Source organism: Solanum stenotomum, chromosome 11 (genome assembly GCF_019186545.1).
Source record: "Solanum stenotomum isolate F172 chromosome 11, ASM1918654v1, whole genome shotgun sequence".
Classification (NCBI taxonomy): domain Eukaryota; kingdom Viridiplantae; phylum Streptophyta; class Magnoliopsida; order Solanales; family Solanaceae; genus Solanum; species Solanum stenotomum.
This window is the reverse complement of record NC_064292.1, coordinates 48,660,284-48,797,412: the sequence shown is the minus strand read 5'-3', so window position 1 is coordinate 48,797,412 and position 137,129 is coordinate 48,660,284. Positions and strand designations below refer to the sequence as shown.

At 33.4% G+C, this 137,129-nt stretch overlaps 13 protein-coding genes across 21 annotated transcripts; 5 read left to right on the top strand and 8 right to left on the bottom strand.

Moving 5' to 3' along the window:
* Window positions 1-2,505: 2,505 nt before the first annotated feature.
* LOC125845264 (uncharacterized) lies at window positions 2,506-6,488 on the bottom strand. 2 transcript variants are annotated; one of them, XM_049524736.1, is made up of 3 exons: window positions 5,407-6,488; window positions 5,041-5,311; window positions 2,506-2,935 (listed from the first exon to the last, which is right to left on the bottom strand). In XM_049524736.1, exons 1-2 carry the CDS (start codon window positions 6,479-6,481, stop codon window positions 5,301-5,303), a joined length of 1,086 nt encoding a protein of 361 aa, XP_049380693.1. In that variant the 5' UTR covers window positions 6,482-6,488; the 3' UTR covers window positions 2,506-2,935; window positions 5,041-5,300. The 2 variants fall into 2 exon arrangements, with proteins under 2 accessions (XP_049380693.1, XP_049380694.1); XM_049524737.1 differs by having other exon boundaries at window positions 5,050-5,311.
* Window positions 6,489-23,684: 17,196 nt separating this feature from the next.
* Window positions 23,685-27,797, top strand: LOC125844325 (GRF1-interacting factor 1-like). Of its 2 annotated transcripts, XM_049523615.1 has the most exons (5): window positions 23,685-23,826; window positions 24,103-24,227; window positions 25,868-25,944; window positions 26,467-26,551; window positions 27,180-27,797. In XM_049523615.1, the coding sequence occupies exons 2-5, from the start codon at window positions 24,144-24,146 to the stop codon at window positions 27,597-27,599; spliced, it is 666 nt and encodes a 221-aa protein (XP_049379572.1). In that variant the 5' UTR covers window positions 23,685-23,826; window positions 24,103-24,143; the 3' UTR covers window positions 27,600-27,797. The 2 variants fall into 2 exon arrangements, with proteins under 2 accessions (XP_049379572.1, XP_049379573.1); XM_049523616.1 differs by lacking the exon at window positions 23,685-23,826 and having other exon boundaries at window positions 23,836-24,227; window positions 27,204-27,797.
* Window positions 27,798-40,110: 12,313 nt separating this feature from the next.
* On the top strand, window positions 40,111-54,271 carry LOC125844924 (myosin-11-like). 3 transcript variants are annotated; one of them, XR_007444204.1, is made up of 38 exons: window positions 40,111-40,192; window positions 40,996-41,124; window positions 41,491-41,634; window positions 41,740-41,885; window positions 41,971-42,127; window positions 42,244-42,302; window positions 42,576-42,735; window positions 42,838-42,987; window positions 43,104-43,240; window positions 43,329-43,475; window positions 44,203-44,304; window positions 44,432-44,489; window positions 44,565-44,666; window positions 46,128-46,165; window positions 46,339-46,465; window positions 46,545-46,715; window positions 46,896-47,027; window positions 47,137-47,246; window positions 47,387-47,447; window positions 47,720-47,897; window positions 48,174-48,379; window positions 48,461-48,580; window positions 48,887-48,985; window positions 49,253-49,474; window positions 50,167-50,306; window positions 50,847-50,958; window positions 51,035-51,079; window positions 51,171-51,425; window positions 51,518-51,676; window positions 51,771-51,965; window positions 52,182-52,325; window positions 52,547-52,617; window positions 52,701-52,800; window positions 52,884-52,940; window positions 53,038-53,094; window positions 53,167-53,280; window positions 53,373-53,455; window positions 53,803-53,925. XR_007444204.1 is itself a non-coding variant. In XM_049524290.1 (38 exons), exons 1-38 carry the CDS (start codon window positions 40,190-40,192, stop codon window positions 53,924-53,926), a joined length of 4,581 nt encoding a protein of 1,526 aa, XP_049380247.1. In that variant the 5' UTR covers window positions 40,112-40,189; the 3' UTR covers window positions 53,927-54,271. The 3 variants fall into 3 exon arrangements, 2 of the variants coding, with proteins under 2 accessions (XP_049380247.1, XP_049380248.1); XM_049524290.1 differs by having other exon boundaries at window positions 40,112-40,192; window positions 53,167-53,247; window positions 53,803-54,271; XM_049524291.1 differs by lacking the exons at window positions 40,111-40,192; window positions 40,996-41,124 and having other exon boundaries at window positions 41,750-41,885; window positions 53,167-53,247; window positions 53,803-54,271.
* Window positions 54,272-55,054: 783 nt separating this feature from the next.
* LOC125844219 (homeobox-DDT domain protein RLT3) lies at window positions 55,055-66,371 on the bottom strand. Of its 4 annotated transcripts, none has more exons than XR_007444121.1 (17): window positions 66,066-66,371; window positions 65,463-65,521; window positions 65,050-65,346; window positions 64,863-64,919; window positions 64,497-64,746; window positions 64,118-64,218; window positions 63,740-63,826; window positions 63,457-63,588; window positions 61,353-61,493; window positions 60,109-60,231; window positions 59,556-59,999; window positions 58,554-58,970; window positions 57,858-58,454; window positions 56,517-56,621; window positions 56,096-56,307; window positions 55,750-55,876; window positions 55,055-55,657 (listed from the first exon to the last, which is right to left on the bottom strand). XR_007444121.1 is itself a non-coding variant. In XM_049523492.1 (16 exons), exons 1-15 carry the CDS (start codon window positions 66,286-66,288, stop codon window positions 56,098-56,100), a joined length of 3,243 nt encoding a protein of 1,080 aa, XP_049379449.1. In that variant the 5' UTR covers window positions 66,289-66,371; the 3' UTR covers window positions 55,055-55,554; window positions 56,096-56,097. The 4 variants fall into 4 exon arrangements, 1 of the variants encoding a protein (XP_049379449.1); XR_007444123.1 differs by having other exon boundaries at window positions 55,055-55,554; XR_007444122.1 differs by having other exon boundaries at window positions 55,055-55,554; window positions 55,783-55,876.
* Window positions 66,372-79,263: 12,892 nt separating this feature from the next.
* Window positions 79,264-82,038, bottom strand: LOC125844825 (receptor-like protein Cf-9 homolog). The gene has a single exon (XM_049524164.1). The coding sequence runs from the start codon at window positions 82,036-82,038 to the stop codon at window positions 79,426-79,428; it is 2,613 nt and encodes an 870-aa protein (XP_049380121.1). The 3' UTR covers window positions 79,264-79,425.
* A 919-nt stretch (window positions 82,039-82,957) lies between these two features.
* Window positions 82,958-83,891, bottom strand: LOC125846021 (receptor-like protein Cf-9 homolog). The gene has a single exon (XM_049525488.1). It carries the CDS (start codon window positions 83,879-83,881, stop codon window positions 82,958-82,960), a length of 924 nt encoding a protein of 307 aa, XP_049381445.1. The 5' UTR covers window positions 83,882-83,891.
* An 81-nt stretch (window positions 83,892-83,972) lies between these two features.
* Window positions 83,973-85,537, bottom strand: LOC125846020 (receptor-like protein Cf-9). Its single transcript, XM_049525486.1, has 2 exons — window positions 84,068-85,537; window positions 83,973-84,014 (listed from the first exon to the last, which is right to left on the bottom strand). The coding sequence occupies exons 1-2, from the start codon at window positions 85,535-85,537 to the stop codon at window positions 83,973-83,975; spliced, it is 1,512 nt and encodes a 503-aa protein (XP_049381443.1).
* An 845-nt stretch (window positions 85,538-86,382) lies between these two features.
* LOC125846019 (receptor-like protein Cf-9 homolog) lies at window positions 86,383-87,759 on the bottom strand. The gene has a single exon (XM_049525485.1). It carries the CDS (start codon window positions 87,736-87,738, stop codon window positions 86,383-86,385), a length of 1,356 nt encoding a protein of 451 aa, XP_049381442.1. The 5' UTR covers window positions 87,739-87,759.
* LOC125846018 (receptor-like protein Cf-9) lies at window positions 87,754-89,168 on the bottom strand. The gene is made up of 2 exons (XM_049525484.1): window positions 88,784-89,168; window positions 87,754-88,638 (listed from the first exon to the last, which is right to left on the bottom strand). Exons 1-2 carry the CDS (start codon window positions 89,166-89,168, stop codon window positions 87,779-87,781), a joined length of 1,245 nt encoding a protein of 414 aa, XP_049381441.1. The 3' UTR covers window positions 87,754-87,778.
* Window positions 89,169-89,837: 669 nt separating this feature from the next.
* LOC125846016 (receptor-like protein 43) lies at window positions 89,838-90,431 on the bottom strand. The gene has a single exon (XM_049525483.1). The coding sequence runs from the start codon at window positions 90,429-90,431 to the stop codon at window positions 89,838-89,840; it is 594 nt and encodes a 197-aa protein (XP_049381440.1).
* A 3,372-nt stretch (window positions 90,432-93,803) lies between these two features.
* Window positions 93,804-101,496, top strand: LOC125844428 (AT-hook motif nuclear-localized protein 14-like). The gene is made up of 5 exons (XM_049523743.1): window positions 93,804-94,244; window positions 95,011-95,063; window positions 98,007-98,138; window positions 100,364-100,516; window positions 101,030-101,496. Exons 1-5 carry the CDS (start codon window positions 93,845-93,847, stop codon window positions 101,285-101,287), a joined length of 996 nt encoding a protein of 331 aa, XP_049379700.1. The 5' UTR covers window positions 93,804-93,844; the 3' UTR covers window positions 101,288-101,496.
* A 3,822-nt stretch (window positions 101,497-105,318) lies between these two features.
* LOC125843856 (protein EIN4-like) lies at window positions 105,319-111,934 on the top strand. 2 transcript variants are annotated; one of them, XM_049523072.1, is made up of 3 exons: window positions 105,319-105,789; window positions 106,197-107,997; window positions 111,007-111,934. In XM_049523072.1, the coding sequence occupies exons 2-3, from the start codon at window positions 106,243-106,245 to the stop codon at window positions 111,553-111,555; spliced, it is 2,304 nt and encodes a 767-aa protein (XP_049379029.1). In that variant the 5' UTR covers window positions 105,319-105,789; window positions 106,197-106,242; the 3' UTR covers window positions 111,556-111,934. The 2 variants fall into 2 exon arrangements, with proteins under 2 accessions (XP_049379029.1, XP_049379028.1); XM_049523071.1 differs by having other exon boundaries at window positions 105,319-107,997.
* A 5,718-nt stretch (window positions 111,935-117,652) lies between these two features.
* On the top strand, window positions 117,653-119,804 carry LOC125844022 (uncharacterized). Its single transcript, XM_049523250.1, has one exon. It carries the CDS (start codon window positions 117,723-117,725, stop codon window positions 119,664-119,666), a length of 1,944 nt encoding a protein of 647 aa, XP_049379207.1. The 5' UTR covers window positions 117,653-117,722; the 3' UTR covers window positions 119,667-119,804.
* Window positions 119,805-137,129: the final 17,325 nt, after the last annotated feature.

The window sequence follows — 137,129 nt, the reverse complement described above, 5'->3', positions numbered from 1 at the left end:
TTTTCATTCCTTCATATTGTACTTCTGGGTCAATCCATCCTACATGGAAAAAGAAAGGGTTTGTCAAACTGCAAACCACTTTGTTGAGCAGAATATTCAAGCATGTTAGAAAAAGGATGGAAACTTGTCAACTAATTGTGAAAGCACCCTTTGTTACTATTGGACAAACTTCTCCTTTAGTTTCTTCTTGTTATTTGTCATAACACTCATTCTAGAACGAGTTGGAAGAAGACATTCCTAATTCTTATCCGGATTATGTTATTGAGGTGGCTGTTGTCTTCAAGAATAATTACTACAAAGAATAAAACGAAGGGAAAACTTATCTTAAACTTCTAAGATAACAAATACTTCCTTTGTTTCATATGAGTTGCATGTTTTTTCATCTACACGCCTTAAGCAATCATAAATAAGAAGGATTATTTTACTAATTTAACCTTTAAAAACTTTTTTGGACCTTTACAATCTTGTTTACACTTTCAAAAAAAATTAATTGTGTGAAGATAAAAATGAGAAAAATGTAATTAATTTTATCTTGATTTTGTAAATTGACAAGTAATACGAAAAATGTTTCTTAATAAGATGAACTTTTAATATAAGATACAAAGAATAATTTAGAAATAGATATTTTTTAAAATTACGATAAATAATTTTAGACGGATGAAGTACTTTAAAATTGTGGTAGGTCAGACATAACTATACACTATACAGTACAACCTACACTAGAAATTATATCACACCAACTAAATATTAAATATGTTTTCAAATGATTTACACTATGTTTGGATCATTGTTACTCATTGTTTCATAATGTATTGTATTGTATTGGACTGTATGGTAGATACAATGTTTAGCTAGACTGTATTGTTTGTTGTTGTTTAAGGAGTAACATTTTTATTGTTTGGTTTGATTGTATCGTACTATATTGTAATTTATAAATTTACTAAAATATCCTTAAACATTCTAGTGTAGGAGGTTTGACTAGAATTAAATAATATATGGTAAAGGATAAAATAGTATTATGAAATATTAAGTAAGGATATAATTGGAAAAAGAAATTAAGTAACAATGGAAACACACCAAATTGGTTGTTCCATAAAATGTGGATTTTCATTGTTATGTAATAACTAAATTTAATAATACAATACAATACAATACATTTTAAGTAACAATCAAAATAAACATTGTAGGTATGATAGCGATATAGTACAATACAATGGGTAATCCAAACAGAGTGTTAAGATTATGTTTGCCATTTATTGATATTAATTAATTAATTACTAACTCCTAACTAGGTTAGTACTCGTACTTTGACTATTGAACCTATTATGTTTTTTTAAAAAAAATATATTTTCCTAGTATAATCTACTTGCTAAAAGAAAATTGACCATTGTTATATGGTCCAAAATATGAATTGAATGTATTTAAACGATGTACAAATACTTTTATATGATTATGTTTTGTGTTATAAAAAAATATTTACATCCATACTTCTTCCGAGACATGCATAATGTTTAGTAGATACTTGTACAGATACCATCTAGTCTAGAAATATGATCGGATGAATGAAATTTTTCTACCTTTGATAAAAAATCTCAAGTTTCAGCCTGAAGAATAAAAAAATTTCAAGTCAGGAGCACTTTCTCCTTAATTGGGCATTTGAATACTGAATGATGTGAATATAAATTAATCAGACCAATAAATTATAGATACCAGATGGTTTGACAAAAAACAATCTTTATGCGTAAAAGAGGCATACATGCTACTTATGAGTTCATCAGAGTTTAGTAGCTTTAGCCTAGATCTTATATTTGTATTAAAAAATTTACTACATATCCTTAAATATTTATCTGTGAACACAATTATTGTTGTATTCTTTTAGTTTAATAACCGTGGTGTCCGAAACAACTTGCATACACCTCAACTAATTCCACAAAATACCTATCATCTTTCACCTGTATATTAACTCTGTACAAGTTAATACTGTTGTATATTAACTTGAACCTGCTTTTACGAACTCACAACTTCAAATTATGAATCTGCCTCTGCCCGCAAAATAAAGTTATACTATAAAATTTTGAAAAGAGGATAAAACTGTCCTGATGTAACATAAGAAACTAGAACTAGAGAAAACTAAACCCAAGATCTTTACCAAGTACTTTCTATTACACAACTTTGCTAACTCAGTGATGCATTAAAAGCAAAAGATTTTCAATGAAAATGATAAATGATGTTTGTCTCAATCACAGCCTCTAATTCAGCTGAGAAAAGAGATGGGGGCTTAAAAGTACAGGACTGTTGGGTGCTCAAATCAACAACAACATATCAAGTATAATCCCACAAGTAGGGTCTGGAGATGGTTGTGTGTACGTAACGTTGCCCCTACCTTCTATCTTTGTAAAGGTAGAGAGATTGTTTCTGATAGACCTCAGCTCAAGTGAAGCATATCAAAAACAAGTACGGAAAGGAAATACAGTAGTAAAGAAGTCATGCTAAAAGTAGGTGCTCAGATGAACCTGGAGCATAAATTGTTCAAGCAATAATATCAAAAGTATTGACATGAAAATGTTGTTGTTTCTATATGGGAAGAAAAATGGATCTCTATTCAATTCAAATAACTATATAAATGTTTTTTTTCAACATAAACATAATATATCTGTACTTGCTTTGTTATTAAGCTTGTTCATTTATTGCAAGCGCAGTCGAATACAGTAAAAGGACATACTTCTGCTTGAATTGAGGCTTCTATTCATGGTTGTTGTTGGTTCTTGTAGGTAGTTGTTGCTCTTCAATTGAATTTAGCAAATGTCCTTACTGCTTGAACATCATTTTGTATTGTTGTACCCCGACCTTGTTCCTTACTAGAGCTGCACCTTTCCGTGTTTGATGTATGACGAGCTTTTCAGTTCTCTGATCCGCCTTACTCATGATTCAAAATCTGTGACAAGGGAAATGGACAACAAATTAGGTGTGCAGATTCCTTACAAAACCATTGTAGGAAATAAATGAGAAATACATAACTCGCTGAAGAAACACACCATAACAAAGAAATGACTACTGTGCTAGAAGCCTGTCCACTTAGTTTAGTTTGTTCAATTGCATACTGAATGATGAAAAAAACCAGCGAACCACAAGGCATAGACACTGTCAATTGGATTCTTTACTTAGGGTAGGGGAACTACTCTTAGGAGAAACTAATGCACCAGCTTCATAGTATTACATGTCGTAACCAGCAGTATCCTTGTTATAATCAGTCGCATATTCTCGAGATATAAAAATCCATTATACGATAAAAAGTTCATGGCTGTTACAAGCAGAAACCATAAAAAAGCAAGCAATACTGTCTGTTTTAACCCTCAGGGGTTGGCCTGCTGGCAATTGACTTGAGCCTTGGGGTTTGCTCCCTTTCAAGGTCTCAAGTTCGAAACCCACTAGGTGCAAACAATTTCTGAGGGCCATCGGACTGGGTAAAACCTGAATTAACCGTGGTGCACTTGCGGGAAACTCCTTGCCGAGGGCCTGTGCACCCCCGGGATTAGTCGGGGCTCAAAGAGACTCGGACACCCGGTGCAAATCAAAAAAAATACTGTCTGTTTTGAATGCTTACTAATTTCAAGAAACCTATCAAACGCCTATCCGAGAAGGTTCTCAAGAATTTTTCCAGCATCACATATGCAGTTAAAAGTGTTGAAGTTATTAACACTGATGAGAATCACCTCACATTCTAATGTCAGGTTCAAGTCATCCATTTCTTGCATTCTTTTTTCCTTATATCGAGTCAAAAATTGGAAAGACTGAGGCTTTTATCTACAACTTAGGTGGCTTGAGCTTCTTCTGATATCTGAGTTCAGAACAACATTCTTCTAAATGAAGAATATGTAAGTTGGCAATCATCACTTAATTCAACTAACAAGAATTAACAGTTATGAATCCTAATGCTGCATCGTATCTTCTACTTTGAACCGTCAATGAAGCACTACTGGTAATACTAGTGAACACCAGGATTCTACATCAGACAACAGTAACTACATAAATTTATCAGCAATACAAGGTCAATGTAATGTTTTCACATTAAGAACATTACTTAGATGACAGCTTTCTAACTTCTGATATCTGAGCCAGCAATTATACTTCTTAGTCTGTTATAACATTTTACTCTTATAAAAGAAATCAAATGAAAAGAACATATAAAAGTTTTAGCCAAAAAGTTAAAAGCTGAAAAATACTAAAATAAGAAGACATAGACATGACTAAGGCTAGGCACCGGACCGGAACGGGACGGTTTGACCGGGTTGTTGACCGGTACCAGGATGAACCGGACCGGAACTACCGGGATGGAGGCTCAGTTCCGTCCCGTCCCACTATATACCGGGATAGAACCGGGACGGACCGGAACGGAACGGGATGGGATAAACGGGACGGCACATATAGCTATTTCAAAAAATAATTTTTTTTTTGAGTTATTTTGAATTACGAAAATACGAATGTTTTTTTAATTTTTCTAAGTTATATTAGTTTATAGTATTTAAGTTTTAAAATTTATAATAATTTTACTTAAGTTTATTTTAAAGATTTTTTTTTAATTTTTACGTATATAAGTTTGTAAGTTAAGTTTAATAAAGTTTTTTTTTAGTTTTTGAGCTTATGTAGTTATGTTATAAGTTTTAAAGTTTTGAATCTTTGGAAGTTTATAAGTTATTAAGTTATACTTATAACTTGTAAGTTAAATAACTTAAGTTTGTAATTTTAAAAAAATTAAATAAACAAAAAAGAAATGCTAATAAAAGTAAATAATGACAAAAATATTATTTTTTATTTTAATTAAAAATGATTTACCGGGACCGGACCGGACCGGAACGGAACCGGGATGAACCGGTACCGGTATACCGGTACCAAATCATGGTACCGTTCCGTTCCGTGTACCGGTTCAATGTATCCCATCCCGTCCCGAATACTACCGGACCGGAACGGACCGGAATGGTACCGGTACAACCCGTTCCGGTGCCCAGCCTTAGACATGACAGTAAGTTCCCAGATTCTTACTCGTCGGACCTAATTCATGAAAGTTCTGGAGGTTATTAGGCACAAGGTTAATTTTCTCATTTTTCATTTAGTATGTTGCATAGCTGCTGGGGCTCAATCTGCACCAATTCCTTTGCACACATTTTGATCTGAGAATTCTGAGCTAACAACTTTCCGCATTGTAAACCTCAACGCTAGGAAAGCCTTATGAGGATGGTGGAATCACCAGTTCATAACTCCTTCTTATAAGAATGAATTGAAGACAATGATCAGTTGCTGCATCACTCATGTCCTGAATAAAATACAGCGTAAAAATGATTGCTCAGCGTAAAAATCATTGTCAGAGAATTAACTGTGTATCATAAAGTAACAAAAATTCAAAAGTACCTGAACGAGAGTCCAGCTTCCACCACTCATGAGCATCTTCCTTCAAGATGGAAGCACCAATATCCTCTTTATCATCTTCCCCAGAAAAGATTCCATCAGAATCATCACTCTCAACTTCAGAGTAATACAACTTTTTCTCTACCTCAGGATCATATGTCCACTCCAATCTTTTCAAAACATCTCGGTCCTTCCATCGTCCAACAACAGAGACAGCTTCTTTCTTGGCCTTTCCCATCATAATCTCTTGCCACGAGAAAGCAGCATCCGCTGTCCTCTTAAGAGCCCCATCATTACTATCACCAACAACCACTGTCTTCAAACACCTCAACCGTGCCTCCTTCAACACTTCCACAAAATCAGAATCATCAGACACAAGAACCACATAATCCACCATCCTCTTATCCATTACATCAACCAAATGATTCCTCAACGCAACATCAGCAGCCTGTGGCTTATCCGAGACAGTCCTAACCCAAAAACCTGCCCGTTTCAAATCATCTGCCAAACCATACCCAACTTTCGGGGTCAAAACATCCCTAACAGCACCCTTATACTTATCCATCTTCATTGCATACTTAGCCACCAACTTCACCCTCATTTTCCCTCTAGCAGACTCAATCTGATTCAACCTTTTCGTCTGCTCACGTTCGTGAATTTGCTTAAAATGATTCACAAGCTTCTCATTAGTATAAAATCTCCTCCCACACACTCTACATATATAAGGATCCTCAACCTTAACAACCCCCCTTTTCTCCAACAAATTCAATGTTTTCCGCTCTTTCCTTTGCTGCCTAACTAAAGGAGGAACATAACTAAAGGCGTGTCGATTAGCATAAGCTACTGTAAATCTCACAACCCCAAATTGTCCAGCCGCCTGTTTGAGCTTAGTGGCAGCATCAAATGGTGGAAATGACTTAGGTGGTTTGTTATCTAAATCCCAGAAAATTCCAACACTAGCTCTAATTGGTGAGTCTAAAGAACCAAAACCCAGATGGGATTTGGAGTCAAAGTGACAAAATCTCTTATAGGAACCAACAGTATGTATAAAGGCGCTCACTTTGACACAGTTCATCATTCTTTTAGGAAAAAAAAAAATCGAAATTGAAAGTTTCTTGATGGTATAGAGGCAAAAAGATTACAAATCCAGTTAAGTAAATTCAAATAATTCTAGAAAAACTCATCGGAAAAAGAAGGGGTTAGGATTCCGGTACCTAAAAAGCTCGCCGGAGACGATGGCTCTGTTCCCAAGAAACTTAAAACACCTCCATCCGTGTACTATCTATTTTCCCTAGTTGCTAATTTTACTAATTTACCCTCTAAAAATTTTTTGAAAATTAATTACCCATTAAAAGAATTAATAATAAAAATAAAATAGTAAAAAAAACTAATTGATTTTATCTTAATTTAATAAATCGATAAATAATTTAGAATAATTATTTTTAATAATATAAACAACTAATATAGAACGAAAGAAAAAAAACCCTCAAATGGTCCTTTCATCTTTAGGCTAATGAAGCACTAATAATCACTATGTTTGATATTACATTTTCGATCATCCTCTAAAGGTTTGACTATTTTTTTACTTGATTTCGTTCACATTTAATCTATGAATATAATTAATCGCCTTTTTTTATATTCAGTAAAAATAGTAATTCCGTATGAAAGAAGGTGAGAAGAATAATATTTTTGTTATGTTTAGTTAAGTCGTTTCTGTAGTAACATTAATAATTTACTTTTATTTTTTGAACTATGTTGATTTATTGTATATAATTAAGGAAAGAAATTTTGTGTTGTTGTACGTGATATATGATGTGATGAACCTCTTGATGTCAAACAATAACTAAAGTTTTAGAGTGGATCAAAAGTCATCAATATCATACACATAAAAGAAAATAATGTTTCAAGAAACAAAGTTGATTATGAGTCTAAATTCAAAAATAAGAGACTATTTTAAGATTTTTCTTATTATCAGTTACAATCACAATACAACATTTTACTTTAAATATATGGAAAAGGGCCTAAAATACCCTCGAAGTATTGAAAATGGTACACAATTACCCCTCATCCACCTATTGGCTCCAAAATACTCTCCCCATCCATCTATTGGCTCACAAATACCCTCCTCATTCACCTTTGGGTTCAATTTTAGCCACTTCATTAATGGAGCACCATTTAAAATAAATTAAATAATCATTTTAATTATGTGGCACTCAACTGTTAGTTGCAATTTAATCATTTAATATAATTTTAAACTCACCCATTACCCATCCATTTTTAACTAAACCCACCCAATACTTATTAAACCCGCTCTTAAATATAATTTTAAACCCACCCATTAACCGCTCAATCGAACCCATGGGTTCTTTTGTATTGGATCAGGCAGGTTTAATAAGTATTAAAATATACCATAGTGTGACCATTATATTAATCTAAAATAATTAGATCACAAAGAAAATTCAAGATTCTTTTAGAGGGACAAATTGTATAGATACTAAGTTAGAAATTTATATAAAAAATTAAAAATTTAAATCTAAAGCTATTGAGTTTAGCTGAATTCACCTCTGACTTCGTTTACTACAAAAAAAAAAGATATTTACGGACAATAGATTTTTTTTAGTAAAAATTGAGTTAATGTTATTGCATTCAAAGTTGCTAATATATATATATATATATATATATATAACAAAAAATTTATTATTAATGTTAAATTCTTTATTTGTCGTAGTGATTACCGGTTTGATTTATATGACTACGATTCTATCACCATTATAAAAAAAAATCAGATAATCAACAAATGTGAATAGTACATACCTTATGTTAGCAACTCATATTTGACTCCACAGGAACAAAAAAAAATATCTTGTCAGGTATATGATGTATGTTTTTATAATTTATATTAATTAATGAAGCTTAAGCTTTATTTATTGAATTTGCTCTTCTACGAGATTTCTTGATGCTCATTCATGACATTAGAAAGATGTTTCTAATGTCATGACATCAAAAATATATTTTGATGTTCAATCATGACTTGATGCTCAATATTTTAGAGCGGGTTTAATAAGTATTGGGGGCGGGTTTAGTTAAAAATGAGTGGGTTTAAAATTATATTAAATAATTAAATTGCAATCAATGGTTGAGCGCCACATAATTAAAAGGATTATTTAATTATTTTAAATGGTGCTCCGTTAATGAAGTGGTTAAAATTGGACCCAAAGGTGGATGGGGAGGATATTTGTGAGCCAATAGGTGAATGAGGAGGGTATTTTGGAGCCAATAGGTGGATGAGGGATAGTTGCTTCGAGAGTATTTTAGGCCCTTTTCCATTAAATATATATAGGTTGATCGTACTTGTGATGGTTCTCAAGGATTCAATATGACTAATTAGGTCTACATTATCACAATATTGTTCTATGGAAGCGGACTATTTTTTTTGGTTTCCCATACGGTGTCCGGAGCCCACATTGGAGCTCCGACTAAATCCGAATCGCGCTCTGCAGGGTCCATTCGGGGGTGGCGCTCCCAACAAGATTTTCTTCATACCCAGGGCTCGAACCCGAGACATCTGGTTAAGGGTGAAACACTCCCACCAGTGTACTACAACCCATGTTGGTGGAAGCGGACTATTTAGAAGTTCAACTCAAATTATTTGTTTTGGTGACATATGGGAAAGATTAACCTTTCTAATACATATTCAGTAGTACCGATATGGTCGCACTGATTTATTTTCGATCGGACAAAAAAAACTTCTTTCATAGACACGAATCCTTTGGGCCGAAGGACGGAGGAAAGGGCTTATTCAATTTATTGGGCCGTATATGAAATGTAAGCCTCGTTTTACTATTTGGGCTTTGTAACTTTACAAATGTAGGAAAAACAAGTAACAACAAATAATTGCTTGCGATAGCACTATTTAAAATATAGCCCATTCTAATACTATTATTTATAATTTAACCAGTTTGATTTTCTTCTTCTTTGCAATGTCATGCAAAAAATTATATCATCTTATAGGTGGAATATCCCGTTAGGGGTGTTAAATGGGTTGAATTTGGAAGGATCAAAATGATCGGAGTTAATAAATGACTCGTCCAAAAAATATTTGAACTAAATATGCTGGAAAACGGATCATAACCCATAATTATCAAAACAATATAAATGAAAGTATTCGAAAGTTTAGTTTCGGAATTTTTCATTGAAAATCTCGATCATGCCAAGCAAGCTTATTCGATGGCGTAGCCACCCTTGGACAACCTTCGTCGGAAAATTATACCGTATATACAAGTAAAATGATAAACAAAGTGGCTAAATAACTTATTTTGGACACCCTTAACACAACAATATGAGTTAGCCTAGTGGTTTTAGGTGCTTTGAAAGAGAAAAGACACATGAACTTAAAATGTTTGTGTGTGTGAATCTCACTAGTACCAATTTTTTTTTCACATTTTAAGAAGAACAGGTTCACTTTAGCACCTGAACACCCTTCGTGAAATTTCTGGCTCTGCCACTGAGCTTATTGTCACATTGATGTTCTTAAAAGGTGAGGTAACAACACCACTAATGCCAAACATAAGTCGCAAAGCACAATCTATTATCACATAAAATGAGACTTTTAACTGATACATAACAATAGTTTTGATGATACGATATAGTAAAATTTAAACAACAATCAAAACAAATATTATATTTAAACTATCAACACAATACAATACAATTGGTAACAACCATCCAAAGAAGCTTTAAAGAAGATTCGATCAAATTAATAACTATATCTTGAATTATGAGTCTTGATCACTAAGTTACACTCTCGATTAATTTTTTTATTAAATTTCAGTGGTTGAATTTACTTAAAGTTGGTGATACATGGTCGTCGACTACAAAAGGTTTTGGTTCAAGTTGATTTTTAGTACTCTTCCTACGAATTTAATTTATTCGTCTGATTTTTACTTGATACAAAATTTAATAAAGTAAAGAAACTCTTAAATCTTGTGGTTTAATTAAAAATATATAGATATGTATTAAAATACTTTTTAAATTTTGTGATCTTAAATATATTATGTAAAAAGTTAAAATTAAAATATTATAAGAAGAAACTTTTTAAAACGAATGAAAAATGAAGGTAAGATAAACAAATCGAGATACCTATCTCAATTTGAATCAATTATGTGAATATGACCTTTTTAGGTTAACAACTTGAATAAGAAAATTAAAAAGGTAATATATATTGTGTGTCATGTTCTTGACTTTTTTAGTGTTTGACTTCAATATAATACTCCAAACCATTTTCATATCTCTGTTTGACCTGTACTACTGTTTTAGGAAATTTGAAACGTGAGATAAATGATCATAATCTTGAGATAAAATTTAAAATTAATTTTATTTTATATTTGATTTAAGGTATTAGTTTATTTTGAGATTATTTATTTCATTGTGTCAAGATTACTATATATCTCATATAAAAAAATAGGACAAAATAATTTCATGAAATATTTTTCTTTATCTCATTCCACGCACTACACGACCCCTTAATTCCTTTTTGAATTTCTTTAGTCAAAACATTTGAAAGCCTAAAAGAAATTGTCTGATTTGAATAAGTTATGCAAATAATATCATATTATAAATAAGGAAAAAATTAGTTATGCAAGAATTGTATTATATTTATCATAAGATTTTTTTTTTAATTAAATATTTAGTTCAACTTGAATATTATATTTATGATAAGCTCATGAACTGCAAAAAGGGAAAGATCTTTATTGTGAGTTCCGAGTACTCACACTTTAAGGATAGTATAAATAGGGGCGTATTCCCCGGGTTATCAGGTTCACGTGAATTTATATTCTTCTCTTGAGATCATATATAGTAGTGTTATATCTTTTTAAAAATATTAAAATATAAATGTGTAAATCCACACCATAATGCGATAATGACGGAGTGCACCTCTCCACGTGAAGTTAGAAATTTGAATTTTATATTTATGTTGTTTAATTTTTCTTTCTAAAATTAGATAATACTAATTAATTCATATATATATATATTAAAATTTTAACGATTTTCAATAATAAGAGCCTAAATGCTGAATCGATCAAATTTATATCTTAAATCAACTTTTTTGTAATAATACACCCATCATCTCGAAATTCTAAATACACTACTAAATAATTATTCACCTGCAACCATAATTTCATATACCTTTCTTACTTCCATTTTGGTTGATACTATTCTTTTTATTAGTCAATTTAAAAAATATCATATTTCTATTTATATATTTTTCTTATTTGAAGTTATTATAGGCACATAAAAATTATGACATATTTAAAATTATAAATTTCAAAAACCATAGAGCTATTATGATACATCTATAACTACAAATTTCAGATATAGTCATATAAATATTATGATATATTATATAGATGCGTATAATATGGAGTAAAACTAGTTGGTCGAAGGATATGTAGCTGAAGTTTTGTTTGTATGTGTGAGAAAATTGTTAGGTTTCAAGCCATTAACATTGCCTTGTAAGGAATTCTTGTATATCATATATTATGGTCAAAGATTGAAACTTTGCCTCATGTGATATTTGCAGTGTATTTCCATTAATGTATATACTTTCTTCCCTCGTGGAGCATGGAACACTAATAATTTCAATTTTCAATCGTGAATATTGAAGCTAGACTATTTTTCTTTATTGTATAGGTTATTTAGTCGGTAATAGTAAAAATGATAACTAGCACAAATCATATCTTATAACACAAAATTTTTATTTATTCGACATATAAGAACCTCTATTTTTAGTAGATTAAAAAAAAAATCACACAATCAAAGACATTTCAAAATAATTAGTAATCCATAAACCTGATCTATTTTTAATTTATTCAAAAGGTAGCATATTCACTTGTAGATTAAACTACCCTCTTTTACAGTGAGATTTTTTTTTTTGAAGATAATGTCAATATATATGATACAATATCAAATATGATTACATGAGTTAGATGTGGACCGTTTTTATGTTGACACGTAACTCAAAGATTAGGCACAAATTAAAGATTTCATTAATTTCAATAAAAAGGTAATGTGTTGTCAATCGTGGGTACTTGACTAAAAATCTAATACTTTTTCAATGTACCTAATATTCTACAAAACCACAATTAATTCAGATATATTCAATTGAAGTGGATGACCGCCAAGCTAAAATTGCCAAACAAATAAGCCAAATACTATAGTTATTAAAATTAATAAGACTTGTTCAATTCTTTACTTGTTATCTATGACATACTCCAACAAGTATAATACATACTACTTCCTCCGTTTAAAAAAAAATGACTTAATTTCATGTTTTGTCTGCTTTAAAAAGAATGACCCTTTCCCTTTTTTGACAATATTTTAACTTTAATTTTTCACGTGGCATACTTAAGGCTACAAAATTAAAGGACATTTCGATACATTTGACATAAACTTTAATTAAAAACAAGTCTTACTCCTATTTTTTTTCTTAAACTCCGTTTTAAGTCAAATTAGGTCATTCTTTTTGAAAAACGGAGAGAGTAACTTTTAGTACCATTCTTTATGTCCCATTTAATTATGTGAACGTACGAGTGTTATTTCCCACTACATTCCCCCATGTCATGATGACCACTTTTAGGTTTAATTTTAGCTCATCTATACCGCCGTCGGACGCGATGCCCTATCTTATTATCACCCGCCGTTCCTTTTTTTCTCCCAGCTATTCATACATGAAACTTATTGTATGTATGCTAATTATTATCGTATATTAACTTCAAATCGTTGTAGAAATTTATAAACTTTAAATTCTAAATTTGTCTCTAAGTATATATATTATGGCAGGATTCGTCACTCGAGCAAACAATCCTCCTCCAAAAGAAATCCTTTATATAGATCAAGTAAAATAGTTGTTTGGTAATTTCTAAGTTGCATTCACATTTCCTTTAATTAGCTTTTTTAAAAAAATAGAATGGTGTGAACTTGAAAATATATAAAGAAAATCATATCAAATAACATAATCAAGTATTAGATATTTAAAAATAAATTTTCAAAATCTATGATCAAACGTCAGTTACACATACCTCAAACGCTCTAACACGAGGAGGAGGGAATAATAAACAAACACATCACGTTTGAAAAAAATGTAAGCTAGGACCTTACCGTCTTGTTACGTGTTTCCATTCCCCGACCAATTTATTTGTCAAACTCTCAAAACGCGGCTAGTTAAGTTAGTCAAATTCCCCACTTTTCCCCTACAATATACTTTATATTATAATTTATTACCCCATGCACGTATATATAAATAACTCTTCTTCCCTCAACAAACTCAAATATATTATTCTCTCACAAAAAAAAAAAAAAGAACTCTCATCAAGAAAGAAAGAAAAAATGGCATCACACATCAAGAAATGCATGATTTTATTTCTATCAATATTACTAATTTCGTCAGATTTTCATCAAGAGGTATCAGGATTACGAATATTAGAAGGAGAGCAATGGTTGAAACAAACGACAGATTTAATCATTCAATCACTTCCTCGAGGTCCAGCTCCATCTTCAGGCGCGAGCCCGTGCACTAACATTCCCGGTGGGAAAAGGCACGGGCGGTGCGCGCTAGCTCGGGATATTAAGGAAGAAAAAATAATTGCTAGTCAAGTTGATATGAATATTCATAGAGCTTCTTCTTCAGCTTATCCAAATAATAATATGGTTCAATTTGGAATTGCAAGTTCAGAAAATAATGATACACAAAAGAAAGGGTAAAAAAATATTTTTTTTTCGATCTTTTTTTAGGATATAGTATATATGTTTAATATTGTAAATTCCCTAGCAACTTCTAAGGGATTTTTTCAATATATTTTTTTTGGTCAAAGAAATGTTTGTTTAAATGAGTATATGATGGAAGACAACTAGATAACTTCAAATTTTGGTTGTTAATTAATGTGTATTATCATAAACATTGTATTAATATATATTTTTTTAAATATATATATGTAAATTCTTTCATCTTTAATATTTCCCTTCAAATTTTTTATTATAGTGGTTGCTGTTATTAGTTTGTGTTGTTATTATTGTTTTTTATAGTTGTCGTTGTTATGACTAATTAACGGTGAAAATTTCAAATACAAATATTTTACTTCAAATAAACTATGTCAAAAGTGTAATTGTCAAATATACTATGTCAAAGTGTAATTGTTGAACTCTTATGAGTTATACGTGTACTGGATTTTTCTCATGATCATGAATTAATTAGAAATTTATGTTATAAAATATGATTTTTTAAATTTTATATTCATTGAATTAACTCACTGAAAAAGCATATGATGGTAAATATATAGCTTTTCATTGAGATACTGGAATAAGAAAGATTTTTTTTTTCTCATTGACTCAATCAGAATAATATGGGAATAGATATGAACTTTTTTGATAGTAAAATAGTGACGTTAACGTAGTTTTCAATAATGTAATACTACGTCTATTGCAATTTGTTTGTTTCATTTTGATTTAGCGTGATTTTTAATTTTTTTTAAAAGAATGGCCTTACACGATGATCTTTAATTTTTAATTGTGGTATTAAACATGTACCATGATTCATGTATGTGGAAAGTTAGAAGAGAAAATATTCCAAATACGAAAAAAAATACTCTTTTTTAAACGAACTAAAAAGGAATATAAGACAAATATATATATATATATATATATATAAAACAATAATAAGACTCCAATAATAATACTCCCTCTATTTTAAAAAGAATGACTCCTTTTTTTTTTATAATTTAATTTCATTTTTCCACGACATATTTAAGGTTACAAGATTAAAAGACATTTTAGTATATGTGACATAACTTTAATTTAAAACTATAAAATTGATTTTTTTTAAAAACTCTGTATCAAATCAAATTATATCATTCTTTTTAACGGAGAATGTATTTTTATTTGAAACTAAATCCCACCGTCAAAACAATTTTCGTGGGACTCTGAATATTTTTTATATGAAAACGCCTTTACGCAGCTATGCTTTATGTATTCCTCCAGCTTTTGGAATCCCTTTAATATGGATATTATATGGTAAAAATGAAGATAATTTAATTACCCCTTAACTTTGTCATTTGGAGTTGATGTGCCCCTCGTTACGAAAGTGGCTCATATATACCCTTATCGTTATACAAACGGCTCACATATACCCCTACCGTTACAAAATGAGCTTACATATACCCTTCATTTAACGGAAGTGAAAAAATTAGTTTTAAATTTATATTTTTGACTTTTGATTTCTTAAAAAAAATATTTATGGGTATATATGATTTTTCTAGAACATTTCAAGGTATATTTTAATTTTTTTCGGACATAAATTATTTTTTGACTTTTTGATTATCATTATTTGAGTTTCTTTTTCTTATTTATTTTTTCTTTCATTCCTTAGTGTAAAGAAAAAAATTTAAAACTATTTTTTTTGGGGGCTATATTATAATTTAAAATTATTTTTCGAATATATTGTAATTTAATTTTTGTATTTGAAGAAAAAAATTGGCTCATCTATAATAAATTTTACAAGAATATTAGCAAAACTTAAATAAATTTGACCATCAAAATAATAAATCTAAATTAGTCATTGAAACAAAAAAAAGTTAAAAAAATATAATATATGTTTGAGGAGGATTAAATATACCCATATGGGATTATATTTTTTAAAAAATAATTAAAAAAATTAAATTAAAATTATTTTTTTCACTTCCGTTAGAGGAAAAGGGTATATGTGAGCCATTTGTATAACAGTAAGGTATAATGAGCCACTTTTATAACGAGGGGTATATCAACTCTAAATAACAAAGTTAAGGGGTATATCAGACCCTTTTCCCTTAATTATATACGAATTTTACGTATAGTATCCATATATAATATGGATACTATATAATAACAGTAAGTAATACTCCCATGTATATATAGTGGATTTGAATTTTTCGGAATTAATTCCAAATTAAAGTAGCTTAACTTACAATATTATACATTTAATTGCATGGTTTGACCTTCAAATATGGTGGTCTTTAGTTTTTGCTTTTAAAAATTAAAATACGAAATATTAAGATGTATAATCTGAAAAAAAATAATGGACAAAAGTGCAAATGATACAATTTTATACAAAGGGGCCATGTCTTAAATTGGGGGGAAAATGGGCTATTCCGTGCAGTTTGCCTCCTATCAAAGAACTTAGAAGCCCACTAGATCATCCAGCCCAACTTATTATAATATTACGATTTAAATTGTAACATTTAATCGTTAATTATAATATGATATTATTTTTTTCGAACTTTATTATTCTATTTCTTCCAAGGATATTTTAGGGGCTTAACTCTAAGGTACTTGGATTTCTAATCCAAATTTATATTGTAGTTTGAATATTTATTAGTTCGAACTCTATGAATCGTCTTTCAAACTCTAACACATTGTGTTGAAGCTCAATTTGTTATAACTTTGAACGGAGAATTACGTGTTGGAGTTGTTCTATACTTTATCTAAGAATATTTGTCCAAATATTATTTTTCGCGTTAAAAATGATTATTTTGCGAATCACTAATATTCAACGCTTTCTCTTGCATGCTTCAATGGTAAATAGGAGTAGTAAAAGATCAAGCCCCACCCCACTTAGTTCAAGCTGATCAGAAGCAGAAAACCACTTTGACTCTAAGGAGAGGGGCTCTTTCGCTGCACCATAAAAAAGTTGTCAGCCCCTACTCCTAAGTTGGAGCAAGGAAAGTTGGCCCTACTTTTTGATTATTTTTCTTTTATTTCTTTCTAGGAGTTTTTCCATTTTTGTTTTTTGGATTTGTTTGTTATGCGAACTAAATTGTCTAGGGCTTATAGTGCAGAAATTTGACTAATTTATCCTATTTGTGAAGATGAGTTAAAATAATACCAAGTTTGATGAGAAAATATGAAATATTCAGGATTAAATTTGAGATTAAATTTATATGTATTTAATTAACAATATTATTAATATAAATTTACACCTTATGCTGCATACCCAATAACCCATAGTAGCTTAAGCTTATATATCGTAAAATTGAAGATGAATAATATTTATCACTTGAACAATTCTCACTCGTGGAATATTGACCCTACTAAGCCTAACTTTCCCTGTGGCAGGAAAAAAAGGAAAAGGAAAGATGTTTGTATAGAACCCAAATAAAGGTCCTTTTGCTCAAGGCAACACTTACTCAATACCACTCAATCTCCAACATGTTCATCTTCCACATGTTTTTGACAGTACATATATACTTACTATATGTATCTCAATTTGACCAATTGTGATATCTTGTTTCTTGCAATAATGTTGGTGGAATCTTTTTATTTTTGTACGGCTATAAATCATTTCATAAAAATATCAAAAGTATAACGTGATTGATAATTGAAATTTATCGACTCCAGTTTAAGTTTAGGGATGTGGAGTTCTAAACAATATACACCTTCTAACCTAATTTATGTGACACTCAGTGTTTTTGATTAAGAACAGAGTTTTAAATAATTCTAAAATTTGTGATTTAAAACAAATAAATCCATACTATGTGTCGATATGCCACATCCGCCTCCCCTTAATATACACACACAAAGAATAAAATAATTTCTCGAGGATAGAGCATCGAAGCATTTGACATGTATATATAAGTTCCTTCAAGTCTCGAGTATGAGCCCTGCAAATACATGCAAAACTTCTTGGTTGGATCTAAACATTCATATACATCCAAAATATTGTCATGATGGAATACTATAGCTCAAGGGTTTATATGCTGGAGATTTTAGGGTAGTAGAGAGAGAAATTAAACTATAGGTTATAAATTCAAAAAATGAAAGTGATACATGCATGTATGTCAGTATGTGTGGATAAGAATAGAGGGTACAGAAGGAGCAACTATATAGATATATTCTTATGATATTGATAGTACAATAGCTATAGTCCATTCTATATATGTGTATGTTATATAGTGAGGGGGACCTAATTTGTACAAGTAATTAATTTGCCAGTGCATTTTTTTTTATTATAACCATAGGTTAATTTTGTCTAGTATTGAGAGTACGAATGATTCTAATGTTTCCTTAACCTAATGCATTTATCTTTTTTCAGATATTGTTACAAACATTATCATTATATTATGTTTTGTGTTCACTATATATAAGGATGTGCTATAGAACGGGGGACGAACTTAAGAGGATAGAGGGGACCGAGATAGAAGTGGGACGCAGGGGCGGACCCATGTTGTATCCAGAGGGTTCACCCAAACCCCCTCGGCAAAAAATTATACGGTATATATAAGGTAAATTTTCTGCATTCTGTAGATATATATATTTTGATCCCCCTCAATAACAAAGAGAAATTGATGGCATAGTAGCAAGTACCCTAAAACTAAACTGTATGTCACCGGATCGAATCCTAGAGAAAGCGTTTTCTTTTTTTCTTTTTTAGTTTCGGTTTTTTTTAGTATTTTTTAAAAAAATTTCAGTTCTGTTTTTCAAAATTTTTTTACTTTAAAAAATGTGCTAAAAGTTTGGTTTTAAACCCAAAAGAATTCAAGGTTTTCATTTCTAAAGACTTATTTACACATTTATACTTTTATTTTTCGAATCCCCTGAACGAAAATCCTGAGTCCGCCACTGGTGGGACGGGATAGGAAGGAGGAAACATGAGTCCCGTCTTATCGATCTCACTAAGCTTACGAGATAAGATGAGATGAGACTTTCATGCTTGTGCAGATTGCACAAGTACTAACTCTATACCAAAAGGTAATATACTCTTTACGTTTCATTTTATGGACATAATTTGACTATGTACTATAAAGGAAGACTTTTTAAAGAAAATAACTTTTATTGTTGTATTTGTAATGTTAAGTTGCTTGTTAAACATAATTAAAGACATTAACGAAACACAATTAACAATAAAATGATGGATAAAATACAAGTAACGAATATTATTGAGAGAGGTGTCGTCCTTATTGAACCATGTCTTATATGTCTTCAATCTCTCTATGTGTTACCTTCTGATACGTTTAATTGTCAAATTTCAGTTTCTATCCATATAATAAGTTTTCAAAAACATCAAAATATATATTCGTGTGATTAAAAATATAAAAATACATCTTTTTAAATTGATTAATAATAAAAGGGAAAAAGGACGATAAATATACCCCGAACTATCGTAAATGATATGCAGATACCCTCCGTTATACTTTTGGGACATTGGTGCCCCTGCCGTAAAAAAACTAGAGCATATATACCTTTTATTCTAACGGTTATCCACGTGTCATAATCTTATCTACCGACCCGACATTTATTAAATATCGAATCGACGGATAAGATGGTGTTATGTGTCCTTATTTAGTCTTCTGTTAGAGTGAAGTATGTATATGCTATAGTTTTTTGATGACACGGCACCAATGTCCCAAAAGTATATGACGGAGGGTATTTGCATACCATTTCCGACAGTTCGGAGGTATATTTGTCTTTTTTTCCCATAAAAAAATAATGTTAAACATAATAGTGAGTCTAAAATTTTAAAATATTTTGAAACAACATGCATTATTTTTTATATGAAAAAATAATAGTAAAAAAGAATATGCCTGCATCGATTAACACAAAATATAATTATGCGTGAAAGAAAAAGAAAAAAAAGAATTTCTTGAATATGTGAAAGTGATGTCATGGTGAGTTTAAATAACAAATGGACCGGATCTACCCGAGCCCAAAGCCCAAGGCCTGTACGTCCTTTTACTTTGTTAAACGTGCATGTAATAATAATAATAAGACGATTTTTTATTTATTATTTCTTATCATCATCCATCACGTGACTACTTTTTTTTTTTTACAAATATATGTAGACCGAATGCCGAAGAATATCGTGCAGTGAATGAGACAATTTTTCATTTACTTAGAGATTTTGGATTTGAGTCATGAATGAGTATAAAAGAAACTTTTATAGAGAGTGTTTTTCTTCTGAAAGGGATCCTACGGGATGCGATCATGTGTATTAAAAATAATTGAGTTCCAATAACGATACAGAACATCGAGTGAGAAAATTAAAAAATATTATGTAAATTGAGCAACTTATTTTTAAAAAAACTTCTCATTCAGTATTCGATATTTACGTTGGAGCCCGACTAAATTTGAATTCGCACCAGAAAATCCACATTATATTGAAGGTAAAACAATCTCTAACAAATGTGACTTTATATCCAGGAAGGCTCGAATATGAAACCTCTGATTAAGGATTAAAGTATACTGACTATTTCACCATAATCTTTGTTTGTGATTGAGCAACTCCATTGATAGCGACTCAAAGAAGAAGAAACACAACGACCACATATTCACTAAAAATATTTATAAGGTGGTTAGAATAAAATAGAGTATACGCAAATTATATTTTACTTAAAATTATCTTTAAAAGATTGGAAATTCTGTTAGTGAGGTTAGAGATGTGAAAAAGATAAGATATATGCAAATTATATGAAGTAGGACATGTTTAATGAAACAATGTAATATAAAGTTAGAATAATAAAATTTAGCTCAAAAAATTCAGAAATTATATAATATTGAAATAGTGTTGTGTTAAATTTAATAAATTAATATAATGATGTTAAATTAATGTTAAGGTGTTGCAATAATTGAAATTTGAAGAAGATAATAAAATGCAAATTTGAGTTTTTTTAATAGTCAGACAACAATAAATTTGACATAATATAGAAGGTTTAATTGTCCCGAGAGATTTTAGAATATTAAATAATAGGAGAAAAAAATAATTAAAGGAGAATAAAAAAATGAATACAATAATAATAAAGTTAATTCATGTAAATCATCATAAAACATAAAAATAAAATAAATAATCACATGAAAAAACGATAATCATCTAACAATTATTCTATTTCTCAATTATTATAACGATTCGATAAATTGATATAGAGTGAAATATACCCCTAGTAACCTACCTACTTATAAAGCATCTGCTGCAGCAATAGCTTAGCTTTGCTTACAGTTTAATTTGAACCCTCCAAAAAGGCCCAACCCCCTAAAACTATTTATTTTAAGTGTTTTTAAATTAAAATAATTTTAAAATATATTTTTATGATATTTAATTAAAAATTATTTTTAAGTTAACATAAAAAATAAGTCATATATTATAAATCAATTTAAATAGGTATGAAATATTGAATATTTCTTCATTTCAATTTTCAATTCATGTGGTTTCGTTCGATCAGACATAAAGTAAAAAAAAAACTAATTAATTTCTTTTAAAGTGATGATCTATAAATCTTAAATATTTATTAATTTTAAATAATTTCTTAGAAATGCTAAAAAGGTCCGATCAAACGAGATTAATATTTTACGAAGGATTAATTATGTTCTCCCCATACACATTTGTCGTTTTATAGTTTTTCAATTTCACATACAAGTATGTGTGTTAATTTGTTTGTTTTACTCTTCTTCTTTTTTATAGTTTTAAAAAGATTTTTTTTATAACTTCTAAATTTTAACTTTTCATAATATTTCAAACTATAAAATCAAACGATATTTTAATACATATATTACATATATTTAATCTAAATTTACAAAGTTTAATTTTTTTAACTTTTTTTAAAAAATATCGTACCAAATTAAAATTTGACAAACAAATTAACATGACAATGTTGATTATTAAATCAAGGGTGCCAATAAGTCTGGAGTTGTCGTGCATGAATTTTTGTTACTACCTCAATTGTTTATTCCTCTTTTATTCTACATGTCTATAAATATATATATATATATATATATATATATATATATCTTCTTAAACTGCAGAATCCCATCTACCTTGTTATATTTAAATCAAGATTATGTTTGCCTTTTGTCTTTTGAATCGTTTGTTCAAGCGTGTAATTTAGTGGTCAATAAAATATACCATGCGTTATTAAATTTTCATATAGATAAAAAGCATGGATGATATCCCTTATTTTCAATTTAGGTGATGTAAAGTCTCACTTAGCACAAAGTTGAAAATATAAAAATACTTTTGAAATTTATTGTCCGTAATATTGAAGGGCAGTTTTGTGAATGTATAAAAATAGTATTAAATATAGTATATTGATAATGCTGATAATAGTAGTATTGGTATAAGATATGGGGATATTGCTCGTCTTCAAACTAAACGAACCCTAAGGGATGGTTTGGTGTGATGGATAAGAAGAGTTAATTTTTAGATGTTTTGTTGTAAAAGTTAGGATAACTTATTTCATGATTAACAATTAGTCCCCTTAAAGTATGTAAAATAATAAAAATATCGCCCTTAAACTCTCTTTTATACACCATTTTTAGATTAATATAATTTTTAACAACAATTATAATAATATTAACAACCTTAATTATTCACTGTTTTTATGATGATATATTTTTCTATTAAAATAATTATATTTTCAATACAGTTTTTATTTATGAATATATTATAAGTTGAATTTATTTGCCTAATTCTTATGTTTTTTTATATTTTGATTCTCTTAAAATGTTAACTCCACTACTAAATTACATATTTTTAATTAAATAGTTTATTACTCACTTAAAAGTTATTTTTTATATATCAACTAAAATGTAGGTAACTTTAAAATGTAGATAACTTTAATAATAAAATATCTTTTACTTTAATAAACTTAAAATGAAAGTTTTATTTTTAAGCTAAATAAGATGGAAGTTTTATTTTTAAACTAAATAAAATGAAGGTTTTATTTTTAAGTCAAATAAGAAGAAAATTTTATTTTTTAAGAATAAATAACTAAAGCATGCAAAGAAAATGTAAAAAAAATTTAAATTAAATAGGGTGAAAGATATTTTTGTAAACAAACAACTTATTCTTAAAAATTATGCAATAAATATAAGTTTGAATATGACAAATCAAATAAGCACAAAAAACTACTCCCAGTATAACTAATTTCAGCATAACATATCTCGGCTAACTTGCATACAAACCAAATAACCCCTAAGATTCTTTAGCCCGATCCTAGTGGTCAATAAAATATACTATGTGTTACCAAATTTTCAAGGATATAAATAATATTCATGTATAAAAATAATATTGAATATGACATATTGATAATACTGACATTAGTAAATTCATATCATTAGATATGACGATATTATTTGTCTTTAAATCAAACGATCTTTAAGAATATCTTTAGAATGATTCTTTTGCGTTAATATTGTTGCTTAGCACACCACTTAGCATAACTTTGTACTTATATAAACAGTGTAATTTTTTATCGATCCGCCATGATAATGAGTTTTGACTCTCCATTATAGAAGTCTGATGGCAAGACTTTTGATTTTTTTACTGTTTGAGGATACTATACTATCATCTCTGTCCAATAGGTTGATGATAAGGTTAAAATAAGAGAAAAGGTTCAAAGCCCAAAGCAGGTAAAATCCTTTACTTCCCTATCAGGGTTTATAGTAATGGTTTTGCTTGCCCAGAATTTAGATTCTTTTCTCTCTTACTTACTTACAGTGAGTACAAAGGCAGCTTTTTTTCTCCTACCTAGCTAGCTGCTGCTGCTACTACTGTCTCTTGTCCCCATCAAATTTTTTTTCCACTAGTATTGTTATGTCACTATTCAAACTCAAGTGATATTGTAAATCAAGAAAACTAAAAAAGGGGGGAATTTTTCTTTTACTACATTTCTTGATTTATGCAAGGAACAAGACAATTTTGAGTATAAAAGAGTGAAGGGGGAGTTATGCAGCAGCAGCACCTGGTGCAGATGCAGCCCATGATGGCAGCCTATTATCCCAACAATGTCACTACTGATCATATTCAACAGGTTTTCTTCTTCTTCTTTTACTTATTTTTTCTTTCTTGATTCTCTTATATGCTTTTCTCTCTCTCTGTGGCTGGCTGGTTAGCTGAGTACTTTGTGTATGTATGCAGTGTTGCACTAGCTGTTGTTATGCTTTGGTTGCTTTTTCTTGGCTTCTAGTTGAATAAAGTTGCTTTCTTGGTTGATAAAGTATTGCTGAAAAAAGGGTATTTTTGCTCAAGGTTTATTGTTTGTTGTGATATACATGGAACACAAAAAGAAAAAACAAAGTTGTATTCTTGGTTGATAAAAGTCCTGCTAAAAGAGTGTTTGCTCATGGTTACTTGTGGTCATATACATGGAACAGAAAAAGAAGAAAAAAACTTGTATTCTTTGTTGTAAAGTCCTGCTTGAAAAAGGGTATTTTTGCTCAAGTTTTGTAGTGGTCATATACAGGAAATACAAAAAGAAAGAAAAAGTTGCATTCTTGGTTGATGTAGTCCTACTAAAAAAAGGTGTTTTTGCTCATGGTTTTTGTGGTCATGTAAAGGGAACACAAAAAGAACGAAAAAAGTTGCATTCTTGGTTGAGAAAGTCCTGCTAATAAGGGGTGTGTTTTGCTCAAGTTTTGTTGTGGTCATATACAGGAAACACAAAAAGAAAGTAAAAAGTTGCATTCTTGGTTGATAAAAGTACTGCTAGAAAAAGGGTGTTTTTGCTCAAGGTTTCTTCTTGTCATATACAAAAACAAATGTTACTTTTAGGTTCTTGCCTTTTCTTCTTGAAACTTATGTTGCCTTGTACATAGAACACAAAAAGTTGCATACAAAAAGGGTATTTTTGCTCAAGGTTTATTGTTGTCATATACAAAAAGAAAGATGTTGCTTTTTAGGTTCTTGCCTTTTCTTCTTGAAACTTATGTTGCCTTATACATGGAACACAAAAACTTCCACACAGAAGGGAAATTTTTGCTCAAGGTTTATTGTCTGTGTTCATGTGTAAAGAAAAAGGTTGCATTCTTGGTTGAAAGAAGTCCTGCGTAAAGGGTATTTTTACTCAAGGTTTATTGTGGCCATATACAAAAAGAAAGATGTTGTTTTTAGGTTCTTGCCTTTTCTTTGTGAAATTTATGTTTCCTTTTTAAAAAAAAATGTATATATACTTTGTTCTCTTTCTAGTAATCTCATGTCTTCCTAAAATGACTGTTAGTTGAGTTTGTTGCTTTCTGCAGAGTGAATAAAAACTAGTAAATAATGTGTTGACAGTTTTTTGAACTTTTTTAAATGTTACTTTTGAACTTTTTAAATGTAAAAACTGTTAACTTCAGTCTAATAGGCTTCATCTTCCCTTTTGAAATATTTTAAGATCTTTATGTATTGCTAGTATATTTAACAATGACCCTAGTTTTCAGTTGTTAAATATAATAGTAATACATAAAGATCCTAATGATATGGACAGTAATTACTGAAGGCTTAAGTGTCATATAGTTGTATGTTTACTCAACACTTGAACAACCTCTTGTAGAAATGTACGGTAAAACTATGTACAATAGGCCTTGTGTGGTACTGCTCTTCCCTGGACTCCGTGCATAGCAGAAGCTAAGTGCACCGGGCTGCCTTTTGTTTTTTACTTAATAGCTGGCTTTTTGTTCTTTTCTGTTTCAGTTCCTGGATGAGAACAAATCACTTATTCTGAAGATTGTTGAGAGCCAGAACTCTGGGAAAATAAGTGAATGTGCAGAGTAAGTTCAGTTGATCATTCTTTAATTTTATATCTCTAGTTACAGGCTAGCACATTCGGAATGCACTTCATCAATATTCTTGTTTTTAGATATTTCACCTGATTTTGAAATATGTTTTTATATATTTAACATTATGATGGCATTCTTGAAACATGAACATAGAATATAGAATGGTGGCCTGGAAAAAGATTTAATATTATTGCATTTTATAATATGGGTAACATTCTTGAAACTTGAACATAAAATATAAAGTAGTAGCCTGGAAAAGATGTTACACTATGGTATTTTAAATGTCACGGTTGCTATAAATAATTGAACCAAAATATTTGTCGAAACAAAATTTCAACTTCAAATCAATTGAATTATGTCCATACGGGGCCTTGGTCAAATTGTCTTTTAAGTAAATGTTTTCTTAAGGAGCGTATAAAAAGATAAATGTGATAACTAAAATGGACCGGAGGGAATATATTACCGTGCTATTTATTAAGTTAACACTTGCGGCAACTCTTCTTGCTGTGGCAGGTCCCAAGCTAAACTTCAGAGAAATCTTATGTACCTTGCAGCTATTGCTGATTCACAGCCCCAGCCTCCTAATATGCATTCACAGGTAGAAAAACATATCTTGGCATTTCAATTATCTACATCTTTTAGTTAAGGATTTAACTTATATACGTTGAGTCGTTGACAATGTAAAGTAGTTCCCACTATATCAATGTATCTTAACTTATTGTAGCAGGTAACATGTCTTGTTTTCTTGGTCACTCATCACACCTGTTTTATAGACGATTACCAGTAGTAACATTTAGGTGACCTCTTATTCTATGATGCCGTATTGCTCTGACTCTCCAAAAATTGTTGCTGCATGCGTGTCGGATACTTCAAAAATGCATTACTTTTTTGAGTATCCGACACACACACTTCGATAATTTTGAAGAGTGTGTGCTACATAGCGTCAATGTGTATTGCTCCATTGTTGCATTTATTTTGTATCCTGCTACTTTGTTGTCTCTTTTCTTACAATCCTAAGTCAGATACTTCCCTTTTGAGCCGAGGGTCTTTCAGAAACAACCCCTCTTATGGAATTACACTGGATATGTTGTTGTTGTTAACATTTCGGTGACCTGAAGTGTACATTAGCTAATTAACACATGTTGTTTCTTGTCATTCTTGAATAGGCTTAAACATGTTTTATAAGCTAATTTGTAGTTGTGAATTTGATGTTTGATGTCCTTCAGTTAGCTTCTGGTGGGATAATGCAGGGAGGGGCACATTATATGCAACAACAACAAGCTCAACAACTAACAACGCAATCGCTTATGGCTGCAGCAAGATCCTCCTCCTCAATGCTCTATGGACAACAACAACAATTATCATCATTGCAACAACAGCAAGCAGCCTATCATAGCCAGCAACTCGTAATGAGCAGCTCTGGTGGAGGAAGCAGTAGTGGACTTCACATGCTACAAAGCGAAAACACTCATAGTGCTAGCACTGGTGTTGGTGGTTTCCCTGACTTTGGCAGAGGATTAGGCAGTGGAAACAAGCATGAAATGGGAAGTTCTATGTCTGATCAAGGACGGGGCGGAAGCTCGAGTGGTCATGGTGGTGATGGAGGTGAGAATCTTTACTTGAAATCTTCTGAAGATGGGAATTAAGTTTATGTATGTTATTTTTCTTGTTAGTGAAGGATTTTGAACTTAAAAGAATAGCATTTAAGGATTTTGTTATCTAATGTGTTTGTGAAAAAACACAAGTCTCTTATGCTTTTGAACTTTTGGGCTTAGTATCTCAAATGTTTGAAACTTTAACCTTCTAAATATCATGTAAATTTGTTAGGTCATTTTGGTTTTCAATTGGTTTCCTTTATGACTTCTTATTTCTTCTTTCTGTTGGGCTATTTGCTTGTGAAAACTCTAACCAAAATTGGGAGGGCACGGTATGCATAAGTAGCCGTTTGAACCACTGTTTAAATTTCATAGGTGAAACTCTAAATTTGAAACTTTAGGACGAGATTGAGTGTTAAGAACGTATCCAATATAATTTCACGTGGCCTTTGGAGAGATTAGGGTGTAAGCAAATATTACCTACCTTTGTGGGGTTGAGCGGTTATCTTCGGTAGACCCTTGGTATTGTCATCGAGTGTCATCAGAGGAAATTTGAACTCCATGATAATGACAGTTTCTCGAAGAGGGAGCCAATAAAACGGGTTGGCTGGTGTGCTATTTTTAGTCTATTTATCACAAGTTTGTTAAACTTTGCCTCAACATATATTTATGTCATTCGACTTTTGATGTATATAAATAGACACTTTAATTTGTTTAAAGTTGAATAAATAGAAACATTTGTTCTATGTGGCCTCCTATATGGTATTTCTATCCTATACAGTGTCCTATATGTAGTATGTCATGTAGGATTCATGTGTTTACTTAATTGTTCAATTTTATACAAGTTTAAGTGTTTATTTGTGCACGTCGAAAATGAATGGCATAAATATGAAATGAGGTTAAGTTGAAGAACACATTTACGTATTCTGTCTATATTTTAAATTGGGATATTACAAGCAATAACTTAGTTGTCACTTCTATAACAGTTGTGGAAATAGATAGCCCATGGCCCAATATATTGATCTATTGGCTTTTGATATTGCATTTCATTGGCAAATGAGCTAAAGATAACACACCTAAGTAAGAAAAAATATTTATATTTTTGTTTATATCAATTCAATAGATGTTGCGTCTTTCACATATAGATAATATGTATAATCCTTATTTTTATTTGCGTATGTTTGTTATCTCACAAGTTGGGAGGGCAAATTCGTCTTTTTTGTCTTCAGATCTATTTCTCGCGAATATTTCGCTCACTTTTAATTTACTAGCTCTATACAAATTCAAAATTTTTTAAAGTAAAGAGAACCTTGAAAACATCATTTTACTTGATTAATTGAATCTAAAATACATCCATTGATATTTTTAGAAAAGTATTGAAAGCTCCTCTAAACTCGTCACGAATTATCAATTTCATTCTCAAACTATTAACAACCGTAAAAACACTCATTTACTTAATTAATTGAACTTAAATAAGCCCCGATCTTGCAAATTAAATTAAACTTTGGTTTCTTCAAAAATTTCAAATTGAAGAACAAATATTTAAGAGTGAACATATCGATCTAGCTCATAAGTGATAACTACTGTCAATTGACAACCATCAAAATCAATTTGGTAAAGTTTGAACATGTGCTTTTGACCAATATGTCAATTTTTTGTCGGTAAAAAACGAATAAAAATAATAATTACGAAATAAAATGTAATTATTTTGTATCTAATTATAGATATCTCGAAGTAATATGATATCTAATATCATGAAATATCTTAACTAATGTGATAGGTAATTATGGATAAAGTTTCTATGTTCAATAATAATATTACTCCCTATAATTGGTCATGCCATAAAAATGGTAAATAATTTTGGCGATTATTTTAATTTGTCTAAATTTTAGTGACATAGTTATCAATGAAGCGATTGAAAATTTTGGAGACACTAGATTTTTAAAAACTCAATAAAGATAATATGAGTAAATATTTCAATTTACCTAAATCATGATAATACCTAAGCTATGGAAAAGTATATATACCAGGTATTTTATAAAAACCTTTATTATGTGTCTCATATTAAAACATTAAAATTCTTTTTGTCCCATTAAAAGATGAATACAAATCTTATATTTTATAAATTTGAATTTAAATAAAACAATCTCACACAATTATTGTTTTGAATTTTCGCGCTTACTTATCAACGTCTTCAAGTTGAAATTTATGTATTTCATTTTTTTTTTTATTAGAACATAATTTTGGAAAGAAATTTCCAAGAATAAAAAAAAAAGTGAGAAAGAGACAAGAAATTGAACACATGTTTGAATGAATGAACAAATCAAGAAAATTATGCCAAAATTTAGCAGTCATGACACCATGTCTGGCCCTCACTGTCTTCTTATTTTTGGAAAGTAAATGAAGGTTCCTCTCATTTTGAGTGTATTACACGCTTTCCGTTCATTTTACTTGTTCAATTTTCATTCGACACATTTCTTAATATGATAAATAAAGATATAATACATAAACATATATTTTTGCCTAGCGTCATCACAAGTAGATCTTTAAATTTGTATAAAATTGAACAAATAGACACACACTTGACGTGTCATGTAGAACGATTATATCTCACGTGAATTGTCATGTAGAATACATGTCTACTCGTTCAATTTAATACAAATTTAAATATTTACTTGTACACCTCCAAAGTTAGAAGGCGTAGCTCTCATATGACACCAAATCAAAGGGCAAAACTATGTATATGCCATAAATAAAGTAGTAATTTCAATACATGATTCATGTTTATTATAAGTTATCTAAATATTAAGAAATAAATACTACTAATATTTAATAATAAGAATAACATAATTATAAAATGATAAATTATTTTTTAATTTTAAAACTAAATAAATAAATAAAAATAAATATTTATTTAATATAATGAACAAGCCAAAATACTCGAACCAAGGAGTATATTAATTAAGAGAATAATTTGGTGTCTGGTGAGATTATGGATGGATAAGTTTGTATTAAAATTAACTAAATTTTCCTCTACAACGGTCAATCTTTATGTAGTAGACTAGTAGTATTTATTAAATTGGATATGTTGACTTTAATTATTTCTCATCTCAAAAAATAACGATTAATATAATCTTTTATAATTTGAATTGACGAAAGTGATTCTACTAAGACTTGAGTTTTTTATCTGTTAGTTTCAAATCTTTAATAAAAAATAATATAAAACTAAAACCAGTTATGTTCAAGACTACATACTTAATTATTCGTCTCAATTTTATATAGCAATGTTTTATGTACATATAATTTATCTTAAAGTCCATAGTTTTGACTGATTGCTCAAAATATAATGACTAATATCTTATAGTATAATTATAAGAAAATAGGTACAGTATATGCGGAGTTGGCTATAACACAATATGGTTATGTACTTTAATTATTTTTTATACTTTCTTTAATTCAATATAAATAAATTGTTGGAACTATTTTTTATAGTTCAAAGTAAGTGAATTGATTATCTTTTTTCAAATTTATCCTTCTTTTTAATGAAGTTTTTAACTGTTTTAAATTTACTGGGAAGATGAATTAAACTACTTAGAAAGAGCTTGGGGAGAATCAAAAAGGTAATATTGACAAATTACCCTTTAATCAAAAGGATATTCACAAAGAGATCGAAATATAGTTGGATTCTTCTTGATAATTAAATACTTCAAGAAGATTTACGAAATTCTATCTATGTGGAGATCAAAATAAACCCAAGAAAGTCCAATTATCCTACCTTCGAGAAATGCGCTATTAACAATCCTTGAAAAAAGTTTAGAGGTAAGAATTTGTAAAGATATGACACCTTAACCTAAATCAGCCCAAAAGCTAATTCATGAAGGGAGAATTGCTCAAGTCCGTATAAGCAAATCACCAATCCATTCCCAAATAAATGTGGGATTGTAACCCGCGATACCCCCCCCCCCCTCCCCCCCACGTCTAAGCTTGACTGGAGCATGGATCAGATGCCCAAACGGGGAAGGACCTTGCTCTGATATCATGTAAAAATATGACATTTGCATCTAACTCAACTCCAAAAGACAGATTATGAGGAGAGAATTGTCCAAGTTCATATAAGCAAACCACTAGTCCATAGTCCACTTATCCCCTTGCCAATGTGGAGCTATAAAGAATCAATGGAGAAATAGAAGTATAAACTCTATTCATTGATAAAATTATGTTTCTTCATATTTTATTTGTGATTGCAATATCTTTTCTATCACTTTAAAATTTGCTGCTAACAACGTTCAAACAAACCCAAAGGACTATAATGCCCTTGAATCACATCAAGAAGGTTCAAGACAATTGAGTTTGTGGTAAAAAAATATGATTTTTCACTCATTAACAGAAAACGATTGTTTGACTAAACCAATATGACTGGAAATATAGAATAGACAATATTTTTCTTTTCCTTTTTTTTTAATGAGAAGTGCCAAAAATTAAACGTCAACTTGGAATATTTCCTTTTTTATTTTTGGTCAGCACTGGCGTTGCATTTATTATAATTTATTTATATTATAAGTTGACTATTTAAGTCCTATTTTATAAATTGAAATTGAAAACTCAAAAAGTAGCCCCTATGGAATTTTTTTGCCCCTATTAATCATTTGGTTACAAAAAAAATTCTTTTGGTTACACTGATTCTTTTGTTCCTCAAGTTAGTATATGTTTTGTAATAAGAAAACAAAAATATTATTGAGAGATTAACAGATATAATTAGACATACTCCACTATCATATATACTATTATTACTTATATTTTCAAAGTATTACACATCTTATCAATAATTAAGTTTTTTCTACCATATATTAAGGAAGATACACTTAGATACATGTATTTTTGTTACCAGATACACTAAAATATGGAGGGAAGCGAGAGAGGCGAACGATATTTATTATGTACCCCAGATACATGTGAATCTACTTTGATATAATATATCTAGAACAAATTACACCTAACTTTGACCCTATGTATCCCGAGATACATGTATCTGGACGCACCAAAATCTGGTAACATATTCATAATATTGTAAACTAGAGTGTATCTAAATAATTAGCTTATAAACTATAGGGATTTAGGTAAGTCTCCCAAATAAAATTTCTAATAACTCACAAAATTATTCTACTTTCAAGACATAGCAATAACATATTTACATAATATATACAACCTTCAAGAAAATCTACAATATTAGAAATTTTAAAGATCTTTCTCTTTCTTACTATCCTCCTTGTCATTGTACGAAGCTCGTCTCATTGTTGGTTTTGAGTTTGCAAATCTATTTTTTCTTTCTTTTCACCGATCCTTGATCCCAATTCAGGATCCGACTTTAATATGAAATTCAAATTTTGAAATTCAAATTCGATCTTGTAAACACACTTTAAAAAGGAGAAATAGAAGAAAAAATGCTTGTGATTTAAACACACTAATTAAACAAAAAAGATAGTAGAAAAACAACACTACACCATGACAATACTATAACCAAACTATACAAAACAATATATAGTATCGTAAATCAAAGAGCAAGAAACAAGAATAATACTACGAGTACTAAAATAAACAACAAGTCAATACACTCCTACCTAACTAGCGGCAAATTCATAAGATTAAAAAAAAAGCATACTAAGAAAGAGCATTATTTAATTACAATATTAGTACGGAAATCGAAATTCAGAAAAGGTATTTGAATCTTCTTTCCAGAAATTATCACGAGTTTGATTTCCCACCGAGTGTTCGACGAAATTACTCGAACCTTCACTACCTTTATTTGCTGCAACAATTCCTTCATTATAACTCACTATTTTTCCATGTTCACGATTATAAATATTTGATGATTTTGGTGGGCTTTTACCAGTAAGTTGTTGAACAACTGCTCTAAATTCAGTAGGATTTTTGACATTTACTAAAACAGGGCTTGATATATACTTCACCTTCATTGGCTCTTTTTTTTTGTTGCTCATTTTATGTCATTTGAGGAATTGAAGTCTAAAATAATGTCATTTTATATAAAAGAGTAAGGAGAAATTTCCAAGAAATGAAATGTCAATTGTCACCATATTCAAAAGTTTTGGAAAACTTTTGTTTTATCATGACTATTAAGGGCTTGGGGAACAAGTTAGTTTAATTATTTCAAGATTAATTTTTCAGGATTGTTATCTCACCCTTAATGAAGAAAAAGGTATCCCGTGATTATTTTTCAACCAAACATGGGATAAGGTCAGTGGCGTAGCCACATGGTGGTCAGGTGTCCAATTGGATACCCTTCGTTGGAAAAAAAATATTGTATATACAAGTGAAATGATATACAAAATGATTAAATAACATATTGTTGACACCTTAACACAACAAACTACTGTAGCCTAGTGATTTCACCTCCTTGGAATGATGTAGTGCTCGTGTGTTAGAATCTCACCATGCCATGGATAAGCTCATTCTAAAACTAATCTTAGGATTCGTTATTCCTTATCCTTTGTATTAAACGAGTCCTAAATATTTCAATTTTTTAATGAAAGGCATAGATAGTGTGTTGTGATTGTTGAGATTCTTCCATTTTTAATCAGAAGTCTCGGATTTGAGCCTTAGAAATGCAAACAACACATGTTGGGAGCGACGCCCAAAAAAGGACCTTGCTATGAGCGAATTCAATTTAATCGTGTAGAGAATATGATTAATTAATAAAAAGCGTGTTCTTTCTAAAAATTTAAACTTTTAAATGAGATAGTCAGTGTTCACTTCAGCATGATTTCAGAATAGGCAAAGTTTCTGAGATCGAATCTCACCACCACCCTATATTAAAAAGAATTTTCAGGCCCATAAAAGAGAATCAGGTCTATGAAAAGCGCGTTCGAGTGACCATCTGGGTGAATCGGTCGGACTCTAATGTGAATGGCCAGAAACAAAGAATTTCCAGAATCTGGCGTAATTTATTTTTTTTGCGTACGTATAAGTGGAGAAAATTATTCGGTCTTAGAAGTTTCTACTATTTATTTATATTTTTTTTCATTTAGAAGTGTCTGTTCACTTATTACAAAAAAATAAAAAATAAAATGAAAACCACCACAACCAGTCAAGGTAAAACTTGCATGGTTTATTCGAATACACCAATTAAATAATTTTGAATTTTTAATATTTGACCGCTTGACTAAAAAAAAGTTACTGATATCTAAATATACAAAAATATACACTAATCATGTATATTATTATATAACATATTAAACAAAAAAATATATATGTCAGTTATTATTTTGGTGAACACTTATATGGTATAAAAATCTCAAAAAATTTAACATTAGACTTGGAAAATGAAACTGAAACTGAAAATATATGTCACTTAGGATGTGTGCTCGATACGAAGGAATTTTTTTTTTATAGAAAATATTTTCTAGAAAAACAAGTGATTTCTTACTTATTTTCCTGTGTTCATTATGTCAGCATAATATATCCTAAATATATTTGTTTATAATTTAGATAAATACTATGAAAGATGACGATGCTTACTGAGGGTATAGAGTGGCAGCGATGAGGCTTCGAAAGGGTGTGTGTGTTGGGTTTGGGGGGTGGGGGTGGGGATTGAATAATAATGTTAGAAAATATATGTGAGAGTCTAAGATATTGACATCGCAATTTTCTAAGATAATGAATTAAAAGGAAGAAAACAATTTTTTAGGTCAAACTTGTGTCTATATTATATTAAGATAATATTTATGGATGTCTTGAGAGTCCAAGATATTGACATGCATGATTTCTCGTGTAGAAAAAAAAGATGAATATTGACCTAAGGGTGTGTTAATTACCAAGAAAAATGTTTTCTAAGAAAAATTTAATATTGAAAAGATATTTCTTAAAAATAAATTATTTTTTGTTTATTTTATAATTTGTGAAATAAGCAGAACATATTGGATCTCAGAAGTATTTGATATAATTTAGATAACAAGATGAGATTGTAGGCGTAGGAGCATGGGGTTGTGAAGATTGGGGGTGGGGTGTGTTGGAAGTTGCGAAGACGATAATCAACTTGAATTGTCTTATAAAACTTATTTTTCATACTTTTATTAGGAATATTTTTCTTCTTTTTTTCAAGAAACTTGTAATCCTTTTTTGTAGAAAATGTTTTCCAAAATGAGGAAAAGAGGAATTATATATTATCTACTCCACACCCTAGTTTCCTTTTATTTTTTCCTCGTTATAATATACTCTCACAATTACTTTGAATTTATGTGACATGGTTTGAATTGATATGGAGTTTTTCTTCTTTTTTTTTATGACAAGGGAAATTCGCAGCCGCTACCCTTTGGTGCGCGCAGGATAAAACCACCGCTCCTATGTAATAGCTCGCAAACCACATAGGATAGGTAATCCACACTAGGCAAGCCCGATGCGACGAGCTCAACCCAGAAGACAGAGTCCTTGCTTTTGCTGGCAAGGGATTTCGAACTTGAGGCTTCCAACATGGAAGTTTCGAGCCCAAATCACTGAGCCACCCCGAAGGGTGAATTGATATGGAATTTATGAAAAAAATAATTGAAACTTGTCAACTTAACATGTTTATCATTTGTGTGACTTCTAATATTTTAAAACTTATAATTGTAAATATGTCATATAACTTGTATAACTCTATATACAAATTTTGAAACATGTGACATAATCGATGCATAACATTTTTTATGACTATCAAACCTTCTCATTAAAAATCAAAAAGGAAAGAAATATTTTTGGTCCCTAAATTATTACTTTATTCTAATTTTGATTTTTTTTGCAATTAATTGATTGAGCATATTTGACATTTAATTATATAAATTTGTAATTTTAATCCCTCAAATTAATAGAAATTTAAACCTAACAAAATCCATATTTAAAGACAACTAAGACAGCAGATAAAAAGAAAAAAAAAATCAAGGGTTGTATTCAGCAGGTAAGTATTTATATTGGTTAAATATATTTAATACTCTTTCACAGTAAGGTATAATCGAAAAAATATGAATTCCTGAAATAACACTTATTTTGACACAAAAAAGTATTATATAGTACTCCCTCTGTCCATATTAGTTGTACACACATGAATATGTCTCAAATTACTAGTCAATTTAAAAACTAAAATAGGATTAATTATATTTTTTTTCTATTTTATTCTTACAATTAATTCTTTTTGAAAGTATAAACAAGTTTGTAATGTTTCAAAAAAAAATTTAAAAAATAAATTAATAAAATTATTCTTATTATTTATAATTTCTCGCAAGACGATAAAGAAAAAATAGACAAAAGTAATAACACTATTACTAGCAACAAGGATCACAATGAAGTAGTATAAGTCACTCTTAATAAAAAGTTTCAAATTCAAGTTCTATAACACTTCTTCTTTAATGAATTTTGTGTAACGCAAATCAATAATTAATCAGCTCTAAGCAAGTACCAGAGCACGAGGAGAAGTCTAAATTTCTATAAATGAATAAAAAGATATAAACCATAAATACATTCTTAAATTTGGTTTCAGCTTACATTTATGCCCTCTAACTTTGGGTATGCACAAGTAGACATTTAAATTTGTATAAAATTAAATAAATAGACATATTCGTGTTATGTGACATCATCCTATATGAATAGTTTGCGTCATACCTTGCGTTTTATATGTATCTACTAGTAAAATTATTCGCACCTCACGCGGGAATTTAATATCGCATAATATATAAAATAATATTACTTAAAACCTATCAGTCATTAAAGCTAAAGCACTATATAATCTTACATACAAGATTAAGTAGTAATAAACATTAATAATGTAAAGGAAAATGATAATTATAACATCTTATCATTTATCCTTCAATCAATCATCTTTAATCTGATTTTATAATTCATCCTTTTGCTTTCAGGAACTGTTACTTTTTGATATTTTTGGAAAATCAAATGAACATTAACCTGAGATATTAAATTTTCTAATAAATAAATAATCGTTGGTGAAGGGATAATTAATTTTTAGAAGGCTGAAAATAGTGAACAAATATTCTAATTCGAACGTGTAAAAAGTTCAGGCCTACATTTTGCTTTACATATATCATTTTAATGTTCACCATTTAAATGTATCATAAGTAATTATTAAAATGGAAAATTAAAGGGAGAATATATCATATTGGACAACAATTGAACTTATTATATATACTTTGAAAGGGAAAAATATTACACAAAACTACTCAGTTTGTTTGTTTTTAAAAATAAAAAATAAAAATCAACATACGAGAGTGATGTAGTTCAATTTGAAACTACACTTCTATTCCAACCGCAGTGTCAAGAAACACATTTATTACTTCAAGAAAAGTATTTACAACTTACAGTAAACTTGAAAATTTTTCCATACTTCATATAGAAGAAGAAGGAGAAGGAGGACCCCAGAAATATTCCAAAAATAGGAGGTTATTTCGAATAGAAGAGAGAGAGCGTAAAGTGATGGGTTGGAGTCCAGGCTTCTAGATGTAGATAAGAAGGCAAATGAGCTGACTTTCTTTTTCAAGTAACAGAGAGCGAAGAAGAAGAAGAAGAAGAAGGAGGAGGAGGAAGAAGAGGAAGAAGAGGAAGAGGAAATCCCTCTGTTTATAGACAACAAAGGGTAGTGTGAACAAATGTTTATTGTGCCTTATAGGAAAGGTCATAACTATTTGAAAAAGTTATAACCCTTCGGAAAGGGCACAACCTTTCATAATAGTCATAACTTTTCATAAAAATCGCAATTCTTCATAAAAGTCACAACTTTTCATGAAAGGAGAAAGCTAGTTTTGAAAATAAATAAATTAAAAGAGAATCCTGGTTTGTGGTGGCGCCACGTAGGCGGCCCTAGGTTTCTCTTTTATATATGATACTAGGAAACTTGTCCACGCTTCACGCGGTCATAAATAATAATTGCTTGAACTTGCAAATAATCCTTTACTAATATCCGTACATTAAAAATAATGGAAAAAATAGGTTCTTAAAAAAATATTAGCAATATTCCAACATGAATTTGATTATTTGTCACTACGACATAACTCAAGAACCTCTAATGAATGAATTATTCAAGAAATAATAAATCATTGGTTCTTTAATCAACATTAAAAGGAAAATAAAGAATAATATAAGAATTTATGTACAAAGGCATTTCGTAAGAAAAAGAACACATTTAAGTTGCATAGATTATACAATTGTGCTATATGTCTCAGGAAATAATTCAATTTTTTTAAACAGATTCAAAAAAGATATTACGCTTGAACATGAAAGCAATTATAACTTTTAAACTTGCATGATGAATTTCTTCAATTGATAAGTGAGAAACTTTATATCTATGTAAAAGTAGATAATATGTAAGCTTATATATAGTACTTTTAAGTTATAGAATTTTATATAGAATATCAAAACATGAATTCTTGGAACTGAGTACTATAATTATTTTTCGCACAGTGAATATACCTACTATATGTGTATATGTTCAATATAACCAGAGGCAATAAATTTGCAGAAACATAAACAGCAGATTTTAAAACATGTACTCAAAAACAACAATTAATATCATAAGCATAAATTAATGACTGTAAAAAAACATATCAGGATATGTAAAAATAAAATGAAATATAAAGGAAAAAATTGAGTCCACTGAATGCACAGTGTCCCCTTAAGAAAATTATTCCTCTCTAATACATGAGGTTTAAAGAATTAGATCCTTTCAGGATGAAACAATTTTATTCACCAACGTATTGAAACAAAAACAATTGTGTCAGTAAGCCACTCAACATGATCAAAGTACACAAATATTTAATTGTGCAGAAGAAGAAGAAGAAAAAGAAGTTCAGAATTTTTGTTATTTTAAAATGAGAGGAAATTTCTCTATTTATAGACTACAAAGGGTAGTGTGAACAAATGTTTATTGTGTCTTATCGAAAAGGTCACAATTCTTTGGATAAGTCACAACACTTCGGAAAGGTCTTTTATAAACGTCACAACCTTTCATAAAAGTCGCAACTCTTCATAAAAGTCACAACGTTTCATAAAAGTCAAAACTTTTCATAAAAATCACAACTTTTCATAAAAGTCACGACTTTTTTCATGAAAGGGGAAAGCTAATTTTGGAAATAAATAAATTAAAAGAGAATCTTGGTTTGTGGTGATGCCACGTAGGCGGATTTAAGGTTTTTTTTTATATGATATATGATATATGATTTATTTAATTTTATTCAAATTTAAGTAAGTATCTAACTTGTATTATGCCAAAAAATAAAAATGGAGCGAAGAGAATGGCAATGGGGAAGTAGATTACGTGGGAATTTAAAGTGCATGGAGAGGGAGAGAGAAGGAGTGGGAGAAAATAACGGTGGCGAAGGGCAGAGAAATGGCGAGGATCCGAATTTGCAGGTTTCCCTTATCAACAATGTCCATCTCTCTCTCTTCCATCAATTTTCACAGGAAGGAAAGGAGAATACTCAAATCAAAATCTACTGTTGGATAAACGCAGTTTGTTTCAAACAATTTTGCAGATCAAACTCCGACTGCCGTATTATTAATGGACGGAGTCCTCATTTAGGATAAACCATAAGAAGCAGCTCCAATGATTTGAAATTTTTTGTTGAGCATCACATCAGAGCTTCACAATGGTACGTACGCCTGCAGGCTTAAATTGTGATTCTCCTCGTTTCGATTCCTATGCCATTTTTGAAACTTGCAATTGCATCCTTCAACGATTATAATTTGTTAAATTATTCAAAATTTGAAGTTGTTTTTGAACAATTAATTGTAATTTTGTTTGATTGTATGAGCACATTTTCTCTCCGTTTTAACTTTAGACGAGAAGTTCGAGGAAATTTTGCTTTTCAGAAAGTATATGTTAATTAGGCTTTAAGAATTCAGGATAATCTTCAAATGTTATGAATTCAGCATAATCTGCCTTGAGTTTCCATTGGCTGTTGAACAGTATTTGGAGTTTGAAAAGGTGACGAAATTGATTATTGAGTAGTAGATGAGGGAATTTGGATCTTAAAGGAAAATATCATCCAATTGAAAGTGTGGAAGTTTAATACCTACATTCATTCACCAAGTAGGAATCAACTTATTAATTAAGGATGTGTTTAGTATGAAGGAAAATGTTTTCTTAGAAAACAAGTTGCCTTCTTACTTGTTTTCTAGTGTTTGATAAATAAGAAAAAAAAAAGATTATCTCAAGAGCATCTATATATAATCGAGCAAAACACTATCAAAAACACGCAGAATAGATTTGTGTCTACCCCATTATATCTCTTTGTTTGATATACTCGTGAGTTTGACTCCTTTTAGTGTTAAGAGTATTTGTTCGGTTACATTGCATGACATAAGAGATTGAGTGATCGCATGTGAGGTAAGTTTATTAATGTGATAAATTCTATTGATACCTGCTCTTTTTCTTCTTTTTTTGTGCTTCCAGGGCACTGCAGTTAATATTATAGTAGGGTCTCATGTATGGGTTGAGGACCCGGATGTAGCTTGGATTGATGGAGAAGTAAAGAAAATAACAAATGGGGAAGCAGAGATTGAGAGGACTGATGGAAAGAAGGTACTTTGTTCTGCATTTTAATTGTTAATTTCTTCTTTCACTTCTTGATATTATTAAGCGCAAACCTCTGAAGATACCAACTTTTTCTCCCATCATTTCAAGACCATTTGCATGCTGCTGAATTGAAAATACTATGGAACCATTATTGTTGTATTCTTATAGTTGTAACGGTTAATATTATAACCTCATCTCATGCACCCTTAGCGAAGAATCCCTTAACAAGAAACGAAATAAGTCACAATTTGTATCTCCAAATGATTTTTTGAACTCCTGCAAGTAAACATCTCGGGTTTGACAAGAATGCATACTATCCTGTTCTATGGATTAATACATGACATCACCATATGTCGTCCTCTCATGCTTCAGGTTGTTAGGAAATTGTCAACAATTTATCCAAAAGATGTGGAAGCTCCTGCTGCGGGTGTGGATGACATGACAAAACTATCCTATTTGCATGAGCCTGGAGTACTGCAGAACCTAAAAACCAGATATGAACTCAATGAAATTTACGTAAGATACTGTAGTGATTGTTTGAATTATGTCTGATCTTAAGCTCTTTCTTATGTTACAGTACGGACAACAGCGCCCATCTCTTAATATTTGATATAATTACAGACTTATACAGGAAATATCTTAATTGCAATAAATCCATTTCAAAAATTGGCTCATTTGTATGATTCACACATGATGCAACAATACAAGGGAGCGCCATTTGGAGAATTAAACCCTCATGTCTTTGCCATTGCAGATGTTGCATACAGGTCCCTCCCAGTTTAAGCACAATAATTACAATAATTTTTGTCTTATTAGCATGATAATATATTGAACCTCATTTGATGGAAACAGGGCCATGATCCTTGAGGGGAAAAGCAATTCTATTCTGGTTAGTGGTGAAAGTGGAGCCGGTAAGACTGAGACAACCAAGATGCTTATGCGATATCTTGCCTTTCTGGGTGGCCGTGCAGCAACTGAAGGGCGTACAGTGGAGCAACAAGTCCTTGGTGTATGATAACATATCATTGATAACCTATTATGTGCTCTTTATTTTTCTATCATCAATCACTTTTTCACATAATATTTATTCTCATAAATCTTTTGCATGAACACACTCAAGTGCAGTCTAATCCTGTTCTTGAAGCATTCGGCAATGCGAAGACTGTTAGAAATAACAATTCCAGGTCAAGCTCTTTAGCACTGTGCATTTCAGCATTTGCTTTTCACATGATCCAGTTATATGTAATTTAGATTTGGTTAATTATTCTGTGATACAGATTCTATCAAAATTGCACATTAGAGATTGAACTGCTTGTTTTACTAATCCTATATTTACTTGTAATAGATAAGCTATTTTTGAAGTCTGCTTGTGATTGCAGATAATCAATACCAAGTAATTATGTTAACATATTAGAATGAAGATGTTTAATTTTCTCCTTAACCTAAAATTGCTGCAGCCGTTTTGGCAAATTCGTTGAGATTCAGTTTGACAAACATGGAAGGATATCAGGAGCAGCAATCAGGACCTACCTCCTCGAGAGATCCCGTGTTTGCCAAATTTCTGATCCTGAGCGCAACTACCACTGCTTTTACCTTCTTTGTGCGGCTCCCCAAGAGGTACTTTTCTGTTGCAATACTAACTTTAATAAATGTTTTGTGGGCTTGCATCAAATTGCTTTGGTGGAAGTATGTTTCTGAGAATTCTCCTAATCACTGTAGGAGATTGTGAAGTATAAGTTGGAACATCCCAAATCATTTCGCTATCTTAACCAGTCAAAGTGCTATGAGCTAGTTGGTGTGAGCGATGCAGAAGAATACCTTGCTACTAGAAGAGCAATGGATGTTGTAGGAATTAGTAAAAAGGAGCAGGTATATATCTTGTACAGCTTTGCCAGCTTCATGTTTTTATTTGCCTTTTCAATAAAGAATAAGAAAACACTACCTCTTACTCTCTCTCTCTCTCTCTTCTCCCTTCCCTCCCTCAGGAAGCAATTTTTAGAGTTGTTGCCTCAATTCTTCATCTTGGTAATATTGACTTTGCAAAAGGAAAAGAGGCTGATTCATCAGTTATTAAAGAGGAAAAATCCAAACTCCATCTCAAAACTGCAGCAGAGCTTCTGATGTACGGAAGATTCTTAATGTCACCTTGCATATTCAGATCCTATGTGGTGTGATAATGGTTGGAGATTCTGATTTTCCTTATGTTTTAGGTGTGACCCTGTAGCTTTGGAAGATGCATTGTGCAAAAGGGTGATGATCACCCCTGAAGAAGTGATAAAACGAAGCCTTGATCCTCGCAGTGCTGAAATAAGTAGGGATGGTCTGGCTAAAACAGTATATTCTAGATTATTTGATTGGTAAGATCACCATGCATGACTAATATACTAGCTATTGTCACTTGCAAGGCACTGAAGACTTAAGCTGTTTATTTGTTTTTAATATCTTAACTTTATAAAAGAATTCTTTGTTGCAATTTATGTGAATGGGAGTATGAGAGTCAAAGTGCCTAGTTTTTGGTGTGAATTCGGGCATAGATTCTCCAAGTTTGTTTGAAATTAAATTATATATTTGAAAGCTATATGAAAATTGCTATATATTTCCCATCAGGGTTAATAATTCATAATATACAAAAATGATTTAAAGAAAATCAAAGTCAAAGAATAAACTGTTGACTCCCCAAATAGTAGCCCCTTCACATAAATTGGGATGAAGGGAGTATTATTCACAACTATTGTAATTCAAGGATATGGAAATACTTGTTTGCTGTGATAGTAACAAATAAAGAGTGCAGTTGTGAAAGAAATATGTTGATTTCAGATAAAAGAGTCACTAAAATTAACCATGAATTGGAAAGAAAAGAAGAAGAGAAAATATGTGCCACGTTGAAGCCAATATGTGTGTGTGTATATATATAATGTATGCGTATATGTATCATACACACCGGTGATTGTAAAAAAAAAAAAATTCTGAATCAGCATCCACGTGGATTCAGACTTGAAATAAGTTTCCATAAATTAGTGCATGATTAATTTACTAATTTCACAAATTCATGTAAGGTGTTATTTGCCTCTTGGGAAAATGCAGGTTGGTAGACAAGATAAATGTTTCAATTGGACAAGATCCCCTGTCTAAATGTCTCATTGGAGTCCTTGATATCTATGGTTTTGAAAGCTTTAAGCACAACAGGTAGCTATGAGTCTTTAGCATGCCTTCCCAATTACTATAACATCGTTTCATTTAAAAGAAATGTCTATGTGAGTGTTCAAGGATTCGTAACTCTTGTTTGTGTGTCTCATTATATCATGCTTTGCAGCTTTGAGCAATTCTGCATAAACTATACAAATGAGAAGCTGCAGCAACATTTCAATCAGGTTTGCTTTTCGATATTGCTGACAGTGTAAGCATTGATTTATGCATGGTTTCTCAAATCTGTTGGGGCTTTACAGCATGTCTTCAAGATGGAACAAGAAGAATACAAAAGAGAGGCAATCGACTGGAGCTACATTGAGTTCGTGGATAACCAGGATGTTTTAGATCTTATTGAAAAGGTAATTGCACTTTTCTCTGAATTCACCATTTGATAATTTTTAATTTCTTAAACAGATGTTAAGTTCATCCAATGAAAACTTTTCTAAAGTGGCAAGGTTGAGATCTCATGAGTCAAAAGTTCTTGTGTTCAGTTCTTGCTGGTAACATTTTCTTTTATGCTTAACCTATTTCCCCTAGGCGGGGGAGAGGGGGAGAAGGGGAGGGTAGTCTGGCTGTTGTTCTCAAGAAACTGTCATTTGTAGTTCTCCCCAACAATGGGTTAATGCCATTGCTTTTCTCAAATAAACAAATACAATGTATGCAAACCTTACCCTACCTTGGCAGGTAGAGAGGTTTTTTCTGGATAGCCCTCGGCTCATAGAAAGCAAAAACACACATTTATGAAGACATGAGCAGTAACAATAGCATGATAGTAAGAAAATAGAGGCATACGAGTAAACAAGTAGTAATAGAAACTAAGAGTGAAAGATATGGAAATAGTAAAATAATACTAATAATACTAGTTGGAGAGACAAGATGTGAAACTATTTACTACTAGCCTTCTACCTGAATCCTCGACCACCACACCCTCCTATCAAGGTCATGTCCTCGGTAAGCTGAAGGCTTGCCATGTCTTGCCTGATCAGCTCTCCTTTATACTTCTTTGGTCTACCTCTACCTCATCAAGCCCTCCAGCGTCAACCTCTCACACCTCCTCAGTGGGGCGTCTGTGTATCCTCTTAAAATGCCCAAACCATCTCAACCTAGCCTTCCGCATCTTGTCTGCCACGAGGCCACTTCCATCTTGGCCCAAATATCTTCATTTGTCACGTAAAAATGTGGTTCAAGCCTGTCAAACCACATAGTGAGCTGTGCTTCAGACAGAAATAAGCCAATAACCCATAGAGTTCAAAATTATGTAATATCATAAACATCTTGCGAAATATGTTGCATTAATTTCAATGGTTTTTCTTATCTTTTTTTAAAATTATAAGTATTGTTATGACTACAAATTAAAAAGTAATGTTCTGGCTGTGCATGATTAATGGGTTGTTAATGTCGAAAGAAATAGCTTCTTGCTCACCGGATCCCAGGTAATTCGAAAATTTAGAATTTAGCTAATAAATGCATGAGGTGTACATTAGGAAAAGGTTGAGTTGTTAGGGTAATTGAATAGTGTAATTCTCTATGCTGCCCTTCTTCCCTAGAGAAAGAAAGCTATGATGAAACTGTTTCTCTATAATCTTTCTGAGGGTAAATGATCTGTGAAAAAGAAATAATTAGTAAAATATATGAGTCCATCTAGAGTGACTGTCAAAACACCCTTCACTTGAAAAATTAAAGAACAATCTCAACTTTTGACCAGCATCTTTACTGAAACTATGCAGCATGAGAGTTCCACAACAGAGTTCTAAAAGGAAATACTAAGGCTGCTCATAGTGTTACATCCAGTTCTGTAATTGTGGTATTTCTCTTTGCAGAAACCAGGTGGAATTGTTGCTCTGCTAGATGAAGCTTGGTACGATAAAATCCCATCTTGGTCTTTATTATGAAAATTAATTGTACGCCACTTAATTGTTACTTAAAATCCTGTTCCCCATTCTTTTTGTATGGTAACAGTTGAGTTAAGATTGTAAATCTGTCTAAGCTAATTAATAAAGTTTGTTATCATTATTTACTTTTTCTGTACAGTATGTTCCCAAAGTCAACTCATGAAACATTCTCTAACAAGCTATATCAGACATTCAAAGTTCACAAGCGCTTTGTTAAGCCCAAACTGTCTCGTACAGATTTCATAATTTCACATTATGCTGGAGAGGTGAGTGTGGTTCCCAACAGCTATTTATGAATAGAGTAATTTTCCATGTACATTCCTGATATAATCCATTCTCTATTAGGTGCAATATCAATCTGACCAATTTCTAGACAAAAACAAGGACTATATAGTGCCAGAACATCAAGACCTCCTATGTGCTTCAAAATGCTCTTTTGTAGCAGGACTCTTCCCTTCACTAGGCGAAGAGACTTCAAAGTCTTCAAAATTTTCTTCAATCGGTTCACGCTTTAAGGTATTCTTGCATTTACTATTGTTGGGTCACTGCTCATTATGGGCCCTGATTTGATTTATTCACATGATGAAACTCTGTGTAACTGTGTTACCTTTTTTCTATATGCTGATTGTTATTAGTCTTCCTTCTGAAACTGTCGCTTTTTTATGTGCTGATGATTATTACGAACTTAAAATGCAGTTACAACTGCAGCAATTGATGGAGACTCTGAATGCTACAGAACCTCACTACATCAGATGTGTAAAGCCTAATAATCTCCTAAAACCCGCTATATTTGAAAATGACAACATTATGCGACAATTGCGCTGTGGTGTAAGTAATCTCTATCTTAGCAAATCTCGGCATTGGGGAGAGGGGAAAACATAGATTTTTGTTTACTTGTGATAGTTATTGATTATAACCAACTGGATTTTCTTTTAAGGGTGTTTTAGAGGCAATTAGAATCAGTTGTGCTGGATTCCCTACTCGCCGCCCTTTCTTTGAATTCATACACAGGTTTGGGCTCCTAGCGCCAGAGGTTTTGGAAGGAAGGTATGTACCTTCTTTTAGTTTGAACAGAATTTCTAGAGCTGTCACTTCTTTGAGATGTCTTGCATAGGCTGAATTTTGGAGTAGTATTTTCTCTAGGATTCATCAGATGATTCTGAATCAAAGACATTTTTTCATGGCAGCTATGAAGAAAAAGTTGCTTGCAAGAAGATTCTGGAAAAATGGGGGCTGAAAGGGTTTCAGGTAATCTTAGTTTTTCTTCCTCCTGCTTGAGGTAGCATTGTGAATTCATTCCTCTGGGATAAGAATGCATCTACTTCATCAGTATAGTCTTTATATTTCTGATTCACATATTTTAAGGAGAAGGGACCATTTCGTTCCTAAGGTCATGAAGTATCATCTCTAAACCTTTGCTCCACATAAGAATCAAGCATGCTATCTACAAATGCCATTGGAAAGGAAAATTTGCATCAATGGTCTGATATTCACTGATTAGTTCCATTTTTCTTTAACAGATAGGAAAGACTAAGGTATTCCTAAGGGCCGGACAGATGGCCGAGTTGGATGCACGACGAGCAGAGGTTCTTAATAATGCAGCCAAAGTTTTACAACGACGAATAAGAACTCATATTGCTCGTAACCAATTTGTAGCACTGAGGAAAGCTGCCATATCTCTACAGTCTTTATGTAGAGGTGAGACATTTTGAAACTATTGAAGATCTTGAAAACATGGTGACACAAGTTACCACAGTTCATAATGGAAAACAGTCTTAAGTTGAACTACATCTTCTTAGCAGTGTATGCTTCCTTTTTGTCTGTTTCAAGCACCGTACGAACAAATACCCATAAAAGACAAGAAATAATGGAGGAAACAAATTGGCACTAGGCAGAGTAAAATTAATCTCAACAATAGTCACTAGGTAGAGTAAAATTAATCTCAAAACACATGATTTATTTTTCATTTTGTAGGAAAACTGGCATGCAAAATTTATGTGCAAATAAAGAGGCAAGCAGCTGCAATAAAAATTCAGAAGAACTCACGTAGGCATCATGCTAGAAAGGCCTATAGGAAACTCCAGGTCTCAGTGCTCATGGTGCAGACTGTTTTGCGAGCTATGGATGCTCGTAAGAGATTTAGATTCAGGAAGCAAACTGAAGCTGCAATAATGATTCAGGTAGAATTCCTGTATGCTGTGTGATTTCATGATTTATCTGGTATTGAAGCCTGGTCTAAGATAAGACTTTATCCTCCTCAGGCACAGTGGCGTTGTCATAAAGCTTATTCATATTATAAAAGGCTTAAACGAGGGGTACTTATTGCACAATGCAAATGGAGGGGGAAATCTGCCAAAAAGGAACTAAGAATGCTTAAAATGGTAAGCATACTATTTTGTAATCCACTAGGAAACACAAAAACACATTTATGATTACAATGTCTCATGACTCCATAATCATTAGTTACTCTGTTAAGCTAACTAATGAAGTTTACAGCCCTTCTGGTTTCTACCAGAGGATACTAGAGAAAGATTATAGATGAAAATAGTTGCCCTTTTCTGAATCCTAATTCTATGCTGGTTTACCAAGAGATAGCACAGAATCTGGTTGAACTGCTTAAGGCATAATTGGAGTGTGGATATGCATTTGACCTTGCTACGATGTCACACTTTTTCAACTACATGCAGGCTGCAAGAGATACTGGTGCGCTCAAAGAGGCGAAGGATAAGCTTGAAAAGCAGCTGGAGGAGCTTACATGGCGGTTGCAACTGGAAAAACGTCTAAGAGTAATATCATGTTTTAACTCATCTTTTAATTCTATAAATCACATTTTCAAAGTACACTTATGCTTTGTGCAACTGTGTAGATACCTGCAGATACATTACATCACAAAAAAGAATTACTAGCATGCTAAATTTGCCTATTAGTCGTGCATCCTGTTGTTAGATACTATAATTTTCAGCATTTCTGTGTTACACCAGTTTCTACCCATACAAGAGTGAAATTGTCGAACTTATTTTTCAGATATAATAGTTACTCTAATCATTATGCAGACTGACTTGGAAGAAACAAAAGCACATGAGGTAGCAAAGTCGCAAGAGGCTTTGGAAGCTATGCAAAAAAAAATCGATGAAGCAAATGCGCTGGTTGTCAAGGAACGAGAAGCTGCAAAAAAGGCTATTGAAGAAGCACCTCCTGTAATCCAGGAAACTCCAGTTTATGTTGAAGATACTAAGAAAGTAGAATCTCTAATGGAAGAAAATAACAGTTTAAAGGTAATCCAATTTACGAGGTTCTCACTCTGTTTTGGTGCTGAATATGACAATCCATTGAATAATAAGTGTTTGAGAAGCGTAAAAACTGTTTACAAATGAATTTCATTGATACAGCCCTATTTATACCGTTGGAGAGCATACCAGTTTTTCTCTAAAAGGATAAATATGTACAATGATAGAATGTTTAAACAGCAAATATACATATTTGTGGTGGATGAGTTTCTTCAGGTCCACGTATAAATGACTGACCACCATCGGCGAAAACGAGTACTGCCAATGAGATCAGGAATGTCAAACTAGTAAGATCCAATAGTACCACCTATGACTAGTTAACAGAAACTAAGATATTAAGAACATAGATTTAGCAAGAAGGGCCCCGAGGTGGAAAGAATTTGAAAGCTCATTACAGTTTAGTAACTTTCCAGCATATAAGTTCAGGAAATTTTCTTATGTACAAGCATTGTGCTTGGAAGTTTCTATCCGACACATTCATTTGTATTTACGGCAGCAGAGACTTGTGGAAGAGTAAATACTGACTATTTATATTTTTTGGCTTAATCAGAGAACAAATTAGATAAACAATAAAGGTAAATAGTGAATACCATTTCATAACATTCCCTAAAAGGATCTCAAAATGAAATGGCATGTTTCTATCTTTATATTCTTTGTCAATCTCGGTGTGCTCTGTCCAGGTTTCTTTAGAACAAGAAAAGCAGAACTGTGATGATTGGAAGCAGAAGTATACTGAGGCTCAAGAATCTGGGGAAGAAAGTCGCAGGAAGTTAGAAGAAACAGAAAAAAAAGTTCTTCAACTCCAGGAATCCCTGAAAGGGTAATTTCTGTTCCAGCTTATAAGACAAACTGTTTTTCTATTGTAAATATAGATATGCTTCTTTTTCCTGTTCATTTTCACTGTAAAAATATATTCAGTGTTGAATAACCTAAAAGAATGACACTGCATGTGTTGGTATGACTAACTCATATTAAAATTAAAATCGCTAAATTTATTGAATAAATCTTACAGCAATGATGCAGTTGAGAGTTCCCATCAGAACATTGTGCACAATGAAATATTGACCTACCAATAGGATGTTGATAGTAAAGAAAGAATATGGTCATCCAAGCGGAAACAATAAAGTAGTTTGTGGAGTAGGCCTTGGATATTATGTATGAACGACAAATTGAATAGTCCACTTATTTGTACAAGAACTTTAATAGTAGTCATGTCTAGATAATACTTGGTAGTTTGGATAAGGTTACTAGTCTTGTTCAACTAGTATTTTAGTGCAATATGATTGTGTTGCATTTTTTCATTCCTAAAAGAATTATTTGGCCTTATTTATTGTGTTGCAACTGAACCCTGCCAAATCAGATTAGAGGAGAAGATGACAAACTTAGAGTCGGAGAACAAAGTTTTCCGTCAGCAAGCTGTGTCAATGGCACCTAATAAGTTCCTTTCTGGGCGTTCTAGATCTATTATCCAGGTATTGCTGTTTTACATGTAATTTTTGTGGAGGATTCAAGAGTAGAAGAGTCTGACATTTTCTGTTCAATTGACAGAGAACTGAGAGTGGTCGAAGTTTCGAGGATACAAGAATGCATGTGGTAAGTTACCATCTTTATAAAACTTGTGTTGCCAAATTCTACTTACATGCCAACAATTTTTGTTGCTCATATTCTCACTTTCATTATTTAGGATCTTCATAGCCCTTCATTGAACCAAAGGGACCTTCCTGAAGCAGATGACAAACCGCAAAAATCACTTAATGAGAAACAGCAAGAGAACCAGGAGTTGCTGATTCGCTGTATCGCACAAAACTTGGGCTTTGCTGGAAACAGGCCAATTGCAGCCTGCATCATCTATAAGTGCCTTTTGCAGTGGAGATCTTTCGAAGTTGAGAGAACCACTGTGTTTGACCGAATCATCCAGACTGTTGGTCATGCTATTGAGGTTTGAGCTACAAAACCCAGTTCTCCTTTAACTGTCTTCTCACTTTTTAAATTATAATTGCTTCTTATAATTCCATTTCTATGTTGGAACAGAAAACCCAGGACAACAATGATGTACTGGCGTATTGGTTGTCAAATGCTTCTACTCTTTTATTGCTACTTCAGCGTACACTCAAAGCAAGTGCTGCTGCAGCAATGACCCCTCTACGTCGTCGATCCTCATCAGCATCTCTGTTTGGGAGGATGTCGCAGGTAGGAAGTTAAAAGATATAGACAAGTTCAGTACTTTTTCTTGAGGAAGTTTGAGACTTGCTCCTTAAGCTATTCATTGTTATTGATTTTCCAGAGTTTCCGTGGAAACCCTCAAGGAGTCAATCTTTCTTTTGCGACTGGAGGAGTTGAAACTTTACGCCAAGTAGAAGCAAAATACCCTGCCTTGCTGTTCAAGCAGCAACTTACAGCATATGTGGAGAAAATTTATGGAATGATTCGTGACAATTTGAAAAAGGAGATTTCTCCATTGCTGGGGTTGTGTATCCAGGTATGTGGAGAAAATATCTCCAGAGACATTTCTTGGTCTCTAGTACAGCATGTTGTTTGCATTATGTATAACTCCAATACTCTACCTCATTTTTCAATTACGTTGAATCTTTTCCTTATTCATTTACATGTAAACAATTTTGTTGGACCTCATTTTTCGATAACGTTTAATCTTTTCCTTTTTCATTTGCATGTAAACAATTTTGTTGGATATTAGGCTCCACGAACTTCAAGAGCAAGCTTGGTTAAAGGGTCCTCACGTTCAGTAGCTAATACAGCAGCTCAGCAAGCTTTGATTGCCCATTGGCAGGGCATTGTGAAGAGCCTGGGAATTTTCTTGAACACGTTAAAAGCAAACCATGTTAGTGAAGCTGATTTTTTCCTTTGTTTCAATTATTTTGAACCCCTTTCCAGTGTAACAATTTGTTCCTAGAGTAAAAATTTTGTATCCAGAAAACATTGGCTCAGCAGAATTAGCGATGTCATGAATCTTTAGATGGTTAATAAGCTTACAAATATAAGCCTTTGATTCCAAAATATTATGCAGCTTCTCATCTTGCTTTTCTGATTTGATACTTTCAGGTGCCTCCATTTTTAGTTCGTAAAGTATTCACTCAGATATTTTCATTCATCAATGTTCAGCTTTTTAACAGGTGCACCTATAGACTTCTGTTTGCATGCAGTTTTCTACAATGCATTAAAAAGGTTTCCTCATGTGATTGTAAAATTTTCACAGCCTTCTCTTAAGACGAGAGTGTTGTTCATTTAGCAATGGTGAATACGTCAAAGCAGGACTGGCGGAATTGGAGCACTGGTGCTTTACGGCAACTGATGAGGTAGATCCATCATATATATTTTTTAGCTTGGTAATCCTAAAAATTATATTAATCCCTCCAGTGTTTAAACGAAACAAGAACAGTATGCAGGATCAGCATGGGATGAGCTGAAGCATATCAGACAGGCCATTGGTTTTCTTGTAAGCATTTACATTGATCATTTTCATTCAACTTGCTTCTCTTATTTTTAAAAATGGTGGTAGAGTTCTCAAAAGTTGTTAACTTTTCTTGCTGCAGGTTATACATCAAAAACCAAAAAAGACACTGGATGAAATAAGCCATCAACTCTGTCCAGTAAGTGATCAATTTGAAGGAAGAGATAGCTGGAATGTCATTTAAGCTCACTAATATCTTTTTTTCCTCCAGGTACTTAGCATCCAGCAGTTGTATAGGATCAGTACAATGTACTGGGATGACAAATATGGTACACATAGTGTGTCATCGGATGTAAGTTTCTATGGATGCCATTAGTCAACCTAGGTTAGAGTCATATTCTTCAAAAGATATAATTTAGTAACATGCTTACACAGTAAAAATTAACCAAGGACAGGGTTTTTATGCAATTGCATTAGGTCATATCCAGCATGAGGGTGTCGATGACTGAAGATTCAAATCAAGCAGTCAGCAACTCTTTTCTCTTAGATGATGATTCAAGGTTTGCATCGATATCCTTGTAATTTGATAAAAATTGATACCTTACTTTTGTGTGGTGAATTCCTTCGAATCTCATTACGACTATATCTGAAAATTAGCCCCAAACATTTACTGAAAATATCAGCCCTTCCCAGTTCAGGTTATCAATTGTTAGGGACAGACTATAATTTTACAATGTTACAATTTTAGCTTATATAGAGGTATACTATCAAGCAGAAGATTACTAGTGATTAAGGTGCAAATGAATGTGCATTAGACAGACGACAGTATCATTATCGTATTTAGTAAACTTCCTTTTTATGCCTCTTTGATCCAATTACTGATGTTTCTGAATGATTCAATTTTCAGCATCCCGTTTTCAGTTGATGACATATCAAAATCAATGGAACAAATAGATATAGCTGACATTGAATCTCCTCTTCCTCTCCGAGAGAATTCAGGCTTTAGCTTTTTGTTGCCACGCACAAATTAATCTAGTCAATTTGAGGCGCTGGACGTCTTCATCTTCAGTTCACTTGAGAGGGAATAGATGATTATCTGACTACTGCTGTGAATGTTCTCTAGTAGCAGATCAACTTATTACTTTGTGTAAACTCAAGAAATGCACCAGTTCCCTGGCTCAGATTCATGAGGGCGCCAAAGATGAACGCGAGGAAGATCTACATAACATGATCTGCCCAAAACATAGAAGCAGTCAATTTTCATTTCACTTTGTAATACAAGTAGGAGCGGTGTGAATTAGTTGTATACAACTAGGTCCATATTTCATGAATGAAGCAGTTGCAGCACTCCACTTTCGAAGAGGAGGCGTGAACAAGAATACAGTGTAAACTTGAATCTGTATTTATTTATTTTTTTAAATGTGCATCTTTTTTACCATAGAAACTATCCAAGTGTTTGTAGTGTATTGAGTTTCTGGACATGTATGGAGTTAGCTTCTTTACAATTTTACACAATTGTTCACAGTCTATACATACTTTTTTATCTGTTTCTTCAAGATTACTGTGATAACCAGGATGGACCATGTTTGGTTCCTTCACGAATACGACGATAGAACTTGGCGACTATGAGTTCTGGAGAAAATTCCTAATAAAACGTCATTGGAGATGTTGGAACCACAGCTCAATAAAGAAAACAAAGTTGAGTCCTTGTTCTTTTTACAAAGATTCTATGATGTCTCAACAGTGAATCTGCTATCTGCATATTCGAACAGCTATTCTTTACACCAAAAGTGAATAAGATACAGCTCATATTAATTTTCAGAATAGATGTACGTCTTTCTTCAGAACATCTTACATTTCTTTCCTTCCATATAAACCATATAATGCAGGCGCGCCTTTACTCCCAAGATCAGACTCATTCACAACAGCTTGTCCTTCCCTTGACAATTATACAGTAGACGCAACCAAGCGGCCAATACATTGAATCAAGAAATGAAGAACAACTCAGTAAGATCATACATTAAAGAGGAGAGAGAGAGAGAGAGAGAGAGCTAGCAATAGTTGATTTGGATCTATGCCTGTTTGAACAACCTCGGTCAAACCCGTCTTTCTTTGATAAGCGGACTAAAAACCCAAGAAAGAATAAAAAGAGGACCTGAAATGAAGGCATCGAATTGCCCCACTAAATTTTATTATATTGCCGCTAAGAGAAACCTGTATAACAGTTTTATCATACAAGGAATGAGCTAATACATGTGAAGAAATCAAGAGTGAGTTCTAATACACCAAAATTGGGTTGAAGATGAGGAAGAGAACCTGCACTACTATGTACATTCAAGAAGAACTCATGTATCCTAGGTATAGTGATGATAACAAAAATGGATGTCGGGAAATAACATTGTACATATATCAGCTTCAGTTGTTAAACTGATTGCTGAACTGCCGTATTTTCTGCTTTACTTTCCAAAAAATCATAAAGCTTTCTGTTGCAGTTGTAGCCATAAGCAGCATGATTCCGTCATGGATAATGATAGGAATAACCTTCTCTCCAAGTATCTTAATTTTGGCACAAAGAAGTTTGATGGATCTGACTTTGATACAAACCATGTATTCTTTATCCGGGAAACTAAAGAATATTGACCTGTTTGAAACAACCTACCTGAAATGTCAAAGCATATCAAGCATGTGTCAGACGACTGGTGAAGATCGGCGTCAAATATTCAGCAGGAAAGGGTTGTAATAATCCAAAACGAAATTTTTACCTGTAGAGAAGATAAATTTGTGAAAAACAACTTAAAGAGGGATAAAAAAGAGAGGCATTACTTGTACAGTTTCAAAAGAAGATAAACCTTACAACAAGCCTAAGTGGGCATGACAGAAAGCATACCACATTGCCTGAAGATTTCAGTGTTCTCCGCTCCTTTCATTTAATTATTTATTTATAGATCTTTACCCCTTCAATTAGCTAGATCTAGCACACACTGCACATTGACAAGTTGTGCCAAGTTTTAGCATAAATATGTTCTCAATCAGGTCAAAGAAGCTACATAGTTACCCAAAGAAACACTATACGAAGCTTTCTCCGGAAACCCTTCCCCCCTTCCAACTCCCAAAACATAAATAGCAGATTCATGATTTATGGGAGAAAAGTGCAACAACACAAAAGTAGGAACTTAATCAAACAAAAGAAAGTATCACACCTTTAGACTTGTAGGGTGCTAATGGGCACACTTTCCAAGTGGGGTGCGATCAAGGCATCCAACTTGACCAACCAAAATGCAACTGCAGATGAAGTCCGAGGCATGCTTGAAAAGCTTGCAATAATTTCTTCTGGGTCATAATTCAATCCCAAAGTATGACCAGATTCACACAACCAGTCCTCATTGATAGCAGTGACAAAATCAGCAAGAACCTACGATATATTACAAAATAGAAGTCCACTTATGTGAGACCTGTTAGGTCAAATTTCTATGAAAATAATGTCAAACCTAGAAGCAGTTGGAAAGGTTTTTCTATAGACTCAATGGATCTATCTTTATTTTTGAACTCTCCAAAATGCAAATCCTGGGAAATTGAGACCAATTATCAAAAAATACTGAAGGACGGGCAGGCATTTGTCACCTGTAAAATCTCTGATAAAGTTGAAGCCCTGCGCAGTCTTTTGATCCAAAGATTGTGGGAAGATCTTCTCCAAGCACCAATTAGGGCATCTTCTGGCATTACTGACTGCAACGTTATGAATGATAAATACATATATCAGATTGTTAATTGAAAAAACATAAGTTGGAAAGTTAATGGCACAGCAGTTAATAGAACAAATAACTTTATAAGAGTATGAAGGTGCTTATCAGGTAGTCTTATTTTCAATTTCAACTCAGCTATTTGAAAATAGTCTTGATTTTTCTTTTTCCAATCGGTGGTGTCCAGGGCCGCTTGCACGCACCTTGACTAATCCACTGGACAGCTAGTCAAGCCAACAAGCACAAGTTGCAAAGGTAATCCGGCTTCCCAAAGCTGGAGCTGATGGGCTCATACCAAACGGTGTAATTGGGATTCAAATCTGAGATTTGAGGTCGTTACTAACATGCTTCAACCACCAGACCATCCCCAAGGACCTTATCTTGCTTTTGGAATAAGTATTCAAAAACTGCCCAAATTGCAGTAAGCAAGACATGGAAAGTAGTTCGTCTAGCTTCTATGTGGACAATTTGGACAGTTACAAAGAGGACCATTTGAGTGGTGGAATAAACTTCTGTACAAATAAAGGAATCCCTTTTCTTGTAAATTTTTTTGATAGACTTGTTCTTGTAAATTCTTGGTGCACCCATGAAGTCCCATTCAACATAAGATGACTAGGCATTATTCGTAGAGCACCATATTTTATTGTAGGTTCTCTACATCTTGTATATCACTACATGGAGTCTTTCCCAACAGCACAATGCAATCATTATTTTACCGAAAAGACAAAAAAGAAAGGCATTCATGTCACTGGTCAAAGAACAACCCACTTTCTATGAAGTTCACCATCTAGGATGTTATCTACAGCATCCTAACAAACTAAACTTTCATCAAGTTATCATAAACACAACATAAGCTACATGGATGTGCAGGATAATGAGAGATGTAAAACCAAATGATCTAAAGTAGTTAAGAATGCAATAGTGTGCTGCAAAGTTACGCATGTGACGTTTAGACAAGCGAACAGTCTATGCAAGCACCTGATAGAAACATGCCTCTACTAAACTACAGGTGTGCTATAATTAGTATGATTATTAAGAACATTGAAGGACCACTCTTAGGGTTTTTTTTTGACATAAAACAAGATATGCATACCACTCAAAATCATACAAGTTATAAGGTTCTTGTTTATATGGAGCACTTCATAATAGTAAACACTTGTAAATGAACATCAAATTTTGGACACGTAATACTAGCTGTAAAAGCATTAGAATGACTACCCACCTCAATTGCATGTATTGCAGCTTTAAGTGACTGCAATTCTGATGGGAGAATTTTATGCTTTGATAACTTGTCAGGATCTAGGTTCTGCCTGCATGTTGCAGTATGAATGGCATATTTTTCTTCAAGATCAAAATCAAGCTCAAACGTGGTGTGGCAAATCCTGCAGTGCTTCTCATCCCTCCAGTATAGATCATGACATTGTTCACACCTTGCAAGTGAATCAAGATAAGACCTTTTCCCACGTTTCACAGCGGCAAGATTACAATAGAATGATTTCCATATCCATGTGTCAAAAGCTTGAGCGATGTTCCATTTGTCTTGCTGATGTTCTCCTTTCCTACCTACAGGCACCATCGGACCAATAGAACCATTGTGCACTTCAACAAGGCTTAAGTTATCCACATCAGAAATTGCAGATGATGAACTATCTTCCCTAGAAAAGCTCCTTCCACATCGAGGTGATTGGCTATCTCCCGAATCATTCAGAACATTTGACATTGCTTGGCATAGGAAGGTTTCCCGTTTCTCCAGAGATGCAACTAGAAGAGCCTCTCGTATACCTCTACGGTCCAAGGCAGCCGACAAAGAGCATAAAGACTGAAACCAGATCAAAAATACATGAAAAGGTTCATTTGTTGGAAGTCGTTGCATGCTACTAACATAAGAAATAGAAGTGCCAAAGTTATACTAAAGTACCTCTTCAGTATCAATCACCTCCCAGTGACCATCTTCAGAAGATTCGAAATAAATCCTCCTGTGCCCAGGATCAAGTTCATTGCAAGGGCCCAAGAAAATCCAGTATCTATTGTACCTACGGTCAGAACCGAGGAAGATAGACTGCATAGGGTGCAACTCATCCCCAGCTTTCAGTTCTTTGGCATTCTTTGCAGTCCTAGGTGACTTATTTTTCTCACAGAGCTTTGACATTGATACTGAAGAGTCAACTGGCTGAAGTTCCAGTGACACTGTTGGATCTTGATTACTAAGTTGCCCATTACGACTTTGTGCATGCCCAGTCAAGTAGGATGATTTTGCTGATGACCTTTTTATTTTTCCACCAGAAGCATGATGAATCGTTGCAGGAGCACATTCTACAGCTGATGGCATCGGATCCTGCAGACAAAACTTGTCACTAAATAAAATGCAGAAAGAAAAAAAAAAGCTGATCTGACATACAAATGCACTTCTTTTTATCCATATGTCAGTGCACAAAGAATGGCTCGTGCAATATAGTGATATGTTCACTAAGAATGGTGATACTCGTACAATATAGCAATATGTTTTTTATTAGTCAAAATGTAGTACTATCAAATGCTCGGAAACAGGGGAAGAAGCTTCAAAGGCTCGGGGTGTGCTTGGAATGTCAATCCTCGAGGTTGGTTCTGGCAGTACCATCAATTCGACGTATCTGCCGGTGCCGGAAATTTGTTCACAGACATGCTGGGATGGGTTGGAACTTCTTTGCCACCAATTTTCAAGGTCTATCTTTCAGGTCAGAAGTTTTTTAGAACTTCACCTACTAGTACAAGTTAGTTAGCTCTGGTCTGGCGCCAGTAAAATGAATATAAAGTGTTAAAAAGTAAATTTAGCACCGTGAACAAGAAACGCACATAGGAAGGCAGAAGAACCTGAAGACATGATAACCTAGAGGGAAGAGTTCCTTTAATGGACCTAATGGACTCATATTGAATATTTTACCTTTTCAGTGATGCTGGATGCAGCAACAAGAAGATCAACCAATGCCACCAAGGCGTTCAGCTTCTCCTCAATGCCCAGATCTGAATATTCACCTTCCATCAGCCCTAACAACCATGCTTCTCCTGAGTAGCTTTCATCAATTTCAGTATTTACTGTTGACAGACTGTTCCTATTTTCAAACTGATGATAGCTCCGTTCAGATTCAGCTCGAACTAGTTCGCGAGACTCACATTCTGAATTATCTCTGATGTATCCACTAATAACCTCTGCGTCATCTCCTTCGGAATCTGAGAAACAAATTTCAGATTCCTGTGAAGAAGGATTAATACGTAGACGGTACCCTGAAGATGAAATCTTTTCAAACAAGGTAATGTCACTAGAAAGGGTTGAGCTTATTAAATCTTCTAGCTGAATGGTTGTCGCTGCCAGATTCAATTCAAGAATCTTCAAGACAAAAGGAAAAAGATTCATTAACCAAAGCATTTTATGGTGTAAAGGAGGCAGTAGTAAATGATAATACTAATAGCAAGTACCGGGATTCACATCCACTTACAGATTGAAGTTTTGCCAGCTCATGAACTTTTATTCCATCAGTTCCTTTAATTAGCAGAATGCTAAAAAGTTCACCCTTCAGTGTACCACGGGTTAACCCATACTTGGCCATCAAACTACGTTCCTAAGAAATAAGAAACAAAGAAAATGAGAATCATAGAGTAACGTCATGAATCAAACAGCAAAACTTCCTCCAAGACACTCTACTGAAGGATGACAGCTATAGGCTTATCGCAGTATTAGATCTGTCGTATGATTTAAGGCTTTTATCAAGAAAATCAATATTAAAATATAGAAACTGATAAAAAAAAAAAGATAATAATAGCATAGCAAGTCACTGCGTTCCTCACCATCACTCAAACACCAACCTACAAAGTACTAGTACTAGTGTACTGCAATCTGCATATGCAATAAGAAAAAAGTAAAAACAGGAGGACCACTATGAGGAGTTGCAAAATACTAGTACCTGGAAAGGAAGCACCACGTTGGAAAGTACTATGCGTGTGTGTGTGTGTATTCTGGTAAAGTAAATAAAAAATGGAGAATGTAATTGTTCCCCTCAGAAACACCCAATTCCATGCTGACCAAGTAGTTACTTGGCCACAGAAACATATCAAAACTGTTTAATTATACCCAGTTACATGCACATTCAATCCCAAGGTGTCCTTCCAAACAGCCCTAGGATGTGTTTGTAGGGTGCTTTCTGGAGATAGTTGAATTAGATAAGTAATTACAGTACGTGTCCACTTCAGTGCCCGGTGAAGAAGACTCAGCATTCAACAACAACAACCCAGTGAAATCCCTCAGGTGGGGTCTGTGGGGAGGGATGTGGAGGCAGGGGGGCTGTGATCAATTAATCACGATAAGAGGATGTTCTCCAAAACCACATGGAGAAAAGATAAAGGAGTAGCACCAAAAATTCCTGATTTTCTTTCCTCAGCGAGTGAAGTTTCTGCCTTACACAGGCCTTACCTCTACTACCTTGTGGAGGTAGAGAGGTTGTTTCTAAGAGATCCTCTACTCAAGTAACGCATATCAAAGCAATTACAAAAGAAAAATACAGAATCAATGAGGAATGAAGACTCAACATTCCCAACAATTTATTTCTTATAGTGAAATATGACCACTGACATATCACAAAGTCTTTAAATATCCAGCAACAAAAACATTAAAGAATAACTTATAGCCACTGACATATCAAAGATGCAAGACTAAAATTAAATCAGTAGCCAGAAATTGCAGTACCTTGCAGAGAGCCTCTCCAGGTACTCTACCACGTTTGGACCCAAAACCAGCAGCAGCCAAGACTTGCCGTAGTATCTCTGTCCATGTTAAGGCATTGAGAGAACTAATCCAGAGTTCCAGACTAAATTCTTCATGTTCAATCTGTCAAAATAGATGAATGTTTCCTCTTTCAGAATAGCATACTTTAATAGACAAGAAGATTTTAAAGAGAAAACAGTGATGAACGGAAGTTTGTCAGCAGAATAGACGAGCATATAGATAATCAAACAGCATATATCCTCTCAAGGGGAAGAGATTAGTAACCAATTACATCCTATCATATCCAAGATCAATAATCTCAGGACACTAGTGTTACCATAGTGATTGTGGAAGAAAAGCATCAGTAGAATGCATAGAGGGAGGTCGCATGTAGAACATGCAAACGTTGTTAGTTGATACAACAGAGAAGCAGAACTTTTTTAATATGTTGATAACACCACTGGTGCTTATGGCATAGGGTATCTGTGTACTCCCTGATAGAGATTTCAGATGTCTTTGGGGTTTGTGGTACTTCGTGATAATTATAGGACTTTTCTGGTGCTGAACTCTCCAAACCAAACTGTTAGGACTTTTCTGGTACTCAACTCTCCAAACCAGACATAGTATTCAGTATTTTCCATTAAGCATATTGCACTAGTAGGACACTTTGGAAAAGCAAAGACTAGCTAACATAATGATATAAGACCCATATCAAACTCTGAGTATTGTATATACCTATGTTTTTCTTAGTTCCAACAAAAAAGACATATTTTAGCAAGGATTTCTTTCCTTTTTTTTTCCTTCTTTCTTGGGGAAATATATAAGCAAGGATCATAAATGTTTGGTACCACTGCATTTTACTTTGCTAATAGCTAGTTCCGTCTTCCCACTAAAAAGGAAAACCAAACATTGTACTCCCTCTGTCCATCTTTATTTGTCCACTATACTATTTTTGGATGTCAAACAATACTTGTCAATATATGAAATCAATGAATAATTTACCATTTTGTGCCTATTTTATCCTTACTATTAAATACTATTCATTATTCAATATTTAGATGACTCATAATTAATAGGGGTGATATAGTAAAATTACCCCTCTATTTATTATTTCTTAAGGAGTGTGTCAAGTCAAACATGGATGGACTGAGGGAGTATAGTGATCCTTGAGAAAAAAAATTATTGTCCGAGTCTCATATTAGAAGAACTGTTTTTTTTTTTATAAAGTTAAGGTTGTATTCTTCAGCATTAAGGGTATGCTGGCTACCTCCAAAAAGTTACAAGCTAAAAAAAACCATAATTACATAGATCCTAGGAAATCTACCAACTGTTCTACTTCTTCTATACCATCTTCTTTACACCAAAAAAACAACATGTTAATGTAATTTTCTTTAACTTTCTGAATAGAGTTAGTAACTCATATTAGAACTGTTTGGAAGATATTTTCTTCACAACTCCAGCTTATGTAAAAGGTAAATATAGGACCTCTAAATTTCCTATTATTTCATTTTGTGATATTATTAAGGACCTTCTACCTTCATGCACTTCCTGAAGAATTTAAGATTATAGGCCCGACCATGACTATTTTTTATTCCCATTTTCAGTAAAGTATAACTCATGTCAACTCCCCAAAGTGGTTCAACAGTACAAGCAAACTTCATACTAATATGCTCCAGGATACTTTGTAGAAACTTATGTGGTTAGGGTGTTTGTCAGGGAATAACCCCGCACAATTTGTAGGATGACCATAACATGGTCAAGTTCTCTTTTGTTACATTTTCACATATTTTAGATTCCTTCCGCTTTCGGTTTTCATCCCCTGAAGCATCATTGTTTTCTCTCCCTTATCTTCTATTTTTTCTATTGCCCTACCTAAGTAATGTAACCTCCTTTGTAGCAAAGTTATAATGATGAAATAAATAAGCCATATTCAATTTGAAGTTCCAGGAAGCACTAGCCTAATAGCGAATACATACAAATTGCAGTACATAAATTGTCTCACAGCTGCTTCTTGAAGACTCAACCCTATGCTAATATGCAAAAGCCTATTAAACTGAAAAATGGATCTGAATGCATGTACACTCACTGAGTGAACCAATCCCAAGAAATTGCAACTTCTGCTTGCTTGATGAATGAATCCCTTGTTAAGCTGAATTTCAACATCTGCCAAAAGAAGCCTGAGAAACGCTAAATGAACTTGTCCAAGGATCAAGGAATCCTGAAAGCAACAAGAATCAAATCAAAACTGGTAAGTGATCTGAAAGCAACAAGAATCAAATCGAAATAGGCAAGTGATCGGCATCTTTAGAAGCAGCTATCAGGTCTCAAAAGCGAATGATGGAGAATAACTAGTACAGAGCTGAACTTACTTTTTCATGAAATGCTTGTGCAAACTCATCAATTGTGAAGGAACAGATATCAATTCTTGCAGCATAAGTACAAAGAAAGTGGAAGACCTGCAAAATAAACTGCATATTAGCCCATATGCTTTTTTTAATATAAAAAAATTATATAGGAAAAAAAGGTGAGGTTATGTTGAGAAAAGCATCAAAATGCAAAATGCTTCACCGTTTTTACAGATCATCTTTGTGCAAATTTATTGAGAACAAGAGAACTACATCCTCTTGACAAACAGAACATTAACAATGAGGTATACCAATTGAGCACTAACCATGACAATCCAATATTATATTCTTTATTTGTATTAACATTATCAGACTCAGCAAAGAATATTATTTCCCAAGTACCTTGAACAGTTTCTTGGCGAGCTCTGGAGAGGAATCCCATGGTCGCTCATAGAGAGGCAGCTTCATTATTACTGAATTGGGAGGAAACTTTGGAAGTAAACCTAGAGAATTAAAGGAACTTTGTTAGACATAGATTGTAAATCTGTATACTTCACAGCAAATTGATGACTGGTTAATCTTGTAATATAACTTAAACATCTAAAACAAGCAATTAGACCATAGAAGTAAGGTTAAAAGAAGAAAAAGAAAAAAACAACTAACAAAATAAAGAAATAGAGGATAAAATAGACATTTTTTTTTATGACGGATAAAATAAACATAAAGCAATTAACTAACATTTGCAAAGAGGATAGGAAAAAATAGGGGGTCTTATTCTTACCTTTGCAAAGTGAACATCCACGAAGTCCATTGCTTGCAAAGTGTGTACAGCATGTCAATGAGTTAGGTCCTGCTTCCAACTCCATTAACTCAAGTTCCTCATCATCCACTAGCGACCCCAACTGAGTAAACTCGTGTTGGCACTTCCTTTTTTTGATAGGTAATCCTTCTTGGCACTTGCTCCATTCCAGCGCAAGTTCACATTTTTCCTTACGAGGCATCTTCTGCTTTTCAATCCTTTTATTCTCTGCCTGCAATTATGAAATGCCACAGTAGAATTACTACAACCACTACATATCAAAAAGAAGAAAAAAAGCAACTCCAACCACTAATAGTAGTAGCTTTTCAGCATTAGCCAGAATATTACCTTTCTGCATTTCACACCAATCTTCTTCTTATCCTGCAATTTCTTTTCTATTTTTCTCTGCACACAGAAGTTCAGCTAGCAATTACCAACCTATGCCAAAGAATCAGAAAGGGAACTTGGAAGACAGGTATCATGCATGTACTACAAATTGCGAAGTAAATATCAAAGGCATGGCATGAGGCTCAACCAAAATAGACTGTCGCTGCAGCAACTTCTTCTTTCTCTCTTCAGCACTCTCTCCAAAACCAACACCACTGGGGATGTCTCCAGCGTGAGGATTTGTTGCCCGCCAAACTGTCATCAAACCCTTCCCCATACCATGATTTCTAAGAGTAGCACTCTTCTCAGTCATTAAACGTTTACCAGCGCTATGCTTTTTCACCGAAACGTGTTTTGTTATCAGACCTTTACCAGTACCATGCTTCTTCACAGGAGGATTACTTTCACATAAAGCTCGGCAATGCATGGTAGCAGGCACAGAAACCTGGTGAAGAAAAAGGTAAAATACAAAGAGAAAATATGAACAAACTGAAAAGATTTAAGTGTTCATATTGAGCACGTAGAGGTTGTGATGATTTTCCCAGAACCTATCATGCCTACCTTTCTCCTCTTAGTCGCTCCTTGGTTTTCTTGTCTAGCTTGACCAGAAATTCTGGAACCTGATCGTGGAAGAACAAGATTTAGCACAGAAAGCATACAGACACAGTTACTGACATTAATACTAAATTTTATCATGTCTGTCTATTTCTACACACAGATACAGTTCATATGAGTGTTATACAAATCTACACTAAGTCTAGTCTGAACCCATAGTCAGTGGTAATGCACATCCATGGACTCAATTACGTATAAAAGACTTCCATTCAAGTCCCTAACCATAGGGGAATACTTCTGACCAGAGCTAGAAATGACACACAGCCATATACAGAACTACTACCACCTGGACAATCAACACTCAAACCCACTTTCCTTCACAAAAATTCACTCGGGAAAATTAAACTTTTGCCAGCTTTTGCGCATCTCAACAACTAATTCCACCAAAGCTACAACAAATAATAAGAAATCACCTATCATTTTTTTGTCTTCCACTCAAATTTAAACCCGAGACCTCATAATTCTAAACCCACTTAATTAACCACTAAACCACACCCTTAGGTACAAAATTCACTCAAAATATGAAATGATTGCCAAAAAAAAATTTACCTTTCTTAAGACGAGAAAAAGCATTTGAAGGAAGAATATCAAATTCATCACCAAGTGTAGGACCATCTTTTCTGAAAATTTTAGCCAGTATATAATCAGGTGAATACAAACCCTCTTGAAGCCTAAGTCGATAATCATCTTCACTCAAAAACTGCTGCTGTTGCTGCTTCTTTTTACCACTCTTCTTTGAAATTTGATTTTGCTTCTTCTTCTTAGCCGCCATAATTTTAAAAAAAAATCAAAATTAAGCTCAATAAGCCATTAAAGACCCCATATTGTTCCTTTTTTTAACTGTCAGAGAGTTTCTTTGAGAAAAATGGAAGATGAAGAAGATGACAAAGGGTTTAACAAATGTAGGGTTTTGGGTTTAAAGCTTCAGGATATTTTTTATATTTTTTATTTTATTTGTTTTTTAAATTTTAATTTTATTTTTTATTTTTTTTACTTTTTTTGAGTTTCTATTAAAAAATATCCTGAAGTGGAACCGGGGTCAGTAATGAACCACGTCAAGGCTAAATTCGGTTTAACACGTGACTCCGGTTTGAGGAGAACACAAAATATATTTTTATTTCCATTATACTTTATTTATATATATATATATATATACTTTAAGGGCTCGTTTGGATGGGGAACAAGTTATCTATCAACTCTCAATTGAGATTAGTTATTTCATGATTTGTTATATTTCGCTTTTATATGTCGAAGGTGGAAGTGACATTTATGGCGGACTGAAATGATTTGAGCATGTGGAGAGGAAGTGTGTTAACGCTCCAGTGAGGAGGTGCGAGAGACTGGATGTAGGGGATATAAGGAGGGGTTGAGGTAGGTCGAAGAAGTATTGCGGCCAGTGGCGGAGCCAGGATTTAGATTGAGGGGTGTCAAAATATAAAGTAGTATGCACACAAGTTTTCTAAAAAGTTAAAAAAAAAAAAACGCTGAAAGCCTTTAAAAAAAATAGGCTTCAGCAAGGTTCGAACTCCCAACGCCTAGGTCAATGACAAGGCGGAACTTTGTAGCCCCTGAACCGTTGAACCAACATTTCAACTTGGTTCAGGAGTGTCAATTCTAATATATATAGGTATAAAATCAGAATTTGACTCAACGTAATTTTTCGATGGAGGGGTGTTAGTGCAAGGGTAGCTCCGCCCCTGATTGCGGCTGGGTGATTAGACAGGACATGGTGTAGCTTAATATTACTAAAGTCATGACTCCAGATAAAGTGGAAGTCGTGTATTAGGGTGGAAGGATAGTAGGGGTGGAGGGTTATATTGCCTTGTTAAGCTTTGGGTTTGTTAGTACTTCGTAGTATGTTATTGTAATTATAGTGTATGTCGCAATACTAGTTGTATTCTTGCAATTCTTGTCATATGTTGTTTATTGAGTTTTCGAGTATCACACTATTTTATTATTATTAGTGTTTTTTCTTGTGCACTTTTCACTGCTTTTCTTATTAATGATTATGATTTATTCATTGTTTTCTTCTTCTTTTAATTGGGTGTGATGCACTTGAGCCGAGGGTCTTTCGGAAACAACTTCTCTAGCTACATGATGTAAAGATAATGTATGCGTTCAATATACCCTCCTCGAATCTCACTTAGTGAGAGTTCATTTGATACGTTGTTGTTGTTGTGGAATAAAAACAACACTACGATCTCGAGATAAGTTGTTTTGGAATTTTATCTCAATCAAACATGAAATAAACTCATCCTAAAATTAATTTAATAATATTTATTCCTTATTTGTTAAACCAAATAAGCCCGGATAGCATGAAGGTCCTTATAAATATTTATCTAAAAATATTAATTGATTTTTTTATCCTTTGCTAATAGATATCACCGTAGATAAAATTGCCGTTTACTGCTATTTTTTCAAATTATTATTATTAATATATGGTAAAAAAAAATTAATACATAGGAGAAATCTAAATTTGTCAAGTTCATTAATATATATCATAGACTTTAATTATAGATTTTTAAACCTAAAATATATAGGAAGAAGTCTAAATTATAGGAAGGCGGTAGGGGTGTTCACGGTTTGGTTTGAGTCGGTTATTGGTTAAAACCAAAACCAAACCAACTTAATCGGTTTTAAAATTATCAAAACCAAACCAAACCAAATATAATATATATTTATCGGTTTGGTTGTTTTCGGTTTTGGTTTGGTTTGGTTCGGTTATTCGGTTATTAACCATACATAAAAATAAAAGAAACAATTCATTCAAAACGTGAAAAAAGTGACAACAATCCATTCAAACAAAAAAATAGTTAGAATGACGGGCATTACAGAACTTTCGATCATTGAATTTACTGAATAAAACTTCAAAATTCACTATTTTGGCATAGAAGGAAGAGACAATGACATTTTCAGTCCCACAAAGAATTTCCATAGACACTCATATACATGAAACCAATAAGAAAAATGTTCTCACCTTGGATATTTTTTCTTTCATAAGTAAATTATAAATAAATTTTGATGAAACGTATATAAATTCTTTAAAATTGTTTATGAATATAATATATTATGTATGTATAATAATAAAATTTATGTATATAACTTGTTGGTTCGGTTCGGCTATTTCTTCGATTTTTTTAAAACAAAACCATAACCAAACCAAATACTATCGGTTCTTAACAATCTAAAACCAAGCCAAACCAAAACCCAAATTAAATCGGTTCATTTAATCGGTTTGGTTTGGTTTTTCGGTTTGATTAGTTTTTATCCAAACCATGAACACCCCTAGAAGGCGGCCATGACTTTAGCAAGTTGCTTAGATCTTGCGTCTTGTTACGATTATATTTCTTTTTATGAAATAGATAGATCTGAATTTTCAATTCATCATGAATTTATAGGGTAAAAATTCATCTTTATTATTGATTCTCGAGTTTATTTGTATATTTCATTCTTTTTAAATATAGACTTTAGATTGTTGTTGAATTGTTACTAAGTTAATTTAAATATGTGTGATAATTTTAATGTGCGTATTTCTTCTAGAATCATTAACTACTAATACACCGAGCTAGTGTATCTAATACACTCTACCGAACGATATCTAAAATAATGTATGCATTAGCTATATGTATTAGTAGCCTCCATGTTTGGTGCATTTTTTCATGCTATGTATAATCAATTTTTGTATTAGTTATACACTTTATTGTGTATTGAGAAGTGTATTACTCAGTGTTTTAAAAAGGCGCAGCATGAGGTGAGACGCTTTATGCAATACGAGGCGAGACGTAAGTCTTATGGATCTACGGGGAGTAGTCTCATGTATATTCAATTTTAAAATTTTATTACTAAGAAAATAAGCAACAGTAAAACTTTCGATTATCTTTCAAATAAATTTTAATAAATAACCTATAATATATACAAAAAAAAATTATGATTTTTATTTGAGAAAGGTATATTAATTACTAGAAATATCATTACACCGATAATAAAGTATGATTTCAAGCAAAAATAGGTTCAAAAATAATAATAAAATAAATAAAAAAAGTAACACCAGGGCTTACGTTTTTACGCTTGGATCTTACGCCCCAAATTCTAGGACTTACGCCCTATGGATCTACGTCTTTAATTTGCGCCCCAGAGTGTTTTTGGTATGCCCCGCCCCAAAATTCTTTCGGGACTCGCCCCAAAAACGTGTCTAAAAACAATGGTATTACTAATACCATATATTTCTAGGTATTAGTAATGCAAAGGATTTAATACATGCATTAGCATGGTTAAAGATCCAATTACCCTCAAAAGCACATTTACATCTTTTCCACCATAATTGTGAAGGATACTTTTATAAATAAATATTGTATACAATACATACTATTTTTAATACACCAATCCAAACAATGTATAAGAAATAATCTATGCCTAAGGGTGTTTGGATTGACTTAAAAATTGGTCAAACATACTTTTAAGTCAATTTTTGACTTTTGAAAGTGTTTGACAAATTTTAAAATAAGTAAAAATTACTTGAAATAATTTAGGAAGTGTTTGACAAGGTTAAAAATAACTTAAAATAAGTTAAAAGTCAAAAGTACGTCTCTCCCTACTTTTTATTTTTTGACTTAAAAGTCAAACAAGTTTGACTTTTTATTTTTAACTTAAAAACTATTTTTTAAAATCAATCCAAACGGGTTCTTATAACTAATATAAGCATTACTAATACACTATATTGAGCATTATTTTTATACACCCTACCAAACGACCTCTATCCCTTGTTTGGTACACTTTTTGATGTTAGATATAGCTAATGCTTGCATTAGTTATACACTCTATTGTGTACTGGGGAGTGTTTTACTAATACCATGGATTTCTAGGTATTAGTAATGTAAAGGGATTCAATACATGCATTAGCAATTTAGCATGATTAAAAACCCAATTAGCCCTCAAAAGCACGTTTACATCTTTTCCACCATAATTATAAATGATATTTTTGTAAGTAAATATTTTTATACAATGCATACTATTTTTAATACACCAAATCAAATGCATAAGAAATCATTTATGCATAACTAATACAAGCAGTATATCAATGCAAGCATTACTAATACACTTTATTAAACATTGTGTTTATACACTCTACCAAACTATAATGGTCTGTAAAATCTAAGTTGAGGTTCTTAATATTTTTTATTAAATGTTTGATCACCTACATGTACTTGGTGATTATTTTAAGATTTAAATAGGGAAAATACATAAAAACCCCCCTGAACTTGGCACGAAAACTTACTTTAGTACTTAAACTACACGGGTGTTTATAAACCCCCCTTAACATCTTTTATGTGAATTATTTTCAACCCTCCGAACACCAACCTTGTGCGCGTGTTGTTACAGCTTAGAACGGCGCGTTAGTCATCTTTTAACATTTTTTAAAAATTAAATTTACCCCTCCAACGATAATATCCGACCCATTACCCATTTGAAGAACAATCTTCACTTTTGAAGAACCCTAAATACCTCTTCTCCCTCACCAACCCAATCATCCAAAAAATGGTGACCTAATTCATTATTTTTCTCAAATCTTAGCTCTTCAAACCTAAAAGTTGAATGTTTAAAGGAATTGTTCTTCAAAATGTAAGATTCAAACCTAAAAGTTGAATCTTTGAAGGAATTGTTCTTCAAAATGTAAGATTCAAACCTAATCTTCTTCATCTATTATTTTGATTTTTCTTTCCTCCCTTTTTCTTATTTTCTGTTTTTTCCAGATTCTCGTTAATTCTTGCACAAAATTGTAGCACACAATGCGATCAATTAATTTGACAAATCTTTGTATGGAAGAAGATGATTATACTACGAAGAAAAAAGTTTATTGTAATCATGGACTTGTGGTGCGTTTGAAAACATCTTGGACTTCAAATAACCCCGGAAGAAGATATTGGTCATGTCCTTATTATGGGGTAAAGATCATTTTTGTTTAAATTTTTTTAGCCGATTAAGAATTTGATTAACCACAATTCCTTCATCCTTTTTCATTATTGAAGGGTCCTAGACCTTGCAACTTTTGGTGTTGGAAGGATAAAGAAAATATTGATCTGAGGTCGAAATTTGTGATTCCTAAACTACAGAAATTGGGTGAGTTTGAGAATATAGTAGAATCCTCTCAAACCTCAGCCACTGCATTTGAATTGGTTGAGGTTACTGAAGAACTTGACAAGCCGGGAGATTTCAAACAAGATGATGATTGTCTAGGTATGAAATTGAAAATGTTGCAAGAAGAGGTTGAGAAGATGAAAGTGATGCAGAATAAATGGAGAAGAACATGGCATAATGTACTCTTTTTTGTTGTAGCTTGTTGTTGTGTTGTGGTTATAGCTATAAGCTATTGGTTCTAGGTGATAAATATGAAGAAAGGTTCAATGAAGTTACCTTAAGTTGTTGATGTAGTGAGATCAATGTTGGTGTAGTGTAGCACTGTTTATGTTGTAACCAATTAGGTGCAAGACTCTTTTGTAATGAGTTCTTCTTATTCTCTTAATGTAATTTGGTGGTTTGTGTATTTGTTTGTGTTTTATTTACAACTGCATTCGCTAAATTGCAGTCACAATTGCATAATTGTACACAAAAAAGTAATGCAAAACTGGCTGCATAATTGTTTCAAAAAGAGACAACTAAAATATCAAATTAATGCAGTCACAACTGCATAATTGTTTAAAAAACAAACATAGATCAAACTAAATGCAGTCACAGCTGCAACATAATTGTTTCAAAAACAAACATATCAAACTAATGCAGTCACAACTGCATAATTGTTCCAAAAACAACTAAAATATCAAACTAAAGTAGTCTCCATATCAAACTTCAGTAGCATTGGACCTTGTTCTCATTCTTTTGTTTTCTCTCATCTCTTGAAGAACTTGTTAAGTTATAGTAGCCTTTCCTTTCCATTTTAAGCCTGATCTTGGTTTATGATGCCTAAGATTTCCAGTCACTATTGAAGAGTTCGTAGGCATTCCAGGCTAGATTCACAAAATTATGTTGTCTTAGATGCTTCATAAGTTAAAATTAAAAGTGTGTTAATAATTAAGACAACTTACATTGTGGATTGTAAAACCACTATGTAGTATCCCCATTCCAACCATTCTTGGCCTCTTCCCTCCTCCAGTAGGACCAGGAACATCAGTAGCAGTAGCAGCTACACTAGTTCTTCTTCCCCTTCCAGCTAAACCAGTTCCATTTCCTCTTCCCCTTTCAGTGGCACCAGAACTATCAGTAGCAATACCAATCCCTGTTCCATTACCAGTTGTAGTTCCTCTTCCCTTTCCAGTAGCACTAGCCTATAACATAAGTTGATCAACAAAAATATTAGACTGATTAAGATGTAAATTAACAACAAAACGAATTACTATAAACATTACCTGTTTTGTAGAACCTCTTGGTCGACCTCTTCCTCTCTTTGTGTTTGATTGTGATTCAGTTGGTGTTCTAGAAGAACCAACACTTGACCTTGTTGAACTAGGCTCACATCCTCTCCCCATTCCTCTTCATCTGCCTGCATTAGCTTGATTATTCAAATGACAACCCCTCTTATTATGACCCTTTGCATGACAAAGACTGCAGGTCATCTCAACACCTTTCTTGAACAATTTTCCTGTTTTGTTTTCATTCTGTTCCTTTCTCCTACACTTTCTAGGTCTTCCTGGTAGTGTTTTTATAACAGGTGGTATAACAGAAGGGTTGGCCGACTGTGGCCACATTTTCATGTTAGTAACTGGTTGAATGTAGTGACTATAGACCTTGAGATAAGTCTCCTTGCTATACCAATGTGCAACATAGTTAATGGGCTCCAATTTTCTAAAATGAAGTGCAGCTATAACATGACAACAAGGTATACCTCTTAGCATCCAAGATCTACAAATACATGTTTGATTGCCTAAATTCACAACAAATGTGTTATCCAAGTTGTTTTTAACCTCAAAACCATATTCACCATTCCATTCAAGGTTACACTTCATTGACTTTGTTGTGTTCTCTGTCAATACCTTTAGGGCCATTGGAGATATGTTTGTTATCCAAGTATCACAGAACTCCCTCAATTGTCCTATTCTTCTCATCACTTTGATCCTTATTTCTTCAAGCATTATGATGATAGTTTTGTGTCTTGGCCCCAAAATCCATGAATTAAAGCTTTCAGTCATGTTGTTGTCAACACTATCACAACAGCTGAAAAACTTAAAGTATAATTTAGACCACCTCTCTATATTGTACCACAATAAGTCATCACATATTCTAGTGCCTAACTTCTCCATATGATCCAAATTTCTTTTCAATTCTTGTTCATATGTAGATTTGGCACATCTCCAAAAACAATTTCTTCTTTCAATGCCTTTTCAATTCTTACACCAGTTGGCTAGAACATGTCTTGCACACATTTTTTGTTCTGCATTTGGCATGAGATCTTGAATATCTTTGTCAAGACCTAAACAACAACATTTAGAATAACATGAGATCTAAGTTAATGAATAAATGAAAAAGAAAATAAATGAATAAATGAAAAAGAAAACAAATGAATAAATGAAAAAGAAAACAAAAATACCTTCTGCATATCAGTAATGATTGTCAATTCTGTTCCATCTCCTAGCTCAAGATCATGTCTTACAAGCTTGATAAGCCATTTCTAAGTGAATGTGTTTTCAACCTCAACAACTGCCCATGCTAGTGGTAGCATTTGGTTGTTTCCATCCTTACAAACAACCACAAGTAATTAACCTCTAGAAACACCTTTCAAGAAGCAACCATCAAATCCTATACATCTTCTAGCTCCAACTTTGAATGCCTTCTTTAAAGCATCAAAGCATATGTAAAATAATTGAAACATTTTTATGTCACCTTCAAAAGTTTCTTCACTAAGTCTCACCACACATGTGCTGCCTGGATTAGTCTTTAAGAGCTCATCTTTATAATCTAAAATTCTTTTAAACTCCTCCACATGATCACCCATAATTTGTTTCAACACAATGTTTCTAGCTTTCCTTGCTACAGTCCTCCCTACATACACATTCAACTCTTTCTTCACTAAAATTTGAAATTGAAAAACTCAAATGCCAGGCTCAGAAATAATTCTGTCCTTGTACCTTTCTGATAAGTACTTTGAATTCATCAATTTATTTTTGGTTGTGCCATTGCATTTATGTACTGGATTATAATTCTTCACCACAAAATCTCTTGCTCTTGAATCAATACTTCCAAACAACAACCATGGACAACCAACTGTACACTTTACCCTCACCCTAGTTGCATCATTAACATATTTATCTAATTCAACATGTTCTTGAACTGCATATCTAGTAATAGCTTCTCTAAACTGCTTAACACTTTCAAAAGCAAAATCAGTCTCCCAAACTATTAACTGACAGGTAGGGTCAAATACAATTTTCTTTTTATTTCTTTTTGCTCTTCTTGCTTTTCTTTGTCTTCTTATAGGTTGTTCAACCTCATCTTCCTCATTAACATCTTCATCAGTATCTATTTCAAAACTAACAGCTTCATCTAAATCAAAGTAGGGCTCATCTCCAGCTATCTTACCCTCAAAAGTAGTTTGTTTCTTGAATAAATATTCATCATATCCCAAATCAACTCCTTTTTTTCCTAAATCAACTCATTCAGATCTAGCGCCCCTTTTTTTTTTTAGCAGCCCTTTTCTCTTTCCTAAGATTTATAACCTCCTCATGAACATCACTACCATACTCATCTTCTCCTTCATCAGACAAATCTGCATTGTCTGAATCATCACTTGCTTCTGTTTCACTTTCCCAATCAGACCCAACTTCTGGAATATCAGATGCAGCAGCAGCAGAAGAAGTATCACCCAAGTCTTCTCCAACACTAACAGAATCCCTACCCAAGTCCTCTCCAACACCAGCAGAAGCACTACCCAAGTCCTCTCCAACACTAGCAAAAGTCCTACCCAACATTTCACCCAACTCTTCACCCATAATAGGTTCTTCAGGTTGTGCAGCCTCTTCAAATCCTAAATCTTCACTACCCTCAAAAGTTTGACTAGATTTCTTATCAAAAGTAGTATTAGATTCCCCACCCACATCATTTAGATATCCAATTTCGGCGGGGGAGGGGGGGGGGGCACAACAACTTCTTCAACTAAATGAGTCATATAAAGTTCAACAATATCTACATTTTTTAATTTATGTACAATACCCATAATATCCCTATCACTTTTAACTTCAACAACACGTCGACATTTAGGTGGTTTAATATAAACAACACAAGCAGAACAATTATAGCCAATTTCTTTAACTATATCAACAAATTCAAAGTAGGACAATTTATCAACATCTACATCAAAACAATCAGTGACAATACCTCCTTCATACTTAATACGAGGTTTTTGTTGTAGTTTCCACCATGGTGAAACCTTAAGGTAACGTACACATCCATCGTCAAACTGAAAAGATAAAAAAAACTAAGTTTTACGAAAATCCTTAACTCGGTCAAATGTTACAATCATCTAAACGAAGATTACTAACCTGGTAACTTTGTTTCTTCATGCAAATCCTTTGTTTCTTCACGAAAATCCTAAACTCAACAAATCTTTCACGCTAATGACTTGTTATTCTTCAGATTAGGTCTTTAGATTTGAGAGAGATTTAGGAATATTTGTTTAAAAATGGGTTGGGTTGTATTTTGGGAACGGATGGGTTATATAAAACAGGTAAGATATTTTTAAAACCCTTTGCGACGTGGACCAATGAAAGCGCGCGTGTGTAACAATGCCCAGCCTTCAACTGGGCTGATGTTTGGAGGGTTGAAAATAATTCACATAAAAGATGAGAGATGCACTGCTGTTCCATTTGGTCTTCGGGAAATAACCACTGAGCTGATTGTTGTTTTGTAAGACAAGCGTTTCCAGATTGGGAAGGTGAAAAATACTGTCAGGTATTATCCCGTACAATCCTGTATTTCCCATCCTAAGAGTTGTCAAATGAGAAGAAAAATTCGGAGGAATGGTGGAAGAGATGTTTATGGAAGTAAGATCAAGCTCTCTTAATTTAGTCAAATTCTGAAGGAGCAATTTCAAATCATGGGCTGTGAGTCTTAGAATGGTTTCAAATGACGGGGAGAGGTGAAGAGACTGTAATTGAGAAAGATGAGATATTTCAGAAGGTATATGACCTGAGAAATAGGAGTCAGAAAGATCAAGAAGTGTCAAGCTCGAGAACCTTCCAAATTCAGGCAAGATGTGAGAATTAGAGAAGTTATTAGAAGAAGGGTCAAGCCTTTGGAGACGAGAGAGTTGGAAGAGGCTGCTATTGGAATCAATCTTTCCTACAAGACCACTGCAACTGAGATTAAATTCAATCACACAGCCAGTCATCTCATCACATATGACTCCATCCCACAAGCAACAATCTCTGCTCGTATTCCATGAACTCGTATAAGAGTAGGAACTACATGTAACTAATGAGGGATCTAAAGTGAGAGTTTCCTTGAATTTTAGAAGAGTGGTGCTTTGATCTTTGAGGCACGAATAAGGTACGGATGAAGAAAAAGAAAGCTGACAGAAACAGACAAAGATCAGAAATGAGAATTGCCTGTATCCTATGATTTAGTCCAAGTTGTTTCTAAATACTGAGTAAGTCTGTGTACTGAGAGTTGATAGTGAAAATTAAGAAAAGGCTATTCATATCTATATAGGCAGATTTCTTTGAAAGATACACTTACATCTGTAGACAAGGACTTAACAAATAGTTTTGTTGTGTTGAGTCAAGACAGATAATGAACAATGAATGTAAATGTGTTACACATATAATTCAGACAAGGACTTAACCAAATAGTTTTTTGCATTAAGTCAAGAAAGATAATAAATAATGAATGTAAATGTGTTACACATATAATATAATTCAGACAAGGACATAACCAACTAGTTTTGTTGTGTTAAGTCAATAAACATAATGAATTATGAATGTAAATGTGTTACACATATAATTAAAATAAGGACTTTACCAAATAGTTTTGTTGCGTTCTCATTCCACTTGTCCAAATCTAAAAAGTATAATGACTATTTCGTGTTGCTCCCCAAAGAAAAAAAGAAGTTAGATTTATACTATATGATAATGTAAATGAGGATCTCAAGTAATGAGATTGGAACAGAAATTATCCACAAACTATTGAGTCTGTACTAATAATTAATATGGGTGTGGTTTAGCGGACAATGAAGTAGATGAAACCATAAGAGATCTGTAGGGTTCAAATCTTAGAAGAGACACAAAAATACTAGTGATTTCTTCCCATAAGTTAGAAATCTGAGATAGAAAACATCCATTCGTATGCTGGTGCTGGTGTTGGCTTGATATAATTAGCTTTAGGGACATCCCACACTCTGCCTTCACTTCTTTCTCGAGCTTGATTATATTAGGGACAACGGATAACGTATTCTCAAGTTCAAAGTTTTATTCATAATAAAGTCCCTCTTAGATTCTGTGAAGTGAGTATTATTAGTTTGCAAATTGTACAGTAAGTAGATAGGAATCCAAGAAATGCATAAACTTCATTCAACACACTACTAATTTTGTGTTCCAGTTCTTCAATGATTCTTGCAAGCCATTTCGGATTTCCAGCTGAAATCATGAAACATACTACATATAATCCAATACATAGTCCAATTTCATAGCTTATAAGATCAGCTTTCCAAAAAAATATTGAGAAATTCAGTATTGCTTTCTTGATCGTCAAGCACAGATATGATACATATGTATAACTTGCCTCTGATAATAGATCACTGCCACAACCTTTCGAAACTGGAATCCACGCAATTCATCATTACCTTCATATGAATTACCCTCAAAGGTATGAAATTAAGGTCCTTGAGGGATACATCTGTGGAGAAAATTGTGGGAGACTCGATAATTTTCCTTGTTAATTCTCTTTCCCTCTGTTGCATCAAAAATATCTTCCTCCGTCAATTCAGCTTTTTTGAATACTCTCTCTCTCTCTTTTCATCAACAGAAAGACTATCTAGTCGGTCGGTAGAGAATATATGATGCCATACACTTCATTCAATGCATTTGGACTCGTATACATGACTAACTTACCTCTTTCATCCAGAAACACACAAAACATAAAGAGTGAAGGGTCAAAAACACATCTGAAGTATCTCGATTTTCTGTGTTGCATACTTGAACAATCATGTGCGTGAATTTTCTACCTCATGAACTATCATCAACTGCTTATTGAAACACAACTTAACTATCAGTTGTTTGACTTTTCCTACTTGAAATATCACCATAGCGAAAAATACATTTCATTTTTTTCAATCGAATGTCTCCTCAGGGACACACACAATGTTTATTTTCTTTTTTGGTACAATGGAAATCTACACATAGTATTTCATTGAATACGTTAAAACATTACATAACTTAATATATCATCAATATTCATAATATTACATTTCCTGAACTTAATAAAGGAAGAATAAAAAGCCTACTTATAAACCATAAGCTGCAGTTTCTGATATTATTGCATCTCTGATGAGCATTCCAACAAATTCTTCAACAACCACCTGCATGTTTGAATTTGTTTATTTACTGTCTGATGTTTATATTTACACAAAGAAAGTCAAGTCTTTTATTTTATGCTAAAATGAAATTACAATTTGAAAGAAAGTTATTAAGTCCGACGAATTTTACTTTTGGTTCACACTTGAAGAATTACTTGTTAAACCAAGCCTCTAACCAGATAATTGGATCACAGGTTCCAACTAATTTTGGACAGAGAAATAAGCTTTGTAGAGCATTCAATTAGTTGCTGATATAACTAATATGAAAATATTCAGATATAGTTAGCTGCAATAATCTAAAGCTCAAACTAGAACTTAACTGCATACCTGAATTTTTAACTCTTCTACATGCGATTATTTGCTTCTTCTGTAACTCCTTTGCTTTCGCTGCTTCTTTCTTCTTCCCATCATAATTTTATGCTCCAGCTCCACAATAATTCTTGCAAACCATATCGGTTTTCCAGTTGAGATCATGACATATATAATGGATAATCCAATACAAAGTCCACTTCCATAGCCCATAAGAGCAGCTTTCCAAAAATCATTCAGAAATTCAGAGTTGCTTTCTTCATCAAGCTCAGATCCGGTATCAGTTTTCTCTGATTCTGAATCATTATCATCACTACCACAGCCTTTTGATAGTGGAAATCCACGTAATCCATCATTACCGATATATGAATTGTTCTCAAAGGTCTGAAATTGATTTCCTTGAGGAATGCACCCTTCGAGATGATTGTAGGAGAGATTTAAGACTTCAAGAGAAGTAAGAGAAGCAAATTGTGCTGGTATCTCTCCTACAAGATGGTTACTTGACAGGTCCAATGATTCAACTGAAGATAATCTTCCAAGTGATGGCGGTATATGACCTTGCAATCCATTATGAGATAAATTCAGCACACGAAGTGCAATGAGATCTCCCATAATACTTGGAATATTTCCTTCAAATTTGTTGTTTGAAAGATCAATAGTGATGTACAAAAACAAGATTCTCACAACTTCAAACTCCAATCCCTTGGATACAACAGCTACCGTATCTTGGTAATATCCATATCTTGGTGCTACCATTGACGGATCAATTGTCCTCATGGCTTTCAAATGTTGAAATAGACTCGTCGGTAAGTTTTCCGTGAAGGCATTGGAAGAGATATCCAACATTCGAAGCTCAAGAAACATGTTTTCACTTCCTAAAGTTCTAATGGGTCCATGCAACTTATTCAATCTCAAGCTTAAAACTCTCAACTTAGGAAGAGTTCCCAACCACACCGGGAAGATGTCGTTAAGGTGATTATCTCCTAAATCAAGAACTTGCATCTTTTTGCAATTGACCAAAGATTGGGGAATTTTCCCCTTAAGTTTATTGCCATGCAAGTTGAAGCTTCTAAGTGCTCTAGCTCTAAAGGTGGTTGGAAGAGTTCCAGAAAGATTGTTGTGTTGCATATCCAGAACCTCAAGATGACCACTCATGTTGCCAAAACATTGCGGAATTGTTCCCTTTAGATTGTTTCTACCTAAATCTAGAATATGCAGTGATTTTAAATTGCAAATAGATGGATGGAGCTCTCCACTGAGATTATTATGTGACATTATCACATACTGGAGGGCACTGATATTACCCAAGCATTGCAGAATTTTTCCTTTCAAGTGGTTTCTCGACAAATACAGGATTACCAGTGATGTTAAATTGCAAATAGCTGAAGGAATTTCCTCAATCAGATTGTTGTTATTGAGAGACAGAACATGCAAGTTTCTCAAATTCCCCAATGTAGCGGGAATAGAACCATAAAGCGAGTTATTGCTTAAATGTAAATCATACAAGTTGGTCAAATTCCCCAATGAAGCAGGAATAGATCCATTAAGAGAGTTACCGTTCAAGCGTAGATCAGTAAGAAACCTTAGGCAACCTATTTCTTCAGGAATAAAGCCAGAAAGTTGATTCTCATAAAGATACAAAAGGGTCAATTTGGTCAAATTCCCCAATGAAGTAGGAATAGAACCATTAAGAGAGTTATTTTTCAAACTTAATCCTACAAGAGACCTTAGGTAACCTATTTTTTCAGGGATAGGACCAGAAAGGTGATTATCATGAAGATGCAGAATAGTCAAGTTGTTCAAATTTCCCAATGAAGCAGGAATAGAACCATTAAGAAAGTTATCGTTCAAACGTAGATCAGTAAGAAACCTTAGGTAACCTACTTCTTCAGGAATAGAGCCAGTAAGGTAATTACTACTAAGATGCAGAATAGACAAGCTGTTCAAACTCCCTAATGAAGCAGGAATAGAACCATTAAGAGAGTTACGGTTCAAACATAGATCAGTAAGAGACCTTAGGTAACCTATTTCTGCAGGAATGGAGCCAGAAAGGTTATTTTTATAAAGATTCAAAAGTGACAAGTTGGTCAAATTCCTCAATGAAGTAGGAATAGAACCATCAAGAGTGTTAGAACTCAAATCTAGCTCAGTAAGAGACCTTAGATGACCTATTTTTTCAGGAATGAAACCATTTAAATGGTTGTCAAAGATATGGAGGATCTGAAGCTTGGCTAGTGAGCCAATTTGCGTTGGGATTGTGCCTGAAATCTGATTATTCGATAAATCAAGATAGATAAGATTAGTGAGTTTACCAATTTCAGGTGGAATGGTGCCAGAGAAATAGTTCATGCTAATTTCAAGATACTCAAGAAAAGGGAGAGATGAAAACGGAAAACCATCAAGTGTACCAATGACACTAGTATTTCTAATATTCAACTTGCTTACCTTACCGTTAAAGCATATAACTCCGTACCAGTCCCTGCATGCATTAGACTTTGGCTTCCACGAAGCCAATAAGAAATTATTCTGGTTCTTGAAACTTGTTTTCCATTTCAAGAGGGCAGTTGCTTCTTCGATGGAAGCAAAAGTAACTGTAAGGAGATATAAAATAGTGAAAACCTGAAGTAGAGAGAATATTTTGCTTGGAATCATCATCATATTTTGAGTTTATTATTTTGGGTTTTCAAATTTTATATTGTATGAAACTTATCATTGAAGACCAAACAGAAACGTGTTTTCTCCAAATGTTGTTGTCTGCTCTTTCTCTCATTCACACTTTAACCATTTCTGTCTGTTCATATGTAATTTGGGTTGTTTTCTTTTTGTCTTTTTCAAATTCTTATGCATGTGCTACACATCTATCAAACAGAAAATAAATTCCCTAAATAGGAAAACAAACTTTAAAAGGATAGAGAATCATCTTTTTAGTTTTGTTATTAAAAATAGAATTATATATTGTGTTACTTTCTCATTTACCTTCATCACAAAATTTTGAGGATAATCTCACCGATGGTCATTTCTAAATTAACTCTTCATAACAATACGAGCTATTTATTAAACATACTCTTTGTAACTGTTTTTGTGACAATAAAGTCATTAAACTATGAGTTATTCCCCCTGAAAATACCAAATCACTGAAACCAGGGGTGGAGCTTATGTGAAAAAGGGTCATTTCTAAGAATGGGTATCTTGATTTTTTTTTTCTAAAAATGTGCACTTTTGCCTGAGGTCGTATGTGATTCACGTGCGTCTGGTACAAATCTCAGCTAACGAATGTCTGGCATATGGCGTAAGCAGCAAATCCCATTCTGCAAATGCAACTTAAAAAACACATTTCGGAAGTTCAGTACAGTGCGCTCAATAGGTTATACAGATTACAAAGCCTTACTCTCAAAGGAATACCATCAAAAATAAGTGCAGAAACAACCAACAAGAATAGGTGAAGAAACGATCAACTCATCTCACATACGTATTTGAAAGATAAAATAGTCCTGAACGATATTATCAGTTGCTTATCTCAACCAGTTACTTGTCATTCTGAATAAAATAGTTCATTAACAATCTCGCCACTGTGACATCATAACTGATTATTTCTTTTTCTGTAATTCCTTTGCCTTCGCTGCTTCTTTCTCCTTCCCATCATTATTTTGTGCTCCAGCTCTACAATGATTCTTGCAAGCCACATCAGTTTTCCAGTTGAAATCATGAAATATATTATGGATAGTCCAATACATAGTCCACTCCCATAGCCCATAAGAGCACCTTTCCAAAAATCATTCAGAAATTCAGAATTGCTTTCTTCATCGTCTAGTCCAGAAACTGTATCATTTGTCTCTGATACTGAATCATCACCACAGACTTTTGAAAGTGGGAATCCACGTAATCCATCATTACTTTCATATGAATTGTTCTCAAAGGTCTGAAATTGATTTCCTTGAGGAATGCACCCTTCGAGATGATTGTAGGAAAGATTGAAGACTTCAAGAGATGTAAGAGAAGCAAATTGTGCTGGTATCTTTCCTACAAGATGGTTACTTGACAGGTCCAATGATTCAACCAAAGATAAACTTCCAAATGATGACGGTATATGACCTTCCAATCCATTATGAGATATATTCAATATGTGAACTGCAATGAGTTCCCCCATGATACTTGGAATCTGCCCTCCAAATTTATTACTTGAAAGATCGATAACGGTGTACAAATACAAGATTCTCACAATTTCACGCTCAAACCCCTTAGATACGACAGCTACCGAGTCTTGGTAATATCCATCAGTTCCTTCATAATGTGGTGCGTTCATAGTTTGATCAATTGTCCTCATGGCTTTCAAATGTTGAAACAAACCCGTTGGTAAGTTTTCTGTGAAGGCATTGGAAGAGAGATCTAACATTTGAAGATTAGGAAATATGTTTTCAATCGTTGGAGTTCTAATGGACCCATGCAATTCATTGGATCTCAAGCTTAAAACTTGCAGCTTTGGAAGAGTTCCCAACCACATCGGGAATATATCAATGAGATGATTATCTCCTAAATCAAGAACATGCAACTCTTTGCAATTGGCCAAAGATTGGGGAATTTTCCCCTCTAGTTTATTGCCGTGCAAGTTGAGGCTTCTCAGAGAACTTCCAAATCTAGAAGTTGTTGGAATAGTCCCTGTAAGACTGTTGTGGTGCATATCCAGAACCTGGACGCTACTGATATTACCCAAACATTGCAGAATTGCTCCCTTCAAGTTGTTTCTCGCCAAATCTAGCATTACCAATGATGTCAAGTTGCAAATAGATGAAGGAATTTCTCCACTAAGATTATTTTCTGATAAGAAGAAGTATGTTGTGGAATTTGGTGGCATAGATAGGGACCCTTGAAGAGAATTGGATCGCAAATCAATTGTTTTTAGAGATTGAAAAGGAGTTAAGTCCACACTTGTCAGCATGTTGTGGGATAGATTAAGACTGTTCAATGAAAACATCCAGTTAGATGATGCCCAATCTGGAAATCTTCCTTGAAGCTTATTATTAGAAAGATCCAAGTGCTCAAGCTTCTTTGCGGATCTTAGAAACTCCAATTCTTTCACTTCACAGGCAGCCAACTGTAAGTACACAAGTGATTCAGGCAAAGTAAAATTAACTTTGTTTTCATTTGTGAATGAGATACTATTATATGAAATACCAAGAGATGAAAGATGTTTGAGGTCTGAAAAGAAGCTGACATCCACACTACCACTAAAATTATTGAAAGAAAGATCAAGAGTTGTGAGGTTCACAAGGTTTTGAATTGACTCGGGAAGATGGCCTTGCAGCTGATTATTGCCTAGATCAATAGATAATAATGAATTGGACTTGATATCCTCAAGCTTACCAGAAAAATGGTTATTACTCAATTCTAAATCAGTTAGTGAAGGAAGGGAGAATATCGATGATGGTATTGTTCCATTTAGGAAGTTACCTGCAAGGAACATATACTCTATGCGAGTGAGATTAGAAAGAGATTCAGGAATAGGCCCCCAGATATTGCAGAAAATAAGAAACAAATTATTCAGTGAGGTTAGATAACCAAGAGACTCAGGCAAATAACCAGAAAAATTCACTCCTTGGAGATTTAAATCTGTGAGAGATGCGCTGCTGTTCCATTTGGTCTTTGGGAAATAACCATTGAGTTGATAATTGATGGATAAGTCAAGTATTTTTAGTTTGGGGAGGTGAAAAATACTCTCCGGTATTACTCCATACAACTCTGAATGCCCAAGCACCAGCGTTGTAAAATGAGAAGAAAAATTAAGAGGAATGGTGGAAGAGATGCTTACACCACTAAGATCAAGCACTCTTAATAGGGTCAAATTATGAAGGAGCAACCTAAAATCATGGGCTGCGAGTCTTTGCACAGTGTTATAAGATGTCGAGAGAAGAAGAGATTGTAACTTGTAAAGATGAGAGATTTCAGAAGGAATTTGACCTGAGAAATAGGAGTCAGAAAGATCAAGATATGTCAAGCTCGAGAACCTGCCAAATTCAGGCAGGATGTTGGAATTAGAGAAGTTATTCACAGAAAGATCAAGCCTTTGGAGATGAGAGAGTTGGAATAGGCTGCTATTGGAATCAATCTTCCCTACAAGACTGTTGCAACTGAGATCAAGTTCAATGACATGGCCAGTCATCTCATCGCATATCACTCCATCCCACGAGCAGCAATCTATGCTCATATTCCATGAACTTGTATAATCGTAGAAATTACACAAAACTAATGAGGGATCAACAGTAAGAGTTTTCTTGAATTTTAGAAGAGCGGAGCTTTGATCTTTGCGGCACAGCTGAGGTATGGATGAAGAAAAAGAAAGCTGACAGAAACAGACAGAGCAAAAATGAGAATTGCCCGTAGCCCATGTTTAGCATCAATGAGTTTAAAGTTGATAGTGAAAATCAAGAACAGGCTACAGAAATATATATAGTCTGATATATATTTAACAAGGACTCTTTCTTTTTGAATAATTTGAAACTTGAAACATCATATATAGTTAAGCATTAACTGCCTTGATTGAAATGCCTAGGTAGGTATTCTTTTTAACATATCTATTTATCATATTTTGAATCTCCTTAGTAAAAATCTTGTTTTAAATTGGCCGTATTATTAGTCTAGTCAAGTATAAGAAGACAAATAAGTAGGACAACATTACTTTCAAATCGGCCGTGTTTTGTATTTGTCTAAAGAAAATAAATTTTCTTTTGTGAGAGCTGAATTAGTTCCTTCATGGAAATCAATTTGAAGCTTATATTTTGATGAAAATATTTTAAGTCAAAGAAAAAGACTATTTTGTTGGAAGTTTTTGTTGTTTCTCAAGTCTTGCATAAGAAACCAAATAAGTAGGAAAACATTACTTTCAAATAAGTCTTCTTTCAATCAACAGAAGCACTTGAGTTAAATATATTTTATTTCCATAGTCAAGGAAAGACTGCTGCCTTCATATCAACTTTTTTTCAGATAAAAGAAAACAATATATAGGTTCTAAAGGTGATTACTTCTTCTGTTATTCCTTTGCCTTCGCTGCGTCTTTCTCCTTCCCATCATTATTTTGTGCTCCAGCTCTACAATGATTCTTGCAAGCCATATCGGTTTTCCATTTGAAATCATGAAATATATTATTGATAATCCAATACATAGTCCACTTACATACCCCATAAGAGCAGCTTTCCAAAAGTCACTAAGAAATTCAAAATCGCTTTCTTCATCGTCTAGAGCAGATTCAGTATAGTTTGTCTCTGACACCTGATCATTGCCACAACCTTTTGAAATGGGGAATCCGCGTAATCCATCATTACCTTCATATGAATTATTCTCGAATGTATGAAATTGAGGTCCTTGAGGGATGCATCCTTGGAGATGATTGTGGGAGAGATTTAAGAATGCAAGAGATGTAAGAGAAGCCAGTTGTGGTGGTATCTTACCCGAAAGTTGGTTAACGGATAGATTCAATGATTCAATTGAAGATAAATTTCCGAGTGATGATGGTATCTGACCTTGCAATCCATTATGAGATAAACTCAGCACATGAAGTGCAACGAGATCCCCAATAATACTTGGAATTTTCCCACTAAATTTATTATTTGAAAGATCAAGAGCGGTGTACAAATACAAGATTCTCACAATTTCACGATCCATTCCCTTGGTTGCAATTGTAATAGAATCTTGGTAATATGATTCTATGTAAGATGATCTTGGTGCCTTCAATGATTGGTCAATTGTCCTCATGGCTTTCAGATGTTGAAACAGACTTGTAGGTAAGTTTCCCGAGAAGGCATTGTAAGAGAGATCGATGATGCAAAGCTGGGGAAACATGTTTTCTATCCTTGAAGTTCTAATAGATTCATGCAACTTGTTTGATCTCAGGCTTAAAACTTGCAGATATGGCAGAGTTCCCAACCACATGGGGAATGTGCCGTTTAGGTGATTATCGCCTAAATCAAGAACTTGCAACGCTTCACAATTGGCCAAAGATCGAGGGATTTTCCCCTCTAGTTCATTTCCATGCAAGTTGAGGCTTCTAAGTTCACTTACGATTCCAAAAGACATTGAGAGAGTCCCAGAAAGATTGTTGTTGTGCATATCCAAAACCAGGAGGCCACTGATATTACCGAAACATTGTGGAATTGCTCCCATCAAGTTGTTTCTCGCCAAATCTAGAAGTTGCACTGATTTCAAATTGCAAATAGATGAAGGAATTTCCCCACTAAGATTATTTTCTGATATGAAGAAAAATGCTGTGGAATTCCCAGGAATAGGTAGTGACCCTTTAAGAAAATTGGACCGCAAATCAATAATATATCCAGATTGAAGAGGAATTGAGTCCATGCTTGTCAGCATATTGTGGGATAAGATTTGACACTGAAAAATTCCAAGTAGATCATGCCCAATCAGGAACTCTTCCTTGAACCTTATTATTTGAAAGATCCAAGTCAGATAGCTTCTTTGCGGATCTTAGAAACTCCAATTCTTTCACATCACATGCAGCCAAACGTAAGTACTCAAGTGACTCCGGCAAACTAGATTTAACTTCCTTTTCATTAGTCAATGAGATACTGTTGTATGAAAGACTAAGATACGAAAGCTGTTTGAGGTCTGAAAAGAGGCTGACATCCACACTACCACTAAAATTATTGAAAGAAAGATCAAGATATTTTAGGTTCACAAGGTTTTGAATTGACTTGGGAAGATGGCCTTGCAGCCGATTGCCCTGTAACTGAATCCAGACTAGTGTATTGGACTTGAAATCCTCAAGCTGACCAGAAAATTGGTTAGAACCCAAGCTTAAATAACTTAGTGATGGAAGGGAGAACATCCCTGATGGTATTGTTCCATTCAGGGAGTTACCATCAAGGTACAAAGACTCTATGCGGGTGAGATTCGAAATAGATTCAGGAATAGGTCCTCTAAGGTTGCAATTTCCAAGAGACAAAGAATGTACCGATATTAGATATCCAAGAGACTCAGGCAAATTACAAGAAAAATTCACGCCACTGAGATCTAACCCTACGAGAGATGCACTGCTGTTCCATTTGGTCTTTGGAAAATAACCACTTAGCTGATAATTGCTGGATAAGTCAAGTATTTCCAGGTTGGGAAGGTGAAAAATACTCTCAGGTATTATCCCGTACAATCCTGTGTCTTCCAGCCCCAGAGTTGTGAAATGAGAAGAAAAATTCAGAGGAATGGTGGAATAGATGTCCACGTAAGTAAGATCAAGCTCTCTTATTGGGTCAAATTCTGAAGGAGCAATTTAAAATTGTGAGGTCCAACTCTTAGGTCTGAGAGATGAAGAGATTGTAACTTGGATGAGAGATTTCAGAAGGAATTTGGCCTGAGAAAAATGAGTTGGTAAGATTAAGATGTGTCAAGCTCGAGAACCTACCAAATTCAGGAGAGATGTGAGAATTTAAGAAGTTATTCCAAGAAAGATCAAGCCTTTGGAGATGAGAGAGTCGGAATAGGCTGCTATTGGAATCAATCTTTCCTACCAGACGGCTACAGCAGAGGCCAAGTTCAATGACATGGCCAGTCATCTCATCGCATATGACTCTATCCCATGAGCAACAAGCTCTGCTCATGTTCCATGAACTCATATTTGGATAACAGTAGGAAATACACCTTTCTGATGAAGGATCTACAGTAAGTGTTTTCTTGAATTTTAGAAGGGAAATACTTTCATCTTCATGGCACCGATGAGGTATGGATGAAGAAAAAGAAAGCAGACAGAAACAGAAAAAGAACAGAAATGAGAATTGCCGGAAGACCATTTTTCGCATCAAAGTGTTCAGAGTTGATAGTGAAATCAAGAAAAAGTTTTGTACTGATTAAGAGGGTCTGTATTTTGATAGTAATATATAACACATAAAAATAATTGAGTTAAAAGTACTATTTGTGGTAAGCTAATTGTGAAATTCACACTTGATTTAATGAAGGCAATGCCTTTAATGAATGGACGACTTCAAAAGTCAATGGAATTAAAGCATTTCTAGAAACAACTTAAATACTGGTATTGTTTTTCAAAGTCTTGTAGTGGAAATTTCAAATGAAAGTGTACATGTTCACATACTACTGTGCCTATAATGAAAGTTATGGATGTGGTTTAATGGTCAATGAAGTCGGTGACAACCAAAAGAGACCAGTTTCTATGATATTTAGAATGCAATGACATTAACTCAATTACCGTTATATGTTTTTGTGAATGGAAAATTTATTGCCACTAAATGTTCAATGGAAAACATATTCGGCTCCCTTCATAGAACAGATAATGACCTGTTTTTGGCTCCAGGAGAGCAGAGATGTCAAATTTGTGTCAGCAGGAATGCATTGATGAGAAGATTTAAGTGTTCCAACCTTGTTTCACTTGATGATAAATGGAAAAATTACGTGATGTTGCTGAGAAGATGCAATAAACTGCATAAATTTGTAAATTATACAGTTCACTGAAACAAGAAATGCCTAAAAGTCGCTGGAAGAGTCCCAAAAAGATTGTTGTGTTGCATATCCAGAACCTCAAGATGACCATTCATGTTTCCAAAACATTGCGGAATTGCTCCCTTTAGATTGTTTCTACCCAAATCTAGAATTTGCAGCGATGTTAAATTGCAAATAGACGGATGGAGCTCTCCACTGAGATTATTATTTGACATCATCACATACTGGAGGGAACTGATATTACCCAAGCATTTCAGAATATTTCCTTTCAAGTTATTTCTCGACAAATACAGGGTTACCATTGATGTCAAATTGCAAATAGCTAAAGGAATTTCCTCAATCAGATTGTTGTCATTGAGAGACAGAACTTGCAAGTTTCTCAAATTCCCCAATGAAGCAGGAATAGAACCATTAAGAGAGTTATCGTACAACTGTAGATAAATAAGAGACCTTAGGTAACCTATTTCTTCAGGAATAGGGCCAGAGAAGTAAGCAAATCTTGATGAAGATTTGAAGTTCTTAATCTTGTTACTAACCTTATTATCAAATGCTTCCCTATTATTTTTTTTGGCTTCCCATCCAGTGTCCGAAGCCCACATTGGAGCTGCCCTATTATTACTTGTTGAGAAATTTGAAAGTCCAGGTGTGAAATCAAATATGAATCTATGAAAATAACTTTAATAAATTCATGAGTTTAATTGCCTTTAATATATCTCAATAGTAAATTATTTTTGGGCTTTAATAAGATAAAAGCTAGTTGAGAAGAAATTATGAACTCTGTTTTTATATTATCTTTTAAAAAAAACAATTATTTTATAAAATAAATTAAATCCTTTTGTCCTTTTATTAAACTAAACTATGATGGAAGTTGTAGAAATGATAGATATGGAGGTGAAGGCATTGTAAGAGACAATGAAGACAGCTTAATCATAGATTACTCACTATCTTATGAAAAGGGTTTCAACAATTAGCTTTTATATATGCAATGTCTTGATGCATCAATAATAATTTTCAACAAGTTTGGACATAAACTGATTCAAAGCTCCTTGCAGAGTGCATTAAAGGAAAACTCACCATTTCTTAGACAATGATTGGGAAAGTATAAAAGTTGAAATCAATGCTAATTCATAGCGAAAGTTATGTACGTCGTTGTTACAAGGAGTATATTCAAGCTGCGGATAAATTGACATTACTAAGTTATAACTCTGTCAACAACATTATATACTTTGTTTATGTTAAATGACATATAGAGATTAAATGTCTAATAACTTTTGATAGGTGAGGCCTCCCCACTATGAAAGTTTACAATAGTTTTTACTTTTTACCTTCAATCCACCTGACACTTTGTATTCTTAGCTTCCGTAAAGCTGATAACAATTGCATTAAGATATAGTATAAGTATGCTCATCTCAAAATTATTAAGCTAAATCAATTTTTATTAAAAAGAAAATTCTCGATCAGGCAGCTACCTTAAATCATACGTAATAAAGTTTTGAAAATGAATAAAATGTCATCTTTAAAAAATATAACTATATATGTTTACTCCAAATGATAGATTATTAGAACTTTATATGAATTTATATGCATATTGTATCAAGAACAATTGTATATTAGTTGCTAAATTTAAAATATTCATTCAAATTAATAATGATCTTCTAAGATTAAAGTTAATATGTCTAATTGACACTTTATAAAGTATGGAATCTTATATGTAGATAAAAATTCTTTTAATGATAATCGATTCCACCTCTGATATCACAATTGTAATTTCTAGCTTGAGGATGGACTAAACTAAAAAATTGAAACTTATACTAGTATAAATATAAAGTTATGAGCCCTTAATCAAATGTAGGGTTTGCTTTCTAATATCACATCCTTAAAGAACAAAACGACTTACGATCTGATTTGAAAGACAAGACCAATAATCATGAAGACAAGACGGAGAGTTGCCATGACACTCATGGATTCAGGTATACTTTTGCATTTAGTGTGATTTTCTAATAATTTGATATGGTAGTTCTTGAGTAAAAACTATCATTTTTTTTCTCTTGAAGTTTGGTCCTAACAACAACACCAATCACCTTTGCCATCATAACTATCATCATCACTATTTCTTGTCATTACCACCATCACCACTACAAGTCATCTTTTCCCATCACTATCAAACTTAAATGTTTTATTTTATAAAATGAAATAATAATTTCAAATTTATTGAATTTCATTTTCTCACGATATAATTATTTTTATTTGAATTATATATTATGCATTTACAAATAGATAAATTATGCATATTTAACAAAGGGCCTAACCCATCGGTGGTCCCTTAAACTTGGCACGAAGTTTCACTTAGGCACCTCAAGTGGGCGATGTTCATTTTAGACACCTCATGTAGGGTCTCGCTGTGTCATTTTGACACTTTTTGCTGACTAAGCACAGTACGTGTGCTACACAAATTTTGAGCGCGTCAGAGACTTTTTTTGTAAATATTTTCTTCTCCTTCTTCTTCCTTGCTTTCTCCCTTCCATCTTCCCCACCTTCTACCATCCTCCATCACCACACAACTTTTTTAAAAAAATCTACAATATTTTACTAGATTACACTCTTTGATTCTTCCATCTTCTTTGAAAATCGAATTTGCATCTTGATTCATATTCAAAAACAAAATCGATTTCAAGGGAACAAAAAAAGAAATCAACTTCTTTCAAATGGAAAAACTGATTTACATTCTTACCTTCTCCATTGAAAATTAAATTGATTTCAAGGAATAAAAAAGAAATAAAGAACAACCTCCAATGAAAAAAAAAAGAAATTTATTTTACATATCCTTCATTGTAAATCCCAATCGTAGTAGCACAAGAAATCATCTTCTTTTAAATGTCATATAAAAACTTTTCGATTTGGTATGATTTCCCTTATTCTCCAAAACGTATTTTACTTTGTAAACTAACCTATGTTCTTGCCTTTTTGATGAAGAAGAACAGATGAAGGGGAAGGAGGCGCAAGGAGAAGAAGAAAAGAGGTGGGGGCATGAGGTTTGGGATCTGGAAGAAAGAAAAAAAGAAGGTAAAATTGAGATTTTTAAAAATAAAATAAAATTTCCACGTGTCACATACCAATTCGTTTATTTTTCCACATAAGAGGCGTTTGGATGTACGCACTTAAAATGCGGTTTTGAAAATATAAAAAGTGTCAAAATGACACAATAAGGTTTGACATGATGTGTTTAAAATAACAAAGCCTAGTTAAAGTGTCCAAGTGAAAGTTGGTGCCAAGTTTAGGGGGCCACCGATGGGTTAGCCCTTTAATAAAGAGCTTTATAAAGCTTTCGTCTCAATTCATATTTAACCTAGCCGCGAGCAAATCTATGTTTGTGATCTTGTATATCGCTTCTCCGGCATCTTACTGAGTTTTCCCCTCATCTTTTTGCAAAAAGACGCTCCACGGAGGTAAAGTTTCATCTTGTGTGTTGACCAAAGTTACAATAGTAACAATGAACCCTCGAATTAATTTTAAGCATTCAATATTCAGATTTATAAGCACAACATCATTTTAGATTCGCACATCTTAGAGCCCATTTAAATGAGTTTATAAGTCAAAAATAATAATTCATCAATTAAAAATTTAAATTTCTGATTCTTAATTTTAAAATATTCTAATTTAATATAAGTCAATGTACACAAAAAAATAAATTCTATTATAAAAGTAGTTAAATTTTTTATTATTTTTAATTTATTGATATATGGATTGTAGTACATTCACATGACATATATCCGGATTATGACTTATGAGTATCTTATATTCCGGATATGCATTATCTATATATTCAAAAAGTTAATCGAATCCTACTAAACTTCCAATCTAACGGCTGTAAAATACACTAAAGGCCCACTAATTTAATCTACACCGTTAAAAGCAAAAAATAAAAATAAAAAAATGAAAGCAGAAAAGAATTTAATTCGAAAAAAAGAAAAAAAAATATCTCAATTCTCCAAATCCCCCAAAAAAATAATTCATGGAGCCGAATGAAACTAGTGGACTGAATTCTTACTACCACCACCTCCACCACCAACCGCCGCCGTCACAACCACCGCAAAACCCTAACCCTACCACCACCACCACCAATGGAATTGTACCAAATAACAACCCTACCGCTACCGCTAACACCACAGTCGCCGCCGCTTCTCATATGGTGTACACTGGTTCGCTTCCGTCCGCTGTATCGCCGCCTATGGAGAGTGTGAAGAGAAAGCGCGGGAGACCTAGAAAGTATAGCACGCCGGAGCAAGCTGCTGCTGCTAAGCGGCTGTCGTCGGCTTCGGCTCCGCCTAAAAAGAGGGATCATGGTTTGAGCCATGTTGCTGGAGCAGACGGTGGTGGTAGTTCTTCGAAGAAATCTCAATTGGCTGCGTTGGGTTAGTTTGTCTCGTTATCTTCATCACGCGCTTGTACGCGCCACTGTTGGAATTTTGTTTTGTTTGAAGTTTGAACTGAGAATTTTTAAAAATCTGGTCTTTGGTGAGGAGAAGATACATTATATATACAAGATGGCACATAAGCACATGCTATGTATATAAAATAAAAGCATTTTGTATTCAGTATCTTATTTTAAGGTTTAGTTTATTGAATACTTTATTCTTGTGTTGGACCTCCTACTCCTCCACTTCTATTTTCTTTTCTTTTTTCCTTCCTTAAACTGAAGTTTTTTAAAAATGTGATCTTGCATGGTTTGTATACAGTAGAAAATATGTTACCTTATCCATTTTATGTTACCTATTTCTTAGTTCTTATTAATGACATTGATGGATAATAGAGGAAGATTTTACTCAGTAAACAAAGAGGCAATATAAGAGAGATATGCATGACATCACAACTTGCCTCTAAAGTTGACTTCTTTACACCATTAGTATGCTTTGCTTTTGATTTAGATGTCTATGCATAAACAGGTTTGTTCTCTCTTGTTTTATCCTGGCCCCTGCTCGAATGCGGGGGGACAGGGGAGGTTATGGGATGTGTAATTGGAAGAGCTTAAATTATTTTTCTTCATATATTTACATAGTGATTATGTTTAAACTGTCAGCTAGTGTACTCTGTATCCAATATTTAAAAGGCCTAGTTACTGTTGCTTAAGGCGTGGAAGGGTGTCTACTTTACTCAATTCTATCCTATTGGTTTCTGCAGGTAATGCTGGTCAAGGTTTTACACCTCATATCATCACCGTGTCTGCTGGAGAGGTATGTTCAGAAATTTTCTTCCAAATTCTCTAATAATTCCTCTCATTATGCAAAGTTCACCGTGCTTGAGTTGATGATAAATGATGATTCCTTCCATATACTTTTATCTGTTTCTGATAGGTAGTTTCACTTTAGGTATCTAGTTAATTCTCAAAAATGTTCTTGAAGGAAGAGAACTTTTTCTTTTTGAGCAAATAAATTGGATAAGGGATCAAATAAGTTGTAAATAGATAGGACAGTTTATCAACTTTACCTTTTTTCAAAATAAAATAAAATTAGATAGGACAGTTTATCTTTTGTTAAAGAAGTCGTATACGAAGCTTAGACTTGTGGAGTAGGGAAACTAGGATAGAAGATATAAATCAACTTGTTAAATTCCTAGAAATTATGAGGTTAATGCTGGGGTAAGAGCATTTGTATTTTGTTGTCGTATACTGATTGTACCTCCTTGGTACTTGCCTTGATGAAATTACTCTTGTTTAGAAAATAAAAAGAATGGATGGAAAGGTCAGTAAGTCCATAAATTATACTGGGGAAAGTTAGAGGTGTTGGGATTTTTGGGTTTCTGGAAAACTGTAGCTAGTATTTGAATATCCAACTGATGATACTTCCATTACACCGACTCAAGCATCTTCCAGATGGTCTGGCTGGCTTACGCCCATTTTGTTTTGTAACTTTTCGCTATGTAACTTGTTGACATCATAGTTGATGTTTCAAGGCTACATAAATCTGTTCCGCTTAGGTCCATTTATTGTACCTCCAGTGAGGGGAAGAAGTTTCTGCTGATAGGTTATCCTTTGTGTTCAACCTTTTCCTCTTTTATTGGTGTGTGGAGTGTGTTACTCCTCATTTTTTATTTTTGGATACCATGACTTTCTTCGCTAGTTACTTCTTTTCCTCTTTCATTCTAGTAGGCTCATTCTTTTTTATCTCCTTTCGCATTTAAGATCTCGACTACATGACTTCATTCACTGATTCATTTCATCTATACAGAGACAGTTTTGCACTCTGGGTTATTTTCTCTGAAGTATTTATATTTTGATGGATATTTTATATGTTAGAACTCTTGCTCATACGATTATTGGTATGTCTAGAATGAAGGGAACTTTCCAAATTTCCTTTAAGGTTAAAACTATATGACATATACAAGATAAAGCCAACAATGAAGTTAATTAGGTGATTCCAAAATTGTCTACGTGAAGTAATGATATTTAAGTAAATGATATCATGTACAAGGGACACATGCTCAAAACTGTATGAAAGTTACATCAATTGTTGATTGCCTGCTTGAACATCATTATTTAACCATTCTTTTCCATTCCCATGATTAAATTCCTTACTGGTATATCTTTATAATTATGATGATAATATTGTTATTGGTTTATTAGAAGTTTGGTCTAGTTGAAAAATTGAATTAGGTTTGTTTTTTCTATGATTTCTTCTGATATGTACATCGATTTTTAAAAAAATTCCCTGAAGTGCGCAAAAGTTTGAGCACTTTTATAATTGCTTCCAGATATAACATTTTTATAGCAGATAACTCAGATAAAATGACCTATGGGAAATTCAGCATTTCCTGCTAATTATGCCAGCTTCAAGAAGTTTGACAAATTCTGGATTCTTGTGGCTACCAATTTAGATTTAGAAAATTCAGCTAGGGACATATCTATCTGAGTACTAGCTTCTCTCTTTTTATTTTTTATATCAAGAAAGTACTAGCTTCTCTCTTTTAGGATTCATGGTGAAAATGGAATTTGAGCTTTGGTGCACAGCCTCAGAAAGGTGAAAGGATGAACTGATTCATCTGGTTTTCTATTCTATTAATAGTCTGTCAAAGTTGGTTAAGCATAGAAGAATATGTAGCCCGTGTCTTGTTGTAATTATCATGTAGTACAAAGTGAAGTAGGAAAACAGCTAGCTGTATGATCGTTTGTTCTTGTTGTTATTAAAGGGAATATGTAGTTTGCTCTCTCTTTTTTTAATTGCATATATGGAGAAGAGAGAGTGATGTTTTAAGAGAACATTGTCTTGTCTTCTCACTCCAAATTGTATGTAATTGCTCTGTAAGTGCCTTTTTGATTTCATCTAGTTGCTACAAATCATGTTCTCTTCTTTGCTCTTGCTTCGCTTGCCATTACTTTTGCCAATAACAAAGTTTTTTTTGAAGTTTTTTTTTTCTTTTAAGAATGGTAAGGTTAAGTTATTGTTAAAGATATCCCCTCTCCAAAAATTATGGCGTACCATGAGTTTCACATATCCGCCTTTTCCTAAGTCCTTGTGTTCCATGTTATTCTTATAGTTCAACTGGAATGCTTTTGGTTTGTGTTCTTTCTGACCTCAGTAATTAGATTTGATAGGAAATCTTTGCCTATGACCTATCATTTTCCTATTCGGATTTACAAATTGATTTTAAAAGTCAAATTGGTGTTCCGTTAACATGGCATCTCATCTGTCTATGAAAAGTATTGTATATTGTTAATTTCTTGTTGCACTAACTTGAATGTGCTTCTAATACCATTACCTTCCTTTTCGGTTCTTAGAGCATAAGGCTGAGCATATCAAACTAATTTCTGTTATTTTATGATCAAACTCGTGATGCCGTTGATTAGTTGTCACAACTCACAAGTATATGATTCAGGGGTTTATCCTCAATATATATATATATATATATATATACATATATATATTCAGGGGTTTAGTCCTTTTACTCACCCATTCATTGTTCATCAGAAAATGTAATATTGTTTTTTCCTTAACATGCACGAGAGTTTAAATGGTACATCACAGTTCTTAAGTAACTGCACTGCACTGGAGATGTACTTTTTCAAGTTTTCTTAATATAAATTACTTTATTTACAGCAATCAATATTGCAATTGGCTTCTGATTATGCAAGTATAATCTCTCATTTTATGCTTATACAATTTTCGTAATTCACTTAACAGGATGTCGGTCAGAAAATCATGATGTTCATGCAACAAAGCAAACATGAACTATGCATATTGTCAGCATCTGGCTCAGTCTCCAATGCCTCTTTGCGTCAACCAGCAACATCTGGAGGAAGTATTACATATGAGGTAGAAAATTTCTTACTGATGCTGTTGAATGGGAAGGGTCGATTCCGCAGACCAACATAGGTCAAAAGAATAATAAAGAAAAGCAAGGTTTAATTATATAATGAAGGAAATTAGGGTTGATTTATGTGTCGTTGTTGATTGGATTGATCCAACAATTTCAGGATGACTTGCAAAAACATACTGTTAATAGGACACATCAAATCAATCTTGGAATTTTTAGATTACACCATATGGTCTCTGAAATTTGGTAAATTCTCATGGGGTTCTTAATTGACTGTCACACATATTTCACAAACTGTAAATTTTCGATAATGTTACTGTAACCTAAGCCACAATGGAGTGTGTTTGGTATGAAGGGAAATTTTTTTCATGGAAAATGATTTCCTAGAAAATGTTATCTTTGAAAATAAGTAGGTTCAACAAGGATTTCATGCCCCATGCTAGTTCTTTTTCTCTCTCCCCCAGATATGCATTTAATAAGTCCTTCACCTATTCTTGTGTGACGACATCTATGATTGTGAAATTAAGGAATGAACCGTTGAAACAATCATGTTCAATTTCTTTTGACAATTTTAGATTGTGGCCCTTTGTAATGAAGGGCGAGAAGGAAGTTCATGGAAAGGTTTAATGATCACTTCACCTCTTTCATACTTTTGACGTCTACCTTACTTAATTTTTAGTGTTTGGTAAGCAAGAAAATATTTTCCCAATAGCATTTATATGTTATGTAGCAATACACTATGTAGGCAGGATGGGATGGGGAGTGGGAGTTCGGGGTGGGATGGTCAAGGGATGGGGAGTGGGTGGGTGGATGGGAAGGAGACAATTAGTGTGGAATGTTACTTGTGCTACTTGTTTTTCCTACTTCCATTAGGGAAGTCATTTTCCTCATTTTTAAGAAAAAAAAAATTATTTTCCTAGAAAGGAAAACATTTTGACCAACCAAATCTTTTGGTATGTGGAAAACATTTTCCAGTTTTCCCATATTTGGTTAGTCAAATCTTTTGGAAAATATTTTCTCTAGGAAAACAAGTTCCTTAAAAATGAGTAAATTGACTTCCCGAATGGAACTAGGGAAAACAAGTTTTATAAGTGACATTCCACACTAATTGTCTCCTACCACCCTCCAACACACTCTACCCCCATCCCCCCCCCCAATCCTCCATAACCCCACCCCACCTCTATAGTGTTTGCCTAGATTATATACAAATGTTTCGAAATAATATTTTTTGCTTATGTACCGAACACAAGAAACTAAATATGAAAACTACTTATTTTTGTAGACAAATATTTTCAAGAGAACATTTTCCATCAAAACCAAACACACCCTTAATCTTTTGGATTGAGAATAAAATGAGAGAGGGTGACGTTCTCCTAGAATGGTAGAGTTGAGAATGATCAAACAATGCTATCACGACTAATAAAAGCTAAGTGGCAGTACATCTACTATGTGTTCCTTTTTCTTTTGAGGTGAAACTAAGTGTAATATTTAATGAGGCCAATTTTCTTACCATGTAGCTCTTTTACCTTTATTTTTTCAGTAATGTGAAACCTCTTGTGCCTTACTTTAACTCGTTGTTCCTTGTTTAGTTAAATTCAACCCTTTGTTCCTATGTAGCCATATTTCCTATATTGTGGTTCAAGCACAATTATGTACTTCTATGGGACCAGTGATAATCAACCATATACTTTATACTTACACTGAGGTGCAACAATGAAAAATATATCAAGTATAAGAAACATCCCAAAGAACAGAGAGCTTGCATTTTGTGGTCATTTTTTCTGTTTTAGAGATGGGTTCTATTTCTAGGACTACAGTGTCTTCATGATTCTCACCAAACAAATAAGAGGAAGAGGATTTAATATTTCATATTTTTAATGTAAATCAGAGTATGTCAACCAACACTTGATCACATCTACCATCTCCCAAATGGCCAAGAAAGACCATCCTAATTTTGTGTCTTAGTTTTAGCATGTAAACGACACATTTGAGATGCCTAGATAATATCCATGCTGTATTACTAGAAATTAGGACAAGCTTATCAGGGTTTCCCTTTTTCCTTTTTGGTGATAGTAAGCTGTCATTAGCATCATTATTCTATGCCAGAGGATCATCACTTCCAGCCTGTCATAAGAGAAACATATTCAAATGTCTTTTATCGCATTTTTCATGTCAATTGAAGTATACAGCACAGTAATCATAACTTTGTGTTACTTCATGCCAGGGCCGATTTGACATTCTCACTCTAGCTGGATCTTATGTACGCACTGAGACTGGAGGCAGAACCGGTGGGCTGAGCGTGTGTCTGGCAAGTACTGACGGTCAAATTATTGGAGGTGGAGTTGGTGGTCCCTTGATTGCTGGAGGCCCAATTCAGGTTTTCTATTTTCAAGAATATTTCAATTTGTTTAGTATGATCTTAGCCATCAACAGAATTAATTAAGATATTGATCGTAAGATTAGCTTATAGGAGATTAGATTAAAAATATGTTAAAAAGGGTACCAAGTAGCTTGAACAGTTGTCATGCTTTCTCACTGGTAGCTTTTTACCTAACTTGAAACTCTTTCTGTTTCTTCATTTCTTCTTTTATCTCTTTCTGCTTTTTCCACCGATGAAGTGGTTGATGAAGCATCTCTCCATGTATAACATTGAAGTTTTCTCGTGGTGATACAAATCACAACTAATATGTACAAGCTTAGACGATCAAAATGTATATTTGACTCTCACCATAAAGGAAAAAAACTCGTTAAAAACATGAAGTGATACTTATCAAACAAGGACAAGAAGCAGTGATCTATTTATTTGCTTGTAAAACATTGAATCTTTACCCTTTCTTTTGTCACGTTAAGTTCCTATCTTCTGATAGCTTGTCATTGACTATGTTGGTAGGTGATTGTTGGTGCATTTTCAGTTGACTCAAAAGCTGGGGGACTAAAGCATGATACTTCCCCGCAATTTGGTGGATCACCATTATCATTTCGTTCGATGGTTGATTCTTCTAATCAAAGTATGGGTGGAGGTCAGTTTATGATGCCATCTCGTGGTATGCAACCAACACCATTACATTCAACTGATTGGAGAGTTAGCACCGGTCAGGGCTTGCACCAGTCTCCAGAAAATGGGGACTATGACCACCTTCAAGATTAACAAAAACGTGACGTATTAGGAGTAGTGTGATAAACTTTCCTAAGTTATAGGTTCTTTTTCGAAGAGAATATACACTCTTTACATTTGTACAGGTTAGCAACAAAACTTCCCTGTAGTGTCTTTATTGCAGATGAAAACTGCTCCCAAATACTCTGATGTCTGAAACCTCAGAATTTCTTTTCCAATTCTCTGAATTACTTTGCTGTATTTGTCTTAGAGTTGTTTATTTCTTTTTGTTGGTTGGGTATGTTTAGGATTCTTTATATTCTCACTTTGTCTATATTGATGAAATAAGAGTTTAATTAGGTCTGTGTTTACCTAGTTGTATTAAAAATACATCATGCCTAGTCACTCTCTACTTTTGCTTGGACAAAATCGGTGATGTTCAGACCAACTTACTTGTATCTCAACTGTTTACTAGCACAAGTACTGAGTGAAGAAATCACCTAATGTTTTTGACCCTGTCAGGGTCAACCCTTTTTTTAATAAGGTTTTCAACCACTTTATTGGGTCCAACTATACATTGACCCTTATAAATTTCGTTTCTCTTGGAGACGCAATGAGGATGAAAACTATAGATGATTTGTGAGAGATGGTAATCTCGCTATTACTAATTATGCTGACTTTGAACTTAAAAGTTTCAATTAAAAAACTAAAATTTTCATATCCAATCCAAATGGCGAAACACCCTCCCAGGTCGTTGACCATCATGTGGCAAGTGGACAAGTAAAGTCATATTAGACATGTTTTTATTTGCTTAAAGTTTCAAATTATTATCTCAACTTGCCTTTAGAATATTTGTTGTGGAAATTTATAAGAAGACCGTTACGACTTGTATTGTTTATTATTACACAAGTTTCAATGTGTTTTAGAAAGTGTATTATATTTTTTTTTTTTTTTTGACATTTCAATATTACCCTTATACTTTGGTTAATTATTCCTGAAGTGTAAAGGTCAATTTTGTCATTTCAGTTGGAAAAATAAGTAGTATCAATTATCCATTAAAAAATTCCAATTGGTAATATATTCCTTTTGAGCTTTTTTCAATAATATACATCTTTGAATTTTGAACAAAAAACAATTGTGTTGGATCATAGAAAAAATGTTTTTTTATAATAATCTTGGACTAGAGAGAGTATCAAACAACAACAATTAATATAATATATATAATCAGTGAAAATTCACAAATAAAGTTTGAGGAGGGTGATGAGGACGCGACTTTATCCCTATTTTATGAGGTGATTGTTTTCAATAAATCTTCTGCTCAAATAAAATATAACAAAATAAGAAAGGAAAATAAAGTAGAATTTTTTTTTTTATATCATCAAGTTAAGTAAAATCTAATTATAGGTAGCTATTTACAAATGGGGTTTCAGGGTTCATTATATGTGTGATTTTTAACTTTTTAACTCTGTTTAATAATAAGAATGCAACATTTGTTGTGTGAATTAAACGAACGTTACATTCCGAGTTTTGAAAAATCTTTTTTAAGTCCACCAAATATTGTTCACAAGGAATGGACCAAAATTGACTATTGAAAATGTGTATGTGATAGTATGTCACTGTTGAAGTTTCTATTCTTGGCTTCTTCTTTTTCACGCCCCCCCCCCCCTTTTTTTTTTGTGTATTTACTCAAAATATAGGGAAAAAAGCTATCAGATATTTTTAATTTGGTTAGTTGGGGTAGGGGGACAATATTGATTATTATTATTAGTTCAACCAACATGGAAATGATATTTTTTCCTAAATTAGTATAAATCATATGTCTATTCCATATTGGTCTACAAATACGTGTCCCCCCCCCCCCCCCCAGCAATCCCATATTTCAAAATTTTGAACGAAATGTCTTTATTTTGAAGTGATTTTTAATTTTAAATTTTGATTATTTGTTTAAAAGAAATTTATGAATCAAAATATTTTTATTCACACATATTATTCATTCGGCATAATTTTTTTTAGAACTAAATTATGTGTGGCATAAGTTATGTTTTTTTTTGTCTTAATTTATGTGATAAAAATAAATTTTTTGAATAAGTATACAAAATATATTAACATTGACCATGTCTCTAAATTCAAAAACACGATACGAAGCTATTCTAACTATCATAGATAAAGATCTATTATGAATTAAATATTTTATGATAATATTTTTTTTTTTTATATTAGATAACTTATTTATCATTTTCATTAAAATAGTGAAATAATATAATCATGCGATTAAATAATACTCATTAACAAGATAAATTTATTTATAAATATTTAAAAATTATTATTCTTATTCCACAAAATCAAACAGAGACTGAATCATTAAATTCCAAAACGGCTAAACTTAATTAAATCAAAGATTTAGCTCACTGATTAACTTTTAACGGTCAAGATAATGCAACGTCATTGCGTACGACTTTTAAACACATTACTACGCTATTTTAATTTTAATCAAATATAAGCCGTCTGATTAACCCCATTATAAGATCCACTAATCCACGTTGATTTGTGATTATTCCCCCTCTCTTTTAAAAGGAAAAATCTTCGACAAATATTCCTATCATATTTATTAATTCTCTTTATAATTTGAAATAATTACATATTATCTCACTCTTTAATAATTCTATACAAAATTTTAAGTGAAATACACTTAGATACATATATTTTGATTATCAGATACACTAAAATAGTGAGGAGGTGAGCAAGATAGGAGGAAGGCAAGCTAGATTCCCAAATACATGCGAGTTGTACTAGATATATGTATCTAGGATATCAGATACAAGGAGAAAGGTGAGCGAGATAGGAGAGAGACGATTATATGCAAATCTACTTGAATACAACGTATCTAAAATAAACTATACCTAATTTTGACTCCATGTATCTGAGATACATTTATCTGGACATATGCACATAACACATGTATTTGGACGCGCCAGATAGATGTATCCAAAGTTTAAAATCTGGTAAGATTTGTAATATTATAAACTAGCGTGAATCTAAGGGGTCGTTTCATAGAGTGTATTAGCTAAAATAATGCATGCATTAACTTTGTGTATTAGTAATACCTTGTTTGGTAAATTTTTTCATGCTATGTATAATTAATTCTTGTATTAGTTATACACTCTATTGTGTATTAAAGAGTGTATTACTAATACCATGAAGTTCTAGGTATTAGTAATGCAAAGTGATTTAGTACATGCATTAGCATGGTTAAAGACCCAATTACCCCTCAAAAGTACTTTTACATATTTTTCATCATAATTGTGGAGGATATTTTTGTAAATAAATATTTTTATACAATGCATACTATTTTTAATGCACCAAATCAAACAACGCATAAGAAATAATCTATACATAACTAATGCAAGCATAACTAATAGTACCAACATTACTAATGCAAGTATTACTAATACACTCTACTGAACATTATTTTTATATTCTCTACTAAACGACCCCTAAGTAATTAGTTTTCAAAATAATGAGATTTTTTTTGTAAATTACCTATTTTTAATCGAATGTTAATATTCATATTAAAATTCGATCAAATTCGAATTTATATTAAAAGCTCCACACTACCGATAAATCCTTTCTAACAAAAGTTATTTCTTATCTAGAGAAATTCAAATTCAAAATTTTTAATTAAAAATAAAAAAAACTTATGTTAAACCCATAACTTTAATTGAAAATGAAAAAAATATATATCACTTCATCACAATCCCCGTTAATAAAGAAAGAAGCAATATAGTACTACCTAGTAAAATAATAAAAATAGGTACGTATAGAAAAATGGGATTTTTGCCAAAAGCACTTTTGAGTTCCATACTATTTTAGAGCCTCATTGTGATTGACAGAAAGTGACATGGATTAAGAACGTCTAGGTTCTCTTCATCTAATCTTTGAGGGTCCCAAAAAATTAATTTTTTAATTAATATAAATTTGAAAAAGAAAAGAAATTTATTGGAATTTTCCTCTTTTCTTGATCTTCCTTATTGATTTCTTTCAATAAAAAAAAAAGGAGTAAAAAGGGGACAAATTAAAGGACACAGAATAGAGTCAAAGAATCTAATGAGTATAATGGGGTTTTAGTCTTTCTTCTCTTGTCTACTCACTGAAAATGGTAATAGTGGGTCATTTTTTTTGGGGTTTTCTTGGTTTTTTGTGGGTGTTGTTGTACTAACTTGAGGTTTGACAAGTGTGTGTATGTGTGTTTGTGTTTTGGAGGTTTCCCATTTCAAGAGGTGGAATTTTGGCAAGAGGGGTTGTGTCTTTTTTGTTTTGTTGGTATCATTTTGACATAAAGTTACCTACTTTCACCTTCTTGTTTCATTCATCTCTCTCTTTGTGCAATTAAGGGCTTTTAAAGATTCATTTTTGGGTCTTCTTGTATTGAAGATTCTTGAAAAAAAGTAACTTTTCTGTGATACAAAGAATTTCCTGTGGAGATTTTAAAGCTCCACAGGAAGGTGTTTGTCTTTCCAAGATCATCCTGATTTGTTATCTGCAGATTTTTGCTTAAGGTCATCCCTTTTCTAATCTTTATTCTAGTTTTTGGCTCTCTTTCTTCTAAAGATTAGAACTTTGATGTTGTTTTACTAGTTTTTCTGTTTTTGTTTTTGGTTTCATTTTTGCTGAGTGTACAGAAGAAAATCTAGGGAAGGCCTTAGTGGGTGAAGGAGTAGTTTGATGAATTTAGTTTAATTGAAAATTTGGGAACTTGAGTCAAAAGGGTATGCTAGATCTTTAGGCATGTATGTATGTTAGATCTAGGCATGTGACAGATCATTTTTATTATTATTTTATTGGGGCTTATGTTATCTGGGAATACATTTAGTTGAGGCATAAGCCAATGAGATCTCATTCTTGTAACTTGGCTATTAGTCCAAGGGTTGTTCTGCTTTCATCTTAATTCAGTTGATATTTCCAGATAATCAAGTTTTGCTTAGTGGATGGACTGAAAAGGGGGGATTGAGATGTTGGCAATGTTAAGGTTGTTGTGTCTGGGACTGTTGATTTCTTTGATCATTGTATCTGTTTCAGCTAATGATGGTGAATTCTTCAATTGCTGTGATGAAGATGGTTTTTGGAGTATACATACTATTTTAGACTGCCAGAAAGTGAGTGACTTCTTTATTGCTGTTGCTTACTTTTCTATCCCTCTTGAGTTGCTTTACTTCATTAGCCGCTCGAATCTTCCTTTCAAATGGGTTCTGGTTCAGTTCATTGCTTTTATAGTGCTTTGTGGATTGACACATTTGCTCAATGGATGGACTTACAATCCTCATCCTTCTTTCCAATTGATATTGTCCCTAACCGTTGCAAAAATCCTTACTGCCCTTGTATCTTGTGCAACTGCAATCACCCTTTTGACTCTGATCCCTCTTCTCCTAAAGATAAAGGTCAGAGAACTTTTTTTGACACAGAATGTTTTAGAGCTAGATCAAGAGGTTGGGATGATGAAGAAACAAACAGAAGCTAGCATGCATGTCCGTATGTTGACACACGAAATTAGGAAGTCACTTGATAAGCACACAATATTATACACTACTCTAGTTGAACTTTCAAAAACCTTAAAGTTGCAGAATTGTGCAGTTTGGATGCCAAATGAAAGTAGGTCACAGATGAACTTAACACATGAATTAAGCCCCAGTTCTGCTGCAGAAAGTCATCGTTCACTCCCAATTAATGATCCAGATGTGTTGGAGATAACAAAGAATAAGGGGGTAAGGATTCTGAGGCAAGATTCAGTTCTTGCAGCTTCGAGCAGTGGAGGATCTGGTGAACCATGTGCTGTTGCTGCAATTCGGATGCCACTGCTTCGTGCTTCGGACTTCAAAGGTGGGACTCCAGAGTTGGTTGACACTCGTTATGCCATTTTAGTTTTGGTTCTTTCAAGTGTTGATGAGAGAGTCTGGAGCTATGATGAGATGGAGATAGTGGAAGTAGTTGCTGATCAGGTGGCTGTGGCTTTATCCCATGCCACTGTTCTTGAAGAGTCTCAGACGATGAGGGAGAAACTAGAAATGAGAAATCGTGTGCTTCAGCAGGCTAAAGAGAATGCTATGAAGGCAAGCCAAGCAAGGACTTCGTTTCAGAAGGTGATGAACAATGGAATGAGGCGGCCTATGCACTCAATTTTGGGTTTGCTCTCCATATTTCAAGATGAGAAAGCAAGCTCTGACCAGAGGATGATTGTTGACACAATGGTGAAAACAAGCACTGTTCTCTCAACACTAATAAATGATGCAATGGAAATATCTGCAAAAGATGATGGAAGGTTTCCAGTAGAAATGAAGCCCTTTCAGTTGCATTTACTGGTTAGGGAGGCTTCTTGTCTTGTTAAGTGTTTGTGCGTCTATAAGGGATTTGGGTTTTCTACAGATGTTCCCACTTCTTTGCCTAATCAGGTGATGGGCGATGAAAAGAGAACATTTCAGGTTTTGTTACATATGGTAGGACACTTATTAAATGTCAGCATTGGAAATGGCTCTGTTATATTCAGAGTGGTTCTAGAGACTGGAGCTGAGACTGGGAATGACAAAGTTTGGGGAACAAGAAGACCAAGCACGACAGATGAATATGTGACCATAAAATTTGAAATTGAGGTTAGCCTTGAAGGCTCTCAATCAGATAGCTCAATCTCCACTATTCACTTTGGTGGAAGAAGGCATAACAGCAAGGAAGTAACGGAAGGCTTGAGTTTCAACATGTGCAAAAAGCTTGTTCAGGTTGGTTAGAATACTTGACGTTGTTTCCCTATTGTTCTTTTCATTATGTTGTCATTCAAATTGGTTTATCTTGCTAACAAGTATCTGTAGATGATTAGAGCTCTTGATCATGAGTAAGAAGTAATGTTCATGGCTTGTGTGATATTCATACGTGCTGGCATTGTAGGTCTCCGTATAGGTATTAACTATGACTTTACCTAGAGATTTAGGGGTAAGTCTGAGCTGCATGCTATATTTGTAGTGGTAGAGAAAAATAATAAAGTGAGCTCATGTGGAAGTGTCTGACATCGAGAGAATACACATCATAATCTAATTTTAGATTGTTAAAATGTGACGATTTGTTGAAGTGTACCAAACATTTGAAACATCCTAAGGTGGAAAATGCATAAAACCTAAATGGTCAGAGGAGTTGCATGTTCTTGCATAAAAATTGTCCCAGGGTGTCTTAGAAACGCCACACAATGTCAAATTATTTGAGTTGAATGTGAAGGATCTGTCCTACTCTCTTGGGGTTCAAGTTACCGGTAAGATCACCTATTAAAGAAAGAAGAAGAGGAACTTGACTAAGGGGGTGTTTGGATTGGCTTTTTTTAAGTAGCTTATTAGCTAAAATCCATAAGTTGGGAATACCCAACTTTTGGCTTTTAGCTTATTTTTGTACTAATTCAGCCTAAAAGAAAGTGCTTAAAAGCACTTATTGTCTTTCCCAAATACCTTCAAAAATAAAAAAGAGCTTTTAAGCCAAATACTATTTAAAATAAGCCAATCCAAACACCCACTAATTGAAAATGCAACTCCCCTCTTTTCTTATCGACCACTACTTAACTGAACCGTCTCAGAGAATAAGATGCAGCTTGAGGATTTCTTTTCTTGTGCAGAAGATTGTTCTTTAATTACTGTTCATCTGGAAATCTTTAGGTATAGAGCTTTCTAGGATGCTATATGCCAGAATGATATTTGTCCGGTTTCCACAAGTGTACCTATTAACTGCCAAATCTTCCATATGTTCATATTATGCTGGCATCAACCTCTTTGTGCTTGTGTTCTAGTGGAACCGATTCGGGGGGAGAGAGCATATGCAATTAGAACCCTCATGACTTGAGAGACTGAAGTTATTTGATATTTCTTTAGAACTCTATTTTACCTCTAAATAAAATTGAAATAGGGAGAGATCAGTTCAGAGAGATCTGAAACCCATGAAGAGACTGACTACCAAAAACATAGCATTGTAAGTCAGCCTTATACTGATAAAAGTAGGACTGATTTTTTTATTTCTTTTGATAACCGTGGTGTCCAAGCCATCCCAAGTCCTCGACTAATTCACATGATACATGCTACCTTCCACCAACATAGACACCGGGCAACTTTGTTCATTAAAACTTGGACAGATAGAAAGAAATCACCTAGGTTTTTTTGCCGTCATTGGGCATTGAACCTGAAACCTCATGGTTCTCAACCCACTTCATTAACCACTAAACCACTAGGCCATACAATTTGGTACAAAATATGTACATTGAATGGGTAAGATGTTAGTTAGCTTCACCTTAGTTCCTAATGTGAAACTACACACAAGCATCTTCATTCAATAATCATTAGATATGCAGCGTTCACTTCTGCATGCACCAGATGTGTGTGTGAGAGCGTGGGAAAGAAAGGGCTGGGGGATTGGATATAGATGAGAATGAAAGATGTGTTTTTAAGGATGCAGATAATGATGTTGGCTTCAATTAATTTGCGCTCAAGGAACCAGTCTTTGCTGGTTTGTGGTGGTGACCTCGTAGCTCTTAAACTAAGCCAAAGTGAGTAGGGAAAGTTCAGGATTTCTTCCTTTGATAATTTCTTTTGGATTTCTTCTGTTGAAAATGATATTGGCAGAACTTATAAGAAACTCCAGCATATGCTGAAAATGGTACCTGTTTTAGAGCCTTTTATGGGTGAGATAGACTGGAAACCTGTACTTGTAACTTGTATGTATTAAATCAGCTAAATAGGAATGTTGAAGAAGAAAATTCGTTGGTTGAGCTTCTGAGCGCTCAATTTTTCGATGTCTAGGTTTAATTTGAGAAAATAGTAGCTTGACTAGCTTCTGGCAATGAACTGGTGCCTATGCATTATATAAAATAGTAGCTTGTGACAATGAACTGGTGCCCATGTATCATGTGTTTCAGATATATACTTTCATTGCCTATGTAACATGTAGCTTCCAATGCAATTGGTACTCCTTGGGCTTCTGCAGACAGCATGGCTACATCTTCTCCTTTACCTTCTTATTTTTAATATTGGAACTTTAGGGTTTGGATTGTAGTTGTATTTGCTTTCGCTGAATGAACCTTCATAAGAAGTGTGTTAAATCAAGGAGAGCTTTCAGTTTGACTCCATGCTCTCTGTCTGGGCAAGACCTTGTAAACGAATCTAAATCAGTCGATTGTCAAGAAGATTTTTATCCCCGTGTGACTACAGACCATTCCATTTTGAAATTATAACATCCATGTTTTTCAATGGGAAATTGTGAATGTCATTATATTGTGCTTTTGTTTATTAACTACCCCCTATTGGCTGAAACTAGTGTGAACACGGGGCTAATCATTTTCTCCTTTGGTAAGAGGTTTCATCCTAAGAATTGATTTCTCATGATTTTTGAATTCTTATTCTGTGAAGTTTTAAGTTGCTTCTTGTAACAGCACCAACAACAACATACCCAATATGATCTCACAAGTGGGGTTTGGGGAGGGTGAGGTGTATGCATACCTTACCTCTAGCTATGTGGGGTAGAGAGGCTGTTTTTGATAGACCATCTGCTCAAGAAAAGCGTTTCTGAAAACAGCTTTACGCTAGATGCTGCTTATGACATTAATAAATAATCCAAACAGTAAAACTATTTCGTTTTTAGTTTTCTTACCTCTGCTATTTGAAGTGGTAAGTTGCTTGTGAAGGTGATGAAGTACTAGCCTGGTTACCATATTGCTTACTCTGACCTGTATTTCCTTTTTTTTGGGCATAAATTTTCAGATGATGCAGGGAAATATATGGATGTCCTCGAATTCCCAAGGCCATGCGCAAGGGATGACACTCATTCTCAGATTTCAAAAGCAGTCATCTTTTAGGAAACGCATGTTTGAATATAGAAATCCCTTGGAGCAACCGATTTCCAGCACAATGTTCAGAGGCCTTCATGTACTCCTCACTGATGACGATGATGTAAATAGACTGGTAACTAGAAAGCTGCTCGAAAAACTAGGTTGCCAAGTAACTGCTGTTTCAACCGGTTTTCAATGCCTGAGTGCTCTAGGCCCTTCACTAACAACCTTTCAAGTAGTCATCTTGGATCTTCAAATGCCAGAAATGGATGGATTTGAAGTGGCATTGAGGGTGCGTAAGTTCCGCAGCCGTAGTTGGCCATTGATCATAGCCCTGACTGCTAGTTCAGAGGAACAGGTTTGGGAGAGATGCCTACAGGTGGGAATGAATGGTCTAATAAGGAAACCTGTTCTTCTACAAGGCTTGGCCGATGAACTTCAAAGACTCCTTCAAAGGGGCGGCGGTGGTGATGGCTTGTGAGATGTTAGTACTATTGGTTAATAACAAACTTAAAAAGGTTCCTGGAAAACATGAGAGGAGACTTTAATATATCATATAACCATATAGAGATAGCTTTACATCTTTGTTAGATGAAACAAGCTTCTTCCTAACCATGTAGCTACCGCCAGTTTCCATTATGTAACTATATAGGTCTGCTTGCAATTCAGTTCTCTTGGCTTATGTTAAAGTAAAATATGTCAAGATAGTGGTATGGGTTCCCATCATTTTTTCCTCAGAAACAGAAGAATGTTACTGATTTGAAAAGAAATTTTTAATCCTTGCAAGCTGATACTTGTTCCTCACACACTGTTAGTTTTGGATACAAACACCATAAACTTTGACTAGTGCTTTTTTTTTTTTAACCATGATGATCGTGCCAGTGTGTGCTTACTTCGACTAGTCCATTGAGTACTTGCTACCTCCTCCATCAAACACGTGTATTTTGTAACTTTTCCTATATCAAGAGTGATGGAAAGAAATCTCACTTTATTGGCTCAATAGGCCACCTGCTTGAATGCTAACTTAGATATGATATTCATTTTTACAAGAAACAAGAAGGAAAAGTGTTACTAATTTGAAAAGGACTTGTAACCCTAGCAAGCTGATACTTTTTATTCCCATATGATTTCATTCAATCCATGTGGAACTGTTATGCTTGAATGTTTTCTCATTGCAGTTTCAAACTTAATTACCTGTTTTAGTGATGCATAAAAAGAAGAATCTTTTTCAAAATTATATTTCTAGGAATGACCATACATAATATAGAATACAGACAATAAGCTAGAATAGCAGGTTAGGTTACTGATAGTGTCATACAGTCATAGTGAAATTGATTGCATAAAGTCCATGTTGCTTTTATGTATTTGAGTATTTGACTATGTTTTATTGTGAAATTGAAAAAGTAATTTTTGTTTTCAAAGTGAAAAATAATATTTAAAAATTGAAGTTGTGTTTGACATAAAACGAATTAGAATTTTTTTTTTTTTAATTTTTGTGAGTAATTTAGAGTAAAAATAATTTTTTGTTGCTTTTGGAATTTCTATAAATTTTGGAATTCAACTTCAAGTTACCAAATCATTCTAGTCTCTGGACTGCATAAATTCGATACATGAGGTCTGAATCCATCAATAAGACCACGTCTTCATGACAAAAGGCTTACATGTTCAGCCTAACTCAAGGTAATGGGTCAAATCTAACGAGTCGAATTTTTATGAGTAAATTTTAGGAATAGCAAACATAATAATCATATTAATGTTCTGTAGATATAGTTTTGATAATTGTGCTTCATAACTATAGTTTGATTTGCTATGGAGGTCCTGATATAATTCATGAACCCTAATTTGTATAATTCACAAACCCTAATTTGTATATACGAATGAACAAATTTGTATAATTTAATTTGTTGACAGATCGAACAATGAAATTGTATTATGTTTGTTAAATCGTTTATACGTTCAAGTTTAATGATATTAATTGATTAGTTTTGTATAGATTCATTTTTATTATGATACTTGGACGATTCGTATATGGAACATTTTAGTTTTTTCTAGATTTGTATACATATACAAATACATTACATGTTCGTTTGTATCTCTGAAAATTGTGTTTTTATATTTACGTGAATTTGTATATGTATATGTTCTTTGTGTTATACTTTGTCATTTTTATTATGAACAATTGGATGATTTGTATATGGAACATTTTAGTTTTTTTCTAGATTTGTATGTATATACATAACTGGTTCGTTTGTATCTCTGAAACATTTTAGTTTTTCTAGATTTATATACATACACAGTTCGTTTGTATCTCTTGTATAATTACGTGAATTTGTATATGTATATGTTCTCTGGGACCCCAGTCAGATAAAAAATTAGGCGAAACACTAGCTGTGAAATACAATTAATGTATATTGTAGCTATAACATTTAAATAGAATTAAATTCTTGCTATTTCACACAATGTTCCCAATATTATGGTCAAGCGTGTTATTCAGAGTTTTAACTTTGAAAAAAAAGTATAAAAAAACTCATGACCAAACACCACCAAGTGTGTTTTGTATAAAGGAAAATATTTTATAATTTTCTCATGTTTGATTGACTTGAATGTTTTCTAGAATGAACCTATTTTTCTCCAATTTAAGGAAAAAGACTTCCTATGTAGAGTAACGGAAAATTTTCCTAAACTTTTTTTCAACTTTACCATCTGACCCTTATGTGGGACATATGACCCGACATGTAATCTCGACCTCGATCTAAGACATGACTCCTCCCCCTGATTGGAGGCCCAAATCCTAACCTAACCCCGACCCGAGACTCAATCCACCTTGGATCTAAGAACCTGCTCTTGACTTTGACCCTGATCTGAGACTTGACTTTCAACCACAAGACCCAACTCCTAACTCCTGACTCAGAGCATGACCTTACCCCGACCCCAACTCAGGGTCAAAGTCAGTCATGGCTTAAGGTTAGATCACCGAAATTGGTTCGATATTAGGGTAAGAGTTAGGTTTCGAGTCATCTTCGAATCTTGAGGTGCGAATGAGGTCATTGTTGCGTCTTAGGTTATGGTTATATCATGGCCAAGTCGAGGATCAAGTTATGAGGCGGGGTCGAGGATATGTTCGAGGGTCAAGTTTCGAGTCGAAGTCATGTCTTAGGTTGTTATTGGTGTCAGACAGTTTGAGGGTTGGGGTCGGACAAATGGACTGGGTTCGTGTTAAAGGGTAATGATTCAGGTCTAGTGATATGATATTTTCCCAAATTATGCATAAACTAGGTAAATTATCCGTACTTCGCACGAGATTGAACTATTTTATTAAGCTTATATATGATCATTCGGTAATATTCATATTTTTGCTACATACACTACATTGTCAAGAACATTTTATCTTAAGGCAAAACGTTCCTTCGAAATCTTAAAGTGCTATATTATTTAATTTTCATTTTTGTTATACAAAAATTATGAGTCATAGAGAGATTTTAAGTACAAGAAAGAAGTCTAGGAAAATCTCCATGGAAATAGTTAATAAGAAATAACACAAAATTTTAAATTCCAAGAAGTTATAAAGAACAACTTTAGACGTTAAAGAAGAGACCAAAAGCCTCGAACGACAACACTCCCAAGTAAAGTGGAACATCACGTCCATACAAGAACATAATTAACTAAATTCAAACGGAGGACCTTTGGCTCCTTTCTTATTAGCCTCAATCAATATCTTTTTTATTATAGTATGTCGTATCATGTATATGTTAAAAATGACCCTAAAATTGTTAATATCATAAAGTTTTTTCCTCATTGTCTCAGAATAATCATGACTATTGCTTAGGTTTCATATCATCGTCCTCAACTTATTTGGAATTAACCATAGTTATTATTATGGTTATAATATGCAGTTACAAAGAATTAATAAAATTATCAACCAAGCAGTAGGTGATATCTGAAGGAAACTGTTCATAATTGGATACTCCAAACCAAAATTTTGATACATAACATATTAAAATCTCACATCATAATTTTGTGAGCACTTGAGCACACAAATATCCGCAAATAATAACAAAAACGGCCTTACTTTCCTAACAATCAAGAAGAAAAAAACATGTTGCTTAACATATTTTTCTAAAAATAGTCTGTCGGATTGTATCCAAGTTTACAGTTCAGAAAATCAATTGAAAGAAGCCAAAAGAAAGAGTTATCACTACAACAAAAATGATCTTTAATGGTAATTATTAACTTAATATCCGCTAAATATGTATTTTCAAAGGCAATTAATACTCTCTATAAATGTCCCTAAAGTCTATAGCGACATTGAATCTAATGACAATCAATTGATGTCGATAAAGACTCTAGCACTCTTCTTTAATGTACATATTTATTGCCCATAAGAATTGTTTTTGTTATAGTGTATTTTGGGCATCTATTAGTTTCAAGAAAACTCGATCTCTTATTATGCCCAAAAGGAAGAGAGGAATAAATATGACAAATTAGTCAACTTGCAATAAAAGAAGTGGACTAATTGTCTCTATACTAATATTCTTGGAAGAGTGCAATGGCATACAAAATGTTTGTACGTAAAATAAAACAATCAAAATAATATACTAACTGTGGCAAGCAAGAGAACAATATGTTATGTTTTTTTTTTAACAAACTTCACCATTGGTTTTTCATATTGTTATCACATATTTGTTGTTAGGTGCTATCAAATATAGCACAACCCACAAACAATTTTCCTAAAAAGTATATGAAGAAACCAAAGGGAAAAAGAGAAGATCAATTTTCAATCATCCTTATTAGAATTTTCAACATAGTTCAAAAATAGTCACCAAAATATCAAAATATAGTTACATGAATCACTATAACTTACAATAAAAGATTAAGCTTCATGAAATATGAAGAAGAAAATTTTGGGAATGAAACACACTTCATAAGAAGCTTAATTAATGTATTTGAATTCGACTTCCCTATAGCGAAAAAAACCCTTACAAATTATAGTGGTAGAAATAGAAATTTTGTTTACTAAAGAACTAAATGTAATGAATTCAATCATTCCAACAACGTTATGAGTTGTGGGCTAAGAGGTGCAAGAGTAGTAATATCGCATTGCAATTGAAATCAATTTTCTTTGTTTATATGAAAAAACTTGTAGAAAGGGACAAATGAAAAGATCAATTTTCAATCATCATTGCTAAAATTTTTAACAGAGTTCAAAAAACGTCACTAAAATAGCAAAAAGAAATTGCAATAGTTACGTGAATCACGATGACTTACCATAAAGATTAAACTTTATGAAATAGGATAAAGAAAACTTTGAGGAATGAAACACACTTCATAAGAAGCTTAATTAATATATTTGAATTCGAGTCCCATATAGTGGGGAAAACCCTACAAATAATAGTGGCAGAAATAAAAGTTTTGTTCACTAAAGAACCAAATGTAATGAGTTCAACAATTCCAGCAGCGTTATGAGTTGTGGACAAAGAGGTGCAAGAGTTGTAATGTCGTATTACAATTGAAATCAATTTTCTTTGTTTATTCTTTATTCTTTTGGTGCCTTGGAATTAAGTGTTGAGTTTTAAAAGGTGTGAATGAAAAATGAAGAGTTGCGACTTTTGTGAAAAATTGTGACGTTTGTGAAAAGTTGTGACTTTTATGAAGAGTTCTGACTTTTCTAAATAGTTGTGACTTTTAAGAAGGGTAAAATACGATTTATGATCTGTGAGGGTGCCACATAAGTAGGTCGGCTATTGTAAAGAAGCACAATATTTATGAAGCGCGGCAAGAGTGGTAAAACAACAAATGGGAGAAGTTATTGTTGAAGGTAGAAACGACGTTCCTATTGTAGAGGGAAAGGGCAGTTTTGAAAATAAATAAATAAAAAGAGAATCCTTGCTTCTGATGGTGCCATGTCACCAAGTTGAGGGTTCTTCTTTTATATATGATATATGATATTTATGGAATAATATTTTCTTTTTACTAATCAAACACTAGAAATAAATAACCCCCCTCCCTCCAACAAACTTTTCACTCTTTTAAAAACAGTTTAAAGTTTAGCAAAACAAAATAAAAAATGAATTCTTGATTAAGAAAAACACTTATTATATAGATAATCTCTTAACATTATCAACAAATTTCATTCCTGTTCCAATTGATAACCCTCACAAATAATAAAGTGTTTTTATTGATCATTTTCAGTTCAAATTTTGAATTTTTTTATTCGTATTCTCAAATATCCATTACGTAGATAAATCAATAAGATAAAATATGTCATCTCTTTCAATCACACACATCATTCTTAATCGAATAAATCTAAGGTTTCATGACATATCAGATCAAATTCATACCATTTAAAAAGATAACATATTTTAAGTGATTTATTGATCTATGTAATGAATATATAATTTTATTAACACATGCAAAAAAATCACTTTTAGAAATATAAATAAAAAATATGTTATCATATATCCTAATATTCAACCGAGTTTGAGTGTTTTAATAAAATTTACTAACAAATCTAGGCTTCGTAAATGTCCTAATCCCCAAAATCTGCAGACACCACGTGACACTTGTATTCTATTTCATTTCAGAGGGAATTCAACACTCTCACTCGCTCCGCCCTTTCATCTTCATTTTTCTCTCTTCTAAAACCCTAGAATGGAGCATCCTTTCTTCATCAACAATGGCCCTCCAACGAATCGATCAGAAGCTTTACGTTTTCTGTCAATCGCTGAAAAGCTATTAACAAATCGTGACCTAGTTGGTAGCAAGTCATTTGCGACCCGGGCTCGTGATGCCGACCCGGCATTTGCACCTGCTACCGACCAAATACTCGGCATCGTTGATACTTTGAACGCCGGCGACAAACGTATAAACAATCATCACTTTGACTACTACTCTATTCTCCAAATTCCTCATAACCAAACCCAGAATGTGGATTTCATCGCTGAGCAGTATCGAAGGTTTGCGCTTTTACTAAACCCTCAGAATAACAGTTTTCCGTTTTCTGATCAGGCTTTTCGTCTTGTTGTTGATGCGTTTTCGGTTCTTTCTAACCCTATGAGGAAAAGTATGTATGATAAGGAGTTGGGCTTCTTTCTTAACCTATACCCAGTTGCTGCTTCTACTGCACCTACTTCTAATTTTGTGCATCAGAATGTTTATCAGTCAATGCCTAGTTCGAATGCAGACCAAATGTTTGTGAATTTGCCTAGTCAAAATGCTGCTGGAGTAAGCTTTAGCAGAGACCCACAAGCTGGAATTTCTATGCCACCCACGTTTCTGACTCGTGAGCAAGAAACTGTGACCTCTATGGAAAGCTCGGATATTGAGCAGCAGCAACAGCAACCACAACAACCTGTAACGTTTCTGAGACAACAGACACAACCTGTGACTTCTATTTCATTTTCGAACACTGATGAAAAACCTGCTACATTCTTGAGTTTGAACCAACCACAGCCGGTAACTTCTGTGAGAAGCTTAAATAGAGAAAACCCACCAGTTGGTGTCCGGTTGAGCTCGACACAAGGGCGGGAACCAGTGGTTACTGTAGAGCAGCATGGGAATCAACAGCTCCCAGAGAGAAATGAGAATGTGGTGGGGAACAATGCAAATAAGTCTGCTAGTACTAGTGATGATGTGAAGGAGAAGGAAGGGAATGTAGATGGATCAGGTAAGGGGATTCCCAGTTTCTGGACTGCATGTCCTTATTGTCTTATTATGTATGAGTACTCTCTGGATTATGCTAATTGTAATTTAAGGTGTCAAAATTGTAAGAAAGGTTTTCAAGCTGTAAAAATTGCATCTCCTCCTCCAAATATTGATGGAAAAGAAATTAATTTTTGTTGTTGGGGATTTATGCCTTTTGGATTGACTTTGGAGGATTTTAATAGAAATGTAGATAACACTTCGAGCTGGTCTCCATTTTCGCCCATGTTTACCTCTCCACGATTTGGGGGGGATGGAGGGAGTAATGTGAACAGTCATGCTATTGGAGGACAGATTAATGTGAATAATCTTGGCAGTTCGCTTAATGCTGGTGGATCGATAAGTGGGGGTGGACGAAAGCATTTTGCTCCGACAACATATGTTGAAGATGATGATGTGTTTGTTGAGGTATCTGAGTCAGTTGAGGAGTCAGATGTGGATTGGAATCGGAGTAAGGAGAGGAAGAAAGCAAATAATGTGAAGAAAAAGAATGCAAGGACTGGAACCCCAAGAAAAAATGCCAAGAAACAGCACACTGATAAGGCAAAAACTGTTGAAGGAAATAATGATGGCAATTTGCAAGATGGTTTAGCAACTCAAGGTGGTGTGGAAATATCCCATGCTGTAACAGTTGAGTCAAGTAACAGAGGTGTCACAAGTAAGACAAGAAGGCAACGTGGGAGGGTTGCAAAACACTTCGGGAATTTGGATTTGAATGTGGAGTTCAGTAATGAGGTTGAGGAGCCTATAATTCAGATGAGCCGAGAAAATGAAGCAGGAGAGGGAGAAGATGATACTGTTGAAGTAATTGGGTTTTTTGAAGGTCTTGATGAATTCCTTAGCAGTCTTCCTATACTCAATGCTGTGGATGGTGATAAGGTAGAGGCTGCCTAGCTAAGTAAGACACTTCTTTTGTTGTAGTTGTAGCTATAATTTTTGTCTTCTGGATGCTGTAGTTAAGAATGGTGTAGAATTACTTGGGCACTTGCGTTGATGTTTCTGTTGTAATGCTAATTTATTACTTTTCTCTTCTGAAGTAGCTGCAGTAATCAGTTTACTGCTTCTATCTCCATGCTCCTTGAGTAATCTTATTAGTAGTCATCATAGTTTTCTTTATATTGCTTAGTTCTTCCATTTGATAAAAATTATCTTTCAATTTTAAGAGATGAAATGGGTGTTATTAAGACCTCAATTCACCGACCATCTGATATTGCGCTACAAAGTTGAATTGCAACTTGAACTCCTGTCTATGTCAATGGTAAGTAGTAGTCTGTTTTGGCAGGCAATTGATAGTGCTTAAGTGCTATTCTTATTTTGCTTATCTGGAGTTACAAGTTGAGGATCTTATTGGTTACCGATAGTTATTGCACTGTAATAAATACTTCTAATCCATAAGATCCTCAACTTGTCGCTTCAGATAAGAAAAAAGTAGTCATTGCATGGTAACAACAAAATATCTTTTTTTCACTTCAGTTCTGTCCCTTGTTACAGCATGTCAAATCAATATTTTCAACTTCTGTAAAAATAATCTCACAGTCAGGATTGCTCTGAAATGCTAAGCTCCAATAGCTTAATACTCTCATTTGAGTGTACTCTGTTTTTTAAATATTCATGTTTTTTTTTTATAGATAAAGTGGTATTAACAATGGCATTAAGAAGATGCAAAAATTACAAAATGACGTATTTGAGATTACGAAAAATCTCTAGCTGACTATACAAACCATCTAAGCAAGAACGAACGAGTAATAAAGTCCTGAAGATGTTTTGCTTTATATGTAATTGGTTGCTTTGATTTTGGATTTCCCAAGTATTTTGCCATGATGTGTCCGTGCTTGATATTACTGGTTTTTGATGTTTCTTTTTCATATTCCTGAATGATAACCTTCTTTAGCTGTTACATATGTGCTGCACATTGTTCATTTATTTTCTCATGCAAAATGTAGATACTAATTTTTTTTCATGAGAATCATCACTTATTTTCAGAATGAATTCACTTCATTTCCAAATCAGTGTTTGGTTATAAAATTTCCAAATCCAACTTGGAGTTGGTTTCCAAATCTGGAAAAGTGCTTCGAACCTATTTTCCAACTCCATCTTCATAAATTCCAAAATAGTTCTCTCTTCTTTCTTTTGCAAAATGTATAACCAAACATAACCATCTTCAACTCATTAACTTCATAAATTTCAAATAAAGTGAAAAATATTTGAACCTATGGCCAAATGCCTATTAAATTATAGTAATTGAAAACTAATCCATGAATCATAGTCATATATAAATATTTCAATCACATCGGTCGCGGGTTTGAGCCCTATACCAAGCAAATTAAGCCTAGTATTTTAGTGTAGATAAAGCAATGGATCTAGGTTTTTATTGGATAATGGGGAGTTCCGGATCATCCCAAAGTTCTGAAAATTACAATAAGGATTGGATCTTTGAAGTGCTGATGATAGATTCTTGAGCTATGATGAGATGGAGCTAGTGGAAGTAGTTTCTGATCAGGTGTCTGTGGTTTTGTCCCATGCCACTGTTCTTGAAGAGTTCCAGACAATGAGGGAGAAACTACAAATGAGAAATTGTGTGCTGCAGCAGGCAAATAGAATGCTATGAAGGTAAGCCAGACATGGACTTCGTTTCAGAAGGTGATGAACAATGGAATGAGGCGGCCGATGCACTCAATTTTGGGTTTTCTCTCCATATTTCAAGATGAGAAAGCAAGCTTTCCAGAAGATTATTATTAACCCAAGGGTGAAAAGTGAAAACAGGCACTGTTCTCTTCGCGCATTAATAATTGATCGTGTGCTGCAGCAGGCTAAAGACTAAGTAGAATGCTATGAAGGTAAGCCAGACAGGGACTTTGTTTCAGAAGGTGATGAACAATGGAATGAGGCGGGCGATGCACTCAATTTTGGGTTTGCTCTCCATATTTCAAGATGAGAAAGCAAGCTTTGACTTTGACCAGAAGATTATTGGTAAATCTGCCAACGATGATGGAAGGTTTCCAGTAGAAATGAGGCCCTTAGTTGCATTTACTGGGCAGGAAGACTTCTTTTTTTGTTAAATGGTTGTGCATCTATGAGGGCTCTGGATTTTCTTCAGATGTTCTTACTTCTTTGCCTAATCAGGTGATGGGCATTGAGGAGAACATTTAAGGTATCGGTACATATGGTAGGTCTTTTGTTAAATGTCAGCATTGGAAAGGGCTCTGTTATATTTGGAGTTGTTTTAGAGACTGGAGCTGATGGTGGGAATTACAGTTTGGGGAACAAGAAAACCATGGACAACAGCCGAATATGTGACCAGAAAATTTAATATTGAGGTTAGGCTTGAAGGCTCTCAATCCGATAGCTCAATCTCCACCATTCACATTGGCCGTGGAAGAAGGCATAAATACAAGGGAGTGATGGAGGGCGTGAGTTTCAGCATGTGCAAAAAGCTTGTCCAGGTTAGTTATCCCAATTGTTGTTGCTATTATGTTCTTATTTAAATTGGTTACCTAGCTAACAAGTATCAATAGATGATTAGAGCTCTTGATTATGTATAAGAAGTAATGTTCATGGCTTGTGTGATATACATACATGCTGCCATATAGTTCTGCGTGTAGGTATTGAGTAGGGCTGGGCAGAGTTTGAGCCAAACCCAAATCTGAGTTCTTTGGATTTTTGAAATATGTATTGGATTTTGGATTTAATTTCTAAAATATTTAGATTTTGGATTTGTCTCCAGTAATCCATCTTTTTATACCTTATATTCTTTTGTTTTGTTTTTGAGATGGGTAACTTTGAGTATTAAAGAAAAAGGCACTAGGATAGTGCCAAAACCATAAATACAGAGAAAGGACATCAGAGCCAACTATGAAATCTTAACAGTTAGGAGCACCTACCAGATCTACTAAGGATACTGCCTCCTCTTCAAAACGTTACACCAAAAATGAAAAAGAAGAAAGCACTTCATCTTTAAATTCTGTACAGAGCTACTTCTTCCTTCAAACATTCTTACATTTCTTTCTTTCCAAACTGTCCACCATATACAAGCAGGAACCAATCTCCACCATTTCTTCTGTCCAACTACACCCCGTTGCAATTCCAACTCCTTGAGCAGGTCACTAGTGCTTGAAGGCATACACCATAGGAGTCCCACAATGTTAAGAAAAAGTTGGCACAGAAGACCTGTGACAAAACAATGAAGAAACAGATGGCTATTGGATTCTGTTTCTAAAACACAAAATGGACATCTAGAGCATAATTGGAATCCCCTTCTCCTTAGATTCTCTTGCGTCAGGCAAGCCTCTCTTGCCAAACCAGGAAAAGCACAAAACTTTTGTAGGAACCTTAACTTTCCAAATATATTTCTAGGGCCCATGTGGTATTTGCTAATAACACAATGTATTATAAGCAGACTTTACTGAAAAAACACCATCTTTGCCAGGTTTCTAGTAAAGCTTATATTTAGGAACTTGGAATTAATTATAGTTATAACTGTTAAATTTTTACTTATTTGTAAGAGGTAAAAACTTCTAATATTTAGTACTTTAAAATTGACTAAAATTGTGCTTCTTAAATTTTTCTTTATTTGAACTATATTAGAAGTCCTAACATTTAAGGCTTTAAAATCAATTATAATTTGTTAACTTGTAGCAATCCTTTCTTTATCAAACTTAATAATTATCCATCACATTTTTTCAACTCATGGTACGTAAACTAAATTAAAGAGTGTAGCTTAAGGCTGACAAACGGACAAGACCGGATCAACAGGACCGGTTTTATCGGAACCGGTCCTCGTTACCGGATTTCGTTACCGGAACCGGTTTTACCGGAAATTTCCAAAGGTTCCGTCTGGTCCCTTAGTTACCGGATTGGAACCGGTTTGGACCGGACCGGAACTGGTTCTTACCGGATCATTTTGTACCGGTAATTTTTTTTATTTTTTTTATTAACTTTAATTATTATATAATATTATATTATTAATTAATAAAATTATATTATTAAAAAACTTCAATTTAAAACTTTAAACTTTAAAGTTTCAATTGAATTTAAGTTTAAACTTTAAACTTTAAAGTTTAAAATTGACTTTAAAATTTAAAGTTTATAACTTTATATTGAATTTAAAGTTTAAAATTGACTTTAAAGTTTAAAGTTTATATTGAATTTAAAGTTTAAACCTAAAAATTCAATTTTATATTAAAGTTTAAACTTTAAACTAATATTAAAATAGTTGAAAATTAAATTTCTAAAATGACTTGAATTAAATATAAGAGACTATTTTAAAAGAAAATCAAGGCGAATAATCGTATGTTTATTCAAATAAATAAATTGTACAATACAAATATTAGAAAGAGACAAAGAGTACATAATCTAGGTATTGAATATTAATTATTGTACTAACAATTGAAACTCTTTTTAAAATCTTTTCGTAACTTTTGTATCATTTCAAAAGAAACATTTTTTGGAACTTGTATTTGTCGTTCTTCATCCATTGCTTCCATACCATCATCACTATTATCACCAAATATTTCATCTATTTCGTCTTCTATTTGGCTATTTAATTGTGGTAGTCTGGTATTTCTTCTTTCGGCATTGACCCAATCTCGAAACAACACCGATATTTCCAAACTATCCTTTGCTAATGAATATCGATGATCTCCAATCATAAATCTCGCCGCACTAGAGGCTTGCTCCGAAGCGACCGATGATGCTTGAATCGCTAGCACATCTCGGACAATCCTAGCAAGGGTCGGAAATTGATTTTCACGATTCTTCCACCATACTAATATTGGAGCTTAAAGTTGTCCTTCTTCATGCCTAATCTTTTCCCGTGCCTGATTGAAATATAAATCAAAATCATTATTAGTAGATGATTCAAGCTCAAGATAATCATCCATCCAATCATCCGTATCATCGCTTCTAGGTTTACAAGATGGAGGTTCAACTATTGGAATATTTTTTTCCATAGATTTATATGTATTATATAACTCTCTAGCTTTTATATATATGCTACTTTTACAATCTTCAACACTGGGAGTTTCATCATCTTTAATTTCTAAATTTGCATAAATCTTTTCGACCATTCTTTCAATACCTTTTAATTTGTAATTTGGGTTGAAAGTAGTAGCAGTCAAATAGATTTGAGGAATAGGGAAAAAATATTTTTTGAATTTTTCAATCATAAAAGCAAGGGAATTTTCAAATCGATCTTTTCCTTTATATTTTGCAAATTCAGATGAAATAACACAAATATTTACTAAAACAGAAGAAATAGTTGGATAATATTGACCAGAAGCAGCATTTTTGCTTTATAAAAAACACTTAAAAATTCAATAAGTTCTTTTGTATTTTCCCAATCTTCATAGCCAATTCTCAAATTCGGGTCCGCATTATGAGCATTAAAAACTAATTGTACCGGCTCTTGATAAATATAAGCAACTTGAAGCATTTCAAATAAACAATTCCATCTAGTGCATACTTCTTTTGGAATTTTTCTATATTCAAGTCCACATTCTTTACAACGATTTTTAAATTCTGTAATTCTAGCTTTTATTTTAGCTTTAAAAATCCAATTACAAGCAAGTCTAATTTTTTTCACAAGAAATTTCAAATTGAGAAATACCATCTTTTACTATCAAATTATACACATGTGCGGCACACTTAATATGAAAAGAATCATTATCAATTGGACAAAGTCTACATTTTAAATAATCAATTGCTTTTAAATTATTAGAAGCATTATCTAAAGTGACACTCATTATTTTATCACATATTCCATAAAATTGTAAAATAGAGCCTATTTTTGTTGCTATATAAGCACCGGTTTTAGTTTCTTCAACATATTTATATCCTAATATTCGTTTTTGCATGTTCCATTCATGGTCAATCCAATGGACAGTAATTGTAAAATAATCATTACCATTAGGACTACGTCCCATATCAGAAGTAATAGATAATCTACCATCATAATAAACAAATAAACAACGAAGAAAATGACAATATTCTTTTTGATATTTAAAAAGATCACTTTTAATTGTACTTCTTGGAATACCTTCATAATCTGGGTTATACAATTCCCGAATATACTGAATAAAACCAGGATGTGAAGGAAATGAAAAAGGCAAACCACAAACAACAACCATTTTAGCTAATTCTCTACGATCTTTTTCTTTACTATAAGTGCGGTGTGTGCTTCGGCTAGCCGGGTTAGTCATATTTAATACACTTTGAACCATATTAGAACCTCCAACTCCCATAGAATTTTCAGATTGAGGTATTCCATTTCTATTAGCCCTTTCTATATCATCTAGGCGAGCAAATTCTTTATTACACTTTCTCAAATGTGTTCTTAGTCGTCCCGTTCCCCCTTGTGTACCCGTAGTTACATGTTTCATGATCAATTTACATTTCGTGCAAGTAACAGTAGTTTTTTCCTCATTTTGTACCAAAAATTTCCATACTAAAGATCTTTTAACACGTACAACGATCTTTGAAAAAATAGGTTAAGAGGGATCTTTGAAAAAATAGGTTAAGAGGGGACTTCATCTTGTTTCGGTAATTCGGTAGCCGGATTAGTAGGGGTAGGGGTCTCATCATCTTTCTCATTTATTTCTACTTCCTCATCTAATTCTTCCTCAAAATTAGTAAAACATCTATTTAAAGTTTCATGATCTACTTCATTTTTGGAATTAAATTCAATAGGTCGTGAGTCTCGTGTAAAAGAAGTTTCATCAACATGAGTATAATCATTAGTATTAATTCTAAATCTAGGAGGTGACAAATTTTTAGAATTAGAACTACTTCCTCCTCCCCTATTATTTTTTCTTTCCGACTTTGGTCTTTTACCATTATATTTTTCAAAATTCATGTTTAAGTTTAAAATAATTAATATTATGAAAAACAAGCAAAGATAATATAACAAAAAAATAAAATAACTTAATTAATAAACAAATAAAAAATTAAAGTTGGAACGAATGTACCGAACGTCTACGTAAAAGTAGATGTATAACCAAAGCCGGAATTGAGAGATGTCAATTGAAGCTTCCGATTTACTTCAAATAAATCTTCGAAATTCGAACTCCAAGTCAATATCACAAAATAATAATTATGAATTTATGAGAGATTGAAAATTAAGAGATTTTATATATTAATGAAATAGTTTGTGAATTTGTGATTTAAATGAAAAAATATGAGTATATTTATAGTGTTAAGGGGTAGAGAGGGGTGGGGAGCTGTTTGGAGCCGTTTTGGGCCCCAACCCAACGGCTAAAAGGGCCCAACGGCTCTATAACGTTCAAATTTTAAAAAAAATAAAATAACATAAAAAAAAAAAATTAAATTGACCGTTGAACCGGACCGGAACCGGTTCTTACCGAACCGGATAAAAATCCGGGTTCCGTTTCGGTACCGGTTCCGGTACCTATAAGACCGGTTCCTTACCGGTTCAACCGGTACCGGTCTTACCGGTACGGGAACCGGACCGGACCGGACAAAAACCGGTCCGTTTGCCAGCCTTAGTGTAGCTTCATTTGGCATTAATACGTTGAATTCTTTCTTCTGCTTCTTGTTTTTAAATTGTATAATCGAGAAAAGAAAATATAGAAACATAACATACTTTCATTTGTTTCAATTTATTTGAGTGTTTTTGTTATTCACTCTTTTTAGTTAAATCTAAACTATGTCTTCCGTTTCAATTTATGTGATGGTGTTCGACTAGACACATAAATTAAGAGAAAAAGAAATTGGTTAGAGTTGAATCATTTCATAAAGGCAAACTGAAAAGTTTAAAATTAAATTATTACTAAATATTTAAAGTATGAATCCCTAATTCCCTATAGCAAAATGTTTGTTCACATTTTTACCCTTTTAAAATAGAATTCACTCTTGACAAAATAGTCATTAATTATTTTTCTAATATTTAGAATGTTAAAATTAACTAAATTTTATGTATTAAATCCTTCCTTAGTTGAAATATATAGAAAATTTCAATATTTAGAAATTTAAAAGCGAACAAGAATTTACCTTTTAAGAAATAATTACACCTTGAATAAAATTGTACTTATAATGCAAAGCAACTTTATGTTTAGGACTTTCGAAAATAAATTATAAAAATGAGCAGCCCGGTGCACAAAACAACCCGCGTTAATAGGGTCCAAGGTAGGATCGCATTCCAAGGAGTGTGATATTGACAACCTACCATAATGTAGGCATTAATGATTGTTTCCACTAATTTTGACAAGTCTTTCTTAGTTTGGTGGCATAACAATTCCTTAATGACTAGTTACAAATAAATAACACATTTGTGATATGATATCAGTTTATTGATGTCAATTTATTAATGCCAATACGATTTTGTAGTGGTAATTGTTTAAAAGAATAACTTCATACTATATGTTAATCTAGTATACAACTTTGTATGACAATGCGTCTTTGTAATGCTAATATTTATAGAAAAATTTAATATGTTAATAATATAGTAACACAAATTGTAATAATCAACATGAAATACACATAATGCATGCATTTAAGTGCTTATGTAAAAGTTAATGACTTGACTCTTTTACCTATCAATCAAATGCTATTTCTACGATGTTTTTGTTGAAGCAAGTATTAGAACATACTGAAAGAAGAACCACTAAAGCAAATCTAACTTTTAAATATGATCATTTATCAATTAGAAATTTATAGTTCTCTTTTTAAATTATTATATTGTACACAAACACACCTTTTAAATATTATTTATTTTATTTTTAAAAATCTATTCTTATTAATATGAGGATAACGCGTGATGTACATACATTTAGACTAGTTAAAAAAAAAAGAAAAAACTCAAAAAATATAGTTAATTGATTCCAAATTTGCAATATTGCATTCTCAAAATATGCAAATAACACGTGAGTTCTATTTTATTTCAGAAGAACAAATGTGACTAGATCACGATATGTTTAAGAACTTTTCGGCGGTTAATAGCCAATGTATCGCTTTTGATCGGTTTGTTGGTGGGGGGGCCATTGATGAAGTAGGGATAATCCATTAGGGTTTTAGGAGAGAAAATGAAGAGGAAAAAGGAAGAAAGGCGGAATGAATGAGAGGAAGTGTGTTCCTTTGAAATAAAATAGAAGTCACGTGTTATTTGCAGTTTTTTTGTTCTAAAAAATAATAATCTGCAAACAACATGTTACTTCTATTTTATTTTAGAGGAACACATGTTTGTAGTTTTTTTTTCTAAAAAAAAAATCTACAAACACGTGACTTATATTTTATTTTAGAGGAACATACTTCCTCTCACTCATTCCGCCTTTCTTTCTTTTTCCTCTTCATTTTCTCTCCTAAAACCCTAATGGATTATCCCTACTTCATCAATGACCCCCCAACAAACCGATCAAAAGCGATACATTGGCTATTATCCGCCGAAAAGCTCTTAACAAATCGTGATCTAATGACATGTGTTCTTCTGAAATAAAATAAAGTCATGTGTTATTTGCAGTTTTTGAGGATGCAATATTGCAAATTTGGAATCAATTCATTAACCTTTTTGAGTTTTTTTTTTCTTTTTTAACTAGTCTAAATATATGCACGATTCCCTCGTATTAATAAGAGTAGATTTTTAAAAATAAATAATATTTAAAAGATGTGTTTGTGTACAAAATAAGAATTTAAAAAGAGAATTATAAATTTCTAATTGATAGATGATCATATTTAAGAGTTCGATATGCTTTAGTGGTTCTTCTTTCAATATGTTCTAACACTTGTTTCAACAAAAGCATCGTACAAATAACATTTGATTGTGTAAAGATGGATCTTAGGCCTAACTCATTCCCTAAAGCTAGGTAACTCATGAGGGGAGGTTTGTCCAAGTCCATATAGGTAGAGACCAAATTCCCATCCCTTTTCCGATTGTGTGAATTCTTAACACTTTCCTGCACGCCCAAACCCCGTTACGTGGAGCGTGGACATTATAATATGGGGGCCCAACATCGGTGAACAAAGAATTGGAATGTGCTTGGTTCTGATACCATGTAAAGATGGATCTTGGGCATAACTCAACCCCAAAAGCTAGCTAATGAGGTGAAGTTTGTTCAAGTTCATATAAGGAGACCAAATTCCCATCCCTTTTCTGATGTGGGATTTCTTAACAGATTGAAAGGTAAAAAAGTCGTTCACTTTTACCTAAGCACTTATATGCATTATATGTGTATTTCACGTTAATTATTACAAAATTTGTATTACTATATTATTAACAATTAAAATTTCCAAATCCAACTTGGAGTTGGTTTCCAATTCTGGAATAGTGCAAGTGTTGGGAGATAGTGAAGCAGGTGACTGGGAAGTGATGAGAGTGGCAGAATTTCTCAACATTGTTGGAAACTTCGTTGGACTTCAGGCTGAAGAGGATGCATTATGGTGGAAAGGAAGCAGCAAAGGTATATTTAAAGTAGGCGCAGCTTACAGGTTGATGGAGCAACCAAGTCAACAGATTCCTACCTGGCCATGGAGACAAATTTGGAAAGGCAGAATTCCTTATAAAGTCTCATGTTTTATATGGCTGCTAGCTAAGGAAGCAGCTTTGACACAGGATAATGTTATGAAAAGGGGGGTAACCTTATGTTCTAGGTGCTTTCTTTGTGGAGAAACATCAGAAACTGTTAACCATCTTTTTCTACACTGCAAATTTACTCAACAATTATGGAGGTTATTCTTGAGTCTCAAAGGCATATCCTGGGCTATGCCTAGGAGAATTACTGAAGCCCTAAAAAGTTGGGAGGAGGTAGGAGTGCTAGTTAAAGACAAAACGAGATGGAGAATTATCCCTGCTTCAATCTGGTGGGCAACCTGGAAAGAGAGAAATTCTAGGTGTTTTGAGAGCATAGAGAATAGTATGCAGAAAGTTAAACTCAACTGCATTTTGTTGTTATGTTTTTGGTGCAATCAATTATACTCAAATGAAACTGTCTCTATAATTGATGTTTTAGATTCAATTTAGATTTAGAACAGTGGAGTTTTGGAGTTCATCTGTATATAAGGTTTAGTACTGCCCATGTACTATTGTGTTATAATACAAAGTTACCAAGTTTCAAAAATTGTCCCTGCTTGCATCTGGTGGACAATTTGGAAGGAAAGGAACCAGAGATGCTTCGAAAACAAGAGCATCCCTTTCCAGAGTTTGAAGTTGAACTGTCTTATAACCCTTTATTTTTGGTGCAATCATGTCCTCCCCAAAGAGATGTAGGCTATTACTGACTTTTTAGATAGTTTAGGAGGGGTATAAATGATAGATCTTTTGGTTTTGCTTACTGTATACTTTACTACTGAAATACACCATTGGTGAATTGTTGTCTATAAAATGTTAACTTTCTCAAAAAAAAAATAAAAAATTCTGGAAAAGTGCTTCAAACCTATTTTCCAACTCCATCTTCATAAATTCCAAAATAGTGCGCTTCTCTCCTTTGCAAAAAGTATAACCAAACATAACCATCTTAAACTCTAACTTCATAAATTCCAATGAAGTGAAAAATATTTGAACCTATGGCCAAATGTCTATTAAATTATAGTAATTGAAAACTAATCCATGAATCATAGTGATATATAAATATTTCAATCACATCGGTCATGGGTTTGAGCCCTATACCAAGCAAATTAAGCCTAGTATTTAAGTGGAGAAAGATAAAACAATGGATCTCGGTTTATATTGGATAATAGGAAGTTCCGGATCATCCCAAAGTTCTGAAAATTATGATTAGGATTGGTTCTTTCAAGTGCTGATGATAGATTCTTGAGCTATGATGAGATGGAGATAGTGGAAGTAGTTTCTGATCAGGTGTCTGCGGTTTTGTCCCGTGCCACTGTTCTTGAAGAGTTCCAGACAATGAGGGAGAAACTAGAAATGAGAAATTGTGTGCTGCAGCAGGCAAATAGAATTCTATGAAGGTAAGCCAGACAAGGACTTCGTTTCAGAAGGTGATGAACAATGTAATGAGGCGACCGATGCACTCAATTTTGGGTTTGCTCTCCATATTTCAAGATGAGAAAGCAAGCTTTGACCAGAAGATTATGTTTACACAATGGTGAAAAGTGAAAACAAGCACTGTTCTCTTCACACATTAATGAATGATGCAGATGGAGATTTCTGCCAAAGATGATGGAAGGTTTCTAGTAGAAATGAGGACCTTTAGTTGCATTTACTGGGCAGGTAGACTTCTTGTTTTGTTAAGTGGTTGTGCATCTATAAGGGCTTTGGATTTTCTACAGATGTTCCTACTTCTTTGCCTAATCAAGTGATGGGTGATGAGAAGAGAACATTTGAGGTTTTGTTACATATGAGAGGACATTTATTCAATGTCAGCATCAGAAAGGGCTCTGTTATATTTGAAGTGGTTTTAGATATTGGAGCTGATGGTGGGAATGGCAGTTTGGGGAACAAGAAGACCATGGACGACAGCTAAATATGTGACCATAAAATTTAATATTGAGGTTTGTCTTGAAGGCTTTCAATCAGATAGCTCAATCTCCACCATTTACTTTGGTGGAAGAAGGCATAACTTCAAGGATGTGATGGAGGGCTTGAGTTTCAGCATGTGCAAAAAGCTTGTCCAGGTTAGCTATCCTATCGTTCTTGCTATTATGTTCTCATTTAAATTGGTTTATCTAGCTATCAAATATCTACAGATGATTAGAGCTCTTGATTATGTATAAGAAGTAATGTTCATGGCTTGTGTGATATACATACATGCTGCCATGTAGGTATTGAGCAGGCCTGGACAGAGTTTGAGCCAAACCAAAATCTGAGTTCTTTGGATTTTCGAAATACATATTGGATTTTGGATTTGTGTCCGGAGATCCTATTTTTTTACCTTATATTCTTTTGTTTTGTTTTTGAGAATGGTCACTTGCGTATTAAAGAAAAAAGCACTAGGATAGTGCCAAAACCATAAATACAGAGAGAAAGGACAGCAGATCCAACAATGAAATCCTAACAGTTAATAGAGCACCTATCAGATCTACTGAGGATATGATACTGCCTCCTCTACAAAACGTTACACCAAAAATGAAAAAAGAGGAAAGCACTTCATCTTTAAATTCTGTAAAGAGCTACTTCTTCTTTCAAAAATTCTTAAATTTCTTTCTTTCCTAACTGTCCACCATATACAAGCAGGAACCAATCTCCACCATTTCTTCTGTCTGACTACACCCCGTTGCAATCCAACTCCTTAGCAGATCTCTTGTGTTGGAAGGCATACACTATTAGAGTTCCACAATGTTAAGAAAAATTTGGCACAGAAGACTAGTGACAAAACAATGAAGAAACAGATGGCTATTGGATTCTGTTTCTAAACCACAAAAAGGACATCTGTAGTTTAATTGGAATACCCTTCTCCTCAGATTCTCGTGTCAGGCAAGCTTCTCTTGCCACTAACCAGGAAAAGCTCAACACTATTGTGGGAATCTTGGCCTTCCAAATATATCTCCTGGGCACTGTAGTATTTGCTGATCCAAATTACTCAATGTATTATAAGCAGACTTTACTGGAAAAACACCATCTTTGCCAGGTTTCAGTTAAGCTTAAATTTAGGAACTTGGAATTAATTATAGTTACAACTATTAAATTTTTACTCATTTGTGTGAGGTAAGAACTCCTAATATTTAGTACTTTAAAATTGACTAAAATTTTGCTTCTTAAATCTTTCCTTGTTTGAACTATATTAGAAAGTCCTAACATTTGGACTTTAAAATCGATTGCGATTTTGTTAACATAATAGTAATCTTTTCTTTATTAAATTAACTAATTATCCATCACAATTTATCAACTCACGGTACTAGAAAATAAATTAAAGAATGTAGCTTCATTTTGCATTAATATGTTGATTTCTTTCTTCTACTTCTCTTTTCAATTGTATAATCGAGAAAAGAAAAGAAAATATAGAAACATAACATACTTTAAGTTGTTTCAATTAATTGAGTGTTTTTGTTACACTCTCTTTAGTGAAATCTATATTATTTCTTCCGTTACAATTTATGTGGGTGTTTGACTAGACACAAATTAAGAGAAAAAATTGAGATCATCTCAGAAAGGTAAACTGAAAAGGTTAAGATTAAGTTATTACTAAATATTTAAAGTATGAAGTCCCACAGGAAAATGTTGTTCACATTTTTACCCTTTTAAAATAGAATTCACTCTTGTCAAAATAGTCATTTTATTATTTTTTTAATATTTAGAATTTTAAAAAATTAACTAAATTCTATGTATTAAATCCTTCCTTGAAATATGTAGAAAATTTTAATATTTAGAAATTTAAAAGCGAATAAGATTTTACCTTTTAAAAATAGTTACGTGTTGAATAAAATTGTACTCATAAATGGAAAGCAACCTTATGTTTAGGACTTTTGACAATACAATTAAGAAAAAGAGCAACCCGATGCACAAAACATCCCACGTTTACAGGGTCCGGAGTAGGATCGCACCCAAGGCGTGTGATATTGACAAACTACCCTAATGTAGGTAGTTTCCACTAATTTTTACGAGTCTTTCTTAGTTTGGTGGCATAGTAATTCCTTAATGACCAATTGCAAATAAATAATGCATTTGTGATATGATATCAATTGATTGATGTCAATTTATTAATGCCAATAATAAATTACAATACGATTCCATAAGTGCTAATTGTTTAAATGAATAACTTATACTATATGTTATTTTTTTGAAATAGGTAACTTTGTATTCACACAAAAGACCTCATCAAAATCGATAAGGTGGGATTTACAAACCCCCAGGGGGTGCCATCATACTCAAATCCAAAAAGACAAAACTAACTTTACAATTGGCTTTTAAACTCCACAAGGCTATCTACTTCCCCCACTAAATTTTGCTTACACCAAAAATACAAAAGACTAAGGCATTTCATCTTGATCTCCTCTGGGCTGCTAACCTTTCCTTCAAAACATCTCCCATTCCTTTCCTTCCATAGTGTCCACCATATGCAAGCAGGTATATTTTTCCACCAATCTTCTTTTGATCCTCTCTTTCCGATTCCTTGCCAGTGTGTTAGGACCTCAAAAGTGGTTCTGGGCATTGTCCAGTTAACCCCAAGTATACAAACGAACATGTTCCACAGATCTGTAGCTATCTTGCAATGCAGAAACAAATGACCATTTACTTCAGCCTTCTGTCCGCACATGTAGCACTTTGAACAGATCTGTATACCTCTTCTTTGTAGCACTTCATGGGTGAGACAAGCTCTTCTAATTACCAACCAAGTGAAACATGCAACTTTTAAAGGAACCTTAATTTTCCAGATTAATTTCCAAGGCCAAACTGTTGTCAAGAGATGATTGGTATTCCTCTCCCAATAGCATGATTTAACTGTAAAAACCCCTCTGCTATGCAGTCTCCAAACTGGTTTGTCCGGCTCTGTGACAGTGCCTGGAAACAAGTTTAAAGCATGCAGTAGGTCTGCTACTCTTCCAACCTCCCAATCATTTAGAGCCCTTCTGAACATAAGGTCCCAACCTTGAGGGGTCCACATTTGCGCTATAGTGTCATTCTGCTGTAGACTGATAATGTACAGATCGGGAAAAAGTATCCTCAGATTTACGTCACCTAACTAGGTCTCGTTCCAGAAACTGGTCTTCAAACCATTCCCCACTCTGAAGGTCACCTTTGCACTGAAATCAGGCCACATTCTCCTGATGGTTTTCCATACAGAGCACCCAAAAGTGCCATTCACCTCTTCAGTTATCCAGTTGCTTTGTAGGTCATATTTCTCTGCAATAAACCTCCTCCATAATGCCATATCTTCACAACAGAATCTCCACAACCATTTTTGCAGCAGGCTGGTGTTCTGAGTACTCAATTTCTTAATGCCCAGACCTCCTTGTGCTTTGCTCATTGTCACCTCTTCCCATTTAACCAGGTTGTATCCTTGCTTCTCTTTATTTCCTTGCCAGAGGAAGACCCTTCTCAGCTTGTTGAGTTTCTTTCCAATACTTATTGGTAGTGGGAAAAGACTTAGCATATAAGTCGGAAGTGCATCCAGAACTGATTTTATGAGAGTCAATCTACCTCCCAGGGATATATATTGACTCTTCCACCTTGTCAGCTTCCTTTCACTTCTCTCCAGAACTTCACTCCATACTTCCAATTTTTTGTTCTTGGCGGCCAAGGGCATCCCCAGGTATTTGGTGGGAAGAGAAGCTACTTGGCAGCCCAGGTTGTCGGCAAGGCCTTGCATGTCATTTACTTGATTAACCGGGAACAAACAACTCTTCTGCCAGTTCACAGGTAGTCCTGATATGCCTTCAAAAATGGTTAGTATTGCCCTCAAATGTCTAATTTGTGACACTTCTGCACTACAAAACACTAAAGAGTCGTCCGCATATAGAAGGTGTGTGACCTCCATATTATTGGCTCTGTTTGTATGTGCACCAAAACCTCTTATCCACCCCATTTCATTAGCCTTTCTGACCATGTAGTTGAGTCCCTCCATTGCTAGGAGAAATAAGAAAGGAGACATGGGATCTCCTTGTCTCAATCCCCTTTGTGATTGAAAAAAACCTTCAGGACTCCCATTTATAATGATTGAGAACTTCACTGTTGACACGCAAAACTTGATCCAATTCACCCATTTCCTCCCAAACCCCATTTCACTCAGAACTTTCCAGAGGTAGTTCCTATATGTTATCTACTATACAACTTGGTATTGCAATTCTTCTTTGTAATGCTAATATTTATATAAAATGTTAATCTGTTAGTAGTGTAGCAGTACAAATTTTGTAATGATTAAACATGAAATACACATATAATGCATGTATTTAGGTGGTCTTGTAAAAGCAAACCATAGGGGCTTCCAGATAGCTTCTTTTGAGAAAGCAGTCCAAAGCATGGCTCCCTCTTATTGACCAGGCCAACTCCTTTACTAGTTATTTCTCCAAAATCATAGATGTGTTTGACGCACATGGAAACTGCTTTTTCAATGATATCAAAACATTTTTGCCTCACAGAGTAGTTTATGATATCAGGAATAGTGGTATATTCACATCTCATCAGGAGGTTGACCCATAAGTTCGGGGGGGATCGGAAACTAGTGTATCTTTTCTAAAATGGCTCTCTCCCTTGATTTCCACAATTTTGTTTGCTCATGAAACCTTTTTACACGTAGTTTTGGTCTATTTTCAATTGCTTTACAAAGGGGAACAAATAGAAAAACTCCAGAATGAGTCGTTGAATTTCTTAGCCTAGAGAAAGCTATCAGAAAGCAAACCAATGAGCTAATGATGACTAGCCTGGGTAGGCTAGTCCAGCTGGATTCTAAAAAGCTAAAGGGCTAGTTTACCAGCATTGGCTGAAGTGGATTGAGACATGCATTAAAACAGTCAAATTCT

Bases quoted from the DNA above. Each gene is read 5' to 3' on its own strand.
- LOC125844825 (XM_049524164.1), bottom strand. From the start codon at position 82,038: ATGATGATGATTCCAAGCAAAATATTCTCTCTACTTCAGGTTTTCACT.
- LOC125844924 (XM_049524290.1), top strand. The intron at 42,303-42,575 runs GTCAAGCTCTTT...AAATTGCTGCAG, and splicing joins GTTAGAAATAACAATTCCAG to CCGTTTTGGCAAATTCGTTG. The intron at 42,736-42,837 runs GTACTTTTCTGT...TAATCACTGTAG, and splicing joins TTTGTGCGGCTCCCCAAGAG to GAGATTGTGAAGTATAAGTT.
- LOC125844325 (XM_049523615.1), top strand. From the start codon at position 24,144: ATGCAGCAGCAGCACCTGGTGCAGATGCAGCCCATGATGGCAGCCTAT. The intron at 24,228-25,867 runs GTTTTCTTCTTC...TTTCTGTTTCAG, and splicing joins CTACTGATCATATTCAACAG to TTCCTGGATGAGAACAAATC. The intron at 26,552-27,179 runs GTAGAAAAACAT...GATGTCCTTCAG, and splicing joins CTCCTAATATGCATTCACAG to TTAGCTTCTGGTGGGATAAT.
- LOC125846020 (XM_049525486.1), bottom strand. From the start codon at position 85,537: ATGACTGGCCATGTCATTGAACTTGATCTCAGTTGCAACAGTCTTGTA. The intron at 84,015-84,067 runs GTTCTGGATATG...AACAACTTCTAG, and splicing joins GTAATATCAGTAGCGTCCAG to ATTTGGAAGTTCTCTGAGAA.
- LOC125846016 (XM_049525483.1), bottom strand. From the start codon at position 90,431: ATGTGGGCTTCGGACACTGGATGGGAAGCCAAAAAAAATAATAGGGAA.
- LOC125845264 (XM_049524736.1), bottom strand. From the start codon at position 6,481: ATGATGAACTGTGTCAAAGTGAGCGCCTTTATACATACTGTTGGTTCC.
- LOC125846018 (XM_049525484.1), bottom strand. From the start codon at position 89,168: ATGGTCTTCCGGCAATTCTCATTTCTGTTCTTTTTCTGTTTCTGTCTG. The intron at 88,639-88,783 runs GTAGGTTCTCGA...TTGCTCCTTCAG, and splicing joins TCACATCTCTCCTGAATTTG to AATTTGACCCAATAAGAGAG.
- LOC125846019 (XM_049525485.1), bottom strand. From the start codon at position 87,738: ATGCTGACAAGCATGGACTCAATTCCTCTTCAATCTGGATATATTATT.
- LOC125844022 (XM_049523250.1), top strand. From the start codon at position 117,723: ATGGAGCATCCTTTCTTCATCAACAATGGCCCTCCAACGAATCGATCA.
- LOC125846021 (XM_049525488.1), bottom strand. From the start codon at position 83,881: ATGTGGTTGGGAACTCTTCCAAAGCTGCAAGTTTTAAGCTTGAGATCC.
- LOC125844219 (XM_049523492.1), bottom strand. From the start codon at position 66,288: ATGGCGGCTAAGAAGAAGAAGCAAAATCAAATTTCAAAGAAGAGTGGT. The intron at 63,827-64,117 runs GTACTTGGGAAA...TTTATTTTGCAG, and splicing joins TCGCCAAGAAACTGTTCAAG to GTCTTCCACTTTCTTTGTAC. The intron at 58,455-58,553 runs GTACTTTAGTAT...ATCTGGTTTCAG, and splicing joins AGGTGATTGATACTGAAGAG to TCTTTATGCTCTTTGTCGGC.
- LOC125843856 (XM_049523072.1), top strand. From the start codon at position 106,243: ATGTTGGCAATGTTAAGGTTGTTGTGTCTGGGACTGTTGATTTCTTTG. The intron at 107,998-111,006 runs GTTGGTTAGAAT...ATAAATTTTCAG, and splicing joins TGTGCAAAAAGCTTGTTCAG to ATGATGCAGGGAAATATATG.
- LOC125844428 (XM_049523743.1), top strand. From the start codon at position 93,845: ATGGAGCCGAATGAAACTAGTGGACTGAATTCTTACTACCACCACCTC. The intron at 95,064-98,006 runs GTATGTTCAGAA...TTCACTTAACAG, and splicing joins TCACCGTGTCTGCTGGAGAG to GATGTCGGTCAGAAAATCAT. The intron at 100,517-101,029 runs GTTTTCTATTTT...CTATGTTGGTAG, and splicing joins TTGCTGGAGGCCCAATTCAG to GTGATTGTTGGTGCATTTTC.